Here is a 137368-nt window from a genome sequence, read left to right as displayed (position 1 = left end):
GACTGCCTTGATCAGATTGGCCTAGGGAATATCTGTAGGGATATTTTCTTTTCTTTCTTTCTTTCTTTTTTTTGTTTTTTGTTTTGTTTTTCTAAGACAGTCTTTCTCTGTGGCTTTGGAGCCTGTCCCGGAACTAGCTCAGGCTGGCCTTGAACTCACAGAGATCCGCCTGCCTCTGCCTCCCGAGTACTGGGATTAAAGGTGTGAGCAACCACCGCCCAGTGGATATTTTCTTAATTGCTACTTGATGGAAGGTGCCCCAGTCTAGTGCAGGTGGTACCATCCCTCAACAGATAAGCCTGAGCTATATAAGCCGGGCAGATGCTAGAGAAAACAGTAGGCAGCTTTTCTTCATGGCTTTTGCTTGAGTCCCTGCCCTGACTCCCTTCAGTAATTTTTCTGTAACCTCTAAGATGAAATAAACCCATTTCCTCCTCAGATTGCTTTGAGTTGTGGGGTTTATCACAGCAACAGAAATTGTGCTAGGACATTCAGCGAGAGACCTTGCCTCAGAAATATATTATGGAGAGCGTATTAGTCAAGGCTTTCTAGAGAAACAGAGCTACTAGAATGAACAACACGTATATATAAAGGGAATTTATTAGAATGGCTGACAGGCAGAGGTCCAGCTAGTCCAACAGTGGCTGCTTCCCAGTGGAGAACCCAAGAATCCAATAGTTATCTGGTCCATGAGGCTGGAGGTTTCAATCATCTTCAGTTTATCCCAAAGGAGTAGGTTCAGTAGAGGGCAGGTGACCTTGCCAGCAAGAAGGAGGGCAAGCAGGCAAATGTTTCCTTCTTCCAAGTCCTTTTACGTAGGCTGCCAACAGAAGGCATGGCCCAGATTTGGGGTGGGTCTCCCCACCACCAACAATCCAATCAAGAAGAATTCCTCACAGGTGTGCCCAGTTGCTTGCCTTGTAGTTATTTCCAGATGGATGAGCCATCACAGAGAGCAACAACAGCAGATACTATGATGTTAGCCTCCAGTTTCCACATAAGCAAGCACCTGAACATACACAAATGTATGCACACATACACACAACCCCTACACACGAATCATCTAATAAATATTATCTGGAGTTGTAGGCAGAAGTTTCTGTCATGCCACTCTCGAGTAACCCACACAAAAGCTTAGTATTAATTATAAAGGCTTGGCCAATAGCTCAGGCTAATTACTAGCTAACTCTTACATTTAATATAATCCGTATTTCTTATCTATGTTTTGCCACGTAGCTCATGGCTTGTTACCTCATTTTGTACACACCTTGCTTTCTCTATGTCTGACCTGAGACTCCCTTTTCTGTCCTTCTTCCTCCCAGGATTCTCAGTTTAGCTCTCCTGCCTAACCTTATCCTGTTCCGCTATTGGCCAGGCAGCTTCTTAATTAAAACAACCACAGAAACACATGTTCACATAGCATAAAGGAATATTCCATAAGGAGCATCTTTTTCTCATACAAAATTTGGGCACCTCTCTGCCAGATCAAAATCAAGTCCCTATCCCCTGACCTGGGCATAAATTGCTCTTTGGCCAATTCCTCTGCAACCAACAGACATGGTTTATAGTTTTGTCTGGAGAACGTTGCTGTCTTAGACAATCACATCTGCAACAGGGCATTTAAGAATTGAATCTAACACTGAGAAACGTGCATTGCCCTTGGTGAAGGTGAATGCTAGTTCAGAAACTTTTTGGTTTGGTGAAAACCCAGCCAGGTGTTGAATGTGTAGTGGATTAACATGTGACGAGGAAGGACTGTCTTCTTTGAGATGAGTAGGGAGGAAGTGCCTCATCCTCACACAGCCTGGATTCCTGAACCCTGACTAGAGGCAATGTGGGAGTGAAAAGGGGGCGCACAGAGAGGCGGGCGGGGGTGGGGTAAGGTGTGCTGAGCTCTTGAATGGAGAAACCACAGACCACTCCGCTCCTCCGGTTCCACGTGTTTATTATATGCAACTGAACGGGGAAGGGGAGCTGTTGCATGTAGATACATAAAGAGGCAGGCTTAGCATAAAAAGCTGACCCGGGAAACAGGCTTAGTTAATCTCGGTAGGAGCAGACTCTGCAGGGACCCAATCGGCAGGATGTAAAGATGGTGGAGGGGGAAAGCTGTCGTGGGCGTTTTCTGCAAACGCTGTCAACTTTCTCACCCGGACCCAAAGAAGGCTTTGCCGTTCCGAGGGGGCTGAAACACTGGCGTCCCTAGCGTGGACGCCTCTGCACATCTACAGGAATCCTTGCTGACTACAGAGCCACAGACTGAGAAGGACCCAGTACAAGTGACAAAGGAAGGAAAGACGCACGAACGAAGCCGTCTCCTAGCAACCTGACGCTATCAGCCAATCAGCTGCTTCCTCCCAGCACTGCTTGCCGGTTTTTAGTCATCTCCGTAACTCAGTGTCTGTGGTCTCATCTGCAATGCTGACTGCTCAAACGGAAGCGCTGTCTTCACTAATAAGCACAATTAGCACGCAGGAACAACAGAGCAATGCTGTTTTGTCTACCCTGTTTCCCACATCACAGCCACCAATTCATTCATCCCTCTTACCATGCAATCATAAGTACGGAGTCACTAAGTGACTGAGACAACCCAGGTACCACCCAGGAACAGACCATCCAAACGAAGTTCCTAATGTTTCAATTATTGTAGATAGGATCATATGTTGTCCCTTAGCCCAGCACACACCCATCCCCTTTTCACAGGGAACCCTAGACAAACGTCAGCCAATTGGGGTGTTGAACCTTACAAATCCCTCTGCCATTCTAAAAAATACCACCCCAACTTTGCTCAGGGCTCCCTGATCACGCCAATATGCTGGACACACGGAGAGCCCAAGTTCAAACTTGAGTAAGAATAAAGGTGCTTTGCTTTTACATATCATACTTGGTCTCTATGTTGGTTTTGGGGGGACTCCACGGATCGGGGCGTAACAGAGCCCTGGAAGGCGGTTTGTGCTTCTTGCTTCAGTCAGAAGTCACAAAGGGAGGGACTGAACTTCATTTTGGTGGCTGTGGTCGAGCGAAGATGCCAAAGAGGATACACAATTTCTAGTTCCGTAAGTTGATGAGAGATCAATATACACTGTTTCTTTGTTTTTGGAGACAGGCTTTTTCTGGGTGACAGCTCTGGCTGTCCTGGAACTTGCTTTGTAGACCAGGCTGGCCTCGAATTCAGAGAGATTCACCTGCCTCTGCCTCATGGGACTAAAGTGCTGGGATTAAAGGCATGCGCCCCCACCGCCTGCCAATATTCACTTTTTAATACGCCTTACACCCAGACTTTTCGCTTGTCATTCTCTTTCCCAGCCATCAGCTTCCCCTTATCACACCTTTGGCTCCATGTCCATCGGTAGGAGCCTGGTGATCATTAGCATTCGAGGTGCCGTGTGTGTGTGTGTGTGTATGTGTGTGTGTGTGTGTGTGTGTGTGGTGTGTGTGTGTGTGGTGCATGCTTATGCATACTGACATCACAATTGGGTTTATTTCCCAATCACTTCTCTAGTTTTGCAAACACGGTTTCTCACTGAAACTAGAGTTCGCTCCTTTAAATAGACCGACTGGCCAAGAAGCCTCCAAGATCTCTTTCTGTGTGCCAGTCAGTCTGTGACTCCAGCACTGGGGTCACAGACGCAGACAACCACGCCAGCCTTCTTACGTGGGCTATGGGAATCTGAACACACATACTTGTTCTTGCACAAGAACATTACCACCGGGCTGGAGAGATGGCTCAGCAGTTAACAGGATTGCCTGCTCTTCCAAAGGTCCTGAGTTCAATGCCCAGCAACCACATGGTGGCTCACAACCATCTGTAATGGGGTCTGGTGCCCTCTTCTGGCCTGCAGGCATACATGTAGAAAGAATATTGTACAAATAATAAATAAATAAGTCTTTTTTTTTTTATAAAAAAGAATGTTACCACCTTCGTCCCCTTGTCCGGATTTTTCATACACTTGCATATTGTCGGTCTTCCACATGGACTTCAGACTCCGTTGTTACCGCTTGTGCGTGCGCACACCCGCTCCCTGAGAGACCTACCTGTAGGTGCCAATGGAAGGGACCGTCAGCGTTTGTCATGGCTTATACAGTCTCTGAAGCGCCATGAAGACGGGAGTATAAACACATCTCTGAACCTAAGACTGTGCAGTGGGCCTCCTGTCCAGAGGACGCCCAAGCTGAAGTCTAAGTCACGCGCTTGCGATCAGTAAGCATTAGCATTTACTGCAGGTGGTGGGAATGCCCAGACAGCTGTACAAAGGCTGAAGCAGTTTCTCACAGAAGCAGAGCAGTGTGGTTCACAGCAGAAGGGGTGGCCCTGTCCTAATGTCTTCGGGGATTCACGCCTCTTTCATCCCCCCCACCCCCACACGGATGCCCCCTTTCTCAGTGTCACGGGGTCTGCATTTCCCACAAGCAGATAAAAGGAAAGATAACGCAGCGTGATTTGTCATTGGCTATAACCAAGTCACCTGACCACAGTCAACTACAAAGATAGTTTCGTTTCTGGGCAACCAAAACCCAAGAATCTTGCCATCTAGAAGACTGGAAACAGGTATAGGAGGGTGGCTACTACTCTATCTCTCGGGAACTTGAGCTGCCCAGCTTTGGCCTCAGTCTGATACCCCATCACTGTTACCATGTATGGTAACTCCATCCGTGTTACCATGGAGATATCATGATCCTCACAGTCAGAAGCCAATCCTCAGCCACACCCACTCACTAACTTACAGGACATGTGTCCACTTTGTCCTCCAAAGAATTAAAAGTGCTACAAACACAGCCATCCATCAAGACAGTAAGTAGACAGACTTCCTCCAGCAAGAACAAAGGGAGACAGACAAATGCAAGCTCAGACATGCCTCTCCTATGACGCCAAGAAATCTCAGAGATTCTCAGCCCTGGTTATTCTCTTGGAGGCCTCTGGTCTCCTTGTGTCAAGCTATACTTCCGAGGTGTACATCCCCTACTCAGAAGGCAGACAAATTGCCATCAGTCTCTGACTAAAGAGCTTGCTGAGTCATCCCATTTAGGAAGTCTGGCTGCTTGACCCCACTCACTGCAGCTGGTTTGCATCTGCATCCTGTACCCACAGCCAGAGCAAGCTACCCTAAGCATCCTTAAATAGGGCACCTCCCACCCCACCACCTCTCCCAAGGCACTGCATGGAAGAGAGGGATAAACTCCAAACAGGCACATTTGCCTCCAACAAACATTTCCAACATGTGTTTCTTGTCCTCAGTTTTGTCTACATATGTGTTCTATGACTTCTAAATATAAGAAAGAAAAAGGGGAGAGGGAGGGAGGAGGAGGAGAAGGAGGAGGAGGAGGAAGAAGAAGAAGAGAAAGAAGAAGAAGGAGGAGGAGGAGGAAGAGGAGGAAGAGGAGGAGAAGAAGAAGAGAAAGAAGAAGAAGAAGAAGAAGAAGAAGAAGAAGAAGAAGAAGAAGAAGAAGAAGAAGAAGAAGAAGAAGAAGAAGAAGAAGAAGAAGAAGAAGAAAAAGAAGAGAAGGAAAGGAAAGGAGAGAGAGAGAGAGAGAGAGAGAGAGAGAGAGAGAGAGAGAGGAGAGTGTAGCCTTTCTCATTCATGGTTAATAGTGCCACTGAAGTCTGGATTGACAGGGTGAAAAACAAGCCCATAAAGGAAACCTAAGCTACAGTAGTCCTAGGTGGACCCAAAGCCTGGCATTAAACAAACAGCTTTGAAGACAGTCTCACAAAGTACCTTGCTCTCTCGCTCTCTCTCTTCCCCTCTCCTCTGTCTTTTCTTCTGTGTGTCCTCTCCTTCCTTCTTTCTTTTTTAAAACATCATTGTTTTTGTTAGTAACATGTGGTACTGCCCCAGCTTTGCATAGTCAAGATAGAGTCAAATAACAATGACTGTAGGCTTTTGTGCACAATCCAGGGTTCAGCCCCAGAGCTGGGTGTGGAGGCTGGCTCTTCTGTATGGGTTTGACCAAGGCAGATACACCCCGTAGATGACGATAAGATGGTGGTGGTGTGGTCCCTTCCCACAGAAAGCCTAGGTAAACAGTCCTTCAGAGCCTTTGGCTACGGCATCCTAGATCTTATCGCTCCGTTGGGTGCAACAAATTAAAAATCAACATCAAGTGATAGCTTGGTCCTAAGATGGCTGAAACAGAATGGTCATTGTTTTTACACACACACACACACACACACACACACACACACACACACACACACACACGTGCACGCATGCTCATTGGGATCTTTTGATCTTTTTGTCTTTTTCTTTGAAGCACAGGATTTGCTAGCCCACTTTCAAATTTAGTTGGTTTCCTTATTTATTTTGTTTGTTTGTTTGAGATAGGGTTTCTCTGTGTAACAGCCCTGACTGTCCTGGAACTAGTTCTGTAGATCAGGTTGGTCTCGAACTCACAGAGATCCACTTGCCTCTGCTTCCCAAGTGCTGGGATTAAAGACGTGCGCCACCATCGCCCGGCTTTCAAATTTAGTTTTAAAATGTTCCCTGTGAGATAGCATCCTGGTGGCCTGCCTCTGCGCCACCAGCACTCTAAAGATTTTGTTGGTTTGTTTCTTCCGCTCCGGCTCAGCTCGCTAGAATTCTGGTTCTACTAAAAGCCCCGTGATGCTAAATGACACCTTTTTCTAGACTGCGTTTGCAATGCCCATCCTAAATGCCCTATGCGTTAGATGCGTTTTCATCACTAAGATGGTGTAACCATGTGTTTACATCTTTACGTTTACATCATTCCTTTTTCGTGTTTTAATTTTTACCGAGAAGCCAGCGCTCTGGCCTGTCTCAGACCCGTGCAGGCTTCACGAGTTTCCTCACTCAGTTCTCAAAGCTCGGTCACTGCTCTGTGGCTGCTATGCTGAATTTCTCAGAAAATTTGCCTTCACTCACCTTACGTTAGGCTGACAAGGCCATATTCATGAAGGAGGGTTATGTACTTTTGAGATAATTTCAAACACCTTTCCTGATCCCTTCTGCTATGATGAAAAGCCAAGGCATAGCGCCCCCGCTGGTGAGAGTGTGACATTGCACCGCATCAGACCCCAGAAGTGAATTAATGGTCTCCACCACTGGGCTCTGAAACACATTCAAACCCCAAACACATCCAAATCCACTGACGGAGAGTTGTGTAAGGACGCCCTGAGGCGTGCCAGCCGGTCTCTGAAAGAGCCAGCCTGACACCTCACCGTTTGCTGCCATCTAGTGACCTTGCAAAGTGTACGAGACATTTGCCCTGTATCCAGAGATTGCCTGTGTTGTAGCAGAACTAGCAGGCTTTGGTCACTGGGTGCTCGACAAAATCAGAAGTCCCCGTGCGGTTCCTGTACCTCCCCTCTCAGGGGGCATTTTTTTTTATTCAGTGTGTTCCTGCCCTTTGAACGCGGAACTAGAGCATTCTCTTGGATTTAACTTGGGAAATTATACTTGGACTATCTCTTTTCTGTACCCGTACCAGATAGGAGATCTGTTGGGTATCTCGGTGTGTGTCATCTTTTAATTGTCAGCTGACAGTGTCACAGCGTCCCTGATCCCAGCATTCCAGGAGATGCAAAGCAAGCCCTTGACACAGGTGTATTTAGGACTAACTATTACCGCCAGTCCTCAGGAACCATAGCTTGATTGGGGTGCATGAAGAAGGCAATGGCGTTCCAGGAAAGACCCTACTACAGCTGGTATGATTTGTTTTATTTCCCTGTATCAGCGAATCACTTATAATTTTTTTGCCAGGTGGTATGGAAAGAGAGGGAGAGAGAGGGTCACCCAGGTCCTTTTCTTATCAGTGATTGCTCACGTGTAAGCCTCGATGCAGAGGAAAGGGGCAGAATGAGCGGATATGAAGAAGTGAAATCAAAACCATTGGGTTAGTATCCTGCGCCGTTTACGATGTTCTAGCAACCATGAGGTGCATAGCATGAGCCATGAAAAATGAATGAAGGCAAGCTGGGCATGGTAGTGCATATTATCTTTAATCCCAGCACTTGGGAGGCAGAAGTAGGCGGGTCTCTGTGAGTTCAAAGGCCAGCCTGGTTTATATAGAAAGACCCTGTCTCAAAAGAAAAAAAATGAGGGGTTTTGATGGTTTCACATATGAGTTAAATACTCACACCTGCATTGAAAACTGGTGTTAACCCAATATAAAGATGAGTGGTTAATAATTGCTTATTCTGCAGGGCGGTGGTGGCACACGCCTTTAATCCCAGCACTCGGGAGGCATAGGCAGGCGGATCTCTGTGAGTTCGAGACCAGCCTGGTCTACTACAAGAGCTAGTTCCAGGACAGGCTCCAAAACCACGGAGAAACCCTGTCTCGAAAAAAAAAATAATAATTGCTTATTCTTTCCCCAGAATGAGGTTAAATAGCAGCAGAAGCAGCAAACCTTGATGAGCAACAAACACGCTGTGGAAGAAAAGGAAATAGTCTTGTATTTCTACTTCAATGACACCTGCCCCTGCTTTTGAAGCTACCCCACCCCCGGTTCACCTCGTGCTGCCCCCACGGAGGTATTAATTTAGCTCTGAGAGTCATTTTCCTCTTCTGAGCTTACTGGATGTTGTCATTATGTTATACGTGCTAGTCTGGCCCGAACCCAACCAGGGGAGCTTAGGTTTACTTTCTACTGAAAGCTCTTCTCAGTTATTTGAAAACGGAGACGATGATGGTTTCAGCATTTGCTGTAAACTTCACACTGCTCACCAGGGGGCGCCAGCCTCTTTGTAGGAGCAAATGCTGCTTCAAGTCAAATCATGGCGACGTTCTTGTCTCTGCTAACGCGTTCCAGCTGGATACTTTGTAATCACTTCCCGGTGTTTTAAAGAAACACCTTTCTTAACCAACTCACACCTTTCACGGTTTTAAACCATTCAATGAATGCTCCTTTAAGAGCCGGACGCTGGGGGAAGAGAAAATGGAAACCCCAATGTAGAGATTTGACTACTGCTTCACACTGAAGTTCATTGGTAGAGTTTTTTCCTCCCCTACATAAGGGAATACGAATTTAAGTCACAGAGGGGACATTTGCAGGATATATCTGACTAAGGACGGACGGGTACATACAAGCAACAAAGACCTTCCACAATAAAATCGCTTGGCCAAATAGAAGGCCAAGTGAAAAGGGCCTCAAGGTCCTCGTAAAAGAGAATATTTAAATGGCCAATGAGTACATGAAAGGGCAAAGTACACCAACTGCACAAAGACATCATTCACCAGAGGGGCTAAAATTCAGTAACAGTGAGTACCAGGAGAACTCAGAAAAACTAAAGTCGGACATGGTAACCTGCACCTCTGTCCACAGTATAAAAGACGCAGAGACAGAGGCATTGCTGTGAGTTCCAGGAGAGCCTGGGCTATAAAGGGAGTGCTGAGCCAGCCTGGCCACACAGCGAGACCTTGTCTCACAGAACTATACATAAATCAGATTAAATCTATTTATACTGATGGTGGGAGTCTAGATTTGTGCAACTACTTTAGGAAAGTGGGGGTTAGTAGTTAATAAAGCCAAATATATGCATATTCTATGCTATTCTTCTTAATATATAGCAAAAATATATACCAAAAGATGTGTGTGCCAGAATTCCCACGGTGTCAGTCTTCCTGCCCATAATGCGGGTATTTTTTAATTGTTAGGTTAAATTGCACAGTAATCTTAGTGTTGTTAAGAGCCTAGATTGCAAAGCCAGAGCAGTGTTTGCAAATTCCTCCTTCCAGCTCGACGGCAAGGGTAAACCATTCCTTTCGTAAAAATGGCTGCATGTTTTCACACTTAATGTATTTTACGCAAATTGTTTTTTTTCAATTAAAATGTCATAATAAAGCCAGGCCGGGTGGCCTAGATCTGTCATCTCGGCTTCTCGGGAGGCAGGGTGCAGGAGAATTGCAAGTTCAAAGCTAGCTTGGGCAAGTTAATGAGACTCTGTCTTAAAATAACATGACAGAGGGGTGGAGAGAAACTGAAGCCATAACTCAGGGGCATGGTGCTTACCTGGTGTAGAGTCTACCCTCAACCCTACAAATTAAAAAAAAAAAGACATATGGTAAAAGGTATGCCTGAGGAGTATGCATGAGTATCTGAACCCTTCTCTGTAACTTCAGGTGTTTAGAAGTGGAAGTCTGGGGTGTTTATTGACAGCCGCAGAAAAGGAAGATGACGTCACTAAGAGAAGACAGGAACTGAGAGCCTCTTTTCCCACTTCCTTTATGAATCATCACACATTTACTTCCACGACAAAGAAAGGCCAGCTTGGTGTCCCGTTCGATTGCTCTTCTGACCGAGTTGCATGCTCCTGGGACTCCTTGGTATTAGTAAGTAGGGAGACCCACGTGTTCCTTGGATCGCGCTATCTTATTGGCCGGAATAGATACATGTTTTTATGGTAGACTCAGTTGCACAAAGTGATAGAGAAGTAAGTTTGAAGTCCATTCCAAAAGCTGTTGGGATATGGGAAGAACGGCACCTTCTAACCACATCAGTCCTGCAGCCATAGAGAAGGGGAGAGCCAGACGGCCCTTTCTGGGCTCAGGCCACCACCGTTAGTGTTGTGGTGAATCAGATTTTCTTTGCTGAGTTTCCTTCTTCAGCTGGCAAAGTCTCAGTTGCCTGCAGGGCATTTCTACTTGGATGCCTAAACAGGCCCTAAAGGAGACATCTTCCTTCTCCTGACCCTGCTCCACACCACCCCCATTAGCCTCCTCTCCTGTCCCTGCCTGCCCCCAGAGCCTCCTCTCCTGTCCCTGCCTGCCCCCAGAGCCTCCTCTCCTGTCCCTGCCCCCACCCTCCATTACCCTCCTTTCCTCTCCTGTCCCTGTCTCCCCCCCCCCCCCCATTACCCTCCTCTCCTGTCCCGGTCAGGCTCCGGCTCTGTGGCTGTGGAGATGTGACCGCTGGTGGGCATGGCCCCGAGCCTATGGCTGACACAGCAGCCTCGGGAGCTGCCAATCACTGCCTTACCCATTTTGGCTGCTGGATTCCGTTCTAGGTCCCTGTGCACACAGAGAACTGCAGATCACTACTCTCTCTGTGAGTTTACCCCCTGATAAATGAATCTTTTGCTATACTCCATTCTGGGCTAGTGTGGAACTCCTTTGTATGGCAACAGACCACCACAAGAATAAGTAAATTGTAATCCACATATAATGGCATATTCTATAACCAGTACAAGGGAAGAATTGGATCTAAATGCATTGGCAGGAAAAGGTTCTCATGGTACACAGTATTGCTAAGTGAAAAAAGCAAGGAACAATCCAATTTAAATTATTTTAAAAGTAAATATCTTTAAAAGTATAATTATGTCTACCGTAGTAAATATACCAACAGTTAGGATTACAAAGGTATCTTCATTGTTGTATCATTTTTGTTATCAATAATCTAAGTTGAAGAGATTACTGGCAGTTAAAGATGTAGGTATACTGCGCTTGTAATGGACCTGAGTTTGGTTCCTAGAATCTACATTGGGTGACCTTCTTCATGACTACCTGTTAGTCCATCTTCAGGGGATCTGATGCCCTCCTCTAGCCTCCAGAGACAACTGTGCAAACATCCGTGTGTGTATGTACATACATAATCAAAAGTATTAAACATTTAAAAAAGGAATTACTTTTATGGCTAGGGAATATAGTAACATGAGAGTTGATAAACATTTCATTAAATGTAATAATATTTGGGCTACAGTTATACATATCCTCTGGATATAATCAGATGAGAGTGGAGACTTTGCCTATTTGATACACAGCTGTGTTTCCTGCACCTAGACCATTGTGGTGGTTTGAATGAGAAGTGTCCCCCAACAGGTGCAGGCCTTGGAACACTTGATCTCCAGCTGGTGGTGCTGCTTGAGGAGGTTAGGGGAGGTGTAGCTTTGCTGGAGGAAGTGCATCACTGGGGGGGGGCAAGCTTTAGAGGAAGTACATCACTGGGGGAGCAGGTTTTGGAGGAAGTACATCACTGGGGAGCAGGTTTTAGAGGAAGTACATCACTGGGGGAGCAGGTTTTGGAGGAAGTACATCACTGGGGAGCAGGTTTTAGAGGAAGTGCATCACTGGAGGGCAGGTTTTGGAGAAAGTACATCACTGGGGGCAGGATTTAGAGGAAGTACATCCTTTGGGGCAGGCTTCAAGGGATCAAAGTTTCATGGTCATTTTCAGTTCTCTCTCTCTCTCTCTCCTTTGTGTTTGCAGGTTAAGATGTGAGTTCTCAGCATCTTGTTCCGCTACCATCTCTGCTGCCTGCTGCCACACTTCCAGGCCACCATGGATGCTTCTTTCCCAGAAACCATAAGCCATGAGAAATGCTTTCTTGCCTTGGTCACGGCGTTCCATCATAGCAGCAGAGACATGACTGACACATACTACGTGAGTTATAAAAACAGGTGCTTGATAAATTCTGTATGGGTTGAATGAGTGAGTGACTGAATGAGAAAATCAGTCCATGAACGAATGAGTCCTATCCCAAAGTATTTGATAGAAACATTAAGACCTAAATCTTGTTTCCATATCTAATTCTCTCCAAAGACTTATTGTGTGTGAAATTATGGCAGAATGTTTTAAAGAGGACTGTGTGAATGTGGCCAAGTACTTCTCTTCAAGTAGGTTCCTGAACTGCACCTGTAAGAGTTGAGAGTATAAGTTCCTAACTACCACAGCCAGTCCATCATGGCTGGTATTACCATGCATGAGAATGGACTACAAGATATACAACGAAGCCCATTTTAAGGGTGGGGGAAGGGAAAGGAGGGGTGCACAGGCCTGTCTGGAAGAAATGTGTCTGGAGAAAGGGATTGGGGTGGGTGTGTCCGCGTTTAAAAGTACATTCATATAGGGGCTTACACAGCCACGCCACGCATGTGTATAGATTACATGCACCTTGAACATGCACATAGTTTGCATAGGGCGTAAGGCGCTCGGGTGACTAGGCATTTTGCCTGAATGCTGTGGCGCATGCGTGGCTGTGGGACCCTGGAAATGCTAACGCCTGGGATGACTAAGCATTCTGCCTGAATGCTGGTGGTGCATGCGTGGCTGTGGGACCCTGGAAATGCTAACACCTGGGATGACTAAGCATTCTGCCTGAATACGGATGGCCAGGAGATCCCGGATGTGACGCAGATAACAACGGTCCGTTTCTTCCGTGTCCCGTGACACCACTCTTTCAAAAAGGGGTGTACCAGAACTCTCAGCACCAACAAATATTACCTAAATAATTACTCAGTTATTGCTATTTCATCATTTATTCAAAGTCAATAATGAAAAGATAGCTTGGTATTTAAGGGTGAGAGATTTGTTTCTGTTTTATTTATTTTCCTCTAAAGCCCGGCCCCCTTGTGATCCTAAATTGAGTAGAGAGCTGTTTTCCAATCCTGCTGACTGAGGACAGAATAAAGGTTTTTTTTTTCATACTTTCTATGTGCTACTCCATAGAAAAATATTAGCATCCCAGGCAGGTTTCAACAATGCCAACACAATAATCTATATTTGCTGTTGAATTATAAATGCTCTTATCATATTTTAGGTACAAGTCATAAGCTGGAACTGTGTTGAAAATCCTTTCTCCAATCTTGCCTCTTCATTTTTATATTTTGTTTTGAAATGCAAAACTTTTTACTTTTTTAATGGCTGGTTTATTATTTTTTTCTGTGTTCTATATTTTTACAATCTATTTAAGAAAATTTACCACACTGGGCATGGTGGTCCATGCCTTTGATCTCAGCATGTGGAAGGCAGGAGGCGGGTGGATCTCTGTGCACTGTAGGCTAGCCTGGTCTATATAGTGAGTTCTCGCACAGCCAGAGCTATGGAGAGGGACCATCTCAACAAACAAACAAACAGAAAGAAAATGCATCAGATTAAAATGTTTTTCTACAAGTTGCTATATTGGGACTAACTTTGAGTAAATTGTAGACAATACGAGATGGAATCAAATTTCACTTTTAAACGTGGCTGTCCAATAGGTCAGCACCTATCTTGAGAAGTTTCTCCTGGTCAGCACCTATCTTGAGAAGTTTCTCCTTTGTTTTCAGAACAGATCTGTGGATTGGACGATTGGTCCCTAGTGTGTAAATGTGGGAAGTAGCATGACCTTTAAGAGATGGGACCTAATAGGAGGTAATAGTCACTGAGGGTGTTGCCTTCTGCAGGATGAATGCACTCTTAGGGAAACCTAGTTAGCCCGCATGACTGCCGATTGCAATAGAAGACCAAGATCAGTCCCTAGCCTGTTTTACTCCCTGTCTTCCCCGGTAATCCCTCCACACCCACTCTGTCATTGTGAGGTCTTTATCAGCACCATGCTGTTTATACTCCTAGCCCTACAATGGTGAGTTCAATGGCCTTCTTTTACACAAAGAACCCAGCTTCAAGCATTTCGTTTTAGCGACAGAAATCAGGTGAAGCAATAAGCTTCATTTAGTGAATTATGTTGACTTTCTCTGTCTTTTTCTTTCTTCTCTTGCCATGTATCTTTGTCTGGCCTGGAATTCACTGTATTGTTTAGGTTGTCCTCAAACTCTCAGAGACCCATCTGCCTCTGTCTCCTTACTGCTGGGATTAAAGGCATGGGTGCCATACCCTGTTCAGACCAAACTCTTACATTTCTCTTGTTTTTGCACCCTAACTGCTCAGATTACACACACACACACACACACACACACACACACACACACACATCCATACCCAGCTGATTGTTCATGATAAACCAAATTTGCATTTGCGGCACAAATACAGTAGGTCATCGAGTGTTGTGCTTTTAAATGCATTGGCAAAGTATATTTTCTTTAAAAATGGTTTATAATTTGTATCTATGCTGTGAATATTGGCTTAAGATTTTTTTTTTTTTTTTTTGGTTTTTCGAGATAGGGTTTCTCTGTGGTTTTGGAGCCTGTCCTGGAACTAGCTTTTGTAGACCAGGCTGGTCTCGAACTCACAGACATCCACCTGCCTCTGCCTCCTGAGTGCTGGGATTAAAGGCATGCGCCACCACCGCCCGGCAAGATTTTCTTTACTTAGGATAGCTTCACTGGGGTTGGGAACTGGGGTAACAATGCTGGAAGCAAGATCTAAATTTGGAAGTGCCCCTCCTTCTCAAGTGTCAGGAAGTGGCATTATTTCATAGCTGAGTATAGTAGAACTTGGCAGGGAGAGCGTGTGGGCTCGGTGTCCTGGGGAGCAAAGGTTTATGGGAACACAACCTCATTAAGAAACACACCTGCCTTTGTGATGTTCCATGTTGTTACAGTAGCTTCCCCTTATGGTTTACATCCCTGAGAAAAATGTGCTCATTACACCTAGTTTGATAAAGTTAGTTCCGCCAAATTATCCATGTACTTCTTAATGTTCTTCTAGAGGATTGGCAGAGATATTCTCCTTTATTTCCATTGACACTTTCTCTGTTTCCTGTCTAATCTAAGTAGAAGCTTGCCATATTTATTAATCTTTTCAAAATACAGCCTGTAAGTGGATGTTTCTGTCTGTCTGGTCCTGCAGCTGTTCAGTCCCAAAGAAACACACAGAGGCTTATATTAAATATGAACTGCTTGGCCTATTAGCTCAGGCTTATTATTAACTAGCTCTTGCAATTTAAATCAACCCATAATCCTTGTCTATGTTTAGCCACATGGCTTGGTACCTTTTCTCGGTGCAGCATTTTCATCTTGCTTCCCTGTATCTGGGTGGCGACTGTAGACTGAGCCTCTCCTCTTCCCAGAATTCTCCTAGACTGATTGCCCCACCTATACTTCCTGCCTGACTACTGGCCAATAAGCATTTTATTAAATCAATATGAGTGACAAATCTTCACAGGGCACAAGAGCATTCTCCCACAGCAACAGCCTCTAATTTGATTGACTTGGCAAAAAAAATTATGTGATATCAAAAGTATAATCCATGTATTTTTAAAGTTCAGATGGATTGTATATAAATTAAATAACTTGGACTAAAGAGATGGTTCCATAGTTAAGAGCACTGGCTGCTCTTCCAGAGGACCCACATTTCATTCTGAACCCCCTCATGGCAGCTCATTAACTGTCTGTCACTCCAGTCTACTCCCTCTTCCGGTCTCTGCAGGCACCAGACCTGCATGTGGTGCATGTAGGCAAATACACAAACTAAAAACTTTAAAACTGAAACAGCTTTTCTCTGTCAAAGGGCCTCTTTAAGAGAATGAAAATGTGGGGTTCAACGTGGGAACCTGAATGACTGAGGCAGGAGAATTGTGACTCTTAGGCCAATCTGAACAGCATAGGCAACATGGAAACATGGAGGAAAGCCATGAACTTCGTGGGGCAGCTGAAACCACATGACTAGAAGAGGAATCACATCCAGAATGTCCAAACACCTCTCAGCAACAATAAAAACACAAACAACCAAGCTGGGCAGTGGCGGCATGCGCCTTTAATCCCAGCACTCAGGAGGCAGAGGCAGGCAGATCTCTGTGAGTTCGAGGCCAGCCTGGTTCTACAAGACAGGCTCCAAAGCTACAGAGAAAACCCTGTCTTGAAAAACCAGGATAGACAAACAAACAAACAAACAACCACATAAGATGAATAGATATCTTAACAGACACATTACTAAAGAAATTTGTGTCAGATAACATTTATGACAGATGCTCAGTGTTTTTAGTCCTTAGGGAAAAGCAATTAAAGCCACAAGGACAAGCCACGCTGTCCACTCAAAGTGCCAAAGTTAGAGCACAGTGTGTCACAAGCGCTGCCAAAGGTGGGAACTGGAACTGCCATAGGTTCCCGGAAGGATAAAAATACTACGGTCATTTTGCCAGGTGGTAGTGGCTCACACCTTTAAAGCCAGCATTCAGGAGGTAGAGGCAGGTGGATCTCTGTGAGTTAAAGGCTAGTGGTCTACAAAGTGAGTTCCAGGAATGTTTAGAGAAAACCCGTCTGAAAAAAAAAACCCAACACCCAAAACAAAACAAAACAAAGCAAACCAAAACAAAATCAACCATTTGAGAGCATTTCAGTGTTCCCACGAGTTAAACATAGATCACTACCTGTCCTCTTCATCAGTGCTGTCGTTAGGCGTCTACCCACGTGAATGGAAAACTTGTTTTTCCCAGTTGCAAATGTTTCCAGAAGTTTAAGTGATGGTGAAACACAGATGCCCTTCGTCAAATGAAGCCATGGAGAAATGGACTCTATTTCCACAAAAGAGTATTATTGACCAATAAAGAGGAATGAGGAATGAGGGCTAAGTCCTACAATATTATGACATGTAATGCATACAACCGTGCCCATAAACCATAAACAGATAATGGTAAGTGAAGACAGTCACACCCTTTTTGCTTGAGTCCATTTGTGTGTCTTTCTGGAAAAGGCGACCCACTGAAACCAGCAGTTGATTGCCAGGGGTGGGGGTTGGCAAGGGATGCCTCCCTCGGAGAGAGTAGTTTGGCGGCACCCTGTGAAAGGTAGCCTTTGCACAGCAGAGAGGCAGGAGGCGGGGGAGGAGCCCTCTTGTAAGATGTAATCACGCGCAGGAGGGTGGAGCCCCAGTTTGCTTAGTCACCCACTAGGACGCTTCTCTTAATGCTGTTGCCTTGAGGATTGTTTCAACATGACATTGGGGAAGGGACACAAAGCATTCAGAACGTGGTTGTGACTACAGTGGACACACTTGGGTCACAGAAGCTTCACCTGGGGATCGAGATTGAGACTGAAAACAGTAGGGTACTCGAAGTGCCTGTCCCTGATAATAACACATCCGATTTGTGACATGGCCTCCACTTACCAGTGAGAAGCGGCGTTTAACTTGAATTAAGGGTCACGCTACAAGCTGCCTGTCCAGGGTGTTTTATGAATACTAAGGCTACAAAAGTCGGGGACGACTGGGGCGCTGCTGCAGGTTGCTGACTAAGGACGCTGCAGCGCCATGTGGAAGCATGCTGGAGGACAGTCCTGTGCATCCAAATGGGTCTGTCTGAGGGTCGCATTCATTCTCCAAGACAGCTTGGAGAGTGCTTGGTACTTACTCATAATGCTGCAAGCATGCATGTCTGATAATTCAGTAAATATACTAAACATACTGATATGTATTTATAGTGTATTCTGTATATAGTATATTTATATGTAGTATATAGTGCATTTATAGTATATGTATATAGTATATAACTACAGTAAATATACTGCTAATTTAGTAAATATACTAAATATACTGACATAGTATATTTATAGTATATACTGTATATAGTATATTTATATATAGTATATAGTATACTTATAGTATATACTACCTATAATATATAGTATATTTATAGTATATGTATATAGTATATAACTACAGTAAATATACTGCTAATTTAGTAAATATACTGACATAGTATATTTATAGTATATACTGTATATAGTATACTTATATACAGTATATATATACTGTATATACTGTATATAGTATACTATATACAGTATATAGTATATTTATAGTATATGTATATAGTATATAACTATAGTAAATATACTTGCAGGTGTATGTGATACAAATTTATATACAGGTACAAAAGATACAAGGATTCACAGCAATATTATTTGTGATTGCCAAAGAATGAAAATAATCTAAGCATTCATCAACAGAAAATGATGGTGTGCAAGCGTGTGTATTGGGAACTAAAAGAAAACACACGAGAGAGAGAGAGAGAGAGAGAGAGAGAGAGAGAGAGAGAGCGCCTCAAGGACTCAAAAGTGTTCATATTCTTTGATTCCGTTTATACAGTGCTCCCACAGCAGCAGGGCAGATCCGTGAGGTTAGAAATCAGGATGATTGTTGTCTTGGAACAGCCCCAAAGGGATGGTTTTGGATGCTGATAATGTTAGCTCTTTTGCTATTGTGGCATGCATGGGATTTTATTATAGCTGCCTGAACTGTACTCTTTTGTTTGTTTGTTTGAGACAGGGTTTCCCTGCATAACAGTCCTAGCTGTCCTGGAACTAGCTCTTGTAGACCAGGCTGGCCTCGAACTCACAGAGATCCGCCTGCCTCTGCCTCCGGAGTGCCGGGATTAAAGGCGTGCGCCACCACCGCCTGGCTGAATTGTACTCTTATCTGTGCTTTCCTGAAAGTTTTCTAGAATCTAATAAAATTTTAAAGAAATCAATATAAACTACATATTAAATGACATGAATATATACTAATATATTCATATATAATAGAGATATCAAATGTAAATAAATTAAAAATGTAGCTGAAATATTTCTGGTTGTCTTTAGTTTTGTTTTGTGTGCATACCTGTGAATATACATTAGAGCATACCTGTGTATATACATCATAGTACACATGTACATACAATACACATGTGAGTACACACGTGAACATACGTGAGAGTGCACATATGTATATATGTGAGAGTACACACATACATACAATACACATGGGAGTACACATGCACTTAGAAGTCCAAGTACTTCAAGTACCTTTAATCCATTACTATACCCCAGTTTTTTTTGAGTGTTTCTCACTGAACCTGAAGCTCACTGATTTTGCTAGTCTGGCTGGCCACTATGCTTTGGGGTCCTTCTGTCTCCCTCAGTACCGGGTTACGGTTGTGTGACACCATGCCCAGCATTTAGCATGGGTTCTGGAGATTTGAATTCAGGCCCTCATTCTTGTGGCTATCAACCTACCGGGTGAATCGTCTCTTCAGCCGCTCTTCTTTTCCCTTTCTCTTTCTCTCTTTTTAAAAAAGATCTACTTTTCTTGTCTTGGTCTGCATTGGATACATGTAAGACTGGGAATAAGGTAGCCATCATGAAGAGGGTTGCATTGGGCCCGGAGCCAGATGGATGCATATTTGTGTATGTATGGATGAGCAAGAGCAAGCCCTGAACATGGTTAACGATTTTATATATCATGTTCTAGCCGCAAGGGTCTAATAGCTTTTCGTAGGAAGGAGAAGAAAGTGCTGGAAGAGCTGAGAAGTGGATGTGTGTAGCATATGCTGAGATATGTACACACATATTAGTTAGGATTGACTTAGTGATAGTCATGTTCCCGGTTGTAAGTGACAAACCTGTTTAGAGAAGTAACATGGTTTTATATTTCCTTCTGTCTTCATGGTTAACCCTCTACCCATTACAGTAGATATTATGACTTATGAAGACCACGGAGAGAAGGCAATGAGTGCCATGTGATATGGAAACGGATTAGAAGTAAATAAGAAAAATGTTCTAGAAAATATATAAAGAGAGTTACACCATCAGCCTGCTATTCATTTTAAAATCTCTCGTTAAACCCACACACAAGGTATTTTATTAGCCCAATGAAAGCTCTCTATGTCAAAGCAATCGCCAGTCTTATAGGCAGTGGTAAAGGACACACCAGCAATGACAAGGGACAAGGAGTAAGTGCTGACTGTCATGAAAGTTTACAATGGATTTTTTAATTTAATAAGACTTCCTAAAACAGATACAAGTATTGAGAAGTACCTAGTTATTTTCTGTTCCGTGATACAACCGTCTTTCTAGAGACTCAACACAACGAAGCAAAAAATAAATCGGAATAAAAGATTTAGACAAATTAGCCTTTCCCCTCCTGTTCACACCTAACAGTGTCTTTAGAATCCATCAAAGTCCCCGAAGCCAGCGGTAAGGAGGATCCAGCACACACTCTGGAGCCACAGGGAACAGCCTCAAATTACCAGTAACTGGATTTATGAATTTATTTACCCATCACTCAGATGCTTGTATATCTGCCACCATGCCCCCCAGCTCCTCCCTCCAAAAGCAACCAGTGTCCTGAGTTTGCTGTTTGTCTGTCCATACCCTTCTATGCAGCTATAGGAGCACACTCCAAGTCTTGGACGCTGAAGCCAAACACTGTGAAACCAGAGAGCCCCAGCCACACTTGCAATTCAGTGCACATGGGGTGCTCACCACACCTAGTGCCTGCTCCCTTCTCCTTCCATGATACAGGAGTCTTAGCCCTGTTCATGGCTACTCACTTAAAAGCTTTATTTTGCCATCTTCCTTGCAGATAGATGTGTAACATGAGGTCCTGCATGTTGGGGGTTTCTGTCCTGCTCAGTTCCCACAGCTGGTAAATCCTAAAGAAAATCACACAGAGGTCTACATAAGTTATAAACTGATTGGCCCATTAGCTCAGGTTTTGTATTAGCTCTTATAACTTATATTAACCCATTATTCTTATCTATGTTAGCCACATGGCTCAGTACCTTTTCCGGCGGGGCAGGTCACATCCTGCGTCTTTGGTGTCTGGACAGGACTGCGGAAAGAGCTTCCTTCTTCCCAGAATACTTCTGTTCTCATTGTCCCACCTCTACTTCCTGTCTGGTGTTCTGCCTATACTTTCTGCCTGGCTACTGGCCAATCAGCCTTTATTTAAAACAAAATTGACAGAATACGGATTTGTCCCGCGTCATAGATGTGACCATACAACAAAGCCTTGGAATTTAAACCAGCAATTACACAACGTTTGCTCATGCTCTTCCCACACTCCCTGAACATGTCAGGAACAGGCAAACAGTGGTATCAGTTGGCTCCTGGGTTTCAGGGATATGATGGTGATTTTGAGATGGAAACATTACACTAAAGATTCACCAAAGCAGCATAAATCCCTTGGTTCCCAACGCCACTGTACCATCTACTTACCTCTAATTTCATGTGAAGGAGAAGTATTCTTTTATCCTAATGAATCCCCTGTAAGCAAGCTCGACTGTGCTAACTGAAAATGTTGAACAACTTTGTAATTGCTCACAGTTCAGCATGGAAGTGAAGTGATTACAACATGACATTTGACATGAGCCACGAGACGGAGAACACAAAGCAGACGACGCCACCGAGGAACGACAAGGGGAATGAGTGTCACACTTCATCTGGGCACGGACTGAGAAGCACCAGTTCTCAAAGTACCTCTTCTCCAGGCTTCCACGGCAACATTCCCCCCAAGTGTCCTCCTGCTTCCTGACTGATTATTTTTGGTTTCTTCTTCTGTGCCAGCTGATGAATGCTGACCTTCGTCAAGCTCTCTTAATACAGTCTCTCTAAATGCTTCTCTTCACCGTTGTGAATGGCACCTCAGCACCAATGACAGCCAAGTCTAGCCCTCTCTTCTGAGCTCTGGACTCATGGTTCATTTCCTACTTCCCTGCTCCACCTGCATTTCAAACTGCTTATGTCAATTGTGAGTTCTCTCACAGTAAAGGTTATCATCATCTATGCAGTCATTCCTGCCAGAAACTTGAGTCATACCTCACACCTCCCACACCCGGTTTGTCACCAAGCCTGTCCATGGACTCCAGAGACAGCAGGTCTCAGATCCAACGTCTTCTCTCCATCCCTGTGCTGGCTCTGTAGAGCATGTGTCTATGAACCTCTCTCAAACCCTCCACTTGCTCTGTAGACCATGAGAACCCCTCTCTATTCCTCCACTACACTGCAGACCATGAGTCTATGAATCTCTTTCAAACCCTCCACTTGCTCTGTAGACCATGAGAACCCCTCTCTATTCCTCCACTACACTGTAGACCATAAGTCTATGAATCTCTCTCAAACCCTCCACTTGCTCTGTAGACCACCAGAACCCCTCTCTATTCCTCCACTACACTGTAGACCATGAGTCTATGAATCTCTTTCAAACCCTTCACTTGCTCTGTAGACCACCAGAACCCCTCTCTATTCCTCCACTACACTGTAGACCATGAGTCTATGAATCTCTTTCAAACCCTTCACTTGCTCTGTAGACCACCAGAACCCCTCTCTATTCCTCCACTACACTGTAGACCATGAGTCTATGAATCTCTCTCAAACCCTCCACTTGCTCTGTAGACCATGAGAACCCCTCTCTATTCCTCCACTACACTGTAGACCATGAGTCTATGAATCTCTTTCAAACCCTCCACTTGCTCTGTAGACCATGAGAACCCCTCTCTATTCCTCCACTACACTGTAGACCATGAGTCTATGAATCTCTCTCAAACCCTCCACTTGCTCTGTAGACCATGAGAACCCCTCTCTATTCCTCCACTACACTGTAGACCATAAGTCTATGAACCCTTTCCATCCTTCCACTAGCTCTGCAGACCACGAGTCTATGAACCCTCCCCGTCCTTCCACTAACTCTGCAGACCACGAGTCTATGAACCCTCTCCATCCTTCCACTAACTCTGTAGACCACGAGTCTATGAACCCTCTCCATCCTTCCACTAACTCTGTAGACCACGAGTCTATGAACCCTCTCCATCCTTCCACTAACTCTGTAGACCACGAGTCTATGAACCCTCTCCATCCTTCCACTAACTCTGTAGACCACGAGTCTATGAACCCTCTCCATCCTTCCACTAACTCTGTAGACCACGAGTCTATGAACCCTCTCCATCCTTCCACTAACTCTGTAGACCACGAGTCTATGAACCCTTTCCATCCTTCCACTAACTCTGTAGACCACGAGTCTATGAACCCTCTCCATCCTTCCACTCGCTCTGCAGACCACGAGTCTATGAACCCTCTCCATCCTTCCACTCGCTCTGCAGACCATGCCTCTGTGAACCTTTCTTCTTACCACTGGATACTTCCCAACTGTATCACAGTCAGCGAGCACCCTGCCTGCAGAAGCCATGTGAGCTCCTCAGAAGCACACCCCGCCTCCTAAGCATCTTTTACCAGATTGCTTTGAATTAAAAACTTTCCAATGTTTAGTGGGAGGCACTGATATCATCTGCCCATCCCACCCTCTGCCTTACTCCCCCCCCCAACTCATCTCTGCAGTCTATTTGTCATGTGACCCTGGCTCTTCTCACTTCCGATCTGTTCTTCCTATGAAGAAAGGTCTCTGCAGAACTCCCCTGGTCATCTCCGGCTTTGTTTCAGATCTCAGCCTAATGTCTCTTTTTCATGATGGCTTTCTTTTCTCTCAAATCCAGATCACATCCCTCCATTTTCTCCTGGGTAGCTCCAGCTTGTTTGTTTTTCCAGCTGTTGGTGACTTCTGCTTGATTCTCAAAATTCATCCTCCCCCTCTTGGGTCTCAGTAGCTTTCTCTTGTGTACCCAGTCACTCCAATAAAGCTGGTTTGTCTTTAGCTCCAAGATGTAGCCATGTGCCTGAATCCCAGCCAATGGGAAAATGAATGAGTACAACAGAACACATCAAGGGATGGGAATTACAGTCTTCATACCCCATGGGTATGATCCTAAAGGCCGGAGATGGAAATTTAGGTTTGTTATGGGCATTGGAGAATGGGATTGGGAGCAGCTCCTCTGTAGGAGAAAACTATTCAAACCCATTTAACTAATAGATTTTATAGCTATTTGTTACAGTAGAGAAGGTCGCTGATGGGTTTTAAGAGGACCAGAGTCTCATAGTAGCATAGCCAATGTCAAAGGTGCCCTGTTGGTGGTATGCAACCTCTAGAAGCCACAGCCCTGAAGGACAAAGGTTTTTTTTTTTTTAACTACTTTTTGCTTGCAAAATAGAATGGTCACTACCAAGAGAACACAACCAGCCTACAAAGTCTGAAGAAATAAAACACAAATGAGGTATGCAAAGGGGGCGTGACCAGAGAGAAAGAGGAAAACCTAAGACTTGTTAGTCCCCAACTGTGGAGGAGGAGAGAGGTGAAAGGGTGGGTGGGAGAGGAGCATCCACTGTTGCCAAGGTAGAGAAAGGGACACTGCTTTTGCAAGAATAAAATCCTCATCTTGTATGTATGAGCACGCATGTTTATAAGTATTTAAATAAGCAAGACAGAATGAGGGATAAAGAGCCAAGGCTGGCTAGAAGCTGGTCTATGTAGGTTCTATGCAGATTCTGTCATTTACCAGTGTGTGACCTTGGTCAAGTTGCTTCGGTTTTGTATGCACAGATCTCGTTTGTAAAGTGGGCAAATCCTCATGCTGACTGAAGATGATTGCTACAGCGATTATATGAATAAATCAAATTGAAAGCACACTGCGCACAGCACATGGGAAGTCCTGAGTGTGAGAAGTTTTTTTTTTTTTTAATTATTGCGACTCGTTACAATGTATTTAAGGAAAAAGCTTGATGAACCAAGTAGGCACAAAATATTTTGGGTGACTAAATATTCAGAAGGCAGCAATAGTCAGGAAGTCTTGAAATGATCACCCATTGGTGACACTCACGAAAGCTGCACTCTTCTGTCTGAGGAATGTAGACAAAAATCCACAGCCACTCGGGCACCATCTTGAAAGCTACAATGTAGCCAGGGACTAGGCTGCTCCTTCAGCCAGTAGAGCAAGCAGAGCCGTATCTGGGTCCCATCCACCGTCTACCATTCTTCCAGGTGTACCTCACCTCTGGTCAGCAGCACTATGCCTCCCTAGCTGGGAAGAATGGCACGGCCGAGTCGGGGTGACTATGTGTGAACCCCTCCACCTGTTGTACTAGCGTGTTAGCCTGGTCCCTTGCTCTGGCTTTTTGCCAGGCAATGTAAACATCTCGTTTTTCCCAAGTCTTTCCGGGGAATGGTCTCTGGGTCAGCCTAACTGGCTATGTGTTTGGAGGCTAATTGCTCACACCCCACAAACTGGTTACCCCCCAGGAGGTAAGAAAGTCCGCGTGACAGGGTTTGCAGTGGCGGATCACTTTTGCTTCACGCATTTTCTGGTTTTTAATAGATTTTTTATATTATTAAATTATTAAGAATATTATTATGTTTATATATAAATATGTATTAATATATTATCTAAAAATTAAGAAACGTAAATATGACGTAAAAACTGGTAAAAAGCACTGTGGCTGCCAGGAAAAACAAAAACCAAACCTCTGCTCTTATAAGGCCGATTCAACAGTACTTTCTCCGGTGGAGGCCCTCAAGACTCGTCCTGCTGAAACGGAAATGGCAGCTTTCATTTCAGGATGGCTTGGTTTCACTCCAGTCTGGGGCTGCTTTTGTAGATCGGGAACTTCTACTTTCTACTCCCTGCTTCTCCGCTCACACAGCAGAGGACCCGCTGCAGTCAGATCTGTGGCCAGGTTGCTTACCTGTTTGCTTTCTCTCTCTTCCTCCCTCCCTTCCCGCTTCTTTTCTTGTCTTCCTAGTCGCTTCTTTAACGGCTGGACAGATCAGGAGACTGAAGTCTCACGTGACAGTCCACCTAGGTCCTTCATGGCATCCACTTCCACATAGTGCCGAGGGGCCCCAGGTGTCTCTAGGCCACTTCAGAGCAGATCTGCCGTGCCGAGTCCCGTAAACACGTTATTATCATCTTATAATTTCCCTCTGAAACCCTAGCAGGCACCATCTTTGTTTAACTCCTGTGTCTCAACATTTCAAGTGGATTTACCATGAGGCTGGTGTGCTGACCATGGGGGCTGTCCCTGGACAATGGGGCCGGAGCGGGCATCCAGCAACCGTGTATTTATAGTTTTTCCACATTTGAAGCTCCAGGGCCTACGAAAATGTCTTCAGTCACATCTCAGGACTACAGAGCCTGGATTTTCTTCCTCTTGTTAGTAATTTTGAATCCAGTTATATTAACTTTTTAGCCTTATTTTGTTCTTTAACATCAGATTAACATTGCTTATATCTATAGGATTAGATTACCATATACATATACATTGCTTCACATATAAGAAATCAACGTTCCTAAATGTGAGCTGCCATCAGTACTGGCTTTGTGTGAACAGGCTCTGGAATGTTCTAAACCCCATCTCAGGCAGGCATATACACCTACCAAATGAAACCTGTATACAACCAGTTCTACTAGCTTCCCATGTTTAACCAATGATACAACTTAATTCTGAGCGTGACATCTGCTGTTAGGTCACCTCTTCGGCAAGGTGCCACGTGTTCAGCTGTTGGCTAAGGGTGCCTTAGCTGTGCCCGGGGTTCCAGGAGCTCTTGGAGCCTTGCCTGCCTTCCTTCCCAACCCTTCTGGTCAGCAGAGGACAGTCCACCTAGGCTGTGCCTAGACCCAGAGATCATGCATCTCATCGGTGGCGATAGTTTTGAGTAGGGCACCTACTAAATGCTTGCGAACTGCAGGTGGTCATGTACTTTGGGCCTCAAGTCCCCTCCAACACCCCGCGCCCATCCAATGATCGGGGAGCAGAATGCGGCTCAGCAGGAGCTGTTGGGTGTGGTGGGATGGGGATGGAGAAGGATGGGACATTGCCCACTTTCCTCTTTCTCCCTTCGGGGACGTGCCATCTTAGCGGGGCTGGATCCTGGGTCCCTGGGGCGGCCCCAGAGGGCGGGAGGCCGGGGAGGAGGCGCCCGACGCATCCGCCGCCGCAGGAGGCGGAGCGCTGCACCTGGCGCCCGGTCCTCCAGCTCAGCCCTGAAACGGGTCCAGCCGGTCGCGAGCGAAGGCAGCGGCGGCGGCGAGGCCGGGCCCAGGACTCGAGCGGGAGGAGGAGCGGACAGAAGGTCGCGCAGCGGCTGCGCCAGGCCACCGTCGCTCGCCCCACCCGGCTCGCATCCAGCCGCCGCGCCTGCCCGTCCGCCCGCCCGCCGCCGCTGCAGCCCCGGGACAGGAGCAAGCCGCCCGACCGACATGCTGAGCTCTGGCCCGCCCGCCGCCGCCCCGGCGCCCCGAGCCGCCGCCCCGCACCCCGGGCACAGGGCTCCCCGCGCCCCGCGCAGCTGAACTCCGCCAGGTGAGTGGGCCGGCGCCACGCGGGTTTCCGAGCCTCCGCCGTGCACCTGCTGCGGGGTGGGCGCCGCCCGGCTTCCGAGCCTCCGCCCGCTGCCCGGGCGCCGCCTGTCATCCTCGGGGTGCAGGGCAGCGGCGCGGCGTCCCCCGCGCTGGCAGCACTTCCGCAAACGTAATTGGAGTCGGGAAAACAAAGGCGCTGCCCGGGAGCCCTTGCCCGCCGCCCCAGCTGCAGCAGAAGGTGGGGGCGAGGGTGGGCCTCTCGGGTCCCCAGGCTCGTCTCAGCCCGGCCCCACTGTCGCCCTGGAGGTAAACATCCCCGGGAGAGGGGGGAGGCGACAGTGTCCCTACGGCCGGCCGGTGACAGGGACCTGGCCCCTAGGTGGCAGGAGGAAACTGACATTGTCTGCCTCCCACGGAAACAAACACGGGGGGCTCACATCTCTTACCCGGGCTGCTACCTTCCTAGGAGAAATGCCTGCGTCGTGCGTGCTGACTAGCTTCAGCTCGGGCATAAGTCCCTTCCTAAACGGAGGTTACCAGGTACATTTCCATCTTAGGAGGGTGAAGAATTCAGATGTGGCCCCTCCCCCTCTATATACCCCATCTACGTGGTCTTGCCTTGCCGGTGGGTTATTACCCTTGAGTCTGACTCGCTCTGCATTTTGCTTTTCCCATAAGCCTGCGAAACGACAAACCTTTCCTTTCATCCTAAAGCGTTTAATAATACTTCTTCTACATCCACCAGAACATACCTGCCGATCCGTCGTAGAAATAACCTTGTCTGGAGTTGAAGTTCAGCTCCCAACTGGTGTCTACATAGTTTTCTGTTCTTGGGTTGTTACATCATTCCGGGCCGCCTGTTTCTCCCATGTAGAAAGAAGATGGATGGATGGTGTGGCAGCCACATTTCCTTTTGCTTTTCTGAAAGTTCACGATGTTATAGTGTGCTATTAGATGTAGTTGAAAGCAGGGAGCCTCCAGTTTAATGTGTGAAAGGAGGCGAACGTTTGGCAGGTCCGTGTACTGCGCAGAACATTGCTTTTCTCAGAGCCGGCGCTAGCCAGCTAAAGGTGTATGCATTATTGATGGTCTTGTGAAGAAAGCGGGGAGGATAGAGTCCTCTGCATTGGGAGGCTTGGCTCTGACCCTCAAAACTGCTTGTCATTAGTATCTGTGGAAGATTTCTCAGTTAGTGATGAGGAAGGGCGAATGGCCCTTTTCACAGGTTACTTAGGAAAAAGTTGAAGCATTGTTAATGAGCTCAGTGCAAGACACACTTGGGGGAGTAAAGAGAGTCTTATTTCTATAATGAATTAAAATTATTAAGTATTTTGTAGTTACTTATTTCCCAGGCCCTCACTCTATAAAGGTAAATATTTAAAAAAAAAAGGAGACTACACAGGACCAAATAGCACATGTTTGTTGGTGTGGATATTGGATCACCAGTTCTGTCCACCGTACACACAAACACACACACACACACACATGTGCACGCGCACACATGTATATATATATATATATATATATATATATAAATCTTCTGCAATACCAATAGTTATTCTTTTTAAAGCTACCACCCTGAAGAGTTAATTTCCAAATCTCTGTACTGGTGTCTGATCCCTAATTTTTATGCACCATGAAAGGGAAGCTCAGAGAAGTTATGCAACTTAGACCAACCACATACTCAATAAGAGGTGGAGTTAGATTTGGCCCGTGCTTCTGGCCTCAAATCATAGGAAATTTCCACATGGTGTCCCTCCCTGCTCAGGAGCTATTAAGTGTCACCATCTACCTAGATGCTTTCCTTTGCTCCTTGCCTTTAAAAGTAAATTTTCTTTCAACACACGTGTATTAAACATGGTTCCACTTACCCATACAGAACAATCTATGTCTTGATAATGCATATAAATTTGTGAATCTGTAGCATTTCCCCATGTTTTCTTACCGCTTTTGAATTTACAGGGAGTGGTAAACCTTATTGCCAAAGATAAATTGAGTATTAGATCAATGGGTTCTTAAGGTTTAGTTTTGATCTTCAGTGAATCTTTAGAGTTTGTCCAGCAGGGCAATCGAGAAATGCGACGCCTGCGTCTGCTAGCTGCACTGGTGTGTTGGCTTAAGAAAACTCAAAGCATATCAAGTGAAAAGCTAGATTGCAGACCAGATTTATATTCGTTTACTGAAACATCAGTATTGGCATATATGGGATTGCTTGGCCTCAAATTGTTAAGTGTAGCTACCTTACAGCGGCGGGGGAAGAGATAAAGTGATACTTTTTCGTTTGACCTTAGAAAGTGAAATATGGGTTAACAATTGGAAAAAAAATACACGTTCTTTTGTTATATAAACTAAAAGGGGGAAAGAAGAAGGGAAATACTTCACTTAAGAGAAGACTGGAGGATGCATCTTACCGCAGACTGGATGCATCGAACCGTCACATACAGTGGTCTTAAGAAAGAAAGATGACGTCAGAGGCAGAGATGTTCTGAGGGTGGCCAACTGCCCCTTCCCAACATTGGCTGTGACATAGTCTACAACCTGCTGGCTTTCATGCAAGAAGAATGCTTTGGAGCAGCACACTGGCATGTCAGAATTCCTTTCTGCCAGGTCTTGCTTGTGACTACAAAGCAGAGAGACAATTTTGTTTTCTCTCTTGGTGGAGTGAATAGGTTGATGGGAAGAGTCAGCTTGCCTGTTGTGTCACCTCAGGAAAATATGGCATCCGAGAGGCCTTCAGGTTCCCCTAGTGACATTTCAGGAACAGCAAGTCATCACCCAGTTTAGCCCGACGCACACTGTGTATTTGGTAACACTAATGCAGCCCCACAATTCTCTCTACTCTTGTATTAACTAATGTGTAGAACTCTTAAAAGCCAAGGCATTTTCCTGCTCAGAATCAGAAATCCAAAGCAAGACACATTCACTCTTCAGATTCAAGAAGACATACCACTCTCTCGCGTTTTCCGTGTGAAGAAGACCTCAATGGTCTTGGTTCATTAGGATGCCGTGTTACTATAATGCCGCCTGGCAGAGGAGTTCCTTGTAAAGTTGCTTTGTACAGGAGCTGTTCTGGCTGTTATAGGCAAGGTGTAGCATTCCATTTGAGGTTTTCATTGTGTTTCAGGCAGAAAGAAGTCTGCCTGATGTCGAGGTGACCAAGCGCAAAGAACCACCCTGGTTAAGGCCAGTTTGGGTAAAACTTTCGTCCTTAGGTGGACCGTTCATGGCATTTCCTTGGGCACAGTACTTTTAGATTGTGATGTGAATTTGGGGCAGTAAACACACCCCAGGGGCTCCACCTGGGACATTCCCTTTGGGTTTGTAACTCCTCCTTGTTTCGTTACCCAGAGCTGGCTGTCTGGGTATTCAGTGTCCTGGCCTACAGTGTGTGAACACAGCTTTTGTGCGTCTTGCCCTTTTCCTTGACTTCTGACTCCCAGGTTATCCGATATTTAGACTCATTGATGCACTGCCCTTTCTTTGTAGCTGATTGGGCCTCTGTATCTGAAAGGTGTGCATTGCTTTGGAAAACGGCATAGTCTCAATTCATTCAACTTTTGGGCACTAGCAGAGTCCTTTGCTGTGGCAAATGATGTTTGATTTGTTGGTGCAAAGGCCAAAAAAAAAAAAAGAAAACAAAAATAAATATTTAAAATGTAGAACCCAAGCCTTGAGTTTTTGTCTGCTATAGATATTATACTCCTAATTACTACTTTGTATCTCTAGAGTCTCTCTCTCTCTCTCTCTCTCTCTCTCTCTCTCTCTCTCTCTCTCTCTCTCTCTTCTAGTTACTACTTTGTATCTCTAAAGTCTATGTGTATGTATGTGTCACACACACACACACACACACACACACACACACACACCTGTCTTCGCCCAGTAAGAGCTAAACCTGCATAGCCTGCTGTGTGTCGTCCACATAGCCTTCTGCTTTGGTTCAGTAAAATGTAGGTGTGGCTGAGCTGTAGGTGGTGCTGATGGAGCTAAGAGCATGCCCAGCTTTGGCAGTAAGGAAAAGCGCACACTGTTGCTTACAGCTGGTGGCTCTGCTGCATTTTAGGATGGGGTGGGGTAGGATGAAATAATGGAACAAAGATGCAATCTACCAGAAGAGCCATGTTCAGGAGATGTGAAAGGGAGTGAATTAGGAGGCAGGGATGTTTTTTGTTTTTTGTTTTTTTTTTCCATTTCCTCTGAGTGTGTTCCAGAAGGGAGCATAATTCAGGGAATATCTGTAATTAGAAAACAGGGGAATCCAACTCTGAATTGTGGAAGAAATGCATAAAAGTATTTTGAGCTGTCTGAGCTGCAGAGCGAGGCAGGAGAATGGGAGGGAAGCTGGGAACCCCATGAGTCAGCTGTGGCCAGAGAGAGGCTGCTGTGGCTTTGATGGGGAGACAAACGAGAACTAGAAAGAGGAACTGTTGCTGCCTGGACTAGCCTGATTTGTGGGTGAGCCATGCCAAGGGAAAGTGACTGACGAGTCTGGACTGGTTCCCTCTTGTGTGGGAAGCCTCCACTCTTGGGTTAGGTCCCTTTAACTCTTCATGTGTTCAACTCAGCACCCTAGGTTGGGCCCAGGACAGAGAAGCTTGCTCACACACAGCAAAACACAAATTCCCTACACGAAACACAGAAATCAGGAGCGAATAACGTGGCATCCCTACTGTCTATACCGCTAAAGAGTTCCCTGCTCTTGGCAAACATGGTTTGATGCCGAGGCTCAAGCTCTTAGGGCTGTTGGACAGTGAGTAACTCTCTTCAGGTTGTCCATGGTGATGTCTGCACTGTGTTAGTGGACAGATGTGCCTGAAAGTCGCCTTTGTCATTGGAGTTTAATGACTAGACTTCATTTTCACACTTGAAAAAAGAATATATATATTACTATTTTCCAAGTTATGATGCTTCATATTAATGGTGTTAGATCTTCTCCAATTGCAAAGCCCTTGGGACGGGCCCTTTGAATTTCTTTTTTCAGGTGGCATAAGGCATCTCTGAGCAATAAACATCAGTTTGGCAAGTCCCTATGATTGTCCGCCATCTCTAGGATCAGGGGTACCCCGGGTGTCACTTAGATGCCTTGTGTTTAAAGCAAAGCAAATGTATTTGAAAAGTGGTGAATGTTCATTAAAGAACAATCTAGCCACTCTAAGGGGAAGCAGCCCTTGGAGGCCTGATTTCATCATCCACAGACAACCCTTATAACAGTTCCATGTTTCTTCTTCAGTCTCATCCTAAAATATATCTTATGTGAAGACCACAGATTTATAGATAAAAACTGACATGGTACATAGGGTTTGTTCTGGTTTTTGTTTGTTTGTATATGTTATGCTTTATGTTATGTTTTCCCATGATATGGGTATATGATTCTAATTTTCCCTTATACCCTAATTTATTCCTGCTTTCCATTGCTTACTGTGCAAACCATTGCATTGTCTACACTGAAACTGTTGCTTTCCAGAAAAATCTACACTTCTGTTTATGGTGAATGCGCATGCTTGCCAATCCTCATCTTCACCAGCATTTCACAAGGTACTGCCAGGATTATATATTCAAACGTCTTCTCTTTAACACACTAAGTAATAAACTCTTCCTGAAGGTATTGGATCATTAAAAATTGATAGCATGTAATCCTTCTCGATGATCGGAACTTGAACAGCACAAGAAGTAGCTAGACAATTTTAAATGACATGTGGGATGTGCTCAGGGCACACACACTTCTTTTTATTTTTTATTTTTTTAAAAATTTCTTATTGTTTATTTACTTTCTTTTATGTGCACTGGTGTGAAGGTGTCAGATCCCCTGGAACTGGATCTTCAGACAGTTGTGAGCTGCCATGTGACTGCTGGGAACTGAACCCGGGTCCTCTGGAAGAGCAGTCAGTGCTCTTAACTGCTGAGCCATCTCTCCAGCCCCCCCCCACTTCTTTTAGACTATATAAATATACTATACTTATATAGCATAATTATACTTAATATATAAATAAATTAACTATACTAATAATGTATTTAGTAGACTCAACTAAAAAGGGTTGGCAATAAGTTCATGGGCATAGAAAAATTTAAATCTTAATATCTATAATCTGGTTAAATTATAATTTTCCCAAAGGTGTATCCGAAGCAAGTGCTTCGGGTATCATGTCTCTTCCTGTGGAGAGACGTGCTTTCTTTAACCCTTCACATTCTGATACCAGTAGCCACAGGATGACATCAGCCTTGTAATGAATAATCACTTATTAAGAATCCAGTGTAAATATACTATTAGTCTATGCCTAACATAGTTCTGTGAGTGGTTATGCGACTGTACCTGAACTTGTTTTTACTTTCCAGTGTTGATAGTTGTGTGTGTGTGTGTGTGTGTGTGTGTGTGTGTGTGCTCTTGGATCCATATTTCTACAATGTTTATATTGACTTTTTCCTTTTCTGAGAATATTGGGCCGGGAACTCCTTGTGCAACTCTGGCTGAAAGAATTCATTTAGCTAGCTTTCCAGAGCAACCTGTCGGTCACTCAAACTGGATAGTACTTTGTCTTTTTCAAAACTTATTTTCATTTTATGTAAATTATCTCTGGTATAATCAACAATTATTTATTAAAGGAAAATCTTCTATAAAACATTAAACAATTGCCTCAATTCCAACTCCTAAAAATCCTTTTTGACTTCCATAAAAGATTTTTAAAGTCATTTTTATTTTCGGTTTACTGACAACCAAACTTATAGTCAGTCATTGGGGCTGTAGTGTGAATAGAGACAACTGCCAAATGAGCAGTTAGCCCTTGACTGGGGGTGGGGGTCAAGCTCATCCGCCCTGTCCTCCCCTCCCCCTCCCCGCCTACCAGTTCTGTTGCTACGAGGAAATGGGAGGGGGGACTGAAGCCACCAAATTCCCAGAACTCCCCCACCACCACCACCATCACCACCAGTGTGTGACACATTTGTTTAAGGCTTCCAGAGACCTCTGATCATAACAGTGGTACTTGGAGGAGGTGAGCGGGGCCGTGCTGAGGGGCTAAGTAGAATCCTGAGTCTGGGAGCTTGCCTTGGTGAGATGCACCTTGGCATATCAAGGGGAAAGAAATTCCCTTTAAACACTGCCTGCTCAATCATCCTGGTCCTTTGCACTGTGAGCTGAGTAACTGGGCACTCCCATTTGTAATGTTATTTCCTTGAGGAAGTGGTTTCTAAGCGTCAGTGCAGTGGCTATTGCCACCCCTGCCTATTCGCTTGGGTGGCGCAACACACACAATGCCATTGCCACCTGGCTGGTGATTGTGGTGGAGGAAGAGATCAATACAATTTGCTTCCCCTTTACAAAAGCCCCGGAATGCCTCTAAGTCGCTACATTGTATATCTTCTAAACAAATAAACACACAGGCCCAGCAACCCGTGATTTCTCTGGAGCCCCTATTGAGTTTTTCCATTGGAGAAACGGGAAAAATAGAAATATGTTTCCTTGAAAAGGCTCTTCATCTCTGGTGGGATCATCTCTTGTCCTTCCTGCCAGGCTTGTTTTACGAGGGGACAGTTATTTGAAAGAAAGTGATGAGATTCTAGCTTCAAATTTATATTCCAGCCAAGGGGTGGTGGTGTACACCTTTAAGACCAGCACTCGGGAGGCAGAGGCAGGCGGATCTCTGTGAGTTCGAGGCCAGCCTGGTCTACAAGAGCTAGTTCCAGGACAGGAACCAAAAGCTACGGAGAAACCCTGTCTCGAAAATCAAATATATATATATTCCAAGATATTCTAAGATACCTACATGTAAACTCAGCCAGACGCCTAAAATGCATAGTTGGGGATCCGTTTGACGATCTGAAGGACCTGAGCTGTAATTTCTTTTTAATTGATATTTGTTTCTCCCCATAAAGCAAAAATTATGTGGCTGTTTGTCTGCTCCCGTTGTCCTCTTAGCAGATCGGAGAGAACTGTTAAAGATTTCAAGCCCTTGCTTTCAGATTTGTGATGTCACAAATATGCCAAATGCTTCTTTTTAAATGAGCAGCTATTTTGGGGCCTGAAGACGTGTCTTCTTCCAGTCTGTAATTCAAGGGTGTTCTCTGAGAGCCAGAACCCCATTGCCACTTTCTAGGCAGTGGACGAGGAAGCTGATGGAGCATCATGGGTAAATTACCAGCCTACTTCACGGGGGATGCCAGGTAGATCTAGAACATCCACTTGAGAAGACTACGTTTAGAATAACTGGGAAGTCGATAGAATACCATGGGCTAAAACTGCAGTGGCCACTCCACCACTGAATGAAAACATTGCTGTTTCCACACGCAGTTTCTGTTAAGTCCTAAAACCTTCTGGTTGGCTTGGGTTGACGTTTTCATCCTCATCTTACCGAGAGGCAAAGGAGGGTTATAGAGACATCATCTTATCAAAGCCAGAATAGCTGGGGTTGCCTTGTGCTGTTTTCTAAACTTAATCTTCGATCACAAACCTTAAGGAACACGAAGAGCCTATATCGCCACTGGGAATAGCCAAGTGACAGACGTAAAGGACAGTATGTGACGCAGGAGGTCCCTTTCTACTGGGTCTGTAGTCTTGTGGGTAGGGAGGAGAGCCGTGGAAAGACAGCAAGTGGGACTGCCTGCAAATCATGTATTAGCTCAGGCGTGAGAACTGCGTGTGTGGAAATTAAACGGAGGAAGGTGATGGACGGCGTCCCCGAATGAATCCGTTTCCTGGCGCTAACAACGGCTGCATCGGACACAGTTTACAAGCTACCCTTAGTCCTAAAACATCCTAGCACATCTTTTAGATCCTACTCAGTCGTAAGACCCTGCTGAAATAAAAGTTCAGACGGTAGAATGTTTGCAAAGTCCCAGTGTGGCCTTTCTACTCCCTGCCTCACTCCAGCAGAGGCTCGCCCTTGCTCTCTGCATAGGGAAGCCCCGCATGTTCCTACCTATCCCCAGCACAGGGCTAAGGTCTAGTGCGCACCATCTCACTCCCGCAGCGAACCCCTTGTTCCCTTGTAGCGGGAGAGGGGAGAGACTGAAACTCTTCTGGGGCTTTGACGGCTGGGATTTTAGTCCCAGCCCTGCTCAGGCCCCCGGGATCAGAATCCCTGCCCTTCTCCTGAATGACTTCCACCTGTTTCAGCTTCATGGAGAAACTTCTTCACGGTGCTTCACCTCCGGGCCTGCACCTGCCTGCGCATTTGAAGCAGTGTGTTGGGACAGGGAGTGCTCCGTGTCTCTCTCTACTGGACTGGAAAGCAGGGACTGACTATATGGTTTCCACTGAGTAAACCGTGGGCCCCAAAGTGCCTCTCCACTTGTCCATCTCTTGGTTGGTGCTCAGTGCATACCTGTTAGATTGAGAGAAAAGAAAGAATGACCATCTTTTCAGGCTTTAGTACTGTGTTTTGTGCTGTGTTGACCTCCAGGCTGGTATTCAAGCGTCCTGTAATCTGTCCTGGTTGGCAGCCACACCATACTCCGTAGCCCTGCTGTAAATTCTATAAGGAACCTGGGTTTCCTTTCATTTCCTATCCGGGAACTTTTCTCTCTCACCTTTGCCTGAGATAAGCCTTAACTATCGTTCAAGGTTCAATCCCAGTCTCACTTCTGTCTGAGATAATCCCTGTCTCTCCTGAAAGATCTTGCTTCCATTTAGGTCTCTCATTTTCTTTCTCTTTCTCCGTTTGTTATGGTCCTTTGTTGTGTGTGTGTGTGTGTGTGTGTGTGTGTGTGTGTGTGCTTGAGTGGGCATATACATGTGTGCATGTGTGTATATGCATATGTAAGGATGTGTATGGGTACGTGTATGTGTATTTTTGTGTGTGCACGTGTGTATCGTATGTGCACGTGTGTATTGTATGTGCATATGTGTGTATATGCATATGTAAGGATGTGTATGGGTACGTGTATGTGTATTTTTGTGTGCGCATGTGTGTGCACATGTATTGCATGTGCATAGTGTGTATGTGCATATGCGTGTGCATGTGGATGTGTTGTGTTTATGTGTGCGTGTGTGTCATTGAGCATGGTCCTGTCTCCCATGGGATTTTTGTCTCCTGCCACCATTTCTCAGACCTCAGAGTTTTCTGCTGGTGTCTTTGGCATCACCGATATATAGAATCATGCAATCTGTACATAAGAGTACGTTGAAAAATCCTTCATTTTCTTGTAAGCTCCTGTCTGAAGCATGAACTCTTTTACTCGGGTTAGGTAGTTTGTGATTGCTCATTCATTATGCAATTGCTTCTATTTCATTACTTTTCTCAAATGCCTCTTCACTCTTGACCTTATTTAATGTTGCCTAAGTTTAAGGCTTATCTTACCTACTCCAAAACATGAGTTTGAGGCAAGGACATGCCTTCGACACCTCATTGAATGGCTGCACAGTGCATCTAGAAGTAGCACCCGGTAAGAGCACAGACAATCTGAAAAGAGATCCCATCTCTTCAGTTGGTTCTGGGTGTGTGTGAGCTGGGGCGGGGCTGGCTGCTGTGCCTCGGTTTCCTTATCCACAGTAGGAAAGTGGTCACGTGTACTCTGGGAAACTGTGGTGGAGGTTGAGTTAAACCTCAGGAAGCCGTGACCGGCATTGTGCTGTGGTTAGCGATAGTGATGGGGATCAGGCACTCTACTGTGAATTAATGGGTGAATACATCACTCTGGCCGAGCAACCCCACGTTATGGCTCTGTTTGTCTTCTCACAGGCAGATTTTGGTCAGGGATCTGGGAAGGACTTTCCAGGAATGCTGGGGTTCTGGGAGGAGCCTCAGTCCCTGTGCAGTGCTATGCATGCAGCTGGTGTGCAGCTCTGGGAGCCGGGGCAGAGATTCTGAGGGCCCAGCTGGAAACGTGAGGATGGGCATTGTCCCTTAGCTTGGCTCAGCCCTCAACATCACAATGCCTCGGAAAGAAGAGGAAGAGTCCCAAACAGTCGTTCTCTGTGCTGTGCTTCAGTGCCATGGTACTGTGGGCTCCTTTTCTTTTGTATTGGTTTTTCATGACGTTGGCTGATTGGGCAGTGGCTACTAAAGCAGTTCCAATCCCCAAAGATCTGTAGGATAGATATTAAGTGTGTGCTTTTGAACACAGCTCTTCTGGAAAAGGCGAGGGTTGAAGTGACTGCCCCGGAGCATAACCTCATGTGTATAAACATCAGGACTCCGAAGCTGGTTTGCTGTGCTCTCCCCTAGCCTTCTCTGGTAGCAAGAAATTGAAGCAGCCAGTGGCCGAGTTCTGCTTTCTGACTGAGGTTGCTCGAGGACATCTTGAATGGTCAGTGACAGTTTACTAGATAGAGCTGGCTCTCGGGGTTCAGGACATAGGTGTTTCACAGCTTTTGCTCGGTTTCTGGGTGACACCGAGTCATGGTAGCAATGGCAGAAGAAACAGTTCTCTCCTGTGTTAACCAGGGGTATATATTACTCTCCTCCTTCACAGCTATGCCACCGCTACCCCGAATACATGCTGCCATCGTGTTCATTAGCCTGACCTTGTGAAAGTCATGCCAAATCATGCCTCAGTTATAAAGCTGATTTTACCCCCTCCCAGAGGTTTCATGCTTATAGCGTATGTTTATGGACAACATAGATTTGAGCCATTTTAATAACAAATGAAGGAAGCTATCTATTTTAGCAAGAATGATTTCACTGCCTCGCATCAATAATTCAGAAATCCCTGCTGTAGGAATGACGCGGTGTAGGAACAGGTAGGAGGCTTTGAGGGCTGTGTTAGATTTTCACAGTGTGGTGCGGATTACTGGCGTTGGAGTCTCCTGGGTGAGAAAACGTTCAGCCTTCTAAGAAATAAACAAAAGCCAACCTTACACAGATTGCGCTCCTGTCCTCGGGAAGGTCTGTGTGTGATTTCCGTGTATAATGTCCAGGGAAGCTGTAAGGCAAGAGCTGTCTGTCTCAGAGAAGAGTTGGATGGATCTGTGTTGGCTGACCCAGAATTGACAAGATCTGACACAAAGCTCCATACACGGACTGGCAGTAAGGTTAATTTCTCACAGTCCCAGAGGCCAGGGACTCACAGGTCAAAGTTCCCAGTGAAGACTGCTTACTGACTTCAGTCAGCCATGTTCTTCCTGTGTTCTTACCTACCCTTTGGGAAAGAGAAGCCTGTTCTGTTGTTGGATAGAGCTGTGATCTCTCAGGAGGACCCCTGTCCTGAGGCACCGCAGGGAGGTGCCAAGAGCTGCCATCTTGAGCTCCTAATAGCTCAGTGGCCCCTCACTCTGAACACACTAAACCTCAGGCGCTGCTAACGGTCTGCACAACTGTCTCATCTGTACTGCAACGGTCAGGTGTAATCCAATTCAACGTCCGTTGCCTCGAGCAAATCTTCATTTTATTAAGATTTTGTGGACATTGTTCCTGGCTTGTTCTTTGCCCTTGGTCCCGAGGTTGTCACAGGTTTCTCCATGACTCCGTTCTGTTTCCTCAAAACCCAAGTAGGACATGAAAATATTGTCTGAAAACAAATATCTGGGCTGAGCCTAGCGCTGCATGGCCTCAACCCCAGCATTTTGAGGGCAGAGTCACGTGGATCCCTGTGAGTTTGAGGCTAGTCTGCTCTACATAGTGAGTTCTAGGACTCCCACAACTACACTATAAGGCCCTGTCTCAATAAAATAAAATAATAAAATAAAAACAAAACTAATGTCCTGGATTTAAACTAAAGTAGTTTATTTATATGATCGAAATTCATATAAATATTTCCGGCTGTGCCTTTCATATAGAAAAGAGTGAAGATCTGTAATGGGACATTTCCTTAGATTTTTGTTTCATTTGTTGATTCTTTCTCCATTTTTTAATGATGGGGAACCAGTTAGCCATGACTTTTCTAGTGAGAGAAGCCTTACAGAGCTTATAATAAAAACCGCTAGAATCAAGGGGAAAGGGTGACTGGGAAGTCGGTCACCAGGGCTGAAGTCCGCATCCTGCCATAGAAATTGTGTCTGAGCATTGGCCCCTCAAGGCCTCTCTCCAGAGGACTGGGTGCCCTCCTCTGACCTACTCGCCAAGGTCATAGCAGTCTTTGTTGGGGGAAAGGCCGCTCGTTCGTTCCCAGCTGCCCAGACCACGAAATAATTACCTAGAAACGGTATTATTTGCAATACAATTTGGCCAATAGCTTAAGCGTATTTCTAGCTAGCTCTTATATCCTAAACTAACCCATCTCCATTAATCTGTGAATCGCCACAAGGTCGTGGCCTATTGGCAAAGTTCCAGCAGGCTCCAGTGGAGACATCTGTCCCCAGCAGTGGCTACATGGCTTCTCTCTGACTCCGCCTACTCTCTCTCTATATTTATCTTTTCCATCCTGGCTATATTCTGTTAAGCCTTTGGCCGAAAGCAGCTTCTTTATTAATTAACCAGTAAAAGCAACACACATACAGTAGGACTTCCCACACTAAGTCTTTGTGGAGGGTGATTAACTAAAGACCATGGAAATCTGATTAGAAGCCGAGCAATCAAATATTTTATACAAGTTTGAAGAAATATGTTTGGTGGGTGACAGAGGCAGTTTACTTAACATCTCGTGAAAGCCTGCAATCGCATGATCCTGCATTTTTTCTTTGTAAAATCAATGTTACTTATTATTTATCCATAATAGTATAAACACTGTCCCCATGGATGGGGTCATATTTTGACACGTGTGTATATTTTTTAATTGTTTGATAAAAGAAAGCATTTAATTGGGTTTATGGCTTCAGAGGGTCAGAGTCCACGAGAGTGGAGCAAAGGCATGGAGGTGGGAACAGCTGAGAGCACACATCTCCAGCCACAAGCAGGAGGCAGGGAACACACAGGAAGGACACGAAAACCTCAAGCCCAGTGACACACCTCCTCCAGCGAAGCCATTCGTACCTCCTGATCTTTCCCAGACAGGTCCAACTGGGGACCAAGTATTCAAATCGATGAGCCTATAGGGCCATTTTCTTTCAACCCCCACATTCATTCTGTAGGTGACAGAGTAAAGAGAGGCCCCTCGCTTTTCCGGGCAGGACCTCTGATGCAACTCCAGACGTCACTTCTTATTCTCTCTACTTCCAAAGTTATAGCTCGTCAGTCTATCTGTGTGGATACCCTAAGCGGTTTCCTACGTTTTAGATGTTTTGTAATGATTTCTATCTTTTCAAATAGTTACCGTTTCTTTACGGTGAAAACATTTGGTAGACTGTCTTACTGTCTTTTTATTCTCTGAATGGACAATCCATTTTTTTTATCCTTTAAAAGATTTTTATCCTTTAAAAGAAAGCTGCGTTTTCTTTTAAAGTTTTAGAAGTGAACATATACAAGATTGCATGTCTTATGTTTTTAAAGTAGATAGCCATAAAAACCCAAAAAAACTGCTTGGACTTTTGTTTCCTTTCTGGTTTCTCCTCTGAGACACAACATTTTATTTTTTCCTGTGTTTTAGGTAATGTCTTGGGTGCTCTGACTGTAGGTGAGTCTCCCACTGAGGAAGGTGTGGAGCCTTGCTGTCTGTGACTTCCTGCTCTCCCGCGGAGCTATTCTAATGCCGTCTATGTTAGTGTGACTGGTCACCCGAGACATGTAGTGAGCTGTGGTTATTCCCCAGTGCCGTGCAGCCTGCCGAGTTGTACTGGTGTCCTTTCGACCAGCAGATTTGCCCACATAACCTCCCACCTATCTCGATTCACTGTTGGTCCTAGGGCATCTTGTCACCTTCATCCCTGTTTTCCTGTTGCCTGCCTCTCATACAAGATGAATTATTTCCTGTATCCCATGCCCTGCTCTCTCTTGATTACTCTCCTTCGAATGGCAGATCACAGCCCAAGAAAGGGATGATGCAAGATTAATTTTGGGGGGATATTACCTATCTCAGTTCACTTTATTTCCTCACCATCGTGTGCCCCTTAACTCTCCAGAGCTTAGGTTGTGACTGCTGAGTGCACCTGTGCACATTTCTGTGCGTGTGTTTGTTTACCGTCAGTTGAAGGGGAGTTAGGGAAGGGAGTGAAATACCTCTGTTCAACCACCCGTGTGATATAACGTTCCATTTTAGGGACAACAAACATGTCTTTCCAATTTGAGCTAAGACAGCAAAACAGTTCAGGAAGTGGCGGCGGGGGGGGGGGGGGGAATAGTTGTGCTTTCCAAGAGTGACTGAAGCTGCTGAGCTGAAGAGGAGAAGATTTTAAGAGCCAAAGAAAAATAACAACACTGCCTTGAAGACAGTCTGTCATAGCCAGGCAGTAAGAGGCCTTTATCTGAGGAAAAAGCAAAACTTTTTCTTTTGCTACTGAGATGAAAAAGGTCAGGGCTGGGACTGTAGCCCAGTGAAAGAGTCCTTGCCAAGCATGTCCAAGGCCCCAGATTCTGTTCTCAGTACCACAAAAGGGCAGGGGCAGGCAAGACCCAGAAATTAGCTCTTAAGATCAGCCTTATAGAGCTTGCAGGATTGGCAAGTGTCTGGCTCTTCATGCTGCCAGGAAGAGCCACAGTCACTGATGGGACAAGGCGTGTCTTGATCAACAATACCAGAAAGCCCATTTGGGTACAGCCCCGAAGGCCAACGGTTTTGGAGGTGTTTCTCCTGCAAAGGGACCTGTGATGGAAAAAGCAGGGTTTGGGGGTTCAACTCTGCTGTCAGGGAGTCACGGCACTGCTTGCAATGGTGTACCTTTAATTCAGAGTTCCAGCCCGGTCTACAGAGCAAGTTCTACCTAGCGAGATGCTGTCTTAAAGAAAAAAAAAGTTTCTATTGTTTATCTAGGAGCTTTGTAGAGATCTAAAGCTGTTTACATGCACCTGATTCTGGAATTTTTTTTAATGAATGTCAATTCATATTGGGACAAAAGGTAGGAGCATCACTTGGGGCAGCAAGTGGAGGTGATGTTACTTGCTGCCGGAGAAAGTTAAGGGACGTGAAATGAATGGAATGAGCACCCCTTTTAGCACCAGACTGTGCAACTAGAGGGCGCCAAGTTTGGTGTAAGCCCAATCTTTTGACTTCTTAATCATTTCTGTAATAAAGTAACAGAAAACTATAGGATGTGGCATGATGCCTATACACTTCTACCGTTGACGTATTGCTAATCTTTCATACAAAGAAACACCCTTCTCTTTTGATTTATTATGTAACGTGTGGTATTTGATATTCTGGTGGTGGAAGTGTCCGAGCTTTGGACACCATAGCATGACCTTGTTATTAATACATGTGTTGGGCTACATTCATAGCTATCCCGGAACATACGTAGCCCATAGGCTGCAGGTTGTATGCTCCCAGGACTGTATGGCATTATATGTACTGACTCTATAAGGTAGGGTTCAAATCCAGGCTCTGACACTTCTTAGTTAACCTTTCAGGCCTCATTTTTTCTTATCTGTAAAAGTGGACAAAGCAGTAAGCATGTTGTAAATGAGTGTGAATTAACACACGTAAAAGTCTTTAACTGTTACCTGGTGTAGTAAGAGCTCAATATTTTTTTTTTCTTTTGTAAACTACTAGAAGGTTAAAACCACATCTATTCCTATATGTATGTCTTGCAGGGGACCAAACCCAAGGTCTCACATACAGTAGTCAAATGCTCTACCATGGAGCTATATGGAAGCCCTTAATAGATGTCGCCTGTTTGGGGTTCTAATCTCTTAAGCTCACTCCCGACATGATGCTTGAGAGCATTGTGTATAGTGTAAGTGATGGCAAGGCTGCTTCCATACCGGATGCCTTGCCAGCAACCAGCTCCAAACGGTGCCCGCAAGAGTACTTAATCTTCAAAGGAGACTTATGTTATCTTTATTTATGTGTATGTATGTGTCTCTCCAGTGTGCGCACATCTGGCTATATATGTGGATGTATGTGTGTGGAAGCCAGTAAAGGGCGTCAGAGTCTCAGAGCTGGAGCAGAGTTAAAGATAGTTGGAAGGGTTGTGAGTCACATGACCCGGGTGCTGAAAACTGAACCTGTGTCCTCTCTAAGAACAGAAAATGCGTTTAACTATTGAGCCATTTCTTGGATCTCATATTTAATATTTTAAAGCGGTTTTCTTGGCCAGCGTGGTAGGCGATAAGAACTTTCTCCACAGTTGTGATTGCCTCATTTCTAGGCAAGGGGATGCTCTAATGATTTCCCCTCACTAAATGTCTTACATTTCTATGTATAGGTCACCGTGGGTCAGGATTCCGAAGGTCTCAGACCCCGATGGGAGTGGTAAGCCATGGCTGCAGATGATAAAGTTGCTATCCTAACTGATGACGAGGAGGAGCAGAAGAGGAAGTATGTCCTTGCTGATCCCTTCAATGGCATCTGTAGGGAAACAGAGCCACCTTCCAACGAGACACCCTCCTCCACTGAGACTTCTGCCATTCCCGAGGAGGAAATAGACTGGATCGAGAAACACTGTGTGAAAATAAACAATGACCTTCTCATTTCCAAGGTGTTCTATTTTTTCTTTTACTCCGCCTATGGCTCTCTGTACCCACTCCTGCCCGTGTATTATAAACAGCTGGGAATGTCACCCAGCCAGAGCGGACTCTTGGTGGGTATTCGATACTTCATTGAATTCTGCAGCGCCCCCTTTTGGGGCGTAGTTGCGGACCGTTTCAGAAAGGGCAAGATTGTCCTCCTCTTCTCGCTTTTGTGTTGGGTTTTATTCAACCTGGGCATTGGATTTGTCAAACCTGCTACCTTGAGATGTATACCAAAGATTCCCCCTACAGCTCACCCCACCAACGTAAGTCACCTAGTAACCATCCTGCCAATGAATTCCTCCACCGCTGCTTTCTTTACTACAGCACCAAAATCGCGCGAGAAAAGGGAACTGCTATCGCTGTCTGAAAAAGAGCCCAACGTCTCAGACACAGCTCTCTTCTCAACGGCTTTGACCTTGACCAGCGAACCCACGCTACAGCCCCAGACAGAGGAAGCTACCCACCTTGTTACGGACTTGATTTCAAATGCAAGCACAGTGACTCCTACCCCGACAGGAAACACCACGGAGACAACCACTGCCGTTGTCTTTACCACTACCAAATCTTTACCGTCGGACCAAGTCTCCCTCGTTTATGACCAGCAAGAAGTTGAGGCGATATTCTTGGTTATCTTGGTGGTTGTCATAATCGGAGAATTTTTTAGTGCCTCTTCGGTCACGATTGTAGACACAGTAACCCTCCAGTACCTGGGGAAACACCGAGATCGCTATGGGCTGCAGCGCATGTGGGGCTCCCTGGGCTGGGGCTTGGCCATGCTGTCTGTGGGCATCGGCATTGACTACACCCACATAGATGTGTTCATTGACGGGAAGGGGTGCAAGCCCCCCGAGTACCGGAACTACCAGATCGTCTTCATCGTCTTCGGAGTCCTCATGACCATGGCCCTGATCGTGGCCACACAGTTCCGGTTCCGCTACAACCACTTCAAAACCGGCGACAGTAAGGGGAAAGAGGTGGAGATCCCACAGGTGGAGAGGGACAACTCCACAGAGTCGTCCGAGGAGACCCCGACTGCAGCGTCCCACTCTCAGGCCTTCAACTTCTGGGACTTGATCAAGCTGCTGTGCAGTGTGCAGTACGGCTCGGTGTTGTTTGTGGCCTGGTTCATGGGCTTTGGATACGGCTTTGTGTTCACCTTTCTCTACTGGCATCTAGAAGATCTGAATGGAACCACAACCCTCTTTGGGGTCTGTTCGGTCCTGAGTCACGTGTCCGAGTTGACGGCTTACTTCTTCAGCCACAAGCTCATTGAGCTGATTGGCCACATCAGGTAAGAGAATGCTTCCTATTGGCTGCTCCTCAGAGACCGGCTTTCCCATTGTTTTTCTCCTTAATACTTCCAGGGTTTATGCTCTGACTGGGTTTAGGTGAGGTTGGAGCTTGCTGCTGCTCCTCTGCCTTCAAATAAGAATAAAGGAAGTGAGGCATAGATTTAGCTGGATTATCCAAGAAACAAAAAGGAGGCCACAACCACCAAAAGTCATAAAGGCTACACAGCTTCATACTAAGGGGCTCTGTGGGAGCCTCAACTTGATGAACCCTAATCTGTGGACCTTGAGTGCCTGCTTTCTGTGTTAATTACAAAGGATGACTTTAGTGGGCAAAGTGATTGGTTTTCTCCAGCCTGTTTATATTCTCAAATATTTACTTGTTTCTGGGTTCTGACGGCTCCCTTGGGGTAGGAGGTGAGAAGGTGTGTTATCAATGACATAGACAATAGGAGTCAGGAAAAAGGCAAGCAGAAATCTTGTTTATTCAGCAATGGGAAGAGCCTTATATGCCTTCTTCCCAGTATCCAGACTACATTCCGAGCCATTGACATTGTGTGGTTGCAATAGCTAGACATTAATCAGGACTTCTGACGGTCCCTGTTGCTAGACCCTCAGGCAGACCCTAGGTTGGTTTATCTCTTGGTCATGTAGGTATTATCTTTCTACATATCCACCCATTTTTATTACATGGATGCTTAGTGGGAGCTCAGACCCCGCCTTAGGAGGGCTCAGCAATTGAACTGTGCCTGTCTTAGGCTGACCTGCTGAACAAGTTCTTACCCATCTTGACTACCGTTCTCAAAGAGCACTCGTTCCTGGAGAGTTGCCAGGGTTGGGGACTAGGCAGTAGCCTTTTGAATTTCAGGCAACCAGACATGCATAACCTCCTGTGGAGGACTGTGAGAGGGATATCTAAGGGTCCTTAATACCTGAAGAGTCGCCTTAATTGCTGCCTGCTGCTATTGAATATGCTGCAGAAAGAATGTAAAGATAATAAGGATTAGTAATACCATGCTGCCAATTACGGCATGTGTGAGCATCCAGGAGGGATCAAGCAATCTTTTTATAGTCTACCAAACTTTTCAGTAAAATGTTCCCCTGGCTGTTGAATAAGATTGTGGAAGTAAGATAAAGGGTCCCACGGGGTGCATGCCTTAGGAGCCTTGAAGGCCAGGTCAGAAACCTGTTGGTAGTAGGCTTGATGGCCAATCTGCGCCTGTTGGACGGGATGGACAAAGTCATCCAGTGAGCATGTTAAGGGTCACTGGAACATCAATTAGAGGTTTGTGCGAGTCTGATCTTCTGCTTGAACATCACTGGGTCTGGGGAGGGCTGCAGTGGCTGGGGTCATACTGCAGCATGAGGGAATTACAGCCTTCAGAGGCAGGTGAACATTGGGGCACTTCACTCCAAGGGTACCACGGCAGAGGTACAGCATCCCATAACAGGAGTGGAGCTGACTAGGACATGGTACGTGCAGTCTTAACTGTGGCTGTGCTCTACTCAGCAGGTTTCAAGGGGCCTGAAATATCTGCCTCCTCCCTATTGGATGCTGTAGAGAGATCAGACATGGAAGGAGAAGTTACCCATTTTGTAGAGGGAGATAGCAAGTGAGCAACAGACAGAGAGAAGATGGCAATCAACGGGGTTGGAAAATTGTGTTGGACCTTCGGGTTTTATGCTTAGTAGGGGGACTTCTGTGGTTTCTTAGGCCATGGGTGAGTGCCCACACTGTGTCTCTAGACAAGGACAGGGTTGGGGAGTCGAGCCTCAGTTTCACCTCCTGGGGCAGCGTGGGTCAGTCCTTATGTGGCACTGCTAGACAAACCACAACAGAAAAAAAATGTGCCTCCCTAACTGGACAGGCAGACAAAAATAAACATGACAGACAACACAAAAGAAGCAAAGAAAGGGGGTCCCATCATGTTCCTGCTGAAGGGATAGAAAGCCACACAGCCTTGAGTGGCCTTCTCCCAGAAATACAGTCTTGGGACGCTGTCCAGCACTGTGAATGCTCAGGCTCCAGATGTTGCTGGTACCTAATGGCTCCCTCGGGAGAGGGGCCGAGAAGGCACAGCATCGATGGCACAGACATCAGGAGTGAGATGGAAGGCAAACACAGACTTGTTTATTCAGCAGTGGGGGGAGCCTTACATCCCCTCCTCCCAGCACCCAGCTGTGTTTCAATCTGTTGACATGGTGTGGTTCACCTCATTGGTGAGGCACAATCAGAACTTCTGACAGCGCCTGTTTCTAGGCTCCCAGGCAGACTCTAGGCTGGCTCTTCTCTCAGCCTTGTAGGCCTTGTCTTCCTACACTTACTGACATAGAGCAAGGGAATATGGCATATAACGAAGCCAGGGGCTAGATAGATAGCTCAGTGATAGAGCCCTCGTGACTGGGAGTCTTGATCCTTAGAACTGCCAGGAAAGTAAACAAAAAAGAAAGAAAAGGAGAAAAAACAACTGTTATACCACAGTCTTCTCATCCATGATATTACATGGGAGAGATATTTATATAATATTTCCCCCAATTACCTTAAATTTTGAAGTTCTGTATGCCTCAATGACATGGATTGTTTAAACATCTTCCTTTTGCCCAAAATTTCTTATGTTATCCTTTTAATTAAGATAAAATAAACCTCCTACTTTCCCTGTAGTGTAGTGTTTGCTACCATTAACGTTTCTGTAAAGGCAGATTGAATAACACCTCATATCCTAGTCTTTCCTGCTCGAAAACACGGTGCGGGCGATAGTAACACTCAGCCTGCAGAGAAGCGTGACGGATCTTGTCCATAAACTACTAAGCCAACCTCACTAACAACACCTGTGCGTTGCGTGTCTGTGATAACGTTCAGATCTGCCACTGCCATACGAAATTACAAAACACGACAATATTGCAAAATGCAATATCAAATACACTGTTCAAATATGAAATCACAAAGGAGCAGACCATGGGAAAGCTTGGATAACAATGGCGTTTCTTCTTTTCAAACTGGAGAAAGTGTTTTCTTGTTTAACGTTTCAGTGAGAATCACGCTTCCCCCTCCCCCATCCCACCTCCTGTCTGTGTGAATATTTTTCCCTGTTGGATTTTCTTTGTGAGGTTGTGTCCCTGCTCGTTTCCTTTCTCACGTCTTTGACCTCCCCTTGTCCCTGAAAGCCAGGCACTGCGTAGATGGCTTCCAGACCTAGCGTTCCTGTGGGTGAAGTACTACAAGCGTTCAGAAAGTCACCTAAGTAGTGGGGATGAGGCCCCCTCTGTACGTTGTGCAAGCCATGCCTAGCGCATTGCCCTTGACGAATCTGGTCTCTGGAGCCTTGGTGTGGGAGTGAGCCCCGCCGCCAAAGCATCTCTTGAGTCAGCATTTTATTCCGAAGGCATGTCTAGTTAGGTGTCAACAACGAGTGGAATTTCCAGACAGAATAATTTAATCAGCCAATCACATAGTTGAAAACAGTATAAAGTATACACACATTTAAAAATAGCTGTACCAGGCCCTTCTTACATCTAGAAAAAGATGTCTGTCTATATGAAATATTTATTTCCTTTTTAGATTTTTCGTTTGTTTATTTTCTAGTACTGGGGATTGAGCCCAGTACCCCATGCGTGCTGGATAAGCCCTCTACCACTGAGCGATACCCTCAGGCCTTAGATATATACCTTCTGTAACAACATCCTGCTCAGTTCACTATGACGTTTGGTAATTAAATGAACTTACACTTATATTATTCCATTCTTAGTAGAATCAGTAGCTACTTAGAAATCCACAATTCATATAACGTTAATTTTATGGTTTTAATTACTAAGAACATCTTCCTTTTCTTGCTGAACAAGGTAGCAGAGGAGGTGGCTCCTGTCTTCTCATAGTTGCTCTCCAGAGCTTTGAGGAGGATTCCATCAATATCGGGTCATTACCCCCATTTTGCTTTTAAATTCTGCCCATTAAAATATTGAAGAAACTTGAGGATAGATCAGTGGGTAAATGATGCATTTATTTAACTATGATTTAACAATTAAAAACTCAGGAGTCAGATATCAGGGTAAGAACCTGAATGATCAGAGAAGCAGCGGAGAAGCAACCAGTGACCTCCGATCTCTGCTGTTCCCTCATCCAAAAGGCTGGAACCCTCTCTAAGCCCCGTTCTACTACTTCCTGTCTCTCTATCTGCCCTCAGTCCTCCAAAACCTCTATGGTTAATTTTGGTCAGCTAGCCACTAGCTCCGCTCTCTGATTCAAAGAAAACTTTATCGTCAGAATACCATCAAAATACCACACGACAGGTAAGAGTTTCTTTTCATGCGAGCACCAGGACCTGAGTTTGAATTCCTAGAACCCACATGTAATCGGGATGTTGTTGTTGTGTGTGTCTGTAATCCCAGCACTATTACAGGGAGATGGGAGGAGGGGCTGAGAGACGAATTCTTGGGGGCTCCCAAGCCAGCTAGCCTGGAGTACAGAGCATGAAAAAGAAAGAGATGCTGTCCCAAACAAGGTGGTTGGTGACGCCAGGCACCTAAGGTTGTCCTCGGACCTTTCCACACATACATAGCATGCGTGCATCTGCATCTGCATGCATGAGCGTTCGCCCGCTCACACACATCAAACCCAGATACACAGAACACATTACTGATGAAAACGTCCACACTGGTCCTCAGAGACAGGGCTGGTTCTGTTGGTGACAATGTGGAGGGCCCAGTCAGGTGATGACTGTCGAGACGCGGGATTGAAATGCATGCTTCAACTTCTCATTGAGAGGGTCAGACATGAAAAAGCCTAGGCAATGACCTTTCAAGGAATTCTAGGCTTTATATAGAATCATAAATCTATGTTCCTGGTATGTTTCCGGGCATTTTGATCTTTGTGTGTGGGCTATATATAAGTGTGTTTGCTTAGATGTGGAGACTATGTTAGCTGCCATCCATATTGGTTTTCTTCTCTCTCTCTCTCTCTCTCTCTCTCTCTCTCTCTCTCTCTCTCTCTCTCTCTCTCTCTCTGGGTAGGGAAGCAAGATCTCACTATGTAGCTCTGGCTATGGACATAAATGCATCTGCCTCCCCCTCCTCAGTGCTAAGATGAGAGGCATATGCCACCATGCCAGCTCACCCTGTTTTTTTTCTTTCTTTATTATTATTATTATAAATTTCCACCTCCTCACATTTCCCTACTCCATCCCCCCACTTCTCCTCCCTCACCCTGTTTTTTAAACAGGGTCTGTGTCTGACCTGGAATTCACCAGGAATTGGGCTGGCAGGCCAGAGAGGCCCCGGGATTTACGTGTGTCTGTCTCCCCGTTGCTGGAATTACAAGCAGGCACTGCCGTGCCTGTTTTTTTCTGTGGGTTCTGGGGATGGGATGTACTTGCAGGTATTGTACCGATGACCCAGCTGTCTCTACAATCCTCTGTTGTCATAAATTATTTATAGAGTTTCATAATGAAGGAGAATTCTCACAAGAACATTTTTGTAAAAAAAGAAACTATCTACTTTTGAACCACGTGGTAATTAAAAAGCTCCAAAGCTGTGTACAGTGTTTCAAAGGAAAACTCAACAGTCTAACACACACACAGAGGCCCAGACTGTGACCTTGGGTTCCCCCCTCAACAGTCTAACACACACAGAGGCCCAGACTGTGACCCTGGGTTCCATCCTCAACAGTCTAACACAGACAGAGAGGCCCAGACTGTGACCTTGGGTTCCATCCTCACCAGTCTAACACAGTCAGAGAGGCCCAGACTGTGACCTTGGGTTCCATCCTCAACAGTCTAACACAGTCAGAGAGGCCCAGACTGTGACCTTGGGTTCCATCCCCAACAGTCTAACACACACACAGAGGCCCAGACTGTGACCTTGGGTTCCATCCTCAACAGTCTAACACACACACAGAGGCCCAGACTGTGACCTTGGGTTTCATCCTCAACAGTCTAATACACACACAGAGGCCCAGACTGTGACCCTGGGTTCCATCCCCAACAGTCTAACACACACAGAGGCCCAGACTGTGACCCTGGGTTCCATCCCCAACAGTCTAACACAGACAGAGAGGCCCAGACTGTGACCTTGGGTTCCATCCTTCTTCGGAAGGTAGCTTCGTCACAGGTGAATAGGATGATTCTTAATATTTGCCCTAAAAAGTCCATTCCTTTTTATAATTTGAAATCAAAAGACTTTGGAATTTGCTGTGAATATGTTTCTAATCCCACATATTTAAGGATGGCTCACTGGAGTTGAAGCTATAAATACATCTTAAGAGAATGTTCACCTTGATGAATATTTGAACACTGATGACCAAAGAAATCACAGTAAAATCATTGTAAATTTATAAGCCATTGTTACCCAATGTTTGGCCATCACTTATATTAGTCTATTTAAATTTATTTCCATTTTAAGGGATATATGAAAATCTACTCAATCATATTGTCCCAAAATTCTTATATTTAAGGTCAGTTCTGCCATGCAATATTATCTAGAGGGAAGAAAATATTACCTATTGTTTTCAATGTACTACTACCTAATACTAGGTACACATCCCACAGGCTAGCCAGTCAGTTTGAGAGAGATGACACAGATAGAAAGAGACGCTCCAAGCTCCTGCACAAAGAGCCAGGACAGGTAGGAAGGAGCGAGCCTGCACCTGGCAGGCGACCCTGGGAAGGACACACAGTGCACTGTGCTCACTGTAGGAACAGTTGTCTAGAAGAGGCGTCATGACGTCTCCATGAGCAGGTCTAGGTTTGGCTGTTTACTTCCCATCTTTTTCCTTGTTTCTATCCATCTCTGTGTGCTCCTCCACCTGATGCCTCTGAAGAGCACCCGTTCCCTAGGCAATGCTTCCTGTGATGTGGGGCTTCTGTGGAGTTCAGTGAATGTGTTGGTTCTCCACCAGCAGACTCACTAAGAGGGCATTTATAGCTCCCCATCCCCAGGATGCACCCAGGTTAGTGACATCAGACTCCAGTGTGTGCGCGCGAGCTCTCCAGAGACACCAGAGGATTTCCCTGTGTAGCCACGGTTAAGAAAAGCTGGGCGCATGGGACACATGGGTAACAGGGAGAGAGGGAAAGGTCCAAGACATTTTCCTGCCTTCCCAGATGTGTAGCATGGTTGTACGACCTTTGGAGACTGCTTCTTAATCCTCCCAAGTGGTCCTCTCCTAGCCCGCAGTATTTTCCACACATGCTGTGCTAATTGGTAGTCAGAGAAATTGCCTCCCTAGTGAGTTATTCCACCGTCTTCCTCTGAACCCTAGGGGCCTTTACAACTCCAGAGAGCTCTGCCCTCCTATGTTCCACCTGGTCATCTGCTGTGTGGACCATTTCTGCCCTTCCTTCGCCTGGTCACGTAGGGCTGCTCACAGCAACCACGTCTTTGGGCTTTTCCATTTTCTTCCTCTACCTCTCTACCTAAATACTCGGATTCAGGCAGATTAGTGCCTGTTCCTGGGATTAGACACTGGCACATCCAGCAGCTTCACAGCCCAGGGGAGAATGAAAGTCCAACTTCCTTCTTGTTTTCCCACCCAGAAAAGGCCTCACTCTGTGGTCCTGGCTGGCCTAGAACTCTGTCTGTACACTAGGCTGGCCTCAGACTCACCCAGACCTGCTGCCTCTGCCTCCCCAATGCTGGGATTCAAGGCGTGTGTCACCAAGCCTAACTAAATCACTTCTTATTCAAAAAGCAAGACAATGGTGGACCTTAAACAACTTCCATTTCCCTTCTAAGTTAAAGGAGAAGTTCTTTAAAACAAAAACAAACAAAAAAACACTTGTGGGCTCGCAGGACGGCTCAGCAGCTAAGTGTCCGCCACCAAGCCTGACAACTGAGGCCAAGCGCCAGAACTTACATTTAGGGAGAGAATCGATTCCTGCAAATTGTCCTTTGCCCTTCACACACACAGTTAGTGCATGTGCGTGCCAACCCCCAAAATTAAGAAATATGATACATTTATTAAAATGTCTGGTCACAGCAAAATATTTGAAAAGACCTAAGTATGTTTGAAATTGTGTCGTTTTACACTAGAGAATCCAGTGTAATTGTACAATTTGGCTGAATAATTACCGGGGCCTTGAGAATCGCAGGTCAATTGGATGCAGATTAATTGGTGCTAAATGGGCTGAGGAGGCTACTGAAGGTCAAACAGAGGCTGGTACGAGCAATGGAAACTTTCTCTGGAGGCAGATAGGGATCCTAGCGAGGTTCGAGGCAAGCAAGGTCTCCGCTTTCAGCTTTCACGTGGGATGGCCACTGACTCGTGGGGACTTCAGCAAACTCTGAAGCTGGGAGCCTGCTGGGAAGTTTCTGGAAGAATCCCTGTGAGAGGCGGGAACTGTTTGGACTACAGAAGCAGCCGCTGCAGAAATTGAGAGGCAGGCTTTGTGAAGGCTGGGTCAGTAGGTAGGAGGTTACAGACCCGGTGTGTCCAAGTGGGCTGTGGTGGTTCTGTAAAGGGAACTCCAGAAAGGGGTAGAGTTGAGGAACAGGTGCCACCTCATGACATGACTTTAGCAATGGGTTTAATTTGAAGTTGGGATATTCTCCAGGGCAATGTGTAGCACAAAGTTGACTACTGTAATCTTGGGCTTGCAGATCTGGGCCAGTTTAAACCAGAAGAAGAGATAAGATCACTAAGAAAGTCTTGTGGGCTCACAGAAGCAGTAGGTCGTGGAAAACCAATGACCGTTCTTTCCAAGACAGCATTGCAAACTTGTGACAACACTGAGGAGTTGGTCTGTGGCTTCTGGTGTCAGTATGTAGTATTTGGGGACGGCGCTGTGGAGTTTAGGTAGCTTGCTTCCACATCTGGCTTCAGAAGGAGTTGCCCTTCAACCACCCTCCAATACCACGCTGAGAGCCAGTGGCCTGGTTTATGAAACTTTGCTTTATAGCAGACGCTAACACCAGCTGAGTCAGGCGGCCCAGCTCATCCCGGAGCGGCCACATGACCCTGACAGTATTTGGCAAGTTAGGAAAAATTCCTGCCGGTTGTGTCCCCTGCTGATGGGCATGGAGCTCGTGCCTGTCTAATGAGAATGTTTTATGAAGGCCAGAAGGGACAAGATGGTTTCGCATGGCAGTGACTGGTATAGTCAAGGAGTTCAGCTAACTTTTAATAATTTATTTGCCTTTCTTCTGTTAACTTTCTCATTACTCCATGGCCCGTTGGCGCTAATCAAAATGCAGATGATACTATAAGATCAGCAGTGTGGAGTTGAAGGAATTGGCAGAGTCAAGGTGGATGGGGTTTCCCCAACAGCTTACATCCTCCTCAAACATCTTGGTCAAATATAAATTGTCTTTTCCTACCAATGTATGGTGGCTGTAGATTGCCAGACGAAGTGCAACCATATTGAACTGGCAGAGGGAGCAGTGACTGGCATAGCCTTGTGTGTGTGTGTGCGCACGTGCGTGTAAGTGAGTGAGTGTGTGTGTGTATGTGTGGTATGTGTGTATGTGTGTTTGTATGTGTGGTGTGTGTATGTGTGTTTGTATGTGTGGTGTGTGTGTAAGTGTGTGTTTGTATGTGTGTGTGTGAGTGTGCACGTGTGCGTGTGTGTGTTTGGCTATGTTTGTGTTTGCTGGTGTGTACACACAGACATGTAGAAGACAGCTTCAGATTTCCTTCCTCAGATGCCTTCACCTTGTCGGGAAGACAGGGTCTCTCAGTGACCTAGGCCTAGGCTAGACAGGCTGGCCATGTGTCCCAGGGAGCCGCCGTTTCTCCCTTGCCAGCACTGGGGTACCAAGTATGTGCCATCACACCTTATGGGGTTTGGGGGACCAGACTCAGCAAGCACATTACCAACTGAACCATCTCCCCAGCCCAGAATTTGTGATTTTTAGACCTCGTGAGAAGGCCGTAGAGACCGTTCTAGTCTAGATAAAGTTAATCACTCTCAAATGATAAAGCACTTTTGCCTTTGGCGATTCCTGGATGTGTTCTAGTTAGTGAAATAAGGTATGCTGCCTTAGCAACGGTGGAGCAATTCCCAGCTTCCTCTGCCAGGGTTTTCTGTGACGCTGACGGGTGTCATCACACAGAAGGCAAGGATATAATTCAGCCGGAGCCCCAGTCTCTCTGGGCTGTTGGTACCAGTGCCGAGGCTGTGACGTGAGAGAGTATTCTGTGGCAGGGGGTGAGAGCTTTACTCCCAAGATCTCAGGAAGGAGGATTGTAGGCAAAATGGCTGTACCCTTTGCCCTCTGTGTAAAGGAGACTACAGCCCAAAAGCCTCCGTTTCCCACAATCGCTTTGGTTACCGCTTGTCACAGTTTCCGGTTCCACCGTGGAAAAAGCGTGGTGACGTTCCAGAGGAATAAAGTGTGAATTCATAATCTAAGTCTTCCAACTGGCTCCTCAGTCAAAATTTCTGTTAAATGTTCGTGTTGGTATGCATTTTTAGCGGTTTCAGCTTTGGAGTATTTGGGTGTGACAAGCAGCCAGAAGCAGCAGTTTCTTAAGGACCATGGGTAGTGTGCTATTTTAAATTCTTTTTCCAATGATTAAAATCTAAGCTTTTCTTGTAAAATCACACAGTGGGTGAAAGCGACATTATTGTTTCCCCATTTTACATTAGATTTACATAAAGTAACTCACATGCTATAGATGAAATAGATTTAGAAATCAAATCGTTCAGGTCCCTCGTTTAAAGCCTTCTGCCTTGGAGCCTGCCTTGGTTTCTGTCCTGGGTCAACGCCTTACCTAACTGTGTATCAGACTTCTTCTTTTGGGGCCACCAACCAGCTCACAAATCAAGACACAGAGATGTATTATTAGCTCTGAATACTTGGCTGCCTTAGGCTTGTTTCTGACTAGATTTTTTTTTTAACTTAACCTGTTTCTCTTTTTCTACCCTTTGCCTTGAACCTTTTGCTTTTCTTTCCTTCTGTGTATCTTACTTTCACTGCTTCTCATGTCTGTCTGTCTGTCTGTCTGGCAGCTGCCTGACTTCTTGCCCCAGGCATACCCCCCTTTTTTCTTCTCATTCTCTTTTTTCTCCTTCTCCCTGATGTCTCCTCCTACTTATTCTCTCTGCCCTCCAGCCCCGCCTGTCCTTTCTCCTGCCTAGCTATTGGATGTTTACAATATTCTGTCTGCATGTATGCCTGCAGCCCAGAAGAGGGCACCAGACCTCATTACAGATGGTTGTGAGCCACCATGTGGTTGCTGGGAATTGAACTCAGGATCTTTGGAAGAGCAGGCAGTGCTCTTAACCTCTGAGCCATCTCTCTAGCCCTGAGCTGCAGTTTTATAAGGCCGAGTAGCAGTCATCACAGAGGAAGCAGAGGGAGTCTCAGGAGCATTTAGTGTGGACTCAGGTGGAGAGCAGAGATGGGGAGGCAGAAGGGGCGGCTGTGTGCGTATTCATGGGATGCTCGTGTATGGATTGCATCTACTTACTACTGCAGGCGTGTGTGGAGCAGAGAAGACTTTTCGGAGTTGGTTCTCTCTTTCCCCGCTTTCTGGGGTCCCAGGAATTGAGCTCAGGCCCCTTAGCTTGTACAGCAAGTGCCTGCTGGCCCATCTGCTACCCCTAGTCAGTTATCTCCAATTCATCACGGTACTAACGAACATACATGAACTGCACAGTTTGCATACTGAACAGCAGACTCAATGCTGTTAGTCCTAGGCTCCCTAGGGGTTGTGCACGGCTACCACGGCAAGTGTGTGGGTGGGGCCTAACTGCTTAAGGGGGTCAGTTCTTTCCTTCTACCTGTGAACTTTGAGAATCAAGCCAGGGACTGGGCGGTGGTGGCGCACACCTTTGTCCCAGCACTCAGGAGGCAGAAGCAGGTGGATCTCTGTGAGTTCGAGGCCAGCCTGGTCTACAGAGCTAGTTCCAGGACAGGCTCTGAAGCTACAGGGAAACCCTGTCTCGAAAAAAGCATAACAACAACAACAACAAAAGCTTCAAACTCAGGTCCCTCCGTCTCGGTGGCATAAGCCCTTGCCCACTGAGCCATCTTGTTGCCCCTAGGCGCCTTTCCTAAGACATTTCTCTTTTTCAGAAACAATAATACATTGTGCTGAACTTGAAGGGAACCGGAGTGGGAGGCTCTGCTGGCCTTTGTTAGCTAGTGCGCCTCAGAACTGTGGGGGACAGAACTTAGAGAGGGGTTCAAGGGCTTGCTGGGCAAGTATGAGGACTTGAATTCAGATCCCCAGAGCCTGTACAAAGCTAGACAGCACATCTCTGTAATCTTCTACCCATGACAGGCAGAGGAAGAGCCCCTGGAAGCCACCCAGCCTGGTGTAAAGATTGGGGGGTACCCAGCATGGAGTATGCAGTGGGGTTGGGGGCACCCAACCTGGCATATGCACACACCCCAATATTTATTCATACAGAAATGCATGTACAATTACACACAAGCACACACACACACACACACGTTCCACTGTCACCATGGAGCACAAGAGTGAGTTATGGTTCTTTAATTCTTCCACGGCTGGTACCATGACTAGCATGATCCTTGGTGCGTAACAGAGAAAGCAACTCATCTCATTCCCTGTGGTGACTTAGTGCATACGATCATATTCCTCATTTTTTAAAGGGTCTCCGCTTTAAAAAAAAAATCCATTTTCAGAGTGAGTCGGGGGGAAATGTTGTTTTCACTAGAAAAATTCTTTTAGAGCCCTACGTAGGGAAGGAGTTTATGACTTTGGCCATTGACTCACTGGGGTGGGGCACAGGGAGGTGGTTTTACCAGTTTTTCTTTAAGCTCCAGATTGCAGAACTGCTATTTGAAAGTAGTCTTCTTCTTTAGAAGGGAGAGGAGCTAGAGAGCTTGTATTGAAAACAATATTGTCAGGGAAAATGTTACGCCGGTCCCCACTTGTTCAAAGGACACACGCGTGCGTATCTTTCAAAATGTCTTTGTAAATTCAGGTAACCCCCAACGCACAAGAGCACTCTCCAGAAAGGGATACCATCCCGACACGGTTTTCAGAATTCTTTCAGCCTGTGATAAGGTTGGCTTCCCCGAGAGCACGCTAAGATTTAGCCTTGTCTGATTTTCTCTGAGTTATGATCACAGAAGTGTGTGTGATCTGATCAGAGGGCCAGACTGAGGCAGGCAGAGCCCTGCTCCCTGCAGCTGGGGACCCTGCACATCTCTGGCCTCTCTGGCCTCTCTGGCAGAGCATTCTGTCCAGCAAAAGACAGGCCAGAAGCACCTTCCTGACCTGAATCCTGCCACTCCACTGGTGACCGTTCCCTCTAGTTCCGGAAACACTAGTCCATTGAAAGGTAGCTCTAAGGGACAGAAACTATATCACTTGCAAAATCTGCCTAGGCAGCTCAGCAGGATCTGACTGTGAAAGAAGACTTGGTAATGACAATGATGTTTCTAAAATCGAGAGGGGGGCGGGGATGCATTCCACTTGTAAAGAAGCCAGTGAGCCACAGAGCAGGAATTCCACAGTGACCAAAGACGGAAACTCTGCAGCAGCTGGAGCGCTAACAGTGCTGGGGCTGCGTGGCCTGGACTAGGGATTGGAGGAGCACAGGGCCCTTGATTCCTGGGGCGAGTGTGTTCCTGGCTCCTCAGCATCTGTGGCTTGTCCCTAAGGTGGAGCATCAGTGGTAAACAATAGAGCATCACGGAAGACTGCACTGATTCTAGTCTTAAAGGAACCAGGACTTAGAAGGTCAAGGGTATAGGAAGCTAAGAATTTGGGGGAATAGGGATATGGTGACTCCCAGGACCTTGCTGGCTTATGGGGGCCACTAAGGAAGATCATGAATACACCTTTACTCCATTGGCCAGAGAGCCATGCTTAACACAGTCCTGTTTCCGAAGAAACCAAACAGACCCCTCACTCTGTGTGTGTGTGTGTGTGTGTGTGTGTGTGTGTGTGAAAGAGAGAGAGAGAGAGAGAGAGAGAGAGAGAGAGAGAGAGAGTTATAGACACACAAAATTAACAGGATATTTTCACTTATAAAGTATCCAAATATCAGTGCAAATGGGTGGGTCTGAGATGGAATTATTAGTAGGTTAATAAAAGGAGATTAGAGTGGAGCCAATCAGAGCTTTTCTAATTAGAACCCACAAAGTTAGTGACTTGGGAGCTTTAGTTTTGTTTTTACCCGAGTAGTTGGACGAGACTGGCTCAGAACAAGGCCGTCCCCAGCGGACCTTCTTTGTTAGTTGTGCAAACAGGAGAGCTTTGAACTGAAAGTGAGAACAGCTCTTGGCTATTCTGTGTCTCGCCAAGCTCAGTTAGCGCACAGAAAACACAAGAGCCGTGCTCTGTAAGGCCGTCTGCACCGTAGGCCTCAAAAAGGAAAGGAAAGAAAAGACCAAGCCAATTGTTTACATTCTCCTTAGGGCTGTTTCTCTCTCTCTCTCTCTCTCTCTCTCTCTCTCTCTCTCTCTCTCTGTGTGTGTGTGTGTGTGTGTGTGTGTATGTGTGTGTGTGAGCGTGCTCGTACGTGCACACGTGCCCATGCGTGTAGAGGTCAGAGGACACCCTCTGCTGCTGGTCCCTGGTTGCTGTCCAGTTTTCTTGAGACAGACTCCCCACGTTGGCTAGGCTTGCTGACACACAGACTCTGCCTGCCTCTGCCTCCTTAGCACTAGGATCACACGTGGGAAGGTGTGTTATCGCTCCTGATGTTTTGTTTTGAACTCAGGAATTGGACTCGGGCCGTGCTTCTGAGGCGAGCGTTTAACCAATCGAGCTATCAACCCAGCTCCCTGCGTGTCATTTCCCCAGGCCTTGTGAATATCAGCGTTCCTTTCTGCAGTGACTTTCACCCAGCACAGCTGTACCTATAGCTGTTATTATTTCTGTGGGGGTTGATTTCTATTTCTCAAATTCCTATCCAATTCTGCCTTCAAACAAATCAAAATGCACACACATAGGAAAAGCTTCTTAAGAGTTCTTTCGAGTTGAGAATGCTATTGGCAAGCTGTAAGGAGTCTCAAAAGTGAAAGAATTTGTGATTGGGAACTGAGAGGGAGTAATCAGGTTTTGCATCCTTTGAAAGAGCATCTTTGCAAGGAAATATATCTGCGTATCCATCCCAGCCAACGGGCTAACTTATTAGCAAGAGGGCACTCAGAACCGAGCTATTCGTAGCTCAGAACAAAAGGCCTCTGTTTCAGGAATGAAAATGAGCCCCGTGGTGTTTCGGTTAGCTCGGCTTTCTCTTCCACCTTCGGCAGCTGGGTTGACTGAGGCACTCAGAGGAACTGACCTGTCTCGCTTCCGCGGTGCTGGGACTGGAGCTCTACAACCTGTGCGCTGCACACCCTGTTGCTGCATAGCAGGGTGTGCACTGACAAGAAGGAAGACTGTCTCTTTGTGCTTGCTGTGTAGACGATCATGGTGGAGACCCATCTAGCGGTCTGTGGGAACAGAACTGTTCCCCCATGCTTGCTGTGTAGACAGTCATGGCGGAGACCCATCCAGCAGTCTGTGGTCATCTTAAGTGACATTCCCAGTGACCGAAAAATTGCATTTTAAGGTAAAGGAACAATTACACATATGCAAAAGAAACGAGTGGTCATGCACATAGGTTTACTATCCTTGGCTTCCAGTGAAAACAGAGCAGCCACATTGGTGCAGGATAGCCAGAAGGAATTGCGTGCAAGAGTTAATTAGGCTAAATATGTCAGCATTGAAGGTTCTCAAAACACAAAATTGGGCAAATGTCTGAATGATATATGCTTTCGTACATTTATGAAGGTTTTAACATAAATATTAAAAGTGAAACATCTTTGTGGGTATACCAATATAGTTAGAAAAAATAATGAGTTAAGAGAGACAAAATGCCTTCTAAATTCTTAGGAGATTTGGATTTGTTTTGACAAGACGAAGAAAAAGGAGCAGAGAAAACCCATGCTGTATGACAGTGTCCTCTTTAAAGAAAGAGGGAAACAGGTCCTGGGTTTCCATTTCTTGGTGCTCCGTGGTCTCTGTATCTCCTTTTTGTTTGCATTTCCTGTTTATTTTGAATTGCTTGTCTCCTCACAGTGGATTGATATAACCATCCTCCTACTGAAGACCCAAATACATGTATGTGTCTAAGTCATTACAGCTGTGTTTTAATGAGACAAGGTCATTCATATGACATTCATATCAGGTAACCACTAAGAAGTTTTTATGCTTCCTGTGCCCATTGCTTTGTGTTTCCCCGAGATCGCATAAGCATACATGATTAAAAATGTGCTTTTTAGGATTATCGTAGCCTCTGGATCTATTTCCTTTTTATTTACCAATGAGATCTAGTCTTATTTATTTTACCTAATAATTTATGCTCTGCTGTGTCCCACAACCCTGATTCGAGCAGTCGTTATAGGAGTTATTTATAAAAGGGGGCTGGGCCCGTAGTGCGGCTGTTTAGAATGTGTGAGGACCTGGACCGGTCTCTAGCACAAGCCGCGTGACGTCCGTGTGCCATCCATTATGGCTTCGCTGATCACTGGACAGTGTCCGAACAGCTGCTGGATTATCTTGATTGACTCAGTGTCGATCTGCTGCCTTCTTAGTAGACAAACTAAAACCCTGCACCATTTAGCTAATGAAATTCCCACCTATCTATGGAAATATTTAGTGGGTTGCAATTATTTAATTTAGAAGAGAAGAAATTTTCCTAGAAGCTTATTTTTAATATCTCTCTGCGAAGCCTTTCTAACTTAAAGATGGAAAAAAAATTCCACTTTTATTTCTGGGATCTTAAGAGCTATGCTTTGGTATTATTCTGCTGGAAGCATGCTCGGAAGCATCTACAGAAGGTAACAGTGAGTAGATCCATGCTTTCCTCTGGCATTCTCAGTGGAAGATGAGCATTTGATTAGACTCCCCTGGGTTTCATGGCTCTGGACCGTGCTACCGTGTGTGTGTGTGTGTGTGTGTGTGTGTGTGTGTGTGTGTGTGTGTGTGTTTGCGTGTGGAGGTTGGGATGCTCCGTGAAAGTGTGTTGGTTCACAGCCCTGGGTTGCCACCATGACCAGGCATTCCCTTTCCTTTAGGAGACTGGGAAAGAGTAAAATAGATCAGCTTCAGCTTGGCTCCAGCTGGTCCTAGATGGTCGGGGAGTACGGCAGTCCTCCCTTTTTCTTTTCCTTTCCTTGATTTTGTGAAGTTTCCCGTTCGCTGTGGGTGGAACGGGGGCAACAGCTGCCCCTAACTTTGTGGCATTTCTCAGAGCCGGCGAGATAACGCATAACATTTGCTAAGGCTCAGCTGGGAACACGAAATGGTATCATGACTGTTCCACGTTCACTTCTTGAGCAAATATTGTTAATCAATACCCAGTCCCTGCAGGCACTTTCTTAGGTGTGGGCATATGAACGCTGTAATAAGACACACAAACAGGCTTCATGGGACTAATGTTCTGTTGCGGTGGGCCATAAAGAGCAAACATATTATTTTAATCTGTTGATGTGTGATATAAAGCAAAATAAACCAGGGTGAAGTGAAGGCAGGCAGGTGGTTTTAGTGTGGGTAGGTGGTGCAGGAGAGGGGAGCTTTCTCCGAAGAAAAGGCAGTGGAACTTGGTTTTGCATGTGAAGATTTGGGGGCCAGAAGGAAATCCAGAAGTGTGGATGGCTTGAGAGTGGTGAGGAACAGGAAGCCAGCAAAGTGGGCGGGCGGGAGGCCGGCAAGGTCTGAGTATCTCAGTAACTTCAGAAGAGAGTTGAGTTCGAGCGGGGAATGACATTAACTGACTTTTCTTCCTTTTAAAAACTGTTTATGCGGGGAAGTGTTTATGTGCCCCTGTTGGTATATACGCCTGTGTGTCTGGGCATGTACGTGTGTGTGCACTGTGAGGCCAGGGTTGACATCTGCTGCCAGCCCTGTGTGCTAGGGTGACAGATGCACAAGACCACCCTTGGCTTTTACAGGGGTGCTGGGGATTCGAACTCATGCTTATGCGGCGGGTACTTCATTTACCGAGCTATCTCTCTCCAGCCCCTTTCCTTGAGTTTTACAAAACAGTTGCTTGGTTGATAGTTTTAAGTATTTACATTGTCATAGTTCTAGAAAGGCCTATTTTACTACGTTCTTTGGATTTCAGAGAAATCACAAATGGCCGGTTCTTTTTTTAGTGAACTACAAGTTGATACTTCGTGCGCTCTTAATTCAGTTGAAACTTTTTGTTTTGCTTTCAGCGGCATCAAGATTTCTGAATCGCCCTATAATCCAGAGTGTACGAGAAATATAAAAATATAGTGATGATCTCTCACTGTGATCAAATATAACTATAGGGTAAGGCTAGGGGTGCCTGTACCACGATCTGTGTGCTTTTTACATACAAAGTGCTTTGCAGAAACGTGCTAAGTGCTTAACCAGCCCGCTCTTACATAATCCCAATAATCTCTTCAGTTAGGTGTTGCTGTGTCTATTAGAAGATGAGAATTATAATGGTTAATGCCCATGGTGACGCAGCTTGGAACCAATAGATATACAATATGTGTGTGTCCAGCCTTTGATATTGTGATCTCACCTTCTCATCTATGATTAGGAGCTTCACATTAAAATATTAAAAAGAAAAATTGTGAAGAAACCTCTTAACCCTTTCAGTTAGCCTACGGTTTTATGACTTTATGTTGGGGCATCCTAGGGACCCTGGGTGTGTGTGGCTGTTGGTTGTATGTGCCTGAAAACCTTCAGACTTCAAAGCCCCGTTCTCAGCTCTCAGTTTTAAGTTCCTCTATGGAATCCATTCTTACCGCTGTTTTCTTTTCTTCTTGGACTGAGCAATGTCTGGAACAGCTTCAGGTCTCAGGCACCTTCCTGATGGAGAGCTGTGCTGCCCTGGGCTAGAATTGTGTCCTCCCCTGAACTCACCTGTTGACACCTGAGCTGCCAAAGGGATGAAGCCGCTGCCAGGTTCCTAGGCTTAGATGAAATCACGAGAACATAGGATTAGGGCTTACTGATGCGGTGTGAGGGAGCGTGTGCTCATTTTCACACTTGTTGGTGCCTCCCTCCCTCTCTCCGTCCCTCCGTCCCTCCGTCCCTCCCTCCCTCCCTCCCTCTCTCCCTCCCTCCGTTCACTCTCTCTCCACCTTCCTCCCCTCTTCATCCTCTTATATTTAGCCCATTTCCTCCTTCCCTTCTGCTCCCTGTGTCTTCCTCCTGGTCCCTTCTTTCTCTGTAATGGAAGGAGACTCTAAAGAAGTGGGCAGCCACTTGCCAGCTAGTAAGAACTGTCACCAGACACAGCCATGGGTCCCCAGGCCCCAGAAGTAGAAAAGCCACCCAGCTACCTTCTTCTGGCAGCCTGAGAAACTTATCTAGGGCCCTAAATAGAGTCAGGAAGGAAAGCCTGGCCTGGGTGGGGCGAGCTGGGTTTTCAAACACACTCCCAGCGAGGGGACACAGTAAAGGAACTCACAGCTCAGCGTAGTGAAATAGCCATGGCAAACTTTTATTCTTATGCCTGTGTATGCATTCTTAGTAACATGCACATTGGTTCGACATACCTTCTGTGCAAGCCAAAAAAAATCAAGCCAGATTTGTCCCAAATCTCCTTTTTTGGGGGGCGGGGGTAAGACCTCATTGTGGTTATTCAAATCATTGATAACTACTGTGATTTTCTTCTAAGTTATTGCTGTTAATTGTATTATTCTTGAGTTGTGTGAGATTTTGTTAGAGATCCATTCCAAATGTAAAAGATTATAACATATTATTGAGATGAGATTTTTAAGGTGGAGGTGTGTGCATGCATGTGTGTGTGTGCGTGGTGTATGCGTGTCTGTTTGTGTGTGAGAGAGAGAGAAGAAGAAGAGAGAGTGGCTTCCCTTACGTAATGCAAGAGTTACACATTGTCTTTATTATGGAGATTCAAAAGGAAATGAAGGTTCGAAGGGAAAGGACAAACCCACAGAACATAAGACAAGGTGGCAGCTGCCACGTGTGAACAACCAACAAGCTCACTTTTGCTCTGACCTCCCGAGACAGCGAGAGAGACCACGCCTCTATCTTACAAGAGATCAAGTCGCAGCAGACTGAAGTCACGCCCCAAGGCAGGTACCCCCCCAAACTACTGGCGAAATGAATTCTCACAGCCTTCCCTAAAGGGTTGATGAGATGGGGATTAGACCTAGGAGCAGGCTGAGTACTCTGCCTGGCTCTCTGTGACCTGTCCCTACCGCCCGTCTTCTCCCACCATGTTGGCTGCAGTGCACGGAGCCGCTCCCTGGTTTCTGCTTCTAACACAGCTGCACAGTGAACTTCTGAGTATTGTCTCTCAAAGCCAGCTGTCTGGACGCAGCCTTCACTTGGCCCCGAGGTAGCAGGGAACCTTCTCTCACCTACCACACCCATTTTGACTCAATTGGGTGCCTGGGGTGGTCTCTGCATCTTCCTCCGTGGAGATGGCCTCTGGACGCGATTGCTCACGTAGCATCATTTGCTGTGGCGTAAGTTTGCATTTGGGATCCAGAATCTTGGACCACTGCTGGGTGGCATTTGCTTTTCTGCTTTCCTCCTACCTGGTCTTCTCAATGATCTGTGAAAGTTGAAAATGTCAACGGTTCTCCAAAGCCAACACAAACATCCACCCGGCTTCCTTAAGCTAAACACACAGCCGTGTCCTGTGCAAACACATTAACGTGCCAGTCTAAGGTCCAGGGACAGAACTGGGACAGTCTAAGGTCCAGGTTCTGTACTGTTTTGCAGTACAGAAACAGCACCTGGCTGTTAAATCCAGCTGTGACTTTGTGGCAGGACCCCTCTCAACCCTCTCTTGGCTCATCTGTCAAATGGGCTGCTGGAGTAAAGACTGGTCTTCTCTTAGTTCACACTGGGTCTAACTTTACGCTTTGGTTTGGGGAGATCACAGCAGACCTCCCCTCCACGGCTGCCTTTGTCTTTTCTTTTCCACGGGGCTCAGATGTAAGCTTTCGCTGGTAAATGAGAGCCGTGGTCAGTCTAGCCAGCGATGGGGATCTGGGTGTGTGGCTTAGGGTAGCTGGAACCTATTGAGTTTCTCCAGAGCTAGCTAACTTCAGTGGAACTTGGTACCCAAAGTCTTACGCATGTCTCCACGTACGGGCTCAGGCAGAATGGTCAACGGATGTTCCTGCTGAAGGTTTGGCAGGTGACTTCTGCTGGCTTAACATTCTTTCTTTGCTCCGTTCCACATGTGTGTGATGAGGGGAACACATGTGGAGCACACATATTGGAGTTTAATAGAATCAGTTCTCTTCCCTCTACCATGAAGGTTCTGGTTTCGAGCATCGCTAGTCAGGCTTGGTGGCAGGCACCTGTACCAACTGGGTCGTTCCTCAGGCACTACACTTGCTCTTTTTTTTTATTATTAAAAATTTCCACCACCTCCCATTTCCCTCCCCCTCCCACCACTCTCCTCCCCCTCCCTCTCCAGTCCAAAGAGCAGTCAGGGTTCCCTGCCCTGTGGGAAGTCCAAGGTCCTCCCCCCCTCCATCCAGGTCTAGGAAGGTGAGCATCCAAACAGACTAGGCTCCCTCAAAGCCAGTACATGCAGTAGAAACAAAACCCAGTGCCATTGTCCTTGGCTTCTCAGTCAACCCTCATTGTCAGCCACATTCAGAGAGTCCGGTTTGACCACATGCTCCATCAGTTCCAGTCCAGCTGGCCTTGGTGAGCTCCCATTAGATCAGCCCCACCGTCTCAGTGGGTGGGCGCACCCCTTGTGGTCCTGACTTTCTTGCTCATGTTCTCCCTCCTTCTGCTCCTCATTTGGACCTTGGGACCTCAGTCCAGTGCTCCAGTGTGGGTCTCTGTCTCTATCTCCATCCATCGCCAGATGAAGGTTCTATGGTGATATGCAAGATATTCATCAGTGTGGCTATAGCATAGGGCCAGTTCAGGTGCCCTCTCCTCAGCTGCCCAAGGAACAAGCTGGGGACATCTCCTTGGACACCTGGGAACCCCTCTAGAGTCAAGTCTCTTGCCAACCCTAAAATGGCTCCCTTAATTAAGATATATACTTCCCTGCTCCCATATCCACCCTTCTTCCATCCCAACTGTCCCATTCCCCCAAGCTCTCCCCATCCTCCCCTTCTCACTTCTCTCTCCCCAACTCCTACACTTGCTCCTTACAGGCCTGTATGACCCACTGAAGGGCCTCTTCAAGTATGCCCGTGCCATGAATGCACCCACGTGCCCGGCCATACCCCACACTAGCCAAGAGCGTTAATTAGAACTACTGATAGAAGCCTTTCATTTCATATCAATTGGTGGAAAAATAAACACCCGTCCCCCAGATAAAGTAAATGAGCAAACACATCTGGATTGGGTCGTACAAAGTGCTAACAGTCCTCCTCCACAGACCCGGCCTCCGCCTTGCTGCAGAGTCCGGGATACCAGCACTGGGCCCTTGTCTGCGCTTAGTCTGCAGTGATGGACTCTTGAGGAAGACAGGCATCCCCCTCCCATGGAATTTTTCTGCATGGTTTGAGAGGAAATGTATAGCCTCAGGACCCTCAAGGCCAGCTTCTCATCACAAAGGGTATTTATTGGCCCTAGAGGGACAGAGGGCAGGGAATAAGAGACAAAGATGAGATAGAGGGAAAGAGAGACAGAGAAGGGAATGAGGAAGAGGGGACAGAGGTAGTTATCCTGGAGGGACAAAAGGCTGCCTCTGGATAGAGGGGACAGATGTGGCACATAGGAAAATGGCAGTTTGTAAATGTTCAAACAGAAATCCTGTGTCAGGATGAACTGTTTAATTTTAATTGAGCAGGTCAATTAGGGTGGCCTTTGACTGCTGAATTCCCATACTTTGATAGCTGGCCCTTGGTAGTCAGCCTCAGGAGGAGGAAGTGGATGAAAAAGGAATAAATCTCGGTGGCTAGCTTTCGGAATGTAAGCTAATGGTTTTCAGCAAGGCAGAGGGAATGGGGGAAGAGCAAGGCCTGCCAAAGCCATGTTGGCCACACTCAAGCTGGCCGGAGTCCCTTGATGTTTCAGTTGCCAATGTCCGGCATAGGAGGAGGCATTTTTGGGGGGGGGCTATGAAAATTCCTACACAGAGACGCTAACCTGTAGGACCTCAGGAACTGTATATGGAGTGAGTGGTTTTATAGAAGGTGGTGAGCTAACATGAGGCCATTCCAGTGGGTTCTAATCCATCGCGACTGATGTCCTTGCAAGACGTGATCAGGGCACAGACAAGCACAGAAAGAAGACATGCTTCGCAGTGACACAGGACAAGACAGCTACCAGCAAGTCAAAGTGGAAGGCGTTTGAAGAAACCAACGCTGCTGACCCTCTCTTCTTAAACTCCAAGCCCTAAGAATTCTAAGATAATAACCGTCTATTGCATAATCTATTCAAGTGCTCTGACGTGTGAGCCAGGAGAAGTCCTGGAGCAGTCCTGCAGGTCTGGCTCCGTTTCACCAGGGTCGCCAATCACTAATAGATCACTACCTAGCCTCGGCTTAGCTGTCTGTCTTGAGGGAGAGCTTGCCGGCTCGCAAGGCCGCTAAGACTTTGTGTCCCGTGGTACTCTCAGGTGGAGGGGCAGAAAGCCTTACTCGGAGAGACTTACACGAGGTCGGGGAGGTATCGTATAACTGAAAAGCCCAGCCAGGGGCCTCAGGTGTGGTTTTAAGCAGCTCTCAAATGATAGCATCCGAACCCGTCTTCCCGTTCTTTGGGGATGGGCTGACCTAGACAGACGCTGGGTGTCCCAGGCAGCTCCAGGGTCAAGTCCAGCTGGAAGCCAAGAAAGACCTCTTGACAATACTATACTGACTGTACGCTCATCTGCCTTACACCTCTCTTCCAGAGAAGGGGACCCACCTGCCTGAGAGTCCTCTTTGCTCTGCTTCTCCAATTCGCTCAGCTAATTCTTCTAGGCCATCTCTTCTGGGGCTCTCCCTTCCCTTCATTTTCTGGCTCTTTTGTTTTTTTCTGTTGTTGACTATTTGTTTTGTAAGTGGTCTCTTCCAATGTGCCTTTAATAGCTCCCATTCTGGTCACGTCTGGCCAAAGCCCTCAAGCAGGAGGAGCGGCATTGAGATCACTTTGGATTTGTTCACGATTCTCCTTCAGCTTGAATTATAATGAACTTGTTTTAATTTCTTTAAATGTCGCCTGGCGTCAACTAAACGTTTGATGCCTTTTCCAAATTAAGGAATTGATGTCCAATACCAGTTATTATGCTCTGGAGATTATAGCTTATACCATGTGGTATAATTATAATTATAGATTATACCCTGTGGGTACCCCAACCCTATCAGGAAAAACTTATAAGATGTGTGTGTGTGTGTGTGTGTGTGTGTGTGTGTGTGTGTGTGTATTCACGTGGATTTTGCCTAATTGGAAAATATAACAAGAAAACAGAAGTGATGGAGATTCCATCAATGACAGTCCTATTCAGTTTTTCACACCCTTTATTTTCTTCTTGGAGAGATATAGAAAATAAATAGTTGCAAATGCGGCCAGGGACTGGCACTGCAGTGATCTCCCAGCTGTGGCTGGTATTGTCGCATTGCTTCTTACTCATCTAAGAGGAGGATCTGACCGTCCCACAGCATGGCTTCATGTGGTCCAGCAGAGACCTCAGACTTACTGTCGCCTAACACACATAACTAAAATGACCATCGCTCTGCCCTCCCCCTCCCTTCCGATGCAGTGTGGTTCTTACGCCCTGTCCTCCATGGATGGGCCAGTAGCCCAGGATACCTCCAGACATCCTGGGTTATCCCTGCAGTTGTGCAGTGGGCACGCCGTAGGCTTGTTGAGCTCTATAGCTTACATGCTGACCATCCTGTCTTCTAGGGAGACAGGCCAGTGTTGAGCAAAGCCTCATTATCTGCTCTGGCACCTATGTTTGCTTTTATTGCACCGTGCTTCAGAATGTCCCCCAAAGGCACTTCTTGCCTCTCTGCATATGCACTGTACTGTCTGTTGTTCACAGAAATGACAATGTTTATCTTCAAGCGTAGTCATGAACATTGTCAAAAACATCACCAAATATGGACATCTTTTTCACCCTTCCTCTTTCTAAGAAGTTTGCAAACTCTTCACTTATTCCTATACCATAACCAGCTATCTAAAAATACGTACACACTTACAAACACAATGTGTGCACTATGAATTTTTCTGTCACATTGGACATTGAATTCCTAGTATGAAGCTCAAAATGTGTTTATTAAATATTTATTAATTAGTGTTTGAATTCCCACTAGTTTATAAGTATTTTACTGAATACCCATTAGATCAGGCAGTAAGGATCAACTCGAGTGATCATAATGTCAGAGGCTTTGTCTTCCATGGACATTATGGTTAGCCTATAATGGATGGTTACCACTAAGCTAAGTGTTGTGCAGAGAGTCACGTGGTGCTGTGACCATGTGCAAAAGGGAATGGCGCTAGCATGAGACAGCTGAGTGACAACATGAGGACCTAGGCATTGTGAGATGGTAGACCAGTTGTCCCTTTGACATGCATATGGGCTAGAGGACATAGCGTTGTGCCAGAACCTGGAGGCTACGGCATAACATACCCTTCGATCTGGGCTGCTTGACATAGGTCAAGAGTTTTGGACTGTGTACTGGATAGATTAAATTTTCACGGCTCCAAAACATGGATGAAGATAGGCAGTATGGGTGTTAGGAAGGTGGCTTATCAATTGGTTTATGATAGGCTTATGGGAGATATTGCTGGGGACGGCTTAATGAGCGTGTCTGTGGTTCTCCCCGCCTCCGGCCCCGACTCGGCATCAGAACCAGCCTTGGAGGTTTCGAAAGCACCACACCTGGGTTGTAGCCAGGGCGCTCTTTCTTGAGATGGATCTTGACATCTGTGTTTTGGCATTATCAGAGCAAATTTGATATAGCCAAGGTTAGCAATTGCTAAGCTAGGTCAGTGGCCAGGGCTGTGGCCTGAGGGCCAAATTGAACCTACGTCCCATCTTCTTGTATATTCCGTGAACTAAGGATAATTTCTATGTTTTTGAAAGTGGCTGAAACATGAACAAGAAGAATAACATTCCGTGAAATTGAATTCTAGTCTCGCTGAAACGCCCGTGTGTCTTCTGGGGCCCGCTACCACGCCACCACAGTGGAGATGAATGGCAGTGGACTGTGGCTTCATGGTCCCTAATGCTGCTCCTAAACTCACTTAGGTCAGTGGAGGCCATGCTTGGGGCCGCTTTCAAACTTCAACGTGAAGTCAAAAGGCCTTGTGTGATGTGCTTTGTGCTTCTGCAGTGCGGTTTGCAGCTAATTTTTTGTGTCTTTTTTTGTAACCAGAGAGAAGCTGGTAGATTGGTAACAAGTTCAGTAAAAATAATTTTTTAGCAAGCACGTTTGAAATATATGCTTTTATTCACCAAGTCCCATACGTATGAAGACCATACTGTCCATCGAACTCGATGACTCAAGCCTCTATGTCAAGAGACCTTCCTTGAGGACCCTCTAAGTTCCTCCCGGTAGTGTGTCCCTTCCCCTCCTATCTTTTTACCTTTTCACCTTTTCTTTGTCTTTTCTCCGTCTTTTCGGTTCAGATTTAGGATCACTTCCAGCCAGGGACTCAAGAGCAAAGTTAAAGAACAGAGAACCGTGTTTAGAAAGACGTAAACACACAGCTGAGCAGAATGAGGGCAGGATGAGGACAGCCGTTCCCGTTGTCGCGTGGGTTTTCTTCCGCCTTTTGGTGTTCCTCCACTTCTATTGAGAAAACGTGAAAAGTGGGACTGGAGAGATGCTCAGGGGTTAAGATCGCTTCCTGGGCTTCTAGGGGACTCGAGTTTGGTTCCTAGCAATCATGTTGAACAGCTTACAGTAGCCTGTAGCTCCAGGACCCTCTTCTGGTTTCTGAGGGTCCTTGGATACGCCCCCTCACTCCTTACCCTTTCCCTCTCTCCGCCCCCCCCCCACAAAAATAAATAAATAAACAAAGGAAAGAAATTAAAAGCCCTGAAGGTAGGGAAATGATCAGAAATGAGAGGAGGAAGGAGAGGAAGTGCTTCTTGTCACCTGTATGTGCTGAGAAGCAGTCACCATCAGGACCCAAGCTTGTCTCACCGCTCTGGTCTATGCTCATTTTGATTTATACTTACATCTTTGGTGGCAGTGATATTAAAGGTTGCTGTATACTTCCCTGTTTTGTGAGAGTATGACATCGCATGTAATCTCTAACATGATGAGCCCGAATCAGTTGAACTACTGGGAAAGCATCGGATTTGTTGTTCATCATTGCGGTTGCGCGGTTGGCCCCCGGTGATGTGAATCTCATGAACCTCTCCGGGGACCTGCGTTTGTAAACGAGGCTGAATGGTTCCCATTCTTACACTTCCCCCATCCACCTCAACCTCCCCACCCAGCATTGTGAAGCGGCTGCAGTGCCAGGTGTATTTATGCGACAGTCACCTGGAGAGAAGCCAGCACCGGCATTGCAGCTGGCTGGGCGCCAGACTCTGAAACAGCATCCGTGCTCCGCTAACAAAGCTTCAGGAAGGCCAGCGCTGGCTTTTTCCTTAACATATGGGGACGGCAGCGGGCAGATGTGGTCGGGGCCGTCTCCTTCCTACACTGGTGGTTAAGTTTGCCCACGAGCCTTCCCGTGCCTAAGTTTGGGACATGCCCATTTAATCATGAATGGATTGGGGAGTGGAAACATAAGTAATATTCAGGATCATGTTTCCCACCGGGGCCTCAACTTACGTTCCCGCGTGTTGTGTTTTCTTCTCTTCCAGGGTTTTGTACATTGGCCTGGCCTGCAACACAGCTCGCTATATTTATATTTCCTATCTGGAAAACGCCTGGACCGTTCTCCCTATGGAAGTTCTGCAAGGTGAGCTGATGACTGACGTGAGAACTATCTTTGCTGCTCCAGCGGCACCGCCCCAGTCCTGACCTTCCATACCAGGCTCTATCCCGGAAGGGAGGCTCCACAGCTCCTGGGGCTGGCGTGGGTTTTTCAGCTGCTCTGGCTGCCCTCTTGTGTTGAGCCAAACAAAGCTGGGTTTTTTTTTTTTCCACACCCGTGTGTTTAAACAAAGAGAAGGGAACTCTGGAATAAACTGTCTGCTGTGCTGTTAGGCAGAGTCCTCCAAAGGTGGTTTTAAAATAGAAAAGGATGTATCTTTCAAAGGCTCAGGTTCTTCTGAGTTCTTTTCTTTTTAGATTAACTATACATATGAGACAATATGGCTCTAGTATTTTATCCCTTTATTATTATTATGTTACTTTTATTGCATCTGATGACTTGTAGCAGAAGCTTGAGAACCACATTGCTGTTTTCCATGAACCCTCTGAATCTTTACCCAGACACACCAGCCTGAGTTCTCCCTGTGGCCCCAGGACACTGTTTCCTGCCAAGGCATAAATCTGAAAGATTTCCTGGGAGGTTCTCAGCATGTGGACTAAGAATACTTAAAGATGGATCTGCGTTCAAAGCTCCTTGCTGTATTAGTGTACACGATCCCTTTTAGATTCTAAAACCTCAGCGAACTTATTTAGTGATTAGCATCATGAGTACGGTCATCAGGACAAGGTTTCTGGAGTAGAGTGGCTGGTGACAGCCTCCGCCCCTAAGCGCTGGACAAAACGCTGTACCATCAGCTTGGTTAGATAGTACTGGTTCCTCACCCAGAGGATGTGAGTGCACTTAAGCCACGATAATGTCCCATCCTGATTCAGAGTCATAGTTACTCACCTAAGTAGACTATATAAAACTCATGCCCATTTGCCATAGCCCCTCATCACAATGAGAAAGTACATCCTCAACCAAAGGGCACATATCATTTATTGTCGCGTAATTACAGAATATAAAAATAGACACACTTTGAAGGTGCTTTTCTCAGATCTGATATGATGTGTGACTAATAGGAGAAAATGTGTTTTCAAATGTATATATACAAAATTGGGTGTGTATTTGTCACCAAGTAAGCTATTGTCTGTAGTAATGAGAACCCTGGAAGGGTTTGGCAGTGAAGGGTGTGTCTCAGCATGCGTCCCCTGAGAACCAGAAAGCACTAAACATGAGTAGCCAGGGAGTCTCAGTGATAAGGATATCCCACTCCGAGGGCCTGTTCACTTCTTGTCTTGTTTAATAATAGCATCGTTGTCTGTTGCTATATAAGGGGATGAAGCCTCCATAAAAAGATCAGTGTTCCTACTAAACATATATGTTGCTATAAAAAGATAAAAAGATGTATATTGCATATATACTAATGTACTATTTTTCCCTTTAGTTGGAGGTAGAAAAGGACAGTTTGCATAAGAAACTCAAGAGAAAAAAAAAGAGCATTTGTGGATTGGGTTGTTTTAGTTCATAATAGTTGAGAGGTTGAAGCAAGAGAATTGCTGTGAGTTTGAAGCCAGCTCGGAATACAGTATGAGATCCTGTCTCTAAAAACCGAAACAGACAAAGAACAACAAAGACATTGGTTCGTGAGGTGGTTGAAGGGACAGCAGAAGAGGTTCTATCCGGGAGGAAAACAAACGTTCTTTGCTGTGCATTTAGAAATCCTTCTATTGTTCTAAATGATTTTCAGAGATGCAGGAGGTGAACTGAGAGCCGGAGACAGGGATTACAAGTGAGGTCAGGTGTACGGTCTCACAGCTGTTCTGGAAGCCAGATGTGTGAGATGGATGGAGAAGTGTGCACTCGGCAGGGAGAAGCTCAGTGGAAGGAGCAATTAGTTGCAGAAGCAGGGGCTAGAGGCCTAAACATTTTCTTGGAAACCTCTTTAAGCTCCGGTCTGAGCTGGAATCCAAAGGGCCACCATGTAGCCCTATAGAAAGCAGCCGCCTGCTACAGAGCAGCGCTGTGGACCAGAGAGTAGATGGCAAAAGCCAGACAGCACCTTCAAGGGTCACAAACACCATGCTGTGCCCAGGGCTGGATGGAGTCGTCGTCACAAACTTCCTGCATCTGGTATTCACTGCTGGGTGTGCCATACGGGAGCTAGGCATGCTCTGAATCCAACGGGAATTCTTCCTGGGGCCGGCCAGGGTTTACATTTCCGTGATTCATTTTAGTCTCCTCTGTGCCCATGAAAGCTCAGCACAGATCGGATTGCCTCCCGGCCCAGCAGGGGATTCTGCAGCTTAGCTGCCCCAGGCCCTCTCTTTCTAGGCTGGAGGGCATAGCTCCAGTCCAGGCAGAGTGAGTGCCGGTGTCCCTACTGCACAGCATCCTTGCCTTTGAGATGTGCCGTCCCCAGAAGGCACCGGCTTATCCCTACGAAACCAATCCACATAAGATCACTGAATGGGTTTGTTTGGGCATCTTTGATTCTGCTGCCTATACTGGCTTGTCCAAGTGGCTTATAGTCTCTGACCTTAAAGGAGACTATGCTTGGGATGTAGTCAAGACAGGAAATAGTTGTAGTGGAATACTGATTACAGCACAAAGCCTCAGGTTTGAGTCCCATCACTGCAGGGAAAAGAAACATACCCTTTACTGGGGCTGTGACTTGATAGGTATCAAAGTCTCAGGTTGTGGGGAGGCTGAGGCTGGGTGATAATTCTCATCACTGGCTATCTGGACATTGAACCATCATCATTTGCTTTTTTTCTTCCTAACCAAGGTCACATGAGAGCCAGGAGAGTCTTCTTTAAAAAAAAAATCATTTGTGTATGTATGTGAGTGTGAGAGAGTGTCTATGAGAGAGATGGAGTGTGTGCGTGTGAGAGAGAATGAGACACACACACACACACACACACACACACACACACACGGGGGGGGGGTGAACTTATCTGGGTACACTAGCAGCATGTGTTGAGAAATTAGAGTATAACTCCCAGGAGTTGACTTTTCTCCTTCCGCTGTGGGCTGCAGGACTCCAACCCTGGTCCCCAGGCTTTTGTGGCAAGCACTTCTACCTACTGAGCCGAGAGCAGCTTCTTAAAAAAATATAAGTGAAGTCTGTCTCTTCAGTCCTTTGCCAACTCTCCTCGTCCCCTAAATACCGTGAACGCTAGTGCAGCAGGAAGAGGGGGCAAAGGCGCTGGGCTGAGTCCGTATTCACCCCTGCTTCCCCTTTATGGTCATGGATCATGTCCATGAACATCTATCTCCGTTTCCTTATCAGAGCTGCCGATCACCCTCTCCGCTTCCTTCCCAGGCTAATATGCTAACAGCCATCCAGCAGATTTTCTCCTTACTAGCTCCTAGCAAGGGCTATTCAGGCTTTTCTTGGGGGTTAAGATATGGCCAGTGGAGCTGGCCAGAACTATAAGAACTCGGTTCTGTCCCCATGTGGTAATCAGTGTTCTCTTGCAGCCCATCCTTCTGCAAGGTCAGTTACCGTTTTCAGCAGGCAACTTGCAACACCATCTAAAGATTCTCCACTCATGGCGAGTCTGCAGTTCGTCTTAAAGGGTGGGTCTGAGTCCCAGCATCTGTGAGGGACCGTAGGAAGGCTGCTGAGATTACAGCTTTATCTGTCCCCTTTGCTCCTACACGAGAAGCATTTAGACACTCGGGGTTGTGATCCCGAACATCTGACAAACATCAAGATCACATTTGTGATGTTCCGCTCCTGTGTGGGCATCAGTTAGAGTGAATCACAGGAAAACTCAGCCGTGAATGTGGTCAACATTATTCTTGGTATTAATGAGTCTTTTTGCCGTGAGTTCCATCCCAGGACCCACAGGGATGGAGACAACTAATCCTTGCCGCTGCCCACTGACCACCACGCTGTCACAAGCATGCACCCTGTCCACCACATAAAGTAAATAAATAACTGTATCTGTCTGTCTGTTTTCATGGAAGCTCAGCAGTCAGGAGCACTGTCTGCTCTTCCACAGCACCCAGGTTTAATTTTCCTAACCCGGGAGGGTACCCAGTCATTTGTAACTCCAATCCTAGAGGACGCAATTGCCTTCTGGCTTCCACAGGCAGCAGGCATGTACACGGTGCACGATACACATCTAGGAAAAACACCCACACGCATGAACAAAGAAACATGTATTTAAGGAGAGTGAACCAGACAGGCTGCTATGTCTGAAGAGCTTCCTTTGAAGATTTATTTTTATTTATGTATGTGTCTACATGAGTTTGTGTGCACCATGTGTATGTAGGAACCCGCAGAGTCTAGCAGAGGGCACCCCCCCCCCGGAACAGGAGTGACAGGTGGTTGTCAGCCACTCAATGGGTGTTGGGAGCCAATCACAGGTCCTGTGAAAGAGCAGCCAAAGTCCTTCACTGCTAAACCACTGTCCCAGCCCCGAGGACGGCCTTTTGAATGACTTGAGTTCCTGGTTCCAGCACAGAGAACCAGATTTGGCCAGCCATGCAGTAGAGCAGAGAGGAGACGGCTGAGAAGTGCCTTGTCTGTCACCAGTTATGGGGCGCGAGCTGACCTCTATGGTCTCGCTCTGTCTCACGCAGTCTGGTAGCCAAGTTGAGCCCGAGCTCTGTTTCCTCTCGTTATGTTCCGGAAGAACACAGAGGAGCCCTGTAAAATGATTAACATCCGGGCCTTATCTAGACTTGGCTTCATCTGTTATCTATATTGGAAAATTTCTGCCTGGCTTAATCTCCGAAACACATGAAATGGTTAAAGGCCTGCACGTAAAAATGCGTGGATAAAGGGGTTCACCGCGTGACTCGCTGTGTCGTGGTGTGGCTTCCATGATGAGATCCCCCCTTCCTTTTTTCCTCTTAAATTTTATTTTGTTTTATTGGAGGGGGGAAGGGTGGAATCTGGAGGCATGGTGTGAAAGACACAAGGAATAGATAAAAAGAAGACTGAGCAAAGCACAATCGTGGTAGACAAACCGATCAGTGCGCTGGCATGTGAGGGTCAAGGCCCCATTTCACAGTTCCTACAAGTTCTTTTAAGACGTCTCCCTCAATGTAGGTGCTCTCTCTTGTCCGTCTGTCTTCACCCGAGATGCTTCTGGTCTGAGGCCTCTCCTCCGGCAGTGGCGCCCCACGTGTCCCTCTTTCTAAAATATTTTCAACCACGTGGACTGTGACGTACTTTAGGACTCAACTAGTTTCCAAATACTAGTTTTGCTTCCTTTGTGCCACCTCTTGAATGAAAAACAAAAATCCATGCCTCTACCGAATTCTCCAGACGTGCATACATAGAAAGATACCAGTGTTACGGCCCTCTGTATCCTGTACTGGGGTTGGTAATTTTTAAACACCCTGATACATAGCTAACATCGTTCTCTCTTAAAAATGTGTAAGTGACAGAGAAATTCTGAGACCCAAGATGCTGTTGCTTCCCTTTCTTGGCCGATGCTTTGCTGGTGCTGGGACATCTGATGAGAGACACCAGTGCGTTTCACTCATGAGCTTTCTGTAAGCTGAGACCATGAAGTGCTGTTTACTTTGCAATCCAGTTCCCTGCTAGTAAGCTCTGTGCCCTTTTATCTCCTCCTCCTCTTCCTTCCTCCTCTTCCTCCTCTTTCTCCTCCTCCTCCTCCTCTTCCTCCTCCTCCTCTTTCTCCTCTTTCTCCTCCTCCTCCTCCTCCTCCTCCTCCTCCTCTTTCTCCTCCTTCTCCTCCTCTTTCTCCTCCTCCTCCTCCTCTTTCTCCTCCTCCTCCTCCTCTTTCTCCTTCTCCTCCTCCTTCCTCCTCCTCCTCCTCCTCCTCCTTTACCATCATCACCTGTTGTTATTGTCATTGTCTTCTTATTCTTTTTTGGAATGTCTGTTGATGTTGGTAGCTCTAACTCTGGCAGGCTTGCTGGTCACCTTCTGTTTTCTTCTCCTCAAAGGCCTACGGCTTTTCCAGTATGCCTCACAGTTAGTTATGTCTGGCCAGGACAAAACGAAATACTACCTATCTACCCAGTCCACAAGACTTCCCACATGCACTCACCCCCATTTTCTCGGATGCTGAAAGCTGGGGCGATGGGGCACTGAAGGGGGTGGCCTGCAGCTGGGTTCGTGAATGCCGGTGTGAGGCAGAGCTGCTGACCCTCCGGTCTCCTGCCCGTCGGATTCTGAGTGAGCAAGCGTGGAGCCTGAGGCTTGTTTGTTATGCCAGCTGGTAACTTAACCGTTGCAGGTACCGTCTGTTGCTTGCCCAGGGAGAGAGAGCATTCTGCTGAGATTCACCAGGTTGAGCTCTCAGAAGCTCTTCTGCGCCCACAGCTGAAAGCCATGCTGGACTAAGTGGAACCCATGCTTTGGCTCCTCCTGGGAAAGATCGGCCATGCCGATCTTCTGAGGAGGGGCTAAAGAAGTGGTTGTCTTGTTCAGCGAGTGTGCATGGATGGCAGAGGCAGGGAAAACAGAACAGTGATGCTTCCCAGGTTTCTGTCTCTTCTTACTCCTCCCGGCCATCACGGCTTGATTTCCCCAAGTCAAGCAGCATTGCACGAATGTCTGCTTAGGAAGGGGTCCTGGCCTCTTCTTGTACATTCCGTTTATTGCAGTCGAGCCCTATTGTGGGCCAAGAGAGAACTACTTTGAATGAGATGTTTTACAATATTATGAGAATTCCCTGGATGTAAGGAAACTTTGGAGCATGTGTGTTATGTCAGCTCCTTAGGGAGGGACCAAGGCAATAATGCTCGTTTCTTAACAAGGGGCATCTGTGATCGTGTTTGGTATTATCAGCAAAACCTCCCAAAGGAGATTAACTTCTGCTAGTCCTCGAGTTACTGAGAGGCCATGTCATGGAGCCTTTACACACTTAGGTGCCTTGGAGTGAAGTCATACCATGCAAAATTTACACACTCAGATGCCTTGGAGTGAAGCCGTGGCCTGCAGCATTTACACACTCAGATGCCTTGGGGTGAAGCCATGTCATGTAGCATTTACACACTCAGATGCCTTGGGGTGAAGTCGTGTCATGTAGCATTTACACACTCAGATGACTTGGGGTGAAGCCGTGGCCTGCAGCATTTACACACTCAGATGCCTTGGGGTGAAGCCATGTCATGTAGCATTTACACACTCAGATGCCTTGGGGTGAAGCCATGTCATGTAGCATTTACACACTCAGATGCCTTGGGGTGAAGCGTGTCATGTAGCATTTACACACTCAGATGCCTTGGGGTGAAGCCGTGGCCTGCAGCATTTACACACTCAGATGCCTTGGGGTGAAGCCATGTCATGTAGCATTTACACACTCAGATGCCTTGGGGTGAAGCCATGTCATGTAGCATTTACACACTCAGATGCCTTGGGGTGAAGCGTGTCATGTAGCATTTACACACTCAGATGCCTTGGGGTGAAGCATGTCATGTAGCATTTACACACTCAGATGCCTTGGGGTGAAGCATGTCATGTAGCATTTACACACTCAGATGCCTTGGAGTGAAGCCGTGGCCTGCAGCATTTACACACTCAGATGCCTTGGGGTGAAGCGTGTTATGTAGTATTTACACACTCAGATGCCTTGAAGTGAAGCCGAGGCATGCCGCATTTACACACTCAGAAGCCTTAGATTCAGATTCCTTCCATTGCACTGTTTTTCCTCTGACCTTGAACAAGGCTAATCTCTCTGTGTCTAGCTTTCTTTTTGGAAAATTTGGGGGAAAAAGATATTCCCTGTGGTTTGGAGGAATAACTGGAAGTCTCTGTAAAACAGCATAATTCCCTGTAGAGAAAGCTGCCGTAACCGTGCTAAGGGGATTCTTATGTCCAGGTCGGTGCAATGGAAATAGTATGAAAATGTCCATCCCATGAGGCCTCAAAGCTAATCGCAACCAACCCAGTCAAGCTAGGAGGATCGGGACACTAGACTCAGATGAGTGCCTGCCTGGTCTTTGGGTGTCATTCACCGTCACACAGCATTCTTATCGAACATCTACTGTAGGTCTGGTGATAATTACCGTCAAAGGACATCAGAACATTTCCATGACAGATAGCCAAGGAAGGGAGAGCACTGTGTTCCAGCAGAGGCCATCTGGCTGCCTGGTCACTGCCACTTCTTGGGAAGAAGCATCTCTTTATGTTCGTTTCATCTAACGACACAGTTATATAACCTCTAGGGATTTAAAACTCTGTAACCCTCGTGGAGAAAAGGCTCAGCGATTAGGAGTGCCTGTTAGTTAATACCCGCCAACAAATTCTACAAGTAATTTAAGCATCTGTCTGGAATTATATGCTGGAAAACGCCTTCGTTTTCTTGTAAACGAGAATTTTAGAAAGCACACGTTTGAAGGAGGAAGGGATGGGATGTGGGGCGAGCGGAGAAAGAGAGGGAAGAGAAGAGGAAAAGATGTGAGCTGGAGACAGGGAAAGAGAAGTGGGTTGGTTATTAGTCAAATATTTTCCCGTGTAACCAAGCCCTCCTACATAGGATCATTCAAGACTCGTATATGATCTAAAATCATAACCAAAAATGTAATCTAATGTTGCGGTCCAGGCCTATTATCTATCTCTACTCCTAAGCCCTGCAACAGATGGCCTAGACGTAGTCATCAATAAAGTTAAACCCTATAACCATTTGATATGGTTTTGGATCATTGGGAAACACTTCTTAAAGATGAATCAATTTTCATTCTACTATTGAGTCCAATTAGTTTTCTTTGTCAATATACTTCTGAATTTTATTCTAGTGATACTCATGAAAATAATATCGGCATCTGAAAAAGAAGCCAACACCATCTTTAATAGCATAAAGGAAAATACTCCCACTGTATACCACTGTGTCAACATTCATGCCTAAGACTCTGACTAGGTATTATTTAATTCTGCAGAGACTGATAGTATCTACAGCGTTGCAGTTGTTTAACCGGAGCAAGCAAATAAGTTTTTTAAACATCTGTGGGAATTAAGTGTGTATACTATCAATAACTAGTCAGTCAATATTTCTAGTTAAAAATTAATCTAGATGGGTTCAAGGATGTAGCTCAGGGATAATGCTTGCCTTGTGCATGTGAAGGCTGGATTTAACCTATTCACCAAAAACAAAGCAAAACAACAACCAACCAAACAAACCCCAAATCTACTTCCTTGAAATGATGAACGAAGCATATATGAGAAACAGGAAAATTATTTTAATGTTTCTAAGTTAATGATGAGACATGCAAACTAACATGAAAATAGAGTTTATCCCTTTCTGGGCCTCCTTAAGCATGGCCAGCCCATGTGACCCTTTTATTGCACGCCACACACTGTGAATTAAGATTTGCCGTTTCAGCGCTGGGCATATTTGTATTCCTGTAAATACAGATTTGTTTCTGAGATATGGCTAGCTTATTGGAAACAGTGCAGCCCTGCTGGGTTTCCTTTTCCGAGTATGACCACAGCATGACCACAGAAAACCCTCCTGTGCTCTTTCTTCTGAGCCTAGGAATGGTGTGTGTCCCAACAGGGCCAACCAGAGGACTCAACATTTCTCCAAAGATATGTAAATGGCCAATCAACACCAGAAGGTATTCCATAGTGCTGACCAGAGAGGCAAGTAAGCACAGTGGGGTGCTGGTTAGGACTCGAAGAAAAATGTTTTAACAAGTTCTGGTTAGAAGGCAGAGAGGCTGGTGAACTTCAGATTTCTGGAGGGCGGGGGAGAGGAGGATATGGGAAACCACTGATCTTCTAAATGTTAAAATCAACAAGCACCCCCTGAACTGGAGAATCCACTTCTTGCTGTGTAAATCCCAGTGTACACGAATCTACTTGAAGACACTTAAATATCAATATTTAAACAATAGTATTCATAATAACCAAGAGGTGGAAACAGCTCAGAGGGAGGCCATCGACAGAGGAACAATATGTGGTCTATTGCAATGGACTAGTATTCGGCCTTTAAAAGGACAGATACTTTTCATATTAATTTTTGTTTTGGACAGTTTCCTACGTGTGTGATGTATTCTGATTATGCTCTCTCTACCCCGTGCCCTCTCATTTCCATCCTGTCACCCCCTGCCCCAAACCTCATCTCTGTCAGTCCCTTTTCCCAGGCTCATGACTTCGGGTTTGGGTTGGTGGCACACTGAATTTAGTCAGGGCCATCTGTGTGCCATCGGGGTTGGGAGGGGTCATCAGTGTGTGCCTAACTGCAGCAAGGGCTCCCCTCTGCCTGGCTCGTATCAGTAGCAAGCTCTCAGGTGTGGGCAGGAGGGCCCCTGAGCCTTCCTTGTGTATTCCCGACTGTGAGGGGCTCTAGCTTAGGCAGCACCGCTGTGCTCAGAGCAGCTGTGAGCTCACGATCGCCACAGCTGCACCAGCTCCAGAAGGCAGCATCCTGCTGTCCTGCGCCCTGCCATTTTGCTCTGCATCCTCCCTCCCTCTCTTCAGCAGTGCTCCCTGAGGCTTAGCAGCGGTGGTATGCACGTCATATTTAGGGCTTACTGTCTATCACTTATTCTCAGCATGTTGACCTGCCATAGTCTGCCTTCACCGCCATTCACTGGAAAGAGGTTTCTTTGATTAAGGACGATAGTAGCATTTCTCTTCCGGGTATAAGCGTAATATTGATCGAGGCAGCTTGACACTGTGACAGCTTAGGTAAACAATCGTGTGCAGTTGCCTCTAGGATCTAGAATCTTCCCAACCATGTTTTTTTTTTTTAAAGGTGTGCGCCACCACCATTGGTGGGTTTCATTCTTTTTTAAAAAAAATATTTATTTATTAGGCATACATTATTCTGTTTGCTTGTATGCCTGCAGGGCAGAAGAGGGTACCAGACCTCATTACAGATGGTTGTGAGCCACCATGTGGTTGCTGGGAATTGAACTCAGGATCTTTGGAAGAGCAGGCAATGCTCTTAACCACTGAGCCATCTCTCCAGCCCCCAACCATGTTTTTTGACCATGTGTATAGCACCAGGTTCCCCAGGCATCAGGCCCCAGATCCAAAGCAAGAGCAGTTGGTTACCCTCATAGTAGTTTCACGGCTGAGCAAGTGGGCCCATCTTCCCTGGAAGACTGGACCTGTAGATTATAGGATTCACAGCTGGGTACTGATGTTTTCTCCCCAGCAGCCTGTGGAGTGCCTCCTGGGACCCGAAAAGGGAGAGAAGGAGGTTTTCAGCTCCTCCTGGCATGATTTCTCTATCCATGCAGCCGAGGTTGTGTGTGGTGCGTGGTGAACCACCGAACACAAGCTACAACGTGGGCAGACCTCAGTGACGTTATGCTAAGTGAGACGCGCCAGACACATAAATACTGTTCTGACTCTACTCAAGAGACCCAGAATCTTCACGTCTGCAGGGATGAGAAGAATGGTGCTTGCTAGTGAATGGCCTGAGGGGTAGCGGGTGCGCTGTTTAAAATAGTTAAAGAGATGGTAACGGTGATGTACATACAACACCGTGATGCTACTGAACACCTAATGCTACTGAACTGTATGTTTAAAAACAGGTAAAACGATCATCAAACATGCATTGCATGCTTGAATGAAGAAGGACGCTTAAAAGAAATCCCACACTCACTCAGAATTGAGTACAATAGAGGGTTATTTATTTAGGAGTAGATACAGATCAATATTCTTTGCTGGAACAGAGAACAGCAACCGAATCCCGCAGCCAGAAAAGAGAGCTGACGCACTTTACATCAGCATAAATAGAATAAGAGGCCACGCCCAAGTGGGCGGGTGACTTAAAGGCTATTGGCGGTAGGAATTCCTACAGCACTTGTATGAAATTCTCAAAGCATACAAATACTATATTGAGATGGCTTAAATGATACATTGGTTTTGCATGGTTTATTATAAAGCATGTATATGTGTTTAGATATGCATAGTGTATCCATATATTATAATAGGTCCCTTGTTTATGAAGTCATTCCCATTGCAAAAAAAAGCGTGATGGCAGGGATGCTGAGCAGATGCTCACACCCACTCCTCCTCTTCTGCAGGGGTCACACATGCGGCCATCTGGGCGGCGTGCATCTCGTACCTCAGTGCTGCCGTGCCCCCTGAGCTGAGGACGTCTGCGCAGGGCATCCTGCAAGGCCTTCACCTGGGGCTGGGGAGAGGATGCGGTGCTATGATTGGAGGCGTGTTAGTCAACTACTTTGGTAAGAATCGTTTTTCTTTTGTTCCTTTCAGGAAAGTAGGTTTTTATTATTTTTTTTCCAGCCATGCCGAAGTTCAGCTTCAATCTCCCTATCCTCTCTTTTCACACCGCACGGTCGTCATAATTGTAAAGCCCATGCTTAGGTTGGGAAGGTGGTTAAAGCCAGCTCATAACACACTCTTCCGGCAGACGGCTTTAGTGGAACACTACAGCAGCCTCAGAAGAGCCAAATGAAGGAAGAAGCACAAACGGCTTTTTAGTTGTTAGGTACCGGGCATCTGCTGCTCGTGACACAGAAGAAATAGAACCCATCATCGTGACCCCAAAACCTTTAAGTATTCAGTGGTCACTTAAGTCGTCCCTGGTGCACACAGACGACATCACCGCCAGTCTGCCGCATCCCTATCCGTCAGCTGACAAGAGCCCGAGGACTCTGGTCCAGGTTGGAGTGCTCAGTCTTCTGTGTAAGGCTCCCAGGGCTGTGCGAATTTACAGCTCTATTTTCATGAATGGTGGTAGCTGGTGCTGTTTGTTAACGGGTTGCTAAGTAGTCCTCAGGAAGACAGCACTCCACTGAATACCCTGCAGAGATGGGAGTTACTCAGAGTGAGCAGCGAGCACCAGGGACTCCTGAGGCCACCCTGTGCTCTCCCATTGCAGGGAGCTAACGGGCCACTGACTCCTCCGCTCAGTGAAGCTGGGCTTCTTCTGCCCCCAAATGTTAGGCCGGTAAAGGTTGTCGCGTTTCCTGGGATCACCAGGTCTGCTCTGCTTGTTTTCAAGGGGCTGCTGCTACCTTCCGGGGGATTGGCATGGCCTGCCTGGTGATCCTGCTGCTCTTTGCCCTGATCCAGTGGCTGGCAGTGCCGGACGAGGAAGAAGGTGAGCATGGCCTCTTTCCTTTTGTTCTTGGGCGCAAGGGTGGAGGGGTAAGGGCTTGAAACTGGCCTTCTCTAGGTAATACAGACTGGCCTTGAGTAGGCAATCGTGCCTCAGTCTCTTGGTGCTGGGACTACAGGTGTGTGTGAGCTAGCCTTGGCTCCATTTTTTTTTTCTTGGTGGTTCTGAGAACCCTGGCTGTACCGTGACCAAGCAGGACCAGGAGACCTGTTCTCAGCGCCTTCCTCATGGGCTTCTGTGATGAGGAGACTGGCCGCTGAGCTGGGTTTTCTGTTTTTTTTTAATTATTATTATTTATTTTATTGGTGTTTCAGTCTGTATGTATATCTGTGTGAGGGTGCTATATCCTGGAGTTACAGACATAACTGTAACTGCTGCCATATGGGTACTGGGAATCGAACCCGGGTACTCTAGAAGAGCAGTCAGTGCTCTTAACTGCTGAGCCATCTCTCCAGCCCCCCAAAATAAATTCTGTGCTTTTTTTTAAAGTCTTCTTCTTCTTCTTCTTCTTCTTGTTCTTGTTCTTCCTCTTCCTCCTCTTCTTCTTCCTCTTCCTCCTCTTCTTCCTTCTCCTCCTCCTCCTCCTCCTTCTTTTTTTGAGACAGGGTTTCTTTGTAACTTTGGAGCCTGTCGTGGAACTAGCTAGCTCTTGTAGACCAGGTTGGCCTCGAACTCACAGAGATCCGCCAGCTTCTGCCTCCCGAGTGCTAGGATTAAAGGCGTGCACCACCACCGCCCGGCTTTTGGGTTTTGTTTTATGTAACACCACAAGGTGCCATGGAAGCGTGAGTTTTAACCCTCCCCCGAATTCTTACGAGCGTTAAAATTTAAGGCAAGTACATACAAGGCTGTATGGTAATTTACTGCTAGGGTTAGGGGTGCTCTTACTAATCTTGATATCTTTACCTTCATTAAAAATATGTCTGTTGATGCTTCTCCTGAAAGGCATGGCCTTTCTTGAAATCATCATACAGAAAGGAAGGAGGGGCTGGTAAAGGAACCTGCTGCCAAGCCTGGAAACCCGAGTTCAAGCCCAGGGACCCACAGAGTGGAAGCAGAGAACCTGACTCCTTCAAGTGGGCCTCTCCGGCCTTCACACGTGTTCCACGGCACTCCTGTGCCTACAAATACCACGCACAAAAATAAATACATTTAAAAAAAATCAATTATTTGGACATTTGTGAGCCTAGCCTTTAACATCTGAATCATCTCTCCAGGCCTGATTTTAAAAAATTAAATTAAATTGAAGGGAGGAAGGTGACATCAGACGGAGATGACTGAACGTGTCATGCAGAACTTTTGACGATAAGGTCACAATAGAATATACATGTTCTTGATCGCACTGTAGCCCAGCACAGAGCTGGTCGTCTTGGGGCCTCCATCCTTCCCACAGCCCTGGCCTCGGGGCTGTTCTCCTTCTGGAAAGAGAAAACAAGGGAAAACAAGGCTCCTTACAGAACCTCAGAGGAGCGCTTGAGTCTCACTGAGCTTCTCAGGAGCAAGGCTGGTGGGGGTTGTTCTCAGCCTCAGGCCACGAGCAGAGCGCCACACAACAAACACCAGGATCATTTTCTTTGTTATAAACATGTAGAAAAGGCTGAAAATAATCTTAACATTTACTTTTCTCTCTAGACAAGACAATGTTGGCAGAAAGGATTCCTGTTCCCTCTAGTCCCGTTCCCATAGCAACCATCGACCTGGTACAGCAACAGACCGAAGATGTCATACCTCGCCTTGAGCCCAGACTTCCGCCCAAGAAAACCAAGCACCAGGAAGAACAGGAGGACGTAAACAAACCAGCCTGGGGGGTCAGCTCCTCTCCCTGGGTGACCTTTGTGTATGCCCTCTACCAGGTTAAGGAGATGATCCAACTGACCAGAGACAGCCGGGCGTCGGAGATCCAGCCTTTACAGGTAGCTAGCCTCTGCTGGCCTTGTACACTGCAGCTTCCTCCTTAGTCCTCAGAACGCACAGAAAGCCTGGTGGAAAACAGACACACAGACAGAGGGTTCTAGTCGTCTGGGGTGACTGTCACAGAAGCTCACCAGGTCCCACCAGAAAGAGAACTTTCTTTCTGGAGCTCAGAGAGGCTTCCCAAATGAATTGGTGATTCTAAAAAAGAATGTAAATCTATTCCAGCCTTGCATACTTATCTTATGTTCCAACAGTAGGAAACACAAGTTGTAACCAGAATACACAGCTCTTACGTTTGGAAGAGCTTATATATCTATAATTTCAGACTTCCAGGGGCATCATTACGCGTACCAGCTGCTAAATTAACCCCCTAAATCTGTCTGGTATGGCTCTGTCTGCTACCCGACTAAGTGAAGTGTGGGTTTTGAGAGGCCTCACTAGAGGTAAAAAGCAGAGTCTTTTTGTCCCTAAAGAGCAGTCTCTCCCGAGAAAAGTCAGATGGTTCTGATAAAATCATCAATTATATGAACAAAGCTACTTCCTGACTCTGGAGAGAGAACAAGGCTCTGTGGATAGTTTGGTCAGGGCGGTAGCTTTACCTACCCCTCCCCCATGGTATATTTAATCTTTTCTTGATAAGCAACAGTCAGTTCTATGTTTACAGTAGCTTAAAGGACCCAGAGGAGGAGGGAAAACGGGATGGCTCCGTGGGTGAAAGCACTTGTCCCCACGCCTGATGATCCCAGGAACCCGCCCAGAGGGAGGAGCAAACCAGCCCCATAAGTCATCCCCAGACATCCGTATCCACTCCACCGTACACCTGCACACACTTTAAAACAAACAAACAGGTCAATGTGATCTTTAAAAACTAACCCAGAAGCCGGGCGATGGTGGCGCACGCCTTTAATCCCAGCACTCGGGAGGCAGAGGCAGGCGGATCTCTGTGAGTTCGAGACCAGCCTGGTCTACAGAGCTAGTTCCAGGACAGGCTCCAAAGCCACAGAGAAACCCTGTCTCGAAAAACCAAAAAAAAAAAAAAAAAAAACTAACCCAGAAAGAAAAAAAAAGAGGGAAGACAGACAGTAATTTCTTTTTAAAAAAAAAAAAAATCTCACATACTGCAGTTGACTAGAGAGATGGCTGGCCAAGGCCACTGTCTTTGCAAATGACCCGCCCTTGGTTCCCAGCGTCCCTGACAGGTGGCTCACAGCTCCAAGGAATCTCATGACCTCCACGGACACCTGCAGTCACGGGCAGGTACCCATGTACCAACTTAAAACACACACACACCCCGTCATACGAAAAAAGGCAAATTTGTCAACCACCCTAATGAATCTTGGCTTTGTAAACTGACTGTTTTACCGAAACTGACACTTTGCTGGGAGCCACAAACATGCCACTGTGGGCAAAATCCTCCTAACTCATTTGTGGAGCCCAGTCTGGGCGTGAGAGACGGAGGGACGCCCGGAGGTTCCAGACTTCAGAGCGGGAAGGTGAGACAGGGAACGGGTGCCCTGTTCCCGGGAGGCGATGCTTCAGTACTGGTGAATTCACCTTCATTTTCACAGACACCCAGCGCCTTTGCAGCACGAAAGCTTGCGTTCCCCCCCCCATGAAATTCGATTAATGTTCATTAAAATAAGAGTTAAAATGGATAAGAACTAACAGCTATGGCATAGCGTTGTCATGAAGAAATTATATTTCCTTCATAAATGAAATGAAATGAAACATTTTAATTCAACCATAGGAAATGGAGGTGGCACGTGCCGATGTCTAAAAGCCATGTCCCCCGACTTGGCCCCTCGCTGGTGCCCTCTTACGTGCCCGTACTTGTGTGTGTGGCTCAGTTCCCTCCCCGTTGGCCTCACGGAGCGTCTTCACACGCCTGCTCTGTCTTCCTTAGTTTTCTGTGTTTATTTGCACATCCCGCATGTACGTCAGGGTTCCACATCATGGCATTCTTTGCCCACTGTCTTGAGGCTGAGGGCCCTCCGTTGCTCACCGCTAGACGGTGACCGGCATTCGGGCATCCTGTGGCCCTGGCCTCATGACTTGCCCCAGAGCTGGGTACTCAGTAAGTCTTTATGAATGTAAGTTGTTTGCCTGGTGGTGACGAGAGCACCGAGAAAGACGTCCCTTTAGCCATAGGCATGTCTGCTTACAGTGTTTGTGTTTTTCATGCGGCTCTGGCAGTTGTACCTAGGAAAGGAAACGAAAGGTAAGATGTCTATCCTGACCCTTCATTCCTGCCTTGGTTCCAGAAGTGGGGCTTTACGAGAGATGGCTGTACATTTCTTGTTTCTTACTTGAAAATGTGTATAATGGGTTGGATGTATTCTTTCTCGTCCACTATGGCACCTCTGCTTTTTCCTTCCAGGGGACCAGTGAGAATCGGGAAATTTCTGCAGCTGGTGGAGCCCAGCACGTCCCCCGTGAGACTCGCTCTGACCCACCCAGAAACCAGCCATTCCCTGACACAGCAGCATCTCAACCGCAGCCCAGCTCCGTTCACCCCAGCGCTGCCCCCCATGTAGAGGAAAGTGGGGAGCAGCAGGCTCAGCCCACTGCAGGAGAACACTGAAGGGCCCCTGATCATCATCCACCCTGCATGGCACCAGACACCTCAGTCAGGACTCAGAGGGCGAGACCCTCACCCTGGACATGCCTCCCCGAGAGGAGCACCGCGCTGCACATGCTTCTAAGTAGCTAAACTCATTACTGTGGAACCACGCACACACGAGCTACGGTCCTGTAGAGACTCAGAGCAGTGGTGGGTGAGGACTTCCTGCTCTTGGTGGGTGAGGTCCGAGCTAACGCCTCTGCCAGGGTCTGAGGGTGGGAAGCAGAACTCACACCAAGTGAGGAGAATGAACAGGTCTCCAGGTGACCCGTGACATCAACTCTCTCTTCTGATTATTTATTCTAAATATTGGGGTCTCGGTGCAAAGAGAGATGAAGAGTGTATCTATGAATTTACTTGTCTTGAAGAAAAGCGTTTTAAAAATTAGAAGACCTATTTAAAAGGGAACCAGATGGAAGTCAGTAGAACATACGCTTTTTTCTGTTGTTGTTTAGAAAAGTTCAAAGTTTCGCTGAACTTTGCACATCTCTAACAAATATATTTTTATATGCATATGGTGTGTAGGGAAGGGAGGTCTCAGAGCTGTTACGACTGCATAGAGTCAAGCTTTAAAAGGCCTTTGTCTCAGTGGCCTGGGAGAATGAGCAAAACTGAGAGAATATGGCAAAGAATCCGTCCAAGTCATTGTCCCAAGACTTGATGGACGTGGGTTTTCCAGTGCAGCTGCTACTGTGACAGCCTGTTGCTGTCTTACAGCGACTTGGCTTCCTCACTGGGTTTCTAAGGATCCCTTAAGTTAAAACTTACTATCTACAAAGAGAAGGATAAGATTTAAGTGCCTGGGGGAAGGACATTGTGTTCAAAAATCATGGATTAGGTCTGTTTTGTGAAGTACTAAACAGAAAGCCAGGAAGGGGAATTGTGGGAATCAGAAAGACTTATCTCATGACTTCAGAAACAAATCTAAAGTTTGTTCTTCTCCCCCAAACCATAGTCATACACTGGAGCTTTTAGTGACAGCAAAAAAGGGTATTGGGTGACAGCAATACCCTTCACCACCAGACATAGGGCTTGCAAGGAAAGGAGAGGCTGTCTGGGAGGCCGGTGGAAGGGGGTTGTGGCTGTGGCTGAGCTAAGGGCATTGAGGATGAACAAGAGAGAAAGGTCAGAAATGGAAGGTCGCCTTAACCTCTGACCCTGAGTGACGGCTTCCGCATGACGGCTCTGCCTGCCTCCACATCTAGGAGGATTCATTCTGCACCTAGGTGACACAGCTCACAGTGATGGGAAGGCTAAGCAGGTGGTTATTTTTGCACTTGAATGGTACTGTACCTGTCAATCACCATGACTCGTTTTAAGTGACCTTTAAAATCGGATGGATTTATTGTGCTCGAGTAAATTGCAGAAGCCAAGTGGGGGCCAGGCTGAGCCCCACCTTTGAATGTAGAGCGTGTGGATTTGTAACCCACAGTAGGGAGCCAGAACCTTGCATCTTGTGTTTACAGTTCTGATCCATTTCTCTGAAAAGCCCTGCCGTTTTTGGAGATGCCCAGTGGACGTGTTGAAATAAAAAGTAAATACCATTTTTAAATATTTCCTAAATGAAAACCACGTGACCAAACGAGTGTAAATCCTCTGCTCTGTGATGAATGACCCCAAACTCACCATGCCTTTGATACACAATGTTTACTGCGAGCGTTGATCCAGCAATGCAGGAATTTCCAGCCTTCTGAGCTGACACCTTCACGAGTTTGTGGACTTTGTCACTTTTTTCTTCCTGTCCTAAAAGTGCCATACACCACTTAAAGACATTAAAGTGAATTCAAAGTAAACCTGATTTGAGAGTTCTATAACCCTTCTGGGGAGCCCTGGAAACAGAAGTGTCAAAGCCCAGGCTGGTAATCACGGCTCTAACGACTTGTCCTGTTCCCCTAGCCTGCAGGAACAGTTAGCCGGGTTCTCTGTGGACCCTGATTGGCTTGCTGTTATTTATAAAGCCGTAAGCAGAGTAATAGTACGCTCCAAAAGACAGCACACCCGAAAAGTCAGAGCCGTGGACAGTGTGACCTTGCTGTCCTAGTAACCCTGCTGTGGTGGCCAGGACCGGTCATTTGCAGCTGTTCCTGGGACCACGCCTGAAGCAATCACCCCCAGCGTAGCTGGTAAGTGGAGCACCTGCAGAAACAGAAGCTCACCCCTGGTTAGTGTTCCCTGTGCTGAGCTAATCATTCATGGTACACAGCACCACCCTCATTCAAAATAGGAGATTCTGAGGCTAGCAGAGCCTGTTGTGGGACCACAGCCAGAGCCAGGACTTGGGCTCCATTCTTAGTGACAGCAGCCTGCCCATCCTCGTGGGAGGGGACAACCTTTCCATCCTCCTGGGGGGCACCTTCCCATCCTCATGGGAGGGGACAATCTTCCCATCCTCGTGGGAGAGGCCGCCTTCCCATCTTCGTGGGGGGGGGACAATCCTCCCATCCTCCTGAGGGGCACCTTCCCATCCTCATGAGGGCGGGACAACCTTTCCATCCTCGTGGGAGGGGAGACCACTTGTTCCTTGCATCAATAAAAGCCATACACAGCCCAGCCCTGAGTCGTGTGTGCCTGAAACCCATGTGTGCTTGTTTCTATTCTGAAGTTCTAGACATTCCCTAACACATTCAAACTCAGCATCCCAAGCAACGGCCTTGCCTAACAGAACTTCCAGAAGACTGTAGAATTCTCTGGTTTTGCGGTACCAGGACGAGTACCCTTACCCTTGGTGTGTGGCTAGTGTCTCTGAAGAACTGGATTCTAATTTTAAACCTCTTCCTGTAGTGCAAACTGCCGTACTAGATGGCATACAGCCAACGGGAAGACATCACCTGTGGGAAGTTTCACGGCCTCCACTTCTCCCACTTCTGCAAGGCCACTTGGACCCGAGTTACTCTGTGAGAGACGATTACAGGAAAGGAAAACCGTGACTACCCATCCAGAAATCCTTCAGCCGTTGGTGCTCCGAGTGAGAAAAGACACAGGCCAATGGCACAAGCCACCAAACGTGTTACCAGAAATGCTTTCATTGTTTGGCTTCTCACAGAACAATCGGACAGATCCATGATTCCTTCCAAAACGAAGTGCGGAAACAGCACCCTGAAAGACTGCCACTGTGTTCACTGTGGCTGCAGGGGCTCGCCTCCTTTGGAGCCGCTTCCTCATGGTACGGTCTCCCGTGGCTCAGGATGGCGGCGTGGGCGGGCGCAGCAGCGGGTGCCGCCGGGTCAGTCACACACAAACACAGTCAATATTAGACAGACCGCTTAGTGAGGGGTGAACACGGACATGCACAGCACTGGACACGCCCGACACGTTACAATAGAGCGCCGATAAATGAAGGTACAGAAAAGGAAAACCAGAGTAAGCTGTGGCCAAATCATGCCAGAACGCTCGTCTATAACCGGCAAGACGGTCAGGTGCCAAGATGAACGGAGGCACGTCGTTTGACAGTTTGTATAAATAAAGCTTTATTTTATGCCTGAGTGTTCTGCCTGCGTGCATGCATGTGCGACACATGCATGCCCGGTGCCTGCGGAGTCAGAGGGTATCAGATCACCCGGAACTGCCACGCCATGTGGGTGATGGAGACGGAACCCAGGTCCTCTGCAAGGCAGGGAGTCCACTGAGCACCTCTCCCACACCGCATTCTTTGGCTTTTTAAAGTCTGTAAAGGCTCAGACTGCCCTGAGTTAACGATTCTAAGGAAAGGAACAAGACTCCTAACGTTAAATGTGCCTGTAGAAAGCAGATCCAGGACCACTGACGACTGCTTCAAAGAGATCATGTGAGAGTCAATCTAGAAAGTTCCATGAAGTTCGAAGCTCTCAAGAAATGACAGTAACCACTTCTTATGTCCCCCTCACCGCGCCTTTCTTTATACAGGACGGCTTCTCATGTTTTTATCATTGCAGTACAAAAACGAAGACAACAAAAACAAGCCTGCATTTGGTGCTCAGAGAATCAGGCCAGCGCCTCCTTCACAGAATGCTAGCCCTTGTCAACCCTTAGACCTGTTTCTGTTCCTTTCTCTGGGGTAGAAGCAGTTAGTGGCTTATTGCATGTTGGAGTTTATCCTGGATCAAGAAACAAACATTTTCTCTCTATTAAAAAAAAGAGTATCAAAATCTGTTTTGTGAGAAACCATCGCAAACATATAAAAGCAGCTTAAAAAATAAATCTCAATGTCACACATGGCTACCTGCTTTCACATTTAATATAGAAAAGTACAAAAATTATAATCTGTCTGCATATGAAATCTTGTGAAAACATTAAATATAATCCTAAGAATTTTTTTCCATTAGTTATTAAATAGCTAATTGGTCATTATTTTTTTTTAAAAAAAAAAAAGCAACAGAGACAAAAATGGAAGCACGGTGAGACCAAGGCTGCTGAGGACAGAGCCCCGACCCTCCGGTCCACCCGAGTCTCAGGGTGCACCAGGGCAGGCGCGCGGCCAAGGCGGCTGAGGACAGAGCCCCGACCCTCCGTCTGAAGATGGTCGTCCACCCGAGTCTCAGGGTGCACCAGGGCTGGTGCATGACCAAGGCGGCTGAGGACAGAGCCCCGACCCTCCGTCTGAAGATGGTCGTCCACCCGAGTCTCAGGGTGCACCAGGGCAGGCGCGTGGCCAAGGCGGCTGAGGACAGAGCCCCGACCCTCCGTCTGAAGATGTTTGTCCACCCGAGTCTCAGTGTGCACCAGGGCTGGCGCGCGGCCAAGGCGGCTGAGGACACACCTCTCAAACCCGAACCTCCAAGCATGTTCTAACAATTATTCATCTCATGGAAAATGATTTCTGGTCAGTCAGTCTGCGGTTCAGACCCATGATGCCTTCACTGCACTGAAGATGGAGGAACCTGCTAGGTGGGACAGGGTCCACCGTGCTGGCGCGGGAAGCCGTTACCAGCCCTAACTAGTACCACGCGGAGTGCACCTTAGAAAACACTGCTATCAAGAAATGGAGAGAGAACGAGGCAGCCTTTTGAGCCAGCTTCACGGCATCAAGATAGAAGCTAGAGCCCAGCGCTGGGATGGTCTTTGACCTCGCTTACTGTCCTAAAGGAAAGGTCCCGCTGTTCTAACAAAAGTTGTCTTCATTTGGGGCAAGTGGCAATGATTCTTAGAGTCCTTATGCCACCTACGGGGCAGTAAGCGGGCTGCCCGAGGCCAGTTCTCCGCACGCATGCGTGCTTCTCCTCACTCGCATGGCTTGATTTCCTTAGCGGTGCACGCTTTTCCCACTGCCCCGCTGTACGAGGATCTTTGCCTTTTACCCGATCCCTCGTCCACACTAAAGTCAGCTTGCAGGTTGACTGTCAGCACGAAGGCTAAAGAGCTGTTCTTCCAAGAAGGCGCCCCCAAGGCCGTACTGCCTCTCGTGTGTGCTGACTTCCTCGGGGGACAAGTGGCTCGCTCCGAGAATGAAGTCTGCAAACCTGTGAAATTTTAAAACAGGGAAGGTGGTCACAGAGGTTTACCTGAAAGACAACGTGGGCCACACTGCTTGTCCCCTTCAGTGGAACCTGACTGTGTCCTGAGGAAGGCAGCCGTGCAGGGGAAGGGGGGATGTGTGCGGGTTTCTGAGGCCCCCACCACAGCCGGACGGATCCAGTCACTCACGCATCTCTTCCCTGCCCCTTGTGAGTGTGGTGTGATGTTCGGACCTTAGTGTTAATGCCTCACCCCATCCACCTGAGGGCCGTATTTCCTCAGGCCTCAGATGCTCTCCCACAACTCTGACATAAGGCGTAACCAAGAGAGAAGGTTGCTGCTAAGCAGAAATGTGTGATTTTCACACCGCTCCGCGCATGAGCCGCGGCCAGAGCAGGACTCACTTTTTAGGAGCCTGGAGCCTGGACACAGCCAGCCAGGAAGGGAAGTCAGGCCGGCAGCAGGCACGGCGCAGCTCCTCCAGAGCGCCGGCTGTTTCAGCCTCAGCTTGCTCCCTGTACTCGTCCTCGGTGAGATACTTCATGACCGGCGGTTCTCTTATGAACCATGGCCTCATTTTCCTAAAACACATGACGTCTGGTTGTCATAGTCCCGTCCAATCCAATCCTTATGATGTAAAAATACACATCGTAGACATCAACAGTATTACCTCTGAACTCCTTGTACAGCACCCTATGTGTTCCACGGTCCTATGCCTGAGGAGAGGGAACAGCCAGGGGCCTACTGTCTTCTCTGAACATCATAGCAACTTCCTAAGGCTTCTGAGAATCAATTTCTGATTGAGATGTTGAGTATAATTTTTTTTTTTTTTTAGTGACTCCTAATCATACGACTAGACAAGAAGTCTGGCTTCCGTACTCTTTGCCTGCTGATTTTCTCTGGCACAAACAGAAACAAGCGTTTAGTATGTCCTTTTATGGAGATCATCGGGGACATCCACAGCTCGCTACAGGAAGCTGGGCCTGTGGGCTCTTGCTCCACCTAGTGGTGGAGCCGCCAACGCAGAGTGGAAAAGAATTTATTATCAGTTCGTCTTTGGCTACAGGTGCACTAAGAAGCCAGAGACTAGATTTTTCTTTCCCAGTCAGAAAAGTAACAAATATCACAATAATATAGCCATCTGTACTTAGGAATTCAAGATGCCAGTAAGGACATATTCGTGATACAGTTTCAAATAACATTTGTTGGTGGGCCTTAGAAATGTCTGCGGTGGCTTCAGATCTACCTCTCACACAGACTTCCAAGGGTTAAAAACATACATTTTTTTTTCCCTTGAGGGCTGAGACCGTCTCTTCCGTTTGAAGGTTCAGCTAATGGTTGATAAGCTGGATTGAGGAACCAGGGAGACTGCCTCTTTCTCCTCTTCTGAGTACCTGGCTGGGCTTCCAACAGGAAAACCCAGACTCTGGCCCAGAAAACCAGGGCACAACCCAGCTTGAGGGTGCACTCACGGCCTGAACTGGCCAATCCCTTCCCAGTCCTATCATGGTCTCATGAGCTACTGTGTAGATGAAATGGGACATCTGTACAAATTGCTCAGCAACCAATCAACAAAATAGCTAGTACATATCATTAACATATATGTAATACATAAGCAGCTTTTTACAAACCAGGGAGTCTGATGCAGATGTCAAGACACTCTTTCTCTGGTCTATTTATTTTATAAGTTCCTGCTTTAGTCCCTGGGTTTTCATAGAACTATTTTTTTGTTTGTTTGTTTAGATTTATTTATTTATTATGTATATAGTGTTCTGTCTGTTTGTATGCTTGCTGGCCAGAAGAGGGGGCCAGATCTCATTACAGATGGTTGTGAGCCACCATGTGGTTGCTGGGAATTGAACTCAGGACCTCTGGATGAGCAGTCAGTGCTCTTAACCTCTGAGCCATCTCTCCAGCCCTCATCGAACTATTCTTTAGCAAAATTTAAAGTAGCTCCTGTAACAGTATGCATGGATTGTTACAGAAAGATCCAGGGATGAATAACGGAGCCACCCAGCTAATGACGAGAGCACACTTGCTACTGGTAAGACAACTGGGTGCCTAAGGGAAGGAGAAAGGAGCTCTACCCAGGATGCCTGGGGCCACAGCCTGGCAAAGATGGTGGCCGGGAGGTTCCGCAGTGGCCAGCCTCCTCCTGGTAGAGGGACCTCTGATGATCCCAGAGCAGAGCAAGGATAGAAGCCCCTGGTCTCTCGACCTCCCACTGGTACTGCGACCTCTCAGCCTGTCATCCCCCTGTCTGGGCACCCTGGGCTGTCACTGATGCTTGCGCTGCAGTGGACACACTGCCACCCGTTGCCATGGAGTCTCCTTCCTCACAACCGTGTACTAGACATCCATTAACCCGTTTACCAGCCTTCACCTCACTCTCCTACGTGTCTACGGGGACCACAGCCGTGTCTAAGACTGTTTTCTCCTACAGGAGCCGCCCCGATCACCTACCCCCTGTGCCAGACAGCAGATGGGTCTGTCCCACCAGCCAAGTGCTCGCTGTCGCACGTATAATCCTCATCTCTCAGGTGTGTTTTCTATTTTTCATCAGATTAACTGCCAACATCTGTACTGTGCGGGTTACAGTTGAATTTCTGTCTGCATCTGCAGGCTGACAGCAGCATCTGCACACGGCAACCATCAGCTCCTCCTGCTTTTAACTACTTTAACTACTGCCTTTGCGGCGGGGCTGCAGAGTTTCCCACAGTGCTCTTGGCCACCCACCGCCTCACTCCTGCCTGGACCCGAGTGCTTGGATGTACACATTCTGTGCAGGCAGGCATGGGGAGAACTAACAGAAATGCATATAGGTTGGCCCCTTACCAGCCCCCATATGAAGAACCAGACTAGAGCCCTCCTCGCTCACTGCGCCGACAGCACGGTCGCCTGATGATGGCGCTAGGTAGGGCTTTCTCCGTCAGGAAAACCCTTCACACATCTGTCCAGGCTTCACTCTGGGTCATTAAGAGTCAACCAAATGAAGTCATTCACAGGTTAACACCACGTCAGTCCCTGAGCAAGCTTTGTTTTCATACTTATAGGATACTTGAGTGTGGGGACTGGAGAGGCGGCCCACTGGTAAGAATGCCAACACTGATCTTCCAGAGGACTGTGGTGTGGTTGCCTGCTCTCACATCAGGTGGCTCACCACTGCCTGCTACTCCAGGATCTGGCGCCCTCTTCTGGCCATTCGAGGTACTCACAAGCATGGCACACACACACACACACACACACACACACACACACACACACACACACACACACACACGTCTTTTAAGGCAGAAGATATATAAATGCATGCCCATATCTGCACACGCACACCTCACTTTCACAAGCAGGGCCGTCTCGACCTGTGTGCCGGGCACAGATGTACAGACTATGGAAACACATAATAGCATTGTGTCAGCGGAACTTGCCGTATCTTTCTTTCTGTATTTTCACAAAGCCTAAGCCTTAAACATAAAACCTAAAACAAAGCCAGCCTTTAACAAAATGAACTAAGTAACTCCTTCCGATCATTTATGATACATTTTCTCTTAACTCTGATCCCATGGCACAATTAATATCACTACAGCAATCTTGGTTCTAATGAAATGTGTAATAAAGGTAGAAATTTTAGGCAGGGCCCACGCCATTTTGCTGATTTTAGTGAGGCTCTAACTACTGAGTACTTGGTGTGAGAACCCAATGGAGATGGCAGCAAATGCTTAGAGCTCTTTTTCCTCCTGTGGTTTCAGAGCGAAACCTCCAGACTAAACATAATTACCCGTATGACGTAACCCAAAGTATCTCTCAAAACAATAAATAAAACACAGAACTCGAAAGATAAGATACCTACCACCTCAGATAGCTGAGCGCTCTCAGCGGATAGCGCAGGCTCCGGGAGAACAGGAGGAGGACCATGATGGCGTAGGCAAACTGAGGCACGGCTGCCCCCATGTAGAGCAGGACCAGGGAGAGGAACCGCAGTGTCCACATCAGAAGGCCTCTGCTCCACTCACTGGTGAGAGGCCCGTGCCAGTAGCAGGCGCCAAAGCTACAAAGCCCAACAACCAGGAAATAGCCTGGAGACACAGAAGAAGGGCGAGCATTGAAACGTGAACTTGAGAACTGGTGTGGAAATCTGGCAGAGCCTTGACTGAAAAATAACATCTATCAGAGAACCTTAATTTGAAAAAAATATAAAAAAATTAAATTTCCTTTTCCTAATGAAGGCCTGTCGGGCTGGAATGCTCATCAATCCTTGTATGTGAGCTCACAGGCTGACTCTAATGATGTTTTATGATTATCGGTCTGGCTGCATCCACGTGCATGTGGTACCCACAAGGCCAGGAAGTGGATGAAGGCAGTTTTAAGCTAACCAATCCAGTGCTGGGAACAAACCCAAGGCCTCTGGGAGAGCAGCAAGCCCTCCAGACCACTGAGTGGGCGTTCTAGCCCAACAGGCCAACTTGTAATAATTTAAGATACATAGTGATAAATAAGATAATATACAGTCATATCTTTTTTAAGCCCAGTGTCCTATCGTGGTTGCTATGGTAGAAAGTGAGACAGTGGATTCCACACATTGCTATAACCCTTATTTTTCATTTTTCTCCGCACTAAAAGAGAACGTCATTTTACAGAGGGGCGATCCGGCAGCCACCCTTGGCTAGCCACACTCAGTCCATCGTTGCCAACGGGGTGACACCCGAGGAGTGCCATCAGAAGGGACATGCACTGCACGCTTCGTCTAATGAGTCCTGCCACAAGCGCTACTTTGTTTCTCAACAAACCTTCAGATCAGTTTCTTATTCGCAGTAGATGCGGAGGAGAAATAAACGGGCTAAATGATGCCCCAAAATGGGCGCCACAAACATCCAGAGACTGGACCTTGCACAGGCTGCCTGGCGTGGCTTCTCCATCACACCCATGATGAAGGGAGCCATGAGGGATGGAGAGAGTTATCAGGCCTAACGGGTTCAGCGCCATGTCCAGGCTAAACTTCCAGGCTGCAAGGGCAACTCAGATCTTAATACGACCTGGGCAATAGGTGATTCTATGCAGTTATGAATCTTTAGCATTTACTAGTGAGGCTAAGGTTATAACTCAGTGGTACACAGACGGTGAGTATACATGCCACCCAGGTACAATCCCTAGCGCTAACAACAGCAATTAATATTGGTCATATAGAAAATGCTCTTGCTTTTTCGAGACACAGAGTAAAGAACTTAGAGGAATATTTCATGTTAGGAGTAAATTATAAATAATTTAATATAATTGGAAAGGAGGCTAAAAATAAAGTGTTTAAGAATGAATCGCTTTTGCTTTAGCAACACTGTCTTCGTACGTGAAACCTGATATTAATGGGGCTCCAATCCCCATTATTTCCTAACAAAATCGAAGAGTTTTTGTACCACAAAGCAAGGGGATTAAATGGGAATCCTGCTTTCTGTTTCTGAAAAGCCAAGCTTTCATTGGCTACGAGAGAGAGAGAGAGAGAGAGAGAGAGAGAGAGAGAGAGAGAAACTGGGAGGCAACGAGGAAGCCCCTCGTGCAGTGTTCACACCAGAGCCTGGATGTGGCTGAGCTCGGCCATGGTCCTGGAGCGTTTTCACTCATCCCATGAATTATGTAAAAAACTAAGGTTATAGAGGAAAAGAGTTCAAAATAAGATACAAATGAACTAAAACACCAACTATGACAATACGATAAAGTGTTATTTTTAATTGCTCCTCTCCTTAAATCCTACGAAAACTGAAACGGATGGAGGCGTGTGGGACGTCCTCCGCTGGCACTTCCAGAGCTAGCTGACGACAGAGGGCCCTTCTGTGCCGTTACCTACCTAATACGTACAGTCTGTTCAGCCTCTTCAGGTCTTCCGTCAGCTGGCACCCGACATAAACTGAAGCAAACCAACAAGCAATCATTAGCGCCCCAAACGTGCTATACTGTGTGTGGAAGAAAACAGCGACACGGTATATACATATATATATATATATACTGGTTCATTCACTCTCACAAAAATAGAAGCAAACCAATTCTCTGTTCTAGAAATGTCTAGGTCAAGTCAAAGCGAGGACTTCTCTAATCTTTCTGAGTCTCGCTGTTTGGGGCATGGTTCCTCTCACGTAAGAGCTTAAGGGCATGCAGACTTGGGCCCCACTGCTGGAGCAGAAGCTACATTTTAATAAGCCCCCACCCCAAGCTGGCTAGCATGTGCGTTAAAGTCGGAGAGCCCAACTGAAAAATATAAAATGCTGGCATTTGGAGCTTTAACCAAAGCCGCCGCAGAATTGCGATCATAAACTACTATTAATTTATTCTTTGGGGCACTGTTTTATAAAAGGTGTAGAGGAGAAACAAGAAAAACAACAGATGTAGCACCACTATTACATGATGCCCCAGAGACTCAGGGTTATTCTCCCAAGATACAGTTCATAAAAGGGTACAAAAATATCACACCAAACGATATAATCCTGTATCTCACTAATAAACACAAACCGTCCTTTCAGAAGCAGACAGACTTTAGGTCCGCGTACGCAGCAGAGGAGCACACCTGAATTAGGATGTGTCACAATGGGAGTTAACTTTTATTCACTTTTCAGTATCTGTAAAAGCTTGGATCCCACTTTCTACTCATTCCTGTGTAAGATACCTACCTACCTTTGGAATGTGTCTCTTAGCCATCAGAAGGACAAAGACTAGGGTCATGAGCACACCTAACACAGTACCCGAAGAGTAATAGAAAACAGGGCTTCTGTCAAGACAGAGAAAAAAGTCACATCAACAACAAGCGCACCTGCAGTTAAAAAAATAAAAAACCTGAAAAAAAGATCATAATGCTCAATGTGGCAATAGTAGTCGGGAAGGCATATTTAGAAAGGAAAACTAATCACGTTCCACACATTTTAAATTGAAATCAGTACTTGAAAGTTTCAGTCAATAGACTGTCGTTAAATGTCTGAGTTGCCGTCTGTATTCAGAATGTGATCCAAAAATGCATGCACCTGTCACACAGCAAGACGTGACTGAGAGCTTCATACAAATCCCCAGATACCCATGGATAAATCTTACAGAGGAGGAACCCGAGATACCAAGAAGCTAAAGGGCTTTTCCGAGTGTGGGGGCTGCTGGATGACTCAGGACGGCAGCCCTGCTCATCAGCATCTCTTCCCGCTGCAGGTCCATCACCCGGTCAGAAAAGCTGGCTGACAACACCGCACACACCAGACCACACCCTCGGGACAAGCTTAGAAGTGAACAAGGCTGAGAACGACGGAGATTACAGGTACGAAGCAGGCCGGGCAGGGTAAGAAGTAAACACTGGCGAGAGAGTGGCTTTTATAGGAAAGTTACAAGAAACAAACAGCAGGGCAACATGCATCCAGGGAGCAAGTATCTGTCCCGTCCAATATCCCGGGAAAGGCAGCAGGTCCCCAGCAGCGAGAACCTGAGCACGAACCTCGGCATTCACGAGAACGATTCGAGGGATGCTGCACGCGTGTTCTGTAATCAACAACACAGGAAGAGTCGCACCAAGTTCACAGACGTAAACTAATGTACGCAAGCGCGCTCTGCACCATGCGCGTATCTCCAAAGATTCTACGCTGCTTCGGCCCTGTCGTTTGTGAATTCTGGAGGAGCCACAGACGCTCAGCACAGAGTCAGAAACAACGTATACGCCTTTGAATCAGAGCACTATGGGTATAAAAATGGGCACTTACCGGCTCAAGGTCTTTGCAGAAAAGAAGAGGAAAATGCCTGCCACAAATAGGAGGAGGAGCCTGAGATCCACATCTGGAAAATAAAAAGGCGCAAACAACACAGATATTTTGCGTCAGTCGCGGAGAGAACAGGAAAGTCAACTTACTGAGTGTCCAGTCAACTCTAATGACAACAGACTTACTGTTTCGGTCCACGCTCACTATGTAGGTCGACACCCTCCCAATGGGCCTCACGGAGAAGCATACGGTTTCTCCGTATGGACTGAAGACCATGATCAGTCCCTTAAGCTCCTCTGGTGCCCAAAAGTTATAAATCACGCATTTGACAAATGATAGGATGGTTTCCGGATGCTGGCAATTGCGACTTCCTGTGATATACACAAATCTGAGCAGGTCTCGACTGGCGACGGTCACCTACAAGACAGGAACGGGTCAGTCCAGGCGGAATCAAACCTTCCCCTTCGCCCAACACAGGAATGGCTGAGGGAAGAAGGCTCCACTGCAGGACAGAGATCTGGTCCTGGGCGACCACACACCCTGTGTTAGTTTACAGACGTCTTGGGGAGCAGACATTTTACCAGCCAGGACAGTGCACGGGGCGGTAGTCCTAGCACTTGGGACTCGGAGGCAACGGGTCACAAGGTTGAGTTCACGCTGAAGTTAGCAACATGGAGGTGCTAGGAACCTTGGGGTGCAAGTCTGAGTGACTGAAGTGGTCGGAGATGGGAGAATGGCAGACATCAGCTTTTGAGAGGGTTTTTATTATAGTGAGAAGTAGAGAAATGAGAAGAGCCATGGCGAAAGACGGGGACTTTGTAGGAGCCATGCAGCGGAGAAGGAAGTGCCCCTGGGCAGATGAGGGCGGGAACCACACATCTCTTCCACGGAGGGCATTTCGTCCCCATGCGCAGGGAGCAGAGCGTCTGCGCAGGAGCCAACAGGTGGGTATTGAGAAAAGAGCGAGCACACAGCCGTTCCTGATTCTTTCCATTTCTTTTCTTTTCCTACGCGACCTCCATCTTTATTTTTACATTTTTTTTAATTGAAAATATTTTTTCCTCGTCCTATATATTCCGATCATGGTTTCTCCTCAACCAGCTTCTCCCAGATCTTCCCAACCCATCCAAACCCACACCCTTTTTTTTTCTGATTAGAAAATAAACGGCCATCTAAAATAAATAAATAAGTAATGAAAAAACTCAAAACAAACAGAAAAAAGTACCCTAAGAAAGAGACCATGGAACACATATAGAGGCACACCTTCATACAAATCCCATAAAAACACAGAATCGGAAAACAGGATATATAAGCAAAAGACCTGTAATAATAATAATAATAATAATAATAATAATAGACCCTAGAAAAATTCATTGAGGTCATTTGTGTTGCCCATCTACTGCTGGACAAGGGGCCTACCCTTAAATGTGCTTTGTATAGCCAGAGGGACGCCACTGGAGAAAACTGACCCCTCCTGTCCACGGCTGTCAGCTGGAGAGCATCTCAGGTGGAGACAGGGGCTTGTGCATACTACCCCTCTCGGTGCTGGGACCCCGCCTGGCTCAGAGCCGTTTCCTTGGTGTTTTCAGCCCCTCTGGCTCTTACAATCTCTCCACTTCCTGTCCCTCGGAGGATATTTTTTTTTCCGTTTTTTTAATGAAGCAGAAGGGTCGTCAGTCAAGAATGAGACGGGAGGAGGCGTCGGAGTTGTGAAGCCGTTTGGAGAAAAGAGTTGAGTGAATGAACAGGGATGCGAGGAACGGATTACTGCAGCTTCTGCGTCCCAGAAGCTCCCGGGAAAAATGTACAAGATGCCGGGCATGGTGGCACCAGAAGCCGCATGAGCCTCAAACATCTTATTCTCTAGGGAGGGTACAAGCTGACATCATGTCCTGAGACGGGGCAGACTATCCCTCGGCCTACAGCACTCCTTCCCCAGCCAAGCCAGTCTTTCTGAATCGTCACATTCCCCGTGAGTGAGCTCATCACTTTTAATTACTGCCTCTTTGTGTCCTCAGGGCCGTGGTCCCCAACCTTCCCAGTTCTGCACCCCTTTAATACAATTCCCCGTCTGCCCCCCCTCCCCGAGTTAGCTTTCATCCTGATACATCAGCTATGAGTCATACAAAATATATCTTTACATCCCAAAGTGGTGCGTTTTAATCCTACATTCTTACGACATGATGTAAAAGTAGCCTAACCTGCACCGTCGACCACATGTATGTCCACTGTATTTGCTCTTGCTTGTAGCAGTAACAGTCTGGCGTAGATGTTTCAATGAAGTCTGCTTCCTTCAGAGATCTACATCTTGGAGCTGAAAGATAAAAAATAAACTTAGGGTTTCCTAAGTAATTGGTTTTGTTTTTTTTTTTTTAAGCGTTCAAAGGGAGGTTGTCATAGTTTGTAGTATTCTATGACCCAAAATTCTTCTACATGGTCATTAGAGACCTTCATTCTTCCCAGTCTAGCAAGGGTCTGTCTGAAGGAAACACAGCCAGAGTCAGCACTCTTAGGACACACGTGACCATCATACACGCGCAGAGAACAGCGTGTCTTTGGTCCAAGAGTTAAGGGAAGCGGAAGCCTCTTAGGAGAGAAATACGATCAGAAGACTCGAGAAAAAGTTGTAAGCGATAAGACAGTGACCCAGAGACCACCAACATGAGCGTCATCAGATGAGCGAGGTCACGGGGGCTCAGCTCAGGGGTGAGGAAGCAAGGAGAGAGTGAGCAGATGCAGGAGCCATCGGGACACCTCATCTGGAGGTAAGCAATGGCCACGTCTACATAAGGAATCCGTACTTCACCCTGAACGCAGAGGACAGAGGACTTCAGGTAAGTATCAAATGTGGCAGGAATTGGATGACGACATCAAAAAGGACTCCCCTCAACCGTCTAGTCCGTTTTGGGCAGGACAGTCACCAATTACCAAGCAGAGGCACCCACAACGGGAGGAGGCATCTATCATCTCTAGGCCCCGCAGCGAGGAGAGGACCCAATTTCTTAGGGCGTGAACTGAAGAGGAAGGAAGGACAGCAAGAGCTCTTGGGGAGAGAAATCGACACACTTTGGAGAGTCGGTGGATAAGGGAGAGGAAGACATGAAGGTTTCTGGATGGTGAGCTTCTACCCCGCACTTAGGGCTCTCAGAACAAGGGGAGATTAGTTCAGTTCTCGACAGACTGACATACAGTCAGTTCTCACCGGGCCTAAAGAAGATGGAGAGAGAGTTCTACAGCCAAGAAGATCTTTGGCTGGAGCCGAATAGAGGCATGTAAGGCTTAGAGTGTGCACAAATAACATTAATATAGCATTCAGCAATGTACTCGGAAGGGGCCAGGTCCTCTAACACCTGTGATAAATGCTACAAAAGAATTAAAAACAGGGCTCGCTTTCTGAGACCACTGCTGTGTATAAATTTGAACCAAGTTCTTTGGAGTCCAAGACACTGTGTCGAACAGGAAGTGCCTCTTGGGAATAGGAGACCGGAGCAGGGAATACTTGCGGCTACCCAGAGAAATAAGCCCTTTGCCCTATTCAAAGTACAGTTAAGGGAATCGGAAATGAAGCTGGAATAAACCCTTATGCCAAAGTTCAGTAAGGATGAGGTAACCATCGTTACTAGTGATCATTATACCCATTTAGAAAATCATGTTGAATCAACTCAACTCAATAGGCCTGCCTTGGCCTGGAATATCCTTCGTGGCAGGCGGAAGTGAGGATGGGCATAGTCTCACCTCCTAAAACAGCCGCACCAAAGAGACAGCTTGGTTATGTAACGACCCAGGACGTTCTACTGTGACGGATAACTCCTTTCATTGCTCCTCTGAGCACAGAGATGAAATCATCCACAGAGCCTGGGCTGGAAACCTAAGAATCTAGGTCAAGAGCCAGGTTCCAAAGCAGTAAGAGGACCCTTGGGAGACTCTGCTAAGCATAGGACACCAGCAGTTAACAATGTAGGGTATACGTAGACGTGAGACCCCAAAGGAGACAGCAGAACCTGTGCTGTGAACACGTGGGGCGGCCAAGGTGAAGGAATCTGTGGGTACAGCCGAGAGGCACACAGCTCAAGGCCAGGGGCAGCATGCCCAAAGGCACAGTCTCAGGACATCGAATGCCTGTTGTAGAAAAGGAGGTCAAAGAATGTGATGCAAAACTAGGAAATGCTCGAGCAGCTGTGAGAACACAGTGGCACACGTCGGGAGCCCTGCCAGTTGAGCCGGAGGACCGAACGGAAGGTCTCAGGCCCGGCCTTCCCACATCACACGCTCTCTACCTCCTGTGAGGTCTCTGGATGGGACCCAGAGCTAAATGGGGCAGCTGGGATGGAAAATTGTGTGCTATGAATCCTTGAGAAGGGATTCATTTACCCCTGGAGAAGAGCAAGTCCCAGCAGGGCAGGTGAGGTCCCAGCAGGGGAGCTGAAGGGCACGGGGTCCCAGGTTCACAACCCTAGCGTCCCAGAACTTCAGACAAATGCCCATTCTCCAGGTATGCTCTATGCTATGGGGATGGGAGGTGTGAGGGGGTTCTTAGAGATGCCGCCATTGGTTCTCCCTGTAACTCCTCTCCTAGGGAGCCCCATTATTTATGGGCTGAATTAACTTCACAGAAAACTTTGCATCCGTGGTCTGTAGAAGCTTGTCCTGTGAGGGCTGACCTTGTAAACAAAGGCTACCATCATGAAGGCTTTCCAATGGGCCCCAAGACTGTCTTCTTCTGTGGGACAATGGTCTTTTATCCTGTCACTTGTATTATTTTTAATAAAACACTGATTGGCCAGGCAGGAAGTAGAGGCGGGGCAATGAGAATTCTGGGAAGAGGGAAGTTTCAGTCTGCAGTCTTGACTCAGATGCAGAGGGCGCAAGATGTGATTGCCTCGCCGGAAAAAGGCACCAAGCCACGTGGCTAACACAGATAAGAATTACGGACTAATAGAAGTTATACGAGTAAATAAGAAGCCTGAGATGCTAGGCCAATCCGTTTATAATTAATGTAGGCCTCTGTGTGATTTCTTTGGGACTGAATGACGGTGGGAACCGGGCAGGACAGAAACCTCAGCCAACAGTCCTCTAAATGGCTGCACATCTGCTGCTCTTCCGAGCAAGATGGCGTGCGCGAATATAGCGCTGAAGCATGAATGCGGGTGCAAAGCTTCCGTTGTGCAAGCACCATTCATTTTGTACTGAAGATTACTCCGGTTGGTCCCCCTACTTCCAGAACTAAGCCCACGATTCCTCCACAACCTTTCTTCCAATAAAACATACAGGCCTTTTATAAATAAAGCGTCCCTCAGGGCCCATTACATCCTCGAATCACTTCTGCTAATACGGTGGAAACATCTACCCTCCTTCTGAAAGGCCCAGGTACCTCTACAGCCTCCTCTTCCTCAACCTCTCTCTCCTTGAGAACTCCAGCTCAACCAGCCCACAGACCCTCCTCAAAGTACCGGCTTAGTCCTGCCTCTGGTCTCCTTGCACCGCAACTTTCTTCCCCCAGACCCTGGCGGGGCTAACGCCTGTCGATAACTGTCATGTTTGCCCTGATGCCACCTTTTCCAGAAGGCCTTCTCTGAGCCACGGCACAACTGCGCTCAGCTACTGTCTGCCAAGCAACGACAGACTTCACCTCACACGGGCACATCTTATCTCACTCTCTATGGATTTACTGAATCCCACAGAGTTCAGGCTCTTGTGTGCATCAGTGTTGCAATCTGAGAGGATTAGAGGATTACCCGAGCAAGTGTAACCCGGCCAGCGAAAACAACCAACTTCCGTGAGGAACTGCCAGTACGAGAAGAGAAGCCCTGGGCATTCCCTGAAGACCTCGGGCACGCAGTGTCACTCCGTGGTCAGCCGGTGCCACGCCACCCACTCCAGAGCCCACGCAGCCAGGGAGCCAAGTGTGAAGTCACCAGTGTAACCTACATACAGGACAAGGCTGGCCACACTAAGAGCCTCCGGCTAAGGACCAGCTTTCTTGCTCCTCCTCAGATACTGGAGGCCAAGAAGTGGCAGGAATCTTGGTTCTGACACCAGCGTACGCTGTATAAGGAACTTCCTGGTTAGAACTTGTTCTGGATTTATCCTCAGCCTTCAGCAGATTAAGGAACATGCAGACGGAATTAATCGCATTCCCAAAGGCCTCACGCCGGGTTTATGTGAACCAATGAGACAGAGGTCTCATCGCTTTAAATACCATGAAGCTTGTTCTGTCCGGCTAATGGGGTGTGGGACTCATGGTCCTGCTGCTTCTGTGGTCTCACTTTCTACCGTCTCCGTTACCTTGGGTCGACACGCTCAAAAAAGAATTAGATCAAATTTCCAGAAATAAGCAATTGATAAGCTTTAGGCGGCTGTTGAGTAAATTGATAGGATTGTTGTGCTGTCATTGCCCTAATTGATGTGTCACGGCAGCGAGGGAGGAAAGACACTCAGGGAACTAGGAGCTCTGCGGTTTCATTCACCGACTGGGGTGTCAGAACGAGTCCCGGAGGGCAAGGGCACTCTGGGGTGCACACATAAGATGTGCACAGCCTCATGTCACCTGCGTGGTTACTAAGTCAAAAGCAAATGATTCCTCTCCTGCTTTTCCTGCTTATTAGCCTCCTTAATGTCCACGTGTGTTTAACTTGAAGAGTTTAGTCAGACATATGTCAAAAATCTCCAGTCAAATCGTTAGGAGCAGGTAGTACTGAAGCCTACTTATAGATGCTTCCAAAAATGAAAAACACAAACACTTTTCAAGCCCTAGCAGATGCTAAGCCACTTTCCATATTAAAACAATAATAATAATAGTTCACCAGCATTCCTCCGGGGACCTAGGACACCACGACCCCCTGACGACATCAAGAGAGAAACACAGCAGACACTTATGCATGCGGCATTCTCTGCATTAAACCTAGACTTGAGTCTTCCGGGATGGGGGATAAGCAGGAAAAAATGAAAACACAAAAAGTCAACAAACTGTCCTTGTGGGAGTTAAAATGCAACCAAATAGTCCCAGATGGAGTATGGATCTTCTTGGTATTTTTGGTGAACTCTCGTTTTTCAAAGGTGTGAGCTCCAGAAGTAACGACGTCTCTCTGGACTAACTCCCGCTTGTTGTTTTTGTTTGTTTGGTTGTTTGGTTTGTTTTTCGAGACAGAGTTTCTCTGTAGCTTTGGAGCCTGTCCTGGAACTAGCTCTTGTAGACCAGGCTGGCCTCGAACTCACAGAGATCCGCCTGCCTCTGCCTCCCAAATGCTGGGATTAAAGGCGTGCGCCACCACCATTTGTTGCTCTTAATTTGAATATAAATCTTGGTTTCTAGCCCTTCAGTGACAAGAGAAGAGGACAGAAATCAGCACATCCCAGCGCACGCATGGTCTGATCCTCACTTCAGGAGACATCTTCCCTGCCACACAAGAACTTCAAGCTGTGAATCTAAAATGGCCCCTTGTTAGAGGGAAGCCTGGGAGAACCATTTCTGGCCCCTCAGCTGAAGGACGGAAGTTTCTGTAGACCTGACCTATTGGTTTCAAACTAAGAGTCATGCTTGACTTGACGTTTCTCTTCCTCAGAGACAAGTGTCTCCTGTGACAAGTGTCTTCAAATAAGGCGACAGAAGGCTGGCCTCAGAGTGGCTGTCCCTCATGCCATGGCCGTGGGTATGTGCTCAAGGCAGGGTCTCAGAGCTGGGGAGGGCCTCGGGAACAATCAGAGGCAAGCCTCCTACACTCTGGACGGCTCCTACTTTTTGGCAGGCAGGACCACCAGTGTCCCACGACACCAGCTTCACTGGCTGAAGCTGCAGTTTTCCGTGTTCAACTGGGGTCTGAAAACACTGAATGGAAATCACTTCCAAACAATAATTTGTCAGTTCAAATAACTGTTCCCGCAGCATTTCATTATAACTGCATTCGTAGCAATTGATTTTCTCTTACTCTACTAGCTTTGTAATTAAACTTGAAGGCAAGTATGTATCTATAGGAGAAAACGTATATGTAAGGTTCAGTACTAGCTGAGGTTTCGGGCGGCCATTTGAGGTGCTTTTTTTCAAAACTACATTTCCTGTGGGTGGGAGCACATACTGCCTGGAGGTCTCATCCCGGGGTTCCTTGTAAAACCACAGCCTCGACAGTAGCGGCAGCCAACCAAGGGGCTCTCACAGTGTCACTGAACACTCTAGGACAGTGGTCACCTCCTACACACATTTAAAGACTCTCTGGAGTCGGGCCCGAAGTCGCCATTTTTCTCAGCTGCAGACCGAGGTTTTATCACCTCCTGGGCATCTTACACTTCCCACGCAGGAAAGTCCTGCTGTGTCTTTAACACAAGTGGGAACCGGTCGGCTAGGAAATACCCAATCTGTAAGCCAGGGGTGCCAGCCCTGAAAACCCTTGGCTTGGGAGGTCGAGGCAGGGCTGTTGCACACTCGAGGCCACCCTAGTCTACGGTAAAAATCTCAAGAACCACCGGGGACACAAGGCGCAGCAGGAGCTAGGAACCGCTTACTGAACACCCGTTAGCCACTGTCTCTGTCTTAGACACCCTACAGACTTTATCGGTGTGGGAATTTTATCTAGTTCAAAGTCCCACACTTGACAGCCCCTCTTGAGTCCACGGGTGGCTGATGCAACTAAGAATGCTAACGAGCAATCTTTTAAAAGGATGCACGAGCGGTTAAAACAAATGTTAAGTTCGTGGGGGAATTGCTGAGGTTGGCAGCTACAACTTTGTAAGCCAGGATCTTCAGCAACTCAAACAGTCCGGGCAGCTCCCAGCTGCTTCCTATGCACCGGGTTCAGGACTGGGGCATCCGCAGTATTTTGCATGTGACCAACCACCCAGGTCACAGCAGCCAATCGGGGACAGAATCCTGGTGTCACTCTGAAGCTTTTATCCTCCTCTAGTTTGGGGCTGCATGAGATTTGTGGAGACGGATAAAATAAGATTTCAGACAAGAGCGGGTGGCAAGGGGCCAGCTGCGCCGGTGCTCGGCAGTGTGTCCTGAACGAATTAAAACGTGAAGCATCCGGATGCTCGCACACAGGGGCGGGGACTGGCCGCGCCCACGCGTGACGCTGACGCCCAGAAGGGAGCCCCCCCCCCTGCCCGGAGCCAGGGTTACCTGTCATCACCGCCTCCTCCTCCTCCTCCTGCACCGCGCCCGCGGGCAGAGTGGCCAGGAGAGGCATCCAGAGCACCAGCCACCAGGGCCCGGGAGCCATCGCGGCCCGAGCAGCGGAAGTGGCGCAGCCGCCGCCGCGCGGGAAAGCGGAGGCCCGGACGGCGGGGGCGGGGCCGGCCGTGGTTCCCGCCCTCCCGCGGTCCGCGGTGCGGCGCCGCCGTGACCACCAGGGGGCGCTCGCCCGCCTCCCAGCTTCCTGACTCCGCGGCCTCTGGGAAATAAAACCCAGCAAATCCCACTTAAATAAAAGCCAGTTTCTTTTCGTTCCTTCCCTCCTCTCTCTTCCTTTTCTGAAAAAAAAAAAGCAACAACAAATTTGGAAATTTCGATGCTTAACTGCTGTATCTAAGCCCATGCATTTTTGTTTAATCTGTATATGTGGAAAGATTCTCAAACAAATGAAAAAAAAAAAAGCCTACATTGGATTTTGGCCATAGGGACTTTTGGTCTGAGAACCAATTTGCAGATTTGGAGCCGGTTTGCAGACCCAGAACCCCAGAATGAAGGTTCAACTAAGTTCCCCTGAGGAAGGACCTTGGTAAGATACCTGAGTTTTACAGTTCACCTTTTCCCAGTCCTTCCCTAAAAGGGAAGGGTTACTGTACACTGGGGGAAAGGAAACCATCAGACTTTTAGGGGTCTATTGGATAGTGGTTCTGAATTGATGCTGATTCCGGAAGATCCCAAGAAACATTGCGGCCATCCAGTTATCGGAGAGGCTTATGGAGGTCTGGTGTTAATGGAGTTTTGGCTCAAGTCCTACTCACAGGAGGTCCTGTGGTTACTTCTCAGTCCCAGAATGCTTAATCGAGCTAGCTCCACTTAGAAGTCGGTGGAGTTCTCTCTTATTGGTTCCCTGGCCTGTGGAGTGTGGGCTCTTATGGTTGGAGATCTAAATGAAAGCTTTTAGATTTGCCTCTGCCAGGGAACATAGTGAATGAGAAAAACAGTATCAAATCTCCGGAGGAAAGGGGTAGTTGAGGAAGGTAGTTACCGATATCCACTAAGGCCACATGACCAGTAGTAAGGATATAATCAATATGAGGTTTCTGCCATATTTTGTTAAGAATGGATTCGTGCAGATATTCATGTTCTCTTTCCTCCATTTCTTTACCATGTGATATAGTATCAGTTAAGAGAACATCGGTTGCCGGACGGTGGTGGCGCACGCCTTTAATCCCAGCACTCGGGAGGCAGCGCCTTTAATCCCAGCACTCGGGAGGCAGAGGCAGGCAGATCTCTGTGAGTTTGAGACCAGCCTGGTCTACAAGAGCTAGTTCCAGGACAGGCTCCAAAACCACAGAGAAACCCTGTCTCGAAAAACAACAACAACAAAAAAAAAAAGGGAGAGAGAGAGAGAGAGAGAAAGAGAGAGAGAGAGAGAACATCGGTTTATCATATTTAAGTTTGAGATACTAAAAAGAGGTCCCTCAAGGGACATTGCCACCTATTCTAAATGTATAACGTCTTTTGGGGTTGTAAAAGGCATAGTCGATTCATGTTAGATGTAGCTATGTTAAATGTGTAATGTGTTTATAGTTGTATGTAGGCTAGTCACGCCATGTTAGGTGCAATGAGGACCTGGTCATTGTTTTCATTTGAAAATCAATCATGGCATAGGAGATACGACTGTGTGTCAAATTCACAAGGGTGGGGGGGAGGGATTGTGATGGTTGTTCTTGGTTGTCAGCTTGACTACATCTGGGATTAACTGAAATCCAAGGGGCTAGGTCCATCTGGGAAGGATCTTTTCTTAATTGATTACTTGAAGCGGGAAAACCCACTTCTAATCCAGATCTGTTGAGATGAGGATATAAAGTATTAATTCAGATCTTTTGAGGTGGGAGGATCCACCTACAATCCGGGCCACACCTCCTGGCAGCCTATAGAAAGGACAAGGAAGAAGGGGGCTTGCTGTCTTTGGCCACTTGCTCTTACCTTGCTGGTAAGCTCAGTCCTTCAGTGGAATTAGAACCTAACGTCTTCTTGATTGCAGTGTATACCGACGACCAGCTGAGAAATCCAGTTTCAGCGACTGAGCAACTATTGGATTCTTCTGTTGGTGGACAGCCAGTGTGGACTAGCTGGACCACAGCCTGGAAGCCATTCTAATAAACACCCCCTTTCTTTGTCTTATCTTGTTTATTTCCTGTCAGTCTTGTTCCTTTAGAGAACCCCAGCCAATACACTAACCATTGGAGAATTACAGATAGAACTGCTTTGGGATTCCATCTTATCCCATCAAGAATGGCTGTCTTAAGAAAGGAAACACCAACGGATGCGGTGAAGATGCTGGTGAGGATGCTGGTGAGGATGCTGGTGAAGATGCTGGTGAGGATGCTGGTGAGGATGCTGGTGAGGATGCTGGTGAGGATGCTGGTGAAGATGCTGGTGAGGATGCTGGTAAGGTTGCCGGTGAGGATGCCGGTGAGGATGCCGGTGAAGATGCCGGTGAGGATGCTGGTGAGGATGCTGGTGAGGATGCTGGTGAAGATGCTGGTGAGGATGCTGGTGAGGATGCTGGTGAGGATGCTGGTGAGGATGCTGGTGAGGATGCTGGTGAGGATGCTGGTGAAGATGCTGGTGAGGATGCTGGTGAGGATGCTGGTGAGGATGCTGGTGAGGATGCTGGTGAGGATGCTGGTGAGGATGCTGGTGAAGATGCTGGTGAGGATGCTGGTGAGGATGCTGGTGAGGATGCTGGTGAGGATGCTGGTGAGGATGCTGGTGAAGATGCTGGTGAGGATGAGCCTTTACTCACTGCTCATTGCAGTCTAAACTGATGCAGCTGCCATGGGTATCAGTATGGAAGATCCTCAAAAGAAATTCTAAAGAGGGCTACCATATGGTCCAACTATACTGAGTCGAAGCCAGAGAAGCGCATCCGTGTTTATCTTTGCATTACTCACAATAACCAAAATACGAAACCCGTCTCAATGGCCGTCAGCAGATGACGACCGAAGGAATATTCATCAGAGATGAAGAATGAAATTATGATGGGGAAACGGAAGATTAGGATGCTCGGTGGATCAAGTCAGATGCAGAAAGACAACATGCTTTTTTTTCCTCTCATGAGCAGAATCTAGTTTAAAATTTTTACAAACATATACATGGCGTGAAGTAGCCAGTTGGACGATGAGACGGGAGAAGGAGGTGTGGAGGGTGAGGAGTGGAAGGAGCAAGAGATGGAACAGATGTGAGGTGAGAGCAGAAGGGAGAGTATTGGGGGAGATGGGTACAGAAAGAGGGGGGCGGGGAAATGAAGGAGTGTGCGGGGAAAGAAGAAAAATATAATTATATATATGAAAATATCCCACTGAAACTCATTTTTGTATGTTAATGAAAAAGTTTTAATTTAAAATTACAGCTAAAAAGAAAGTCAAAGATGTATAGTGTTAGTGTAAACCTCAGAGAAACAATGAAGACTTTTTAAGGAAATATAGATAGGGCTGGGAAGGCTTGGCGTGTCCAGTACTTATGGGAAATGGCTCAGTGGGTGCAGTACTTACACCATTCTGCCCAAATGTTCTCAATAGTGAATTTCATACTGAATACAGGCATTTATTTCATACCTGTATAGCATAGCAATGCTTCTGTAATAGAGTCCACAGCTTGGTCGGTCCTCAGTCCTTGGCACAACTGACTCCATAATGGAAGTACTACTCAGGCTGCAAAACTCAACATGTGGACAGTACCCCCTGCCAAAAGGAATATGAAGACCTAATCCAAGACCAAGCTACACACTGTAACATATATGTAGAGTACCTATGTCAGTCCCATGCAGGCTCCCTCGTTGGCGGTTCAGTCTCTGTGAGCTGCTGTGAGCCCAGGTTACTTGATTCTCTGTGTTGTCTTGTGTCTTTGACCCCTCTGGCTCCTACAATCTGTTCCCCCCTCTTCTACAGGATTCTCTGAGCTCCACCTAAAGTTCTGGTCATGGGTCTGTGTCTGCTTCTGTCATTTGCTGGACGAAGCCTCTCTGACAACAATAGGCCCCAATCTATGAGTATAGCAGACAATTGTTAGACATCATTACGTTGACATTTCCCCACTTCGGGTCATGTTTGATTCTATCCTGGATCTCTGGGTCATTCAGCCTGTGGGTCCTGGTGTGTCAGCTAATTCCAGGGGTGGGCTTACTATCCCGGCATGGGTTTTAGGCTAGACCAGGCATTGGTTGGCCGCTCCCTTACTCTCTAGGTCACCCAGCACATCCCATGGGTAGGACAGACTTTAGGTTGAAGGTATTGTGGCTGAGTTGGTTTTCCACTCCCTCTACATGCCTGATCACAGGAAACGGCCAGTTAGGCTATGTATAGGCAATTGCTAGGAGTCTTAGCTGGGGGTCATCCTTATAGATTCCTGGGAGATTCCCTCGCTGGCCCTGAAATGCCCCCTTCTTTCCAGTAGTCTCTTTCAGTACTCTCTCCTTCCACACACACCCAACCTAATTTCTCATTGCTGCACACCGCGCCCCCGTGTCTGCACTCTGTGCGCTGGCACCCAGTTCGCGAGCTTCGGGCAAGGGTGCTGGAGGTTAAAATACACAGACACACACAGACAGAGAGACAGAGACACGGGTCATCCTCGAATTCCCCATGAATGCGCCCTTTATTGTGTTCTGGGGCAGATTATATAGAGAGAGCCACGCCCCAGCCAAACCCACCAGAAACCACTCTCCTGCCATCAGGAACTCCTGAACGTCTCGTGCTCAGAGCAGCTGTAGGCACTCAGATCAGGGGATTACAAGAAGTTCAGGATCTGGGATCTCACTGATCCCAACACTCATGTTCCCAGTCTTGCCTGCCCTCAGCTCACTCACAAAATCTCTTTTGTTCCCCCTTCCCAGGGAGTTCTGTGCACCCCACCTTGAACCCCCTTTTGTTACCCAATCTCTTTGTGTCTGAGGATTATAGTCTAGCTATCTTTACTTTACAGCTGATATCCATGTATAAAGGAGAACACACCATGTTTGCCTTTCTGGGTCTGAGTTACCTCACTCGGGATGATTTTTCTTCTAGTTCCATCCGTTTACCTTCAAATTTCATGACATCATTGTTTTTAACAGCTGAGTGATATTCCATTGTGCAGATGTACCGTATTTTCTTTATCCATTCCTCAACTGAGGGGCACCTAGGTCGCTTCCAGGTTATGGCTATTACAAGTACAGTTGCTATGAACATAGTTGAGCAAATGTCCTTGTGGTATTTATTATGTACACAGTGTTCAGCCTGCATGCAAGAAGAGGGTATCAGATCTCATTATAGATGGTTGTGAGCTGTCATGTGACTGCTGGAAATTACACTCGGGACCTCTGGAAGGTCAGCCAATGCTCTTAAGCTCTGAGTCATCTCTCCCATTCCCTGATGCACTTCTAATGTTATTAATCACATTGCCCTATGGAGCTCACCTACTTGAAATTAAACGGACTCTTGCTGAATTCAGCAAAGTCTGTGAAATTAGGTAAGGAATAATAGTACTATTATCATTTCATACCTTTCAAAGTTTTCAGTCCTCTGGTGTGACTCACAGGCTCTGACCTACCGGTCATGTCTATCCTAATCTTGAAGGGACGTATTATTGGAGATATTTCTAGCTATCAAAACCAGAATTTGCAGCAAAGTATCTTAAACAAGGAAAATTACTCTGCCCCATGCTCTCAGTTCAAAGCAAACGGACTTTTTTGTTGTTTTGTTTTGTTTTTCGAGACAGGCTTTCTCTGTAGTTTTGCATCCTATCCTGGAACTAGCTCTTGTAGACCAGGATGGCCTCGAACTTACAAAGAGATCCACCTGTCTCTGCCTCCCGAGTGCTGGGATTAAAGGTGTGCACCATCACTGCCCGGCTGCAAACTGACCTTTTCACTTTAAGTACAGTGTTTTAGGACAGGCTGTTTCCAGCTTTGTCCCCTACCACTATGAGTCTGTTGGACATTTTATTTAAGATTTTTCTGCACATAATAGCAAAAAGATTTTCATGGAGGACGAAACTGGGTTATCACACAGTTGTGGCCAGATGTGGGAGGGCTGGACTATCCCCCTTATTCTCATGAATAAGAAACTTTCATCTTGATCTAAGCAGGCTTCCTTTGCTATTCCCATTTTCAAACTACCAGCCCTCATTCTTTCAAGCAGTTATCAAGGTGGTCACTAGGCACACCGTGGCAAGTAATTTCACAGGAGACAAAAGCTGGAGAGTAGAAGACAGGGGAGGTCACTATGCTGATTTTTTTTTTTTTTGAGAGCTCCCAAAACTTTGCACAAATGTGAGAGAAACAGTCATCTAAACTCTCCTGGTGTTCGCAGATCGGTTGTATTCGTCTCTTACAAATGCATTTTCTATTTTCAAATTTACAAATTGAATCGAGGCTGGAGCTGCCGCTACCTCAGTTATTTCCCTTCAACCGATCTGTTTCCGTCCGCCGGCAGCACAACTTTATCGTTAATCATTCCACATTATAGGAAGCCGATGTTTGAGATGCTGACCATGAAGAGAAGAAAAACAAACCAAGGAGGGGAGGTTATAAAGAGGAAAGTAAGCGAAAAAGTAGATTTTGTTGAGGTAAGAAAGGAAGAAAGAAAGGAAGGAAGGAAGGGAAAGAAAGAAAGAAAGACAAAAAGAAAGAAAGAAAGAAAGAAAGAAAGAAAGAAAGAAAGAAAGAAAGAGAAAGAAGAAAGGAAGGGGGAGACAGAGAGAGAGGGAAGGAAAACTAAAGAGAGAGATAGGGTGTATGGAACAGTGACTAATTTGGATTGTCTAATGTGAGTGTATTCTGCTAACTAGGTCACTTGCCACTTGAAATGATATCGGCAATACGCCATTGAGAGGCAGAGGAAGGAGCAAGGAAGCAGGCATTCTGCGTGTTAGAATCTGTCCCTCCTAACCTCGGGGCAGGTGTGTCCCCGTGGAAACACATGCTCACACAGTTCACGGCAGGATTCCAATGGCACTCCTTTTTTTGTTTGTTTTTTTTCTTTAGCCCACACTCAAAGATAATTTGCCTAAGAAGCTATCTAAATATTTAAGACTATTTTTTTCCCCAGCAACAATTAGCATCAAGCTTATAAAAGGTCAAGGAATTGTCTGTTTTGCTTTGAGACAGGGTCGCCTGGCTATCACCTAGGCGAATTAGAAACTCAAAACTCTCCTGCATAAACCTTCCAAGTCCTGGTGTCTGTCTGTCTGTCTGTCTGTCTGACTGCTGGCTAGTTGGATCTTGTGTGTTTGTGAGTGGCTCAGGACACAGAACCAAGGCCTTTGTGGAGGGCAGGCAAGTGTCTGCAACTGAGCTCTAACCCTAAAAAGGAGACTTTTATGTCCTGAGTTTCAAAAGTACTAGAACTTGCAAGTCACGGGATCTTTATAAAGATTTATTCCTGTGTATAAAAGTTAAGGTCACATGAGAGCAAAGAGGTCGCGTATGTCAGAATCGCTTTAGGATTTTGAGGTATGCTTTCTGCCTTCAATTGTTCCCTGTGGTCCTTTATTTCCTTAGGTTTTCTCCCTTTCTATCCTGTGCAGAGCCCGGATTGCAAGGACCTTGTACCGGATGCCAGGCAAGCACTCTGCCCCTGAGCTACAGCCCAGCCCCGCTCACTACTTTCTGTCTTGGCCATACGGGTGGGAGAGTCCTGTTGAACATTCCCCGTTGTTGGGACAATCATCATTTTTGCTAAACAGATTTTGATTCCTTTTCATTTTTATATCTAAGGTGAAATCAGTAGGTTTCAAAGCCATGCAAAACAAATGTAAACTCCAAGGAGCAGAATATGGCAGTCACACTTGCTGTGAACAATGGCATCGAGAAACAGGCGTTTCCGGCTCTTCTGGACGCCCCACAAATTCCCTGAGCTGAGTGGCAAGCCTTTCCTCACTCCGCAAGCGTGGTAGGCTCCCGATGAAATTAGACATCTCCTCTGGGCATTTCTTCGGAATTGATTGACCCCAGTCCGTCCATAAACACTGCATTTGTGCGCTAAACATTCGTACGGCTTACGAGCACCCCACGTTCTATACTCGCCTTTCCACTATTCCCTTTGCTTTACCTTTTTTTTTTAATTGAAAAAAAAAAGAAATTCCCGCCACCTCCCAGCCTCCCATTTCCCTCCCCCTCCTCCTACTCTTCTCCTCCTCCCCCCACTTCTCTCCCCCTCCCTCTCCAGTTCGAAGAGCAGTCAGGGTTCCCTGCCCTGTGGAAAGTCCAAGGTCCTCCCCCCCTCCGTCCATATCTAGGAAGGTGAACATCCAAACTGGCTAGGCTCCCACAAAGCCAGCACATGAAGTAGGATCAAAACCCCGTGCCATTGTCTTTGGCTTCTCATCAGCCCTCATTGTCTGCCATGTTCAAAGAGTCCGGTTTTATCCCATGCTTTTTCAGTCACAGTCTAGCTGGCCTTGGTGAGCTCCCAATAGATCAGCCCCACTGTCTCAGTGGGTGGGTGCACCCCTCGTGGTCCTGACTTCCTTGCTCATGTTCTTCCTCCTTCTGTTCCTCACTGGGACCTTGGGAGCTCAGTCCGATGCTCAGGAAATTCGGGATCAACCTACCCCTGGACCCAGCAATACCACTCTTGGGAATATACCCAAGAGATACCCTATCATATGACAAGAGCATTTGTTCAACTATGTTCATAGCAGCATTATTTGTTATAGCCAGAACCTGGAAACAACCTAGATGTCCTTCAATAGAAGAAAGGATGAAGAAAGTGTGGAATATATACACATTAGAGTACTACTCAGTGGTAAAAAACAATGACTTCTCGAATTTTGCATGCAAATGGATGGAAATAGAAAACACTATCCTGAGTGAGGTATCCCAGACTCAAAAAGAGGAACATAGGATGTACTCACTCATAATTGGTTTCTAGCCACAAATAATGGTCATTGAGCCTATAATCTGTGATCCTAAAGAAGCTAAATAAGAAGGTGAACCCAAAGAAAAACATATAGTTGTTATCCTGCGTATGGGAAGTAGACAAGATTGCCGGGCAAAAAATTGGGAACTTGGGCGTGGGGTGGGACAGGGGTAAGGGGAGATGGGGAGAGAAAAGTAAGAAGGGGAGAATGGGGGGAACTTGGGGAAACGGGATGATTGGGAGAAAGGAAGGTTGGATAGAGGAGCAGGGAATCACATAACTTAATTAAGGGAGCCATCCTAGGGTTGGCAAGAGACTTGAACCTAGAGGGGCTCCCAGGTGCCCAGGGCGATGTCCCCAGTTAGCTCCTTGTGCAGCTGAGGATAGGGAACCTGAAATGACCCTATCCTATAGCCATACTGATGAATATCTTGCTTTACCTTTTGAAGATCTTGCAGCCACCAGATGCGCAGCTTCCTGGCAATTGAATCCTGTCTTCCTGGGGCAGGCTCCAGTTGCCTTCCCGCTAACTGGAGGTTGGGGTCCCCATCAGACTAGGGTTTCCCTCCTTGAAAACTGCAAGGGAAGTATTATGTAAGTCCCTTGTCTGGTTGTTCTATGGAATGCTTAACAAAGCGATTTTAAAACGGAAAAGTTGATTGGGCTCATGGCTCTCTGGGTACAGTCCAACATGGCAGGGAGGTGTGGAGGCAGGAGGCTACCTATCACAAGTTGGCATCTACAATCAGGAAGCAGAGAGAGGTGAATGCTGGGGCTCACCTCACTTTCTTGACTTTATTTAGTCTGAGACCTTAGATAATTGGCACTACCAAGATTTGGGGTGGCGATGTCTTCCCACTTCAGCTAACCTGATCTTGTTTCCTTGATGACTTTAAGTCCCATCAAGGGGACAATCAAGATGAACCCTCAAAGCGTCCTTTGATCAGGAGACAACTGCACCAGCCCAACCTTCTTTCTGCAATCCATTAATTTCCTGGGGGATTGCAAAATAGTGCTATTAAAATTCCAGTCACTTTGGCTGAAAACATTCTGTAAAGAGACGCGTCTCTTTGTCTACTACTTGACTACCTGGTGATACAGTTCAAAGCACAATGCTGCCTTTCCTATCCATGCTAATTTTCAGGTAGTGAAATTTCTCCACAGAAGCAGAACAATACTTTGTTTCTTAAAATCATAACTACAGCTTATTTCTGAAGTTGTCAGTCAATAACAGCTTCCTCTTAAAACTCTAATGCCCCTTCTTTGGACCTTAGGGCTATTTTTGAGTAACAGCTTCCTCTTAAAACTCTAATGCCCCTTCTTTGGACCTTAGGGCTATTTTTGAGTTGGTTTCTAGTCCCTTTTGGCATGGCTTAGTAACTTTTGCTAGATTCTTTGATATCAGGTGTTTTAAGTTTGTTATATACTTCATGCCTCAGACATGTATCGAGTCTGTTGTTTTTTTTCCCCAAAAGACCTGCTTTCTGTAGTAAGAACTATTAATATAATTCCAAGCCCACAGTCCAGATGTTAAATTTTAGCATTGCTAGGTTGGTTAGTTGTTGTAGATAAAATTTTACAAGTGAAAATGATCAGATTCATATTTCTAGTTAAAATTTAGGACTGTGTATGGTGTTTGTTTTCATTTTTTTTTTTTTACTGTTCTTTTCAAATCTGAATCTCTTTGCCTTCCAACGAAGCTTCCCGCTTAAATGGTACATCATAGATAGTACTTTAACCAGTTTGGATTATGATAACAACATGCTCTAACATGATTAGATTATAATCAATTAAAATTTACTTTTCATACTTCTGGAAGGAGACAAGTTCAAGAAGGCTGTGGCCAGTCGTTTGGGCATATGGCAAGGGTCCATCTGTTTGCTCCCAGAAGACCTTCTGTGCCCTCCTGTGGTAGAAGGGTGAACCAGGCTCCCTGGGCTCCTCTAACGAGGGCACTACTCCTACTGAGCACTCTCCTATCAGGCCACGACCACAGTGGTGCTGCGTGAGGACCTTTTGTATAGGTTCCTAGGTCAGCATACAAATTTGGTGGAAACACAGACATAGTAGATGGAATAGCTCACGATTCATTTACTTTATGGCACATTATTCATACCAAAAGATCAGAATAACAATACAAAAATGCCCTTCACTGGCCCATGGGCATTGTTATCTTGTCTGGGATGCCCATAACAATGTCCCCTATCATGATCACTTTTGATTTTGACTAGTATTGATCCTTCAGGTAAACTTGATCATTTTACCATATCAACCAGCCACCGCATTGAGGTCTTTCTGATCATCTTCAATCCCTGAAATGCCTCCCCTAATCAATTCTTCATGAAGAACTAATAAGAACAATATCCTCCACTCTTTTAAATATTAATATGAGTATTGATCTGTCTTGTTGGCTCACATTTTAGTCCTTGGCTCTCTTAGCTATGTTCTTCCATTTTCTTCTAAAATATTGTCAAATCTGATGATAATTTAGTTTTCTAACCCTTCTAAATTACTTGCTGACTCCCAACAGAATACTTTCTTTTTCTGTAAAGCTTACTCATTTTCCTGTCAGTCTCTTCCGCTTTAGCTTTGTAATCCTCTTGCCTCAGAATCCCGAGCGCTAGGTTTTAAAGTGTGTCACCACGTCTGGCTCTGGAATGAAATTTTGGTGTTTGCTGTTCTGGGTCAATAGTCTCTGCTATTTGCTATTTTTCAACATGTGGATTCATATTTATTTTTCCTTAAGGAAAGTTTTTAAATATAGATTATATATATTTTTGGTGTCTGCGTTGTCCCTTTTGCCTATCTTCACTGGTGACATCAATTATCTATGGGTGACTTTTACTTATTTCATTTCTCCTCATTCAATTTTTGGAAATTTGAAACTGGCCTCCTTATGCCCTATATTTCTCTGAAGCCAGAATCTGTATTATTTTGTGTGTTGTCATCTTTCTTCTGGTTCGGGTTCATTTCTGAAATGACTTTTCTTCTATTTCTAATTATCTCCTAGCTCCGTCATTTATCACTGAGTTTCTGAATTTCATATTAATGTCACCACAGTGTGAATTCTCTTCTTAATGCATCTGAGCTTATACTGAATTAGAAAATTAAGGTTTGATTTGTTCTGTGGACACGGCGTCCTGGTATATGATGGGTTATTTGGCACTTCTTTTCCCTGCAGCAAGAAACGAACAGGTAACTGGACAGGAGGAATGGCGCTCAAGGAGGCAGAAGAAACAAGATACACGACTGTTGAGTGACTGTTGAGTGTCTGAGCGCTAACTGAAGCTAAGAGCGCTGGGGCAGAGTGCAGAGAGGGGGGCCAGAGGCCCAGGAAAGAATACTTAAGCAGCTCTGCCTCAGAGAGGAGAGGGGGCAGATAAAGAGAAGCCCACAACAGAAACTGAGAGGCACAGCAGGTACCCACAGCGAGCTCACCCACAGTGAGCACCACAGAAGCCACAAGGGGAACTTCCCAGGGAGGGAACACTGAAGAAGGCCTGGTAAGAGGATTCAGCGGGCAGGAAGTTATGACGAACTAGGAGTTAGTTACAAAGGGAAGAAGGGTGGCTTAGAGAGCAATCGCCGGGCAAGGGGACACCTTCGGGTGAAGAGGAGGGTGATGGGTCCGAGAAGACAAGGCCTGCCGTTTCCATGGAGGGGGCTGGCGCACAGGAAACCTGCAGTTTTATAGAATTGTGTTCTGCGATTCAGCACTAGTCTGTGACCGCTCAGTGAAGGGTGTTGACTCAGGACACCAAACGGAAAGCCTCCTGTTCTCCCAGACACACATATACGGGACAAGATGAGGAGGCAGCTCAGTCGATCGCTGACTCCCAGAGTCTTTACCTACCAGTAGTTCCTGCGGTTACACCAGCAGAAACTACCTTGGGGGTCTGAGGGCAGCAGGCAGAGGCCACTCGCCACCTTAAGGGTCAGGCAGCCACTACCAGCTCACTCCTCTCAGTTCTTTATTAAGCTGCCTGTGCTCCCGCTTCACTAAGGCTCTCTGAACATCTTACCACCATCCTGTTTTCGTTGTGTTGAGCCCAATCTCAACCCATTCTTCTATTGGTTGCACCGTGACCGAGGCAACACTTGAAAGAACGAGTTTAGTTGGGTTGACAGTTTCAGAGGGTGACAGTCTGTGATGGGGGAGCAAGGCAGGCAGTTGGAGCAGCAGCTAAGAGCTCACTTCTCACAGGCAGGAAGCAGAGAGCTCAGGAAGCACAACTCAGGGCAGGAAGCTGGAGCAGTACAGGAGCTGAAGCAGAGGCCATGGAGGGATGCTGCTCACTGGCTTGCTCTCCCGGGCTTGCTCAGCCTGCTTTCTTATGACAGCCAGGATATACCTTCTTCCGTGTCAGGTCTGTACACTAACCCCTTCTCACAAAGAGCTGCGGGAAATTGCCAAGTCACCACACAGCCACGTGGCAGGCCAGCCAAACAGTGTGCAGCTGTCCGCCAGAGAGGGCAGTTCTGCTGTGGGAGACGGCTGCCGACCTTCTGGGCAGGGTCCAGTAATGGCATGGACTCTGGCCACGTGGACACCAAACTGTTGTGGTACAAGAGAGTACCACACTAGCCCAGAATGGAGTATAATGAAGGTTTATTTATTAGGAATAAACTTACAGAAAGAGGAGTGATCTGCAGTCCTCTGCGTGTGCTGGGAACGGGAACTGAACTCAGCAGCAAAGAGACCCGTGCACGCTTAAAATCTGCATTTACAGTACACGAGACCACGCCCAAAATGGGCCAGTATCTTAAAGGCTATTGGCTGAAGAAGGTCCCACAGCAAAACATCTGCCTTAAAAGATAGATTTTAAAAATAAAGGAGATGAGAGAGGCGAAAAGTCTGGGATAGGATTGGCTGAAAGAGAAGAGACAATCCCAACTTTCTTTTCTCTGTCTGGACACTGGGCTGGCAGCGAGCTCATCTGAAACAGCTCCAAGGGACAGAGGCCAGGCCAGCAGAGATAGGAGGAGTGTTCCTCAGCCAGGGTCTGCCCTATGAGGCTTCCTTGTCTGCCAACCAGGAAACTCAGGGACTCGGTGATTTCCCCGTACCTTCCTACCGGTCCACAGACTAGAACAGTGTTTCCTCTTCTGCACCCGGCTGCTTCAGCAGCTCACGTCTCCCTCCATCCACTCAGTTACTTAACTTCTGCCCCCAGGGTTCCCATGTCCCTCCTGCATCAGCAGGGTGCTGTGGATTAAGACCAACACCCTTGTGTGCGTCCGTCCGTGTTTGGGCTTGCGTTGTTGGCGTGGTAAGTCGGCACCTTCTGTAGCTCAGACCAGTGTCGAACTCCCTAAGAGCCGAGGCCAGCGGCGTTAACATGACCCACCTGCCTCTGCTTCCCCGGGGCTGGGATTACAGATGTGTACTTCCATGTCACGCCCAGGCGTGCTTCTGATTTATTGCTTGGTTCATCAAGCTGTGTAGACTCCTACTCCATGGCCAAGTCCTTCTGAGATCGCCGTATCTAAGTACATAGCAAGGAGGAGTTCATCGACACAGACTATGGCTCCCTGTCTGCTTCGTGTTCCCGTTCTCTTTCAGACTTGAGTGGGGTAGGATTTGAAATCCCCTGTCCAGCTAGAAGGGTAGCGCTCTCTTCCTGGGGTGTTAAAGTTCATTTTAGATGGAAATTCTAAGCACACCTTCCGTGTCCTACACGTGCGCAGAGGCGACTCTGAGGTCACTCTTACAAGAGGGGACAGGCAGAAAAAGGGCCCTGCCAAAGGTGTCGGAGTGTGCACACCAATTATCAGCCCGAAAAGCAAATCAAAACAACAGCCCCCCCCCCACAGGTCAGAAATAAATCATCATGTTAAACCTTTAGACCAACCATCTTGGTAAGCGCGCCTGAACAGCCGGGCTCTGTTTCAGCTTTGACACCCAACGTTCTAAGGCTTTTGAAAAATGCGTGGACTGTTTCCTTAAGATATTCGCATGCAAAGTTGCCAGAGCTGCTTTCTCCGCCCGCCCACACATACCTGCCCTCCGCAGGGCAGGCGGGCGGGCGCTGACTCAGCGCCCAGCCTCCTCCCACGCCTGCTGACTTAGTGACCCGCACCCACTTCCCACAAACCCACAGGCTCCTCTCCCTCACACAGGTACAAATATTCACACTCCCACTGCTCAGCAGACGTGTTTTTTTCCCCCTAATGACCATTATGTTTCTTTTTATTCACAAACAAGCCTGACACAGCACAATGGAGTTATTTATTCTCAAACTGGTTTTTCAAAACTCCCTCATATTCAAAATAGGATTTTTCTATTTTTGAAAGCACCAAAACGTATATACACTGAGTGTTGAACCTTTTTTTTTTTTTCAGGAAGAACAGATGCCCTAAGGTTCGTCCAAATTAAAATATTGTACTCATATTTTGCAGCAAAGGCTGCACTTACGAGACACGGGCTCAGTGAGTGGGTGGGGTGGGTATTTGCCATGGGGGTGTTTGAGCCACAGCTGGCATCTGCAGGCTGCCTGACAAGATTAATTGGCAACGAATTAAACCAGTACGGTCCAGAGCCAACACCCGAGAGGAGGACCAGCCCACTTGTAAAGCCCTGCCAAAGCCTCCGGATCGGTGGAGCGTGGGCTGGGGGAAGGTAGGGAGGCGAGTCTCTGCCGCCTTTGTGGTTTTAAGGCTAGTGGAAGGGCCTCCCCCATTCGCGGCAACGACTGTCTTCTTTCTTGCGTGTATGTATGATATCTGTGTGTCACGCCGTGGGTACATCTATGCCACATTGCATGTGCCAAGGTGAGGGGACAACCCCCAGCCTGTGTCACCTTCCACCCCCTTTTAAGTAGGGTCTCCTGTTTACAGCTGCTTAGGACAAGGTAGCCGGCTGCAGTTTCTTGGGGTAACCCCGTGACTGCCCCCTTCTTCCAAAAGGCACTTTCAGACTAAAGCGGTGAGCTTCTGCGTCAGCTTTGGGTGGGTCAGGAGGTCTGAACTTTGGTCCTCCCGGTTGTGTGGTGAGAGCTTTATCCTCTGAGCTGTCTCCCCAGCCCCCATGACAACTCTTTATCTTTCAGGGTTGATGTTACGTGCCACAGGGTGTGAGCTGTGAGCATAAGCCATACTAAACTATAACTCACCTCTTCTTTAAGAAGAGATATGAGCAAAATAGTGCATTCTAAGGAATGCAGAACTGATTTGTGTGTATATATTTTGCTCCATCCTTTGTAAGTGATGTGAATTCTTCGGGGTGGAGCAGAGGCCATTTTTCTTCCTCCTTTATCTCTAAGATTGGGGCATGTTTGACATACAGCATGCTGGTTGGGGAACTGGGAAGCGGTTTTTTAACCTGGTTGTTTCTCTCAGGCCTCAGCTCTAAGGCCAGTTTTAATCCCCCTTCTGTTGGCCTGTCTTGTACTTTTTGCTTTAAATTCCCACGAATTTGATCTGCTCTCATTTTATTTTAGCGCTTCTCTCTCTTGTATCAGCTTTAAACTTAAAAGTCTTCTTGGCTCCTTGGGACTTTTCAGACACAGGTCTGCCTGTTTAACTTTGTATTTTTATAAAACAAACAAACAAAGCTCCTCACATAAAAATCCCCACAGGAAAAGATGCAAAAGCAAAACTCAAGTGTCTCCTGTCATACTTCATAGCCACCGTGGTGATCTGACTGACCCCAAGTTCCAGCAAAGTATGGCAGAATGACCATGAGCATGCCCGTCCTCTCGCTGGGCCTGCGGAGGATCATGAGAAGATGCCACCCCTCAGTTAACCTGCTGTGGTCCATGTCTCCTGAGAGTTCCAATGCTGCCAGCTCAGTCATCAGTGTCGTCATTACAGAAAGCCGCAGAGACACTTGGTGGAGATCCGTGCAAGGTGATCCCGTCCTTGTTTGAGCTGAGGTCTTGGAAGGAATCTACCGTTCTCTTGGCATCGCGGTTCTCATGGGAGAGGTTGAAGGGAGACTTGGTCAAAGTCTTACATTGTGAGACCGACCTTGCTATCAGCTCTTGGGAGGCAAAGGCAGGCAGAGCACTGTGAGTTCGAGGCTAGCCTGGTCTACTTAGTGAGATTCTGTCATATGCGAGAGAGAAAGAGAGAGAGAGAGAGAGAGAGAGAGAGAGAGAGAGAGAGAGAGAACTAGCTTGACCCTTTTCAGCTATCTAACCTATCCTAACCATGTGCTCTTTCCTCTCACAGTTGCTTCTGCTGGAAGGCAACAGCAACCTAGCAAGTGGGCCATACCAGACTAGCACCATGCCCCAGAACTGACTCAACTGGTGACTTACCGCCCTTTAGGGGTCAAACAACCCTTTCACAGATACCCTAACATATCAAGTATTTGCATTATGACTCATACCAGTAACAGAATTATAGTTATGAAGTAGCAATAGAAATAACTTTATGGTTGGGGGGGTCACCCCAACATGAGGAACTGTGTTAAAGGGTCGCAGCATGAGGAAGGTTGAGAACCAATGCCTTCTGCATGTGTTATACTCAGGTGTTTTATGACACAGCAACAGAAAAATGGGCCAGCGTATTTGGTAGGAAAGAATAGAGGAAGGTTAACAGTTCTACTGGGAATGAGAAGCCTAGGTGTTCCTAAGACAGCTGAAGCGTAGGTATGAATAAGACAGCTGAAGTCTAGGTGTGAGTAAGACATTTCCCTGAAAAGGAACTGAGGTCAGTTAGCATTAGTCCTTTTGACATAGAGGGTTCAAGGCACAGATTTAAAGTGTGAGACAAATTGAAAGCCTGTGTTGGATCCAGCAACCACTTTTATGGCCCAAACACAGACGATCAATAGCCACACAGCCACCTGGGATACAGAGGTTTATTCAGAGGACACCATAGCCAGCACTGAGTGTCTGCTGGCAGAAGGATAAGGGGTGTGGGGTGAGGGGGGCAGGGAGAGGATAACTAAGCCGAACAGGAAGCTATGCTGAGGATGACCCCGCGATCCCTGCTTTCTCCCCTGACGCACAATCGGAGCTCTGTTCCTCAGACAGCAGGACCCTTAGGCCGGTGTTTTCCAACCGTAGATTATGAAATCAGCTAGGATTAATGGATTAGGAAATCAGTTTAGAGGATCACGGTCAGCATTTTTATGGGGTGACTTCCCCAGGAAGCAGACTTGGGGATGGTGTGGAGCATTGAATGCTCCACAGGTATCAATTGCAGAGAAAAATCGAAATGCCCACCATAAAGGCAATACAGTAATAGTGTAACATGTGTCTTAGCTCGATCAGTATTTACGTGATCTTAATTAAATGTTCAGTTAATCAAATGTTAAAGCCGGGTGATTGTTTGGGAAGAGCATCGTGGCGCAAACACATTGGGAGAGCAGGAGGAAATGAAGTCTAAGTCTGTGTCTTCCATTGCAGGAGGTTGTGGTCACATCTAGAACACAGCAGCAGTTAGAAATGCGGAGATAAACGCAAAGAAACACCTAGAAACGTTGAGTTTGCATGGGAAATGCAGAGGAAACCAGAACTATAGAGCAGGTTGTTCAGAGAACAGGCTGTTCTTTTTGTTTCGTTCCAATGAGCAAGTGGGATCTAAAACCAGAACAATCGGAACACAAGAATATGAACAACTCTGTAAAGATGACAGGATGGACATCTTACTTTGGAGATACGGAGACAACCATCCCAAAGACCAAGGGAAGTGGCTTCCGTTGTGCACAGAAGGAGGTGGTCTTTACTATAGTCATTACTAAGCCATCTCTGACGGGGAGGAGTGTGCAGGGTCTTCCATGCATGCGGACACCTGCCAAGGGTTTGCATTTTAGCTTTACTCTTTGCAGGGCTCCGGTCTTTAAAATCAGTAACATTTTCCTCAGGGGAGAAGGAAGTAAAGAAGCAGACGTCTTTGGAAACCCCTGGTAGACTGAAAATGATCCAGGAGGGTTTACTTTGTTCTTCTCGTGGGCAAAGCCTGGTTTTCAACAGCCTGCACTCAAGTTCTATGAAGCCCCTCCTCTAGTCTCCATGAAGCCCCTCCTCTAGCCTCTATGAAGCCCCTCCCTAACCTCCATGAAGTCCTCCCCTAGCCTCTATGAAGCCCCTCCCCCAGCCTCTATGAAGCCTCTCCCTAGCCTCTATGAAGCCCCTCCCCAGCCAATATGAAGCCCCTCCCTAACTTCCATGAAGCCCCTCCCTAACCTCCATGAAGCCCCACCTCTAGCCTCTATGAAGCCCCTCCCCCAGCCTCTATGAAGCCCCTCCCTAGCCTCTATGAAGCCCCTCCCCCAGCCTCTGTGAAGCCCCTCCCTAACCTCCATGAAGCCCCTCCCCTAGCCTCTATGAAGCCCCACCTCCAGCCTCTATGAAGCCCCTCCCCCTAGCCTCTATGAAGCCCCTCCCCTAGCCTCTATGAAGCCCCTCCTTAGCCTCTATGAAGCCCCTCCCTAACCTCCATGAAGCCCCACCTCTAGCCTCTATGAAGCCCCTCCTCTAGCCTCTATGAAGCCCCACCTCTAGCCTCTATGAAGCCCCTCCCAAGCCTCTATGAAGCCCCTCCCTAGCCTCTATGAAGCCCCTCCTCTAACCTCTATGAAGCCCCTCCCTAGCCTCTATGAAGCCCCTCCCTAGCCTCTATGAAGCCCCTCCTCTAACCTCTCTGAAGCCCCTCCCTAGCCTCTATGAAGCCCCTCCCTAGCCTCTATGAAGCCCCTCCCTAGCCTCTATGAAGCCCCTCCCTAGCCTCTATGAAGCCCCTCCCTAGCCTCTATGAAGCCCCTCCCTAGCCTCTATGAAGCCCCTCCCCCAGCCTCTATGAAGCCCCTCCCTAGGCTCAAAAGAATACCAGTCCTTGAGCCTGGGAGCCACAACAATCACAGTCGTCCCAGACTACCTACCTCACACAGGGGGCGCCAATGGGCAGTGACTCAGTGACTCGGTTCCACGGAAGCCCAGAGTTTCGGAAGAACCTTTGGTCCCTGCCCCAACATAGAAGCGTAAAAGTACTGATGCTGCTCTCAGCGAAGAAATACACAGCAACACCACGAGTGTGCAACAACCCAGGCAGGCAGAGGCTGTCGTCTGAAAGGGCTGCTTCCTACCTCGGCGGGCCTTGCCAAACCAATCAAAGCAAGCAGAACGGTTCTTTAGACAGGTGGCCCTACTCCAATGCTCCTAATCTGTGGCGAGCTAACATTAAAACCAACGTGATGGTCTTTGCTGCTTCCTTACTAAGGAGTGCGTGCACATGTTCCTATGTAAATATGCGTGTGGCTACACATATGTGTACGTGGACTTGTATGCACACGACACGCAGGCCAAAGAGCAGCATTAACTGTATTCCTTAGTCATTCTCTACCTTACTTTTTCAAGACAATGATATCTGTTCTGGTTTGCTTTCTGTTGCTGTGAGAAAACCCCAGCCACAACCAGTCTGGGGAGAAAGAAAGGGTCCATTTCAGATTGCACGTTTTATCCATCATCAAAGAACTCCAGGGCAGGAGCTCACGGGAGAATGTGGGTGCTAAGACCACAGAGGGACACTTTTTACTCTCTTTCTGTCCAAGACCTGCTCAGCCTGCCTTCTTATACCACCCAGGACCACCTGCGTAGAAGTGCCACTGCTCACAGTAGGCTGGGCCTTCCTGCACCAATCATGAATCAAAAAAACGTGCCCTGTAGACATGTCCACGGGCCAATCTGCGTGCCCTGTAGACATGTCCACGGGCCAATCTGAGGCTCCGTCTTCCCAGCTGACTCCCCATCTGTGTCACATTTACAAAAGTAACCAGCGTGGCTGATCCTTTTGCTAGCCTATCACACAAACACATCCACATTGAACCACAGCCTTTCCTTGTTTATCCCCAACACTGCATGCTACTGCCACATACAAAACATTGTATAACTTTGAAGGCCCCACAGTATTTTTAAACATTCAAACACTTTTAAAGTTCAAAGTCTTTTTAAAAATATCCAAAGTCTTGTAACTGTGAGTTCCTGTGAAATTTAAAAAAAACTCAACAACAACAACAACGTAAATACCTTCTTAGTTTAAAGAGAAGAACAGCGGTCTTTTTTAAAAACAATCACATTTGAATAAAACCTTAGTCCAGCAATGTCTGGCATCTGGGACTCACGCACGAGCCTCTGAGTACCAAAGGGTGTAGACGACATTTCACGTCTCTGGACCTGCCACCCCCACCCAACACACGGCTTGTAGAGTCAACTCTAGTCTGGGCTGCTGCTGTCCTTGGCGGTCACCCCACGGGCTTGGAATCTCGAAAATGTTGGGATCCCCACTGCAACTTAGGCTGCGCCTTCACCAGTGGCCTTTCTCGGCCTCTTCAGGGACTCCGACTCTCCCCTTCAAGCCTTCAAATTAAATATCATGTGGAAGACTCTTCCACGCCACACTTTGCCCCATGGGACCACAGCACTGACCCTGAGAAAATACTTCCCAGAAGATTTTGTCTCAGTGATGCTGGTCTCTTATTAACTATGGCTGACTTTTTTTCAGTTCCAGTTAGCCCACATCCATTGTCCCAGAAAAGCACAGATTCTTTTCCAGTCTCTCACATGAACAGCCCTGATCGTCTTTGCTTCCTTCTGGAACATAACAAGCCAAGCTTCCATTGTCCACATTGTTCTCAGCGTTAACTTCCAAGATCTCACAAAACAATCCTTTAAATTCCAAGTGTTCAATGGCTTTCTCAGCCCAAAGTCCCTAGTGCTTCCGTTAATCTTACGTAGAACAATACAGAGCCGTCACAATCGCATGCCTCTTTCCGATACCTAGTTCTGCTTTACTTAGCGTTTCTGTTGCTATGACAAGACACTGACCAAAACCAACTTGGGAAGAAAGGGTTAACTTCATCTTGTGCTTTACAGTCTACTGTTAAAGGAAGTCACTGCAAGGACCAAGGCAAGAAATCGGAAGGAAATCCGGAATAGAGACCATGAAGGAACAATGTTTAACGGCCTACTTGGCTTTCTTTCTTTTTTATAGACTATTTCATCATTTTATGTGCATGAGTTTCTTCTTACATGTATGTTTGTGTACCATGAGTACGTCTGGTATGCACAAAGGCCAGAAGAGAAAGTTCTATTTCATGGAACTGGAGTTACAGGTATTTGTGAGCTGTCACGTAGGTGCTAGGACTTGAACCCTGGAATTCTGAAAGAGTCATCCCTACAGTCTCCTCAACTTGCTTTCATGTATAACCTGAAATCATACCACTCACAGAGGACTGAGTCTTCCCACATCAATCATGCAATGAGAAAATGCCTTCCAGACACGGTCACGGAGTCATCTGAGAGAGGCAGTTCCTCAGCTGAGATTCCTTCTTCCTAATGTCTATAGCTTGTACCAACTTGACAAGAACTAACCATCACACCGTCTGAACCCGGAGCTCACTGATTGGCTAGACTAGATAGCTGAAGCCAGGGATCTGCCTGTCTCTGCCCCAAGCAGTGCTGGAATTACAGGCACGCATCATGTCAGGCTTTCTCCCTGGGGGCTAGGGATCCTAATTCAGTTCCTTAGGCTTCTGCAGCAAACACTTTACTGACTGAGCCATCTCTCCAGGTTTTGCTTATGACATTTTAAAAAATAAGTGTAGTCGTCCCTCCTTCCACATCCACTGACTCAATCAACAGTGGAAAGAAAATATTTGGCATTTTTTCCTAAATATTGCTCACTTATCATTGGTCCCTAAACAACACAATATAGTGGCTAGTTTTGATTTTTCTTACGTATTACAGTAATCTAGACATGGTTTAAAGTATATGGAAAGTAGTACATTGTTGACTGAGGTTTTCTGTCCTGCCCGGTTCCCATAATCATTAAGTCCCAAAGAAATACACAAAGGTCTACATTAATCATAAACTGATTGGCCCATTAGCTCAGGCTTCTTATTAACTCTTATAACTTATATTAACCCATTATTCTTATCTATGTTAGCCACATGGCTCAGTACCTTTTTCAGTGAGGCCATCACATTTTGCTTCTTCTGTGGCTGGGCCACTGCGTCCTCTTCCCAGAATTCTCTTGTTCTCATTGACCCACCTCTACTTCCTGTCTGGTTGTCCTGCCTATATGTCCTGCCTGGCTACTGGCCAATCAGCGTTTATGTAAAATATAATTGACAGAATACAGACCATTGTCCCACACCAGTACCTAAGTTATATTTATATATACTCCATCACTTTTTGTGAAGAAACTGGGAATTTCTGTATGTTATTGTCCATATGGTAGAGAGGGGGTTTGAAAAGAAGGATGTCTTCGAACGAAAACCCTAAGTACAGAAAGATGACCATACCAGGGTCCACATCTTCCAAGTCTAAATGGAAATCACATAGCCCAGGTTTATGAATGGCCTCCAGGTTTATGAATGCGTTTGGAGGAACCTCAGCAACAAGTAAGACAAGACTCCAAGATTGCCTAAATAATTGATCATTTCTCACCTGCAACTACACTGTTTAAGAAAACCCAAGACTATTATGGTGCCTTCATGATTGTCAGAGGTTCTGGACACGTCCATCTGTTTCTCTTCCGAGTATACTTGGGGAGCACAGGCTGGTATGCTCTCGCCCCAAGGGACAGGATAGAAGAGAAGACAGACAGACTTCCCACGAGCATCACTGTGCTTTAACTTAAGATGCATGGAGCAGACCTTAGTCACATACTGAACATAGCTACAAGCATGGCTGTGAGTTGTGGCCTCCAGCTGGATGGCAGCGTAGTCAGATGAAA

The 137368-nt window shown here is 46.7% G+C and overlaps 2 protein-coding genes across 8 annotated transcripts; one reads left to right on the top strand and one right to left on the bottom strand.

Annotated features, from left to right (window-relative positions):
- The first annotated feature begins 27416 nt into the window (after nt 1-27416).
- Nucleotides 27417-93304, top strand: Mfsd6 (major facilitator superfamily domain containing 6). Of its 4 annotated transcripts, none has more exons than XM_075956353.1 (8): nt 27417-27553; nt 44654-46251; nt 73894-73991; nt 85917-86078; nt 86861-86959; nt 88610-88890; nt 91085-91109; nt 91269-93304. In XM_075956353.1, the coding sequence occupies exons 2-8, from the start codon at nt 44708-44710 to the stop codon at nt 91277-91279; spliced, it is 2220 nt and encodes a 739-aa protein (XP_075812468.1). In that variant the 5' UTR covers nt 27417-27553; nt 44654-44707; the 3' UTR covers nt 91280-93304. The 4 variants fall into 4 exon arrangements, with proteins under 4 accessions (XP_075812468.1, XP_075812466.1, XP_075812467.1 ...); XM_075956354.1 differs by lacking the exon at nt 27417-27553 and adding an exon at nt 27710-27858; XM_075956351.1 differs by lacking the exon at nt 91085-91109.
- A 1649-nt stretch (nt 93305-94953) lies between these two features.
- Nucleotides 94954-113922, bottom strand: Nemp2 (nuclear envelope integral membrane protein 2). Of its 4 annotated transcripts, none has more exons than XR_012908855.1 (10): nt 113769-113922; nt 106858-106970; nt 104842-105073; nt 104660-104732; nt 103595-103692; nt 102778-102837; nt 100792-101017; nt 97346-97522; nt 96080-96946; nt 94954-95919 (listed from the first exon to the last, which is right to left on the bottom strand). XR_012908855.1 is itself a non-coding variant. In XM_075956355.1 (9 exons), the coding sequence occupies exons 1-9, from the start codon at nt 113866-113868 to the stop codon at nt 96808-96810; spliced, it is 1260 nt and encodes a 419-aa protein (XP_075812470.1). In that variant the 5' UTR covers nt 113869-113922; the 3' UTR covers nt 94954-96807. The 4 variants fall into 4 exon arrangements, 2 of the variants coding, with proteins under 2 accessions (XP_075812470.1, XP_075812471.1); XR_012908854.1 differs by having other exon boundaries at nt 102778-102883; nt 103599-103692; XM_075956355.1 differs by having other exon boundaries at nt 94954-96946; nt 102778-102883; nt 103599-103692.
- Between the last annotated feature and the right edge of the window lie 23446 nt (nt 113923-137368).

This window comes from Microtus pennsylvanicus, chromosome 22, assembly GCF_037038515.1.
Source record: "Microtus pennsylvanicus isolate mMicPen1 chromosome 22, mMicPen1.hap1, whole genome shotgun sequence".
NCBI lineage: Eukaryota > Metazoa > Chordata > Mammalia > Rodentia > Cricetidae > Microtus > Microtus pennsylvanicus.
Note: the sequence above shows the minus strand (reverse complement) of the source record. Positions and strands in the feature narration are given on the sequence as shown.

Coding starts and splice junctions, on each gene's coding strand:
- Nemp2 (XM_075956355.1), bottom strand. CDS start 113,868: ATGGCTCCCGGGCCCTGGTGGCTGGTGCTCTGGATGCCTCTCCTGGCC. Junction 97,523..100,791: donor GCGCTCAGCTATCTGAGGTG/GTAGGTATCTTA, acceptor CATGTGTTTTAG/GAAAATGAGGCCATGGTTCA. Junction 96,947..97,345: donor AGGCTCCAGGCTCCTAAAAA/GTGAGTCCTGCT, acceptor AAAATTTCACAG/GTTTGCAGACTTCATTCTCG.
- Mfsd6 (XM_075956351.1), top strand. CDS start 44,708: ATGGCTGCAGATGATAAAGTTGCTATCCTAACTGATGACGAGGAGGAG. Junction 73,992..85,916: donor CCCTATGGAAGTTCTGCAAG/GTGAGCTGATGA, acceptor CCTCTTCTGCAG/GGGTCACACATGCGGCCATC. Junction 86,079..86,860: donor CGTGTTAGTCAACTACTTTG/GTAAGAATCGTT, acceptor CTTGTTTTCAAG/GGGCTGCTGCTACCTTCCGG.